The sequence below is a fragment of the Lepidochelys kempii genome, chromosome 12 (genome assembly GCF_965140265.1).
Source record: "Lepidochelys kempii isolate rLepKem1 chromosome 12, rLepKem1.hap2, whole genome shotgun sequence".
Lineage (NCBI taxonomy): Eukaryota > Metazoa > Chordata > Testudines > Cheloniidae > Lepidochelys > Lepidochelys kempii.
In genome coordinates, this window is record NC_133267.1 from 3,450,403 (window position 1) to 3,575,877 (window position 125,475).

A 125,475-nucleotide genomic window follows, 5' to 3' on the forward strand; every position below is an offset into this window, starting at 1 on the left:
TGTATGCAGCATCTCTGGAGGTGTTACACCCTGAGTGAATTTGCCCAATCACCTCCACCCCCACTGTCCTTATCTCCTGGAGGATTGCTGTCCCCTTGCCCCATGGAATTACATACAATCCCTGACCGACAATGATCTGCAAATGTCATTCAATAAGGCTTGTCCAGGATAGTGCAGGAAATTACCATATCTGAACATAAGAATGGCCATACTGGGTCAGACCAAAGGTTCATCTAGCCCAGTGTCCTGTCTTCCTACAGTGGCCAATGCCAGGTGCCCCTGAGGGAATGAACAGAACAGGTAATCATCAAGTGATCCATCCTGTGTCGCCCATTCCCAGCTTCTGGCAAGCAGGCTTAAGGACACCCAGAGCATGGGGTTGCATCCCTGCCCATCCTGGCTAATAGCCATTGATGGACTGGTCCTCCATGAATTTACCTAGTTCTTTTTTGAACCCACTTATACTTTTGGCCTTCCCAACATCCCCTGGCAATGAGTTCCACTAGTTGACTGTGCGTTGTGTAAAGAAATACTTCCTAATGTTTCTTTTAAACCTGCTGCCTATTAATTGCATTGAGTGACCTCTGGTTCTTGTGTTACGTGAAGGGGTAAATAACACTTCCCTATTCACTTTCTTCACCTGTCATGATTTTATCAGAACTCTGTTGTATCCCCTTCAGTCATCTCTTTTCTCAGCTGAGCACTTCCAGGATTTTTAATCTCTCGTTGTACAGATGCTGTGCCATGTCCCTAATCATTTTTGTTGCTTTTCTTGGTACCTTTTCCAATTTGAATATATCTTGTATGAGATGATGTGACTAGAACTGGATGCAGTATTTGAGATGTGGGCATACCATGGATTTATATAGTAGCATTCAGATATTTTCTGGTTATCTATCCCTTTCCTAATGATTCCAACATTCTGTTTGCTTTTTTGACTGCCGCTGCCCATTGAGTGGACGTTTTCAGAGAACTCTCCACAATGACTCCAAGATCTCTTTTAGACCCCATCACTTTGTGTGTATAGTTGGGGATTATGTTTTCCAGTGTGGATTACTTCACATTTCTTCTTCGAGTGCTTGCTCATGTTGATTCCAAGTAGGTGTGCACATGCCGCGTGCAGTCGCTGGAAGGTTTTTCCCCTAGCGGTACCTGTCGGGTCAGCTGTGGAGCCCGCTGGAGTCACGCCTTCATGGCGATGTATATCAGGTCCCTGCTGACCCCCCAGCTCTTCAGTTCCTTCTCGTCACCAGCGATGGTCATTGGAGCTGCATGTCCCTCTTGCCTCAGCAAGCATTTCCCATAGGGATCCGACTTTGATTATCCTGTAAATGGTTCATTAGTTAGTGTTAGTCTTAGTAGTTAGTTAGATAGAAGCGGGAGGCTTCCCCCCTCAACCCGAATTCCCTCCCCTCTTGGGCTTCATGCCTCAATCCCCAGGGTTTAAGCCATGCGGGACCTACCACAAGCCCATGCCAACAGGTGACTCCCATGACTCCTGCCTTAAGTGTCATGGGGAGGCACATCAGACCAGTGCTGAAAGATCTGCAAAAGAAAGGGACTTCAGGCTCAAACAACTCCATATGGAGGAAGCCCTCCGTCCCCAGCCAGCCCCAGGCCAGGACTCAGCACTGAGCATCCCCATGCAGAGCACTCCGGCCTCCGTGAGAGAAACGGCACCAAGGAAGGACTCTGGGCATAGAGACCCTCGGCCCCGTCGCTCCCCAGTGCTGAAGCCTGTGGAGGCAACAGCACCGCTCGCACTCACTGGTGCCGCATAAGCAGCACAAGATGACGGGGGGCACTTGCCCACAGTGAGAGCAGCCGGGTCTAACAGTGCCAGCAGTGTGCATCCCACACAGGGGCACCCGGTCTCACGGGAGCCGGCACCATCTCACAAGTCCGGCGTCATTGGATTCTCCTGCTCGAGAGTGCCAGGTGGAGGAGTTGGAGCTCCCTTCTACCCTGGACACATTCAAGGTGACCAGGGACTTGATTGCCAGCCTGGATAGACTTCCGGCATCCGTCCAGAGGCAAGCCTGCGATGATGAGGCACTGCTCGCCTTCTCCGTGGCACCGTCCCGCTCGGCGGCACCATGGTCTCCGTGCTTGGAGTCCCGGTCATCGGAGGCGGAGTCCTGCTGTTCCAGGCGCAGTCGGCTCTGATCAGAGCAGCCCTGACACAGGCAGGAGGCAGGGATGGTGCCATGGTGGGCGCAGTTGCATGGGCCCGTGCAGTGGCCGTTCTGTACCCTGTGGGCATACCACCAAGCCCAGGGCACTTACTTCAGGGACTCCCAGTCCATAATTTCAGAAGGATGCACCCCTTTACCACCTTGAGTCAGTCCCCCACCTCGAGGCACCGAGACGGCTTCAATCTACAGCACAGAGCCCCATCTGGGTCCCGGCTCCACCACCGGCCACTACCGGCACCAACCAGCAGGGCACAGAGTAGGACACGTCCAGGGAGCCAGAGGGACAGGAGGGCTTCCGCCTAGGGCTTCGTCATTGTCCTTGCCGGATGAGGCAGTGGCGGGATCGTCGTCCTTTGGGCCACCCCCCATTGATAATACTGTGCCCCAGGAGCTGTTGAGCAGGGTGGCCCATAACGTGGGGCTACCAGCTGAGGAGATAGTAGAGTCTGAGGACCCCATGGTGGACATATTAACCCCTGAAGGGCCATCCAGGGTGGCATTGCCTCTCATTAAAACAATTCAAGCCATTACAAAAACCTTGTGGCAGACTCCTGCCTCCATTCCCCCTACAGCTAAGGGGGTGGAGAGGAAGTATTTAATCGCCTCTAAGGGGTACGAATACTTATTTACTTATCCACAGCTGGGTTCGCTGGTCATATCAGTGGCGAATGAAAGAGAGAGACAGGCAACAGGGCTCAACTCCAAAATCCAAAGACTCAAGGAAACTGGACCTCTTCAGTAGGAAAGTGTACTCCATGGCGGGGCTCCAGCTTCGGATGCTAACCAGCAAGCAATCCTCAGTAGATACAGGTTTCAGAGTAGCAGCCATGTTAGTCTGTATTCGCAAAAAGAAAAGGAGTACTTGTGGCACCTTAGAGACTAACAAATTTATTTGAGCATAAGCTTTCGTGAGCTACAGCTGAATGCATCTGATGAAGTGAGCTGTAGCTCATGAAAGCTTATGCTCAAATAAATTTGTTAGTCTCTAAGGTGCCACAAGTCCTCCTTTTCAGTAGATACAATTTCAATTCATGGGTCTCCGGACTAGACACACCAGTCTATTCAACAGATCCTTCTCCCTGTTTTCTGAACTGTCTGTCCCACTTCTACGGTGCTTGGTTCCAGATAATCTCATACTGTTGGGGTCCTGCTCACAGTAGATGTGGGATATCTCTCCAGTTCTGCTCCTCCCCTCCCTGCTAGCCTCCTTCCCTGTCCCTCTTCAGGGACCCTTCGCATGAGCATCTCATGCAGGAGGTTCAAAGGCTCTGCGCCGCAGGAGCAGTGGAGGAGGTTCCTCAGGAACTATGGGGCAAGGGATTCTACTCCCGATATTTCCTAATCCCCAAAGCCAAAGGGGGTCTCAGACCCACCCTTGACTTACGAGGCCTCAACAGGTTCATGAAGAAGTTGATGTTCCACATGATCTCTCTAAATGCAATTATCCCATCTCTGGATCCGGGAGATTGGTACGGGAGACGAGGGCAGCATGCCCTCGCCCTCAAGGACATGGACTTCCACATATCGATAATTCCAGCCCACAGACACTTTCTCAGGTTCGTAGTGAACCACAACCGTTACCAGTTTATGGTCCTCCCCTTTGGTCTGTCAGTGGCCCCTGAGTTTATACCAAGTGCATGGCAGTCATAGCTGCCTTCCCGAGAAGGCAGGTGCAGGTCTTCCCATACCTCGATGACTGGCTGGTCAGGGGGCGCTCCAGGTCACAAGTGGAGCAGCACATCAACTTGATGAGATCCACCTTCGACAGGCTAGGTCTCCTTCTGAATGTACACCAATCAACTCTATCCCCACTCAGAGAATAGAGTTCATTTGGAGAGTGTTGGACTCTGGCAGGAAGATTCTGGCCTGACCAGGGTCTCGTTTTTGGACAATGCAAGTCATCATACAAGGCTTCGGACAATATCCCACCACCACAGCAAGGAATTGCTTGAAGGTCCTCAGACAAATGGCAGCTTGTACATATGCGGTACAACATGCGATGCTGAGGCTCAGACCTCTCCAGGCCTGGCTGGCTTCAATTTACCGGCCAGGGCACGACAACCTGGACAAGGTGGTTACGCTCCCACGACCAGTTCTCAGATCTCGCCTGTGGTGGCTCAATCCACAGGCGGTGTGCGCAGGGGTCCCCTTCGCCAAACTGCAGTCCTCACTGTCCCTGGTCACAGACGCGTCAGCGTCGGGGTGGGGAGCTCATCTGGGAGAATTCAAAACCCAGGGCCTCTGGTCCCAAGACCGCAGCTGAATTATCCGTCCCCTTAGATACAGCTCTAAGCTTGTGCTACTTGTGGAAACTGCCCTTGCTCTAAAACACTGCTTTCCTCCTTCACTTGCTGCATGCTGTCCTGCAGCCTCCGCTGGCTGGGTTATAACCTCTTCCATTTATACAGCACCTGGAACTATGCTATTAGGAATTGCTTTGCTTCTCCCACTAAAATGCAGTCACTCCTGGTGCGGAAGGTGATGGACATTTAACTGCAAAGGGCAACAGATTAAGCCAGGAGCAGTTCAGGAGAGAAAGTCACAAGCCAGGAGGGAATTAGCCCTGGCACTGAGTTAGTGCCCCTGCTCTTGCAAAGAGTGCTGTGAAACTTTGAAGGGCCAGTTCCTAGAACCATTTCTTACATCTCCTGGAGCACCAGTTTCCCCAGCCCCATGCTGGTGCATTGGCCCAGTGTTGAGTCAGGGGGAAGAGTATCACATACTAAATAATCCTAGCGGGTGTCTCAGCCAGGCAGCCATCAGCCACCAGTGATTACTTAAGAGAAACGGATGCAGGTGAGACCATCAGTCCAGCCCCTCCCCCCATGGACGGGTGACGACCTTATTTAAAAAACAAAATGTGCCTCTGGTGGTGTACCTGGGCCCCTGTTTCCACAGTGTCTGAGCTGCTCCCACTCTTTAATGTACTTATTGTCACAGCCCCCATGGGGCAAGGGGTGGAACTGAAGCCCTGAGGCCCAGCCCCTCAAAGGTATTTAGATGCCCAGCTCCCCTTGAACTCAGTGGGTGTTCAGTGTCAAATGCCTTTCAGGAGCTGAGCCCGAGTGAGTGACTGCCTAATGATCAGTCTAGGGCAGAGCAGGGAGTTGAACCCACATCCCAGACTCACTCCCTAACCACCAGGCCATCCTTTCTCTTCTGTGCCTGGGAGTTGGCCCTTGGCACCTGTAAGAAAAGGAGCCTTATTCCCCTCAGGGAGCTGGTTAAGTAGCTTCCCCCTCAGCTGTGAGTCCGGCCGTTCCAGCCCTGTGCTTGGAGGCTGGACTGCATAGGGGGATGGTGTCTCGCCGTTGGGGCGTTGACCCAAGCAAAATCCTCCGGGCCCCCAAGGTGTTTAGCCAAGCCGCTGCTTTGTGACGCTGTTGGCTGGAGATGGCCTTTTGGGAGCCCATCCAGCTCAACAAGGTGCCCTTTGCCTTCTCTGGCACTGGCTCCAGCTCCCAGTGTTTGCATTGTAGGACCTGACCTGGGTGCATTTCAAGTTGCTATAGCGACTGAATGGACAGACAATCTGGGCAGATTTAAGAGAGGGGAATTCACTCAACTTGCCCTCCTCAGTCTTCAGCCCATGGTTTGGAGGGGGGAATCCCGCAGCTGGAGCTCAGCTACCCCACTAAGGACAGCAAGAGCTACCCAGGTACAGCGGGAGTGAGACTCATGGTCAGCCCCAGCCCTGGAGGAGAGTTTGTTCCTTGGTTGCATCTCCCCAGGGCCAGATTAACTATTCAGCTAATGAGGTTCTAGCCTTAGGCCCTCCTGGTCAGGCAGGGGGCGCGGCTGGGGCGAGGGAGCGAGTTTGTTCATGCAGCCCTGCCGGGGTGCTCCTGCAGCTTGGCAGGAGCTCAGCCGGCACCGCTGCCAGGGATCCGGTTCACACTGGTGACCAGGCACTAAAAATCCAGTTACCACGAGAATCTGTGCCAGCCGTGGGTGTCGTTTGAGCAGGCATTGCCCCCCCTCCCCCCCCCCGGATTTCTCCAGAGCTCTGCTTAGCTGTCAGGGAGGGAAGAGCCTCCCTCTGTCCCTCTCCTCTGCTGAGGCTGGTAGGCAGCTCCAGGGTGCTGTCCCCTGGGTCCTAATGCCAATCATCATCATCTATGTGTGCTAGGTCCCGTTTGTGGACACTGGTGAGTGACACAGGGCAAGGGAGGGGAAAGGGGCAGTACCAAAGCGGTAGGGTGGCAAGCTTGCACAAAACCTGCACACACTCTATCCAGTTTCAGCCAGAATGATTGCCCCTCCCATGTGGGCAAATTCCCACAGATCTGTAGGAAAAACAAACCATCCCATTCTGGATCCCAGTCCTTTAACTTTTACAGAACCTTCCATCAAGGGGCTTCAGATGTATGATGCGCTGTGTTCAATACTGCATTGAACTGTACTAAAAATCAAAGAAATGCCATTTTTTTCTTTGATGTATTTTTCTGTACTGGGATGCACGGGCAACCATGTTCTTTCCTTGTGCTCAGCCTAGCTCCCCAGGCCAACGCATCTTTGTACCTTTAAGGGGTTGCAAAAGCACTGGAGGAAGCTCAACACACAATGTTGTAGAAAGAAAAGGAGGACTTGTGGCACCTTAGAGACTAACCAATTTATTTAAGCATAAGCTTTTGTGAGCTACAGCTCACTTCATCAGATGTAACGTTGTAGGTTTCTCCTTCCCCTCTCCCGCAAGGATTTTAAATCCACTTCTTAGCAGGCTATGATAGAAAGACTGGCTGATTAGGCCAAAGGCAGGTTCTGTCCATTTGCTGGTTCTCTAGCTGTTCAATCCATCATAAAAGTACCTCACATTTGATTTCTTTTGAGTTTCATTCCAAAAACTTAAAGCTAAATAACCCTGAAGTTAGTCCTCATTTTTCTGCCCCAACTCCAACTAACTTCTTTCCCAAGTGGAAAACATTGGGTAAGTGTGGGGTGTGATTTGAGATGGGAAGGAGAACAGAGGCCAATTCCTGCTGACAGTTATACCTATGCAGCCTTATTGATTTCAGGGAGAACACATTTTTGCACAAGAATAAATTTTGGTCCCTTCTGCTTTTTCACACCTGCTATAAGCAAAATCTCATTCACTTTCCTCCCCTAACCTCTGAGCACTTCAAGGGGGAAAAATAAGCAAGGTCTGCTTGATTTACACATGCAAATGAAACAGGAAGCTCTCCCTTCATTCTACACCAGCCTTAAACACCAGACCTGCTGTAACAAGGGTCTCACTACAGCAGCCTTGGCTGGACTGTTCTTTTGGAAGATCCTTAATTGTTCTTTTAAGATGCTGATTTTCAGTGAAGTCTTCCTTTTCTTGGCGGCAGAGAACACAACAGGGAATAGCTCTGTTTTGTCACCTCCTAGTCATTCAAAAGCTGAAAGGCTTTATATTGTTTGTTTTAATGTTTGTACAGTGATTTTGAAGAGCTAACATAGTACAGAAGTGCTAAATATTATGACTGGGCAACCATCTAAAGATCTGTGTCACTTCTAGCTGTTACCTTTTTCTTACAGAAAGCTTAAAACAAACAAATGTAAACCGTAGGGAGCTGGTGCACACAGAACTCATGCTTAAAAAACCTCATGTCAGAGCTGCTGATCACATGTTGTAGAATACTTAGTCCTGCCATGAGTGCAGGGGACCAGACCAGATGATCTCTTGAGGTCCCTTCCAGTCCTATGAGTCTATTCTATGAGTCGATTCCTCTAATTGTGGAAGAGCTTGGTGACAGAATGGCCTGATGTGGTGAATCACTGGAGATTAACTACACAAACTGGGTATGGTCCCACAAATAATATTTGGGTTCAATGTGAAAATTCATTGTTCTCAGCTAGTGCAACACTGGGAGGCAGCTTTCAGAGCAAGACCGCCTAAAATACAATGCCACCCAATGTAACTTTCCCTGGTCTACACCAGGAGGTAGGGGTGAGCTAAGTCGGCCTGGTCTACACCAGGAGGTAGGGGTGAGCTAAGTCGGTCTAATTACACAACTTCAGCTATGAAAATAGCGTAGCTGAAGTTGAGGTACTTAGAGCTACTCACCACGGTGTCTTCACTGTGGTAAGTCGACTGCTGCTGCTCCCCCATCAACTCCACCTGCGCCTCTCGCTCCGGTGGAGTACCAGAGTCGACGGGAGAGCGCTTGGTGGTTAATTTATTGCGTCTAGAAGCCTATCGCGCTGGGTGCATCGCTCAGGGGGTAAGTGTAGACATGCCCTCTACTTCAGTGGATTTTACACCTGAGTGGTTTCCTTTTACATAATAAAAGCTGGATGCATCCCAGAGTGCAGTCAGAGTGAGACAGGGTATGTGGTGTAGAGGCCATAGCCTGGGGGGAAACACCTGCAGGTCTTGGCTTTGCACTGTGCCAGGTGGAGAGCTGAGGGTAGAAGCACACGGCAGAAAGAGGTGAGCAGCTTGCAGTGTTCGTCCTCATACAGCTTGCAGTGTTCAATCTCCACGAGCTAGGAGGAAGGAGGCTCAGGAGAAGGCCAGCGCAGCATCCTTCGGGCTACCTCTTACTCAGAAGTATCTGTTTGGAGACATGAGTGTCGTGAGAGTAGAATAAACTTGTTAATTTTTCATAAATAAATATGTAAATGTGTATGTAGGTTGATGACTTCATAAATTTTTTTGCAATATGTCATTCATACTTAGACGCTTCCCTCCCATTAGCCTTGGGCCCCTCGTAACCTTCATCTGGCCCTGGCACCTCCCCATTGTTCCTTGCAATGCCAGATGATGAAGAACTTTCCCATCTCTCCCTAGAATAGCTGACCACAGCTGCTCCCAGGACACTTTTTGGAGGAGTGAGAAGGTTGAGCTAGGTGTCCTGGCCTAATTCCTGCTCTGGAATCTAACCAAGAGGGGAGAAGAGAAAAGAGATTGATAAGGCCACATGTAGCAGAGAGAAAATGTCAAGGAGGTTCATTCTTAGGGCTTGGAAATCTACCTCCCCCAAGCCTAGAATGAAGATAGCATCTCTGTGAGTGGATGGACTAGCTGATTACCTCCCAGCTTTTCATTTAATTAGAATTAGAGTTGCAGCCAATAGATCCTGAGCCAAACTTCCCCCAAGTTTGGAGAAGAGACAATGATCTGCTCCGGTGTTGGAGCAGCCCAGTGTGATGTTGGGCTTTGAATTTCCCTGAGGCTTGGGAGTTGGTCTCTTCTGGTCTGTTGGGTCAGATTGTTGTAGACCTGGGAGCCAGGCGGGGAGCTGACCCCTAAACTTGGATCTGGGCCTATGGCAAGTGAGGAGAATACAAACAGATGCCACCTTTCAGTCCTGAATTTGCTCTCTCTCTCTCTCTGTAGATACCAGTGGGTGGCTGGAATCTCTGTGGTCAGTGTTTCTGGTTTGATAGGTACCATCAATGGGAACCCTTTCCCCTCTCCAGTTGATTAGAGGCCTGGGCTTGCATGTTCTCAGGCATGTGTATTAGCAGAGGATCTTCATGCCTACACAATGCCCCAGTGACTGGTACAAGCTGTCGCACAATCGGGCTTGTTTCCTCTTGGTGAGTCAACAGTGTGCCCTTGTTGCCAAGAAGGCTAAGGGCATTTTGGGCTGCATTAGTAGGAGCATTAGCAGATCAAGGGAAGTGATTATTCCCCTCTATTCAGCACTGGTGAGGCCACATCTGGAGTATTGTGTCCAGTTTTGGGCCCCCCATGACAGGATGTGGACAAATTGGAGAGTCCAGTGGGAGGCAATGAAAATGATTAGGGGACTGGAACACATGACTTATGAGGAGAGGCTGAGGGAACTGGGATTGTTTAGTCTTCAGAAGAGAAGAGTGAGGGGGGATTTGATAGCTGCTTTCAACTACCTGAAGGGGGGTTCCAAAGAGGATGGCTCTAGACTGTTCTCAATGGTAGCAGATGACAGAACGAGGAGTAATGGTCTCAAGTTGCAGCGGGGGAGGTTTAGGTTGGATATTAGGAAACACTATTTCACTAGGAGGGTGGTGAAACACTGGAATGCGTTACCTAGGGAAGTGGTGGAATCTCCTTCCTTGGAGGTTTTTACGGTCAGGCTTGACAACGTCCTGGCTGGGATGATTTAGCTGGGGATTTGGTCCTGCTTTGAGCAGGGGGTTGGACTAGATGACCTCCTGAGGTCCCTTCCAACCCTGATATTCTAGGATTCTGTGACTGAGTGGAGGAGGAGTAGTCCTGAGGCAGACAGCAGGCCAAAGCCAGACACGAGGCACTTTTGAATAGACCCTGAAATCATATTTACTTGTTGGTTTTTATTATTTTCTTTGGAGTCTGGACCTTGATTGAAACTTGATCAGGAACTTTGGACCTTGACAAAAGATACTTGACTGTCCCTGACCTAGTGGTTGGGGCTGTAGGCTTCCCACTCCCGGCCTTGCAAGACGTGGCTGAATAGAAGACGCTACCGGGCTTCGCAGATCCCCTGCTCTTGGCCAGGAGCCGGGGCCCCGGTGCAATCAGCCCCTTTCTGGGGCTAGGGAACACGTCCTTGATCCTTCAGTCAGCCCCAGGCCCTGCAGCTCCGACTGCCTCCCCACCATGGGGCACTCCCCTGGCTCCAGCTCGACGTGGAATAAAATACCCCGAATGCGCTTCCCTTCCGCCCTCCCATCCTGATCTAAAGTTTAAAGAATAACCTGGGCCCCCGCCGCCGCGCCTCGTCGGGAACAGCAATGGCGAGCTAGTGAAGGCCCGTGCGATGAAATGGCCTGGTCACAGCCCTCGCCGCCCCGGGGGTGCGCGGGGGGGGTTACCCCGGCGGCTCCCTGAGCCCCGGCCCCGCTGGGAGCCCGGAGCCCCGGCCAGGGGCATCTCCCCCCGCTTCTAATCCCCCCCCGGCCCCTCCCCCGCGCCATGTGACAGCGGCGCCTCTCGGGTTACGGCGCGCGGCGCGTTGCCCCCAGAGCCGAGCCCGGCGCAGCGCAGGGCGCAGCGGATCCATTTTGCCTCGCTGCGCGCCGGCTCCGGGCAGCCTGGGCTGGCGGCGGGGGCTGGGCACGGTCCTGCGGGGCGAGCGCGGATCCCTTGCACGCCCCCCCCCCGCCATGGCCGTGGAAGGCGGGCTCGCGTGGGCGCTGGGGCGAGCGGCCGCTGCGCGCTGCTGAAGCCGCCCCCGGGGGCGCCCCGAAGCCGCCGGAGCGAACCTGACAAAAGGACGGGGCGTGAGACTGCTCCGCTCCGGGCTCGCGGGGCTGCGGCGCGGGGCTTTGTGTTCGGCTCTGGTCGCAGACGGGGGCCCAGGCGCAGGAGCTGGAAGCTGAAACGCGGCTGAAATTTGCCCGGGTTTCTGGTCGTTTCCTGGTGGATCCCCCCCCCACCACCCCCCCCGGATTGCAACATCGCTCGCGGCTTCCCCTCTGGCTCGGCCGCGCGGGGTTTGCTGACTATGGAGACAGTCGAGAAGGAGTGCGGAGCCCTGGGGGGCCTTTTCCAAGCCATCGTCAACGACATGAAGGTAAGACCCCCCCCCCACCCACCCACCCAGTCAAAATACGCAGCGTGACAAGCCCCCTGCCGCGGAGCTCCCCGGCGGAGAAGATGGAGGCGGGTGGGTCTGCGGTGCTGGGAGCCCAGGGAACGATACGGAGCGAAAAACCAAATCGGCAGCCGCGGGCCGTGCGCGCTCTTCCCTCTGGCGCCCTCGGCCCCTCTGGGCTGTGCCCGCTCGCAGAAAGGGCCACAGGGCAGCGCGGAACCGGCTGCGGCTTGCGCCCCGCTCCGCGCCCCGCTCCGCCCCGCGCCCCGCTCCGCGCCCCGCCCCGCGCCGCCCCGCGCCCCGCTCCGCTCCGCGCTGGGGCGGCGGCGACTCCACCGCCCGCCGGGCTCCCTTCGAAGCGCCCCGACCTCCCGCGGGCTGCGGCCGCTCACTCACCTGGGCGCTCGTGTTGGGCCGTGGGCGCCAGGGGAAAGCGCGGGGGGCAGGTGACCTCGGGGTCTAGAGCCGGTTGGGGGTGAAAAGACAGAATGGGCTGAATTTTCTCAAGGCGCAACGTTTCTGGGTTTCCTTGGTCCTGCCTCAGCCCGGGGCTGGCCTGGTGGATTCTCCGGGGCCTTCCAGCCCGACCTGGCTCTGATTTCCCTGCGAGGGGGCGGCTGATTGTGGCTCGGGGATCATCCACTTGGGGTGTTGGGAGGAGCGGCTCCCCTCCCGCCGCGCCGCCGCCCTGAGCCCAGCCAACGCTGTCACTGCCAAGGCAGGGGGGCTAAATCTATAAAGCCCGGCGGAGCAGGGGATTAACTGCTTCAGGACTGGCTGGAGTTTCCCTGCCCTGGGGGTGCAGGGCGCCGGAGGCTGAAGGGATCGGCACCAGAGAGCAGCTAGCTGGGAGAGCCCCACTCAGGCCTGCAATGCTGAGGGCTGCAGCCCCCCACGCCTGCTCCCATGGCTTGTGCTGGGCACAGAGAGGCCCGGGCCAGGGCACCGTCACCTGGCCAGGAGTGGTGGCGAAGGGGGATGTTAACCAAGTGATGGTTAATTCCCACACTGAGAACAGGGGGCTTTCAGAAGCCAGACAGTCACGTCTGCCTATAAAATTCTCAAGCACTGAGGGACTGGCTGGGTCTCAACCACTCAACCATTCCCATGCCCAGCCGCTGCCCCCCAGGGCAGGCCAGCCTGGGATCCAGCCACTTTCAAACCTAGGCAGGCAGAATGGCTAGCCTGGCTCAGAACACAGTCCAGCTAGTGTAGTCTCCTGCCTCAGTGGCCACAACTAGCTGACTGAGGAAGGGGCACGGCACTCACTGCACCGCACTGGTTGTCTCCATCCCTTTCCCCTGCTTGCTTTGCTATGGGGCTCCTGTGGGCAGGGGGTGGCTGGGCTAAGCAAGTGGCTGGCATGTTTTCCCACTGCATTTATGGGACAGAGGTTCTGCAGGCATGGACTGTGTCCTCTCTTCCTTCTCGCACACCCTCCACCCCCACCCAGGCGCTGTCAGGGCTCCTCTGTCCCGCTAGCCTGGTGAGCGGTACGGCTGGCCGACTGCCACCTTGGCCCCCTGCCCCACATGCCTGTCTCTCTGTCCCCTGCTGTGCAGAGTTCTGGGCCGCCTGGACAGATGCAGTTATTGGTTCAGAGGCACCTTGTTACCAAGTGCTGCTGGATCTGGAGAGACCTGACAAGTCATCCTTGGTGTCTCCCCAGGGCTGCTTCTAGCTGCTGGAGGGATTCTGGGGTCTTGAGAGAGAGAGAGGTGCCAGCTGGGGAGCTGGAGCCTGCTGGTTCCTGTGCAGCCTCCCTGCCAGCTTTTGAGATGCTCCCTGGCCTTGAGAGTCCATCTCTCTTTCCCCTGGCAATCCCTAACCCGGGTGTATTTTGTCTGCCTCCGGACCTCATAGCCCCACTGGGCTCCCTGCTCTCCAGCAGGGGATGGATGAATTGCAATGCCACAGGCGGGCTCAGCTGCCTGGCAGGGACCAGGAATTGGCTGCACCCCTCGGTCAGTTCACTGTGGAAGAGCTCTGGGTTTAGACCCATAAGGCTGGTCTCTTCTGTACCTACCTAGTAGGCTAAGATCTACGTTGGGCCAGCCACTGTCTGCTTCTCCCTCCCACTCCACTGGGCCCTTCCCCATGCAGGCCATGGGGCTGGGCATTGGAGCAGCCCATGCTCCATAGGAAGCTCGAGCTCAGTTGTGGAGTGGGTGTGAGGGGCACCAGGCTTGTTCCAATGCTGCAAGTGCAGCTCTGCCCTGAAGACCGGCCACGTAGCACTGGCTGTCTCTGCACTGGGCCCCGTGCAGTGGGGATCGCTTTGCTGAGTGCCAGTGTGTGACTCCAGCCAACTCCGCAGCGGGCGGGGACCTGGGTTCCAGGCTGGACTGCAGCAGCACCAGAGCTGTCTGCTGAGTGTTGTTCAGTTATACCTGGGTACCCATCTGCACAGCCCTGAGCTGGCCTGGCTGGCCCAGAGGGGATAACAGGTCTGCAGGTGCTCCTGGGTGAGCAGGAAAAGTCCCAAGGTGAGCTGGCAGGGCTGGTCACTGGGAGAGCCAGCTTCTTCCGTATGGTCTGAGCTGCAGGCAGCCAGAGGCAATGAACATGGAACCCTGGGAGCTGTTCACACCTCTCCTTGCAGAACAGACTAGCCAGGCCCCGGAGCCAGGGCAGGCCAGCACGGTACCTGCACCCAGGAGCTATACGCTCCAGGAGAGCAGAGGGAAGGCTTTCCAAAGGTAGATGGAGCCTACAAGTGCAGGGAAGTGAGGTGGGACCCCTGGAGCCAGCCAGGCCAGCTCTCCTCCATCACCAGGGCCCCTGGGCATTTCTAGCTAGAATGGCTCCTGTGCAGTCCATGAAGGGAGATGCCCCTGGAGTTCTCGTCCAGGCTAGTGCCAGAAAGGTGGCTGGTGGTGAATAGCTGGAAGGAGCCACCTTCCCAAGGGGATTTGAGGCAATGGAGCAGGGAATGCATCATTCCTGCGCAGAGGGACTCTCGCCCGTCTCTCTCTCCCGCCTGTCTTGGGCTCCAAGAGCCCCCGGAGGCCAGGGCAGGGAGAAAGGCAGCTCGCCTGCCAGGGAGACGCTGTGCCAAAGCTGGTGCCCCTCCATTACGCTCTGTGGCCTGCTTGCACCGTGGCAGAATCTGGCCCCTCAAGAGCCAGTGTCCTCTGTGGGGAAATGACCTGGCTTCCCAGTGAACTGTTGGGGCCTGAAAGGCAGCTCGCCAGCCAGGGAGAGCCCAGCAAGAGAGACCTACGGGGCTCAGAGCCCCCCAGCCTCCAGTGAGCCCTGGCTGTGCTGGGACTCCAGGCGGGCAGAGGGAGGCCCTGATGGAGCACAGTGGCCAGGGAGAGAGGCCCAGGGGAGGTCTGAAGCCGGGCAGGGCGTGGGGAGAGCACTGTAGAGAGGGAGCTCTGCTGTGGGGCCTCCAGCTCCCAGCAGCCTAGATCTTGGCAGCCCAGCTGCTGGGCTCTGCTGGGCTTCACGCTGTCACAACCCATGAGTTGCGGCTGCCACCCGCTCCTCCAGCGCTGGCCCGGCCTCCTCACCCTGTCCCACCACCTGTGGGAGCATGGCCCAGCGTGTCCAGGGCCCAGCGTGCCCATGTCTGGGAGAAGCAGCCATCTTCCAGCAGGGTCTGGCCACCCCTTCGCCTGGGCGCCCGAGCAGGGGACGGTGCCAGCCAAAGAGCAGGGATCGCATGGGGCTGCGGCTGGTAGCCCAGGGCGGGGCGGATGACAGGCCCTGGGGGGAGGGGTAGAGAGTGAGGGATCTGTGGGGGGGGGGGGAGGTGTCGGCACAGCATAGGATCACAGAATATCAGGGCTGGAAGGGACCTCAGGAGGTATCTAGTCCAACCCCCTGCTCAAAGCAGGACCCATCCCCAATTAAATCAAACTGCAGGTGCCCCTCCTCTCCCCTCCCCCCCAGGGCACCCAGGGCACTCGCAGGTCAGCAGCAGCACTGCCATGGGGAGGAATTCAGCTGCTCTTCTGTCTCTCTCTGTCCGGGATCCACGTGGCCCCCAGGGCCCTGCCTTGCGCCACGGCCTCGCTTTGTGTGCAGTCCCAGGCAGAATGCTCAGTGTCCCCCGGAACAGCAGCCGCTGCCAGCTCCCCTGGGCCCTGCCCCCCATCCCGCCCTCCTGTGGGCACCTGCTCCCCCTCTGGGCACTAACCCGGTGCCCGTGGTGGGGACGCATGGGGGCCGTTCCCTGTGGGGAGGCGTGCCACATAGTTTGGCTGCAGGGCCCGGGGTGGCCAAGGTCCAGCTGTGGTGAATCCCCTCTCTGGGGGGTAATTCTCTCGACTCGAGGGCTGCTGCCCCCTGCTCATTTGGGGTGGCACAGGGGTGTACCTGCCGGGGTGGGGCTGGCATCATGCTCTCAGAGGCTTGAAATAACATTTCCTGGGCAGGGATTTCTGTGGCACATGGTGAGCTTGGCACAGAGCTTGAACAGAGAGTCTCTCTCTTCTGTGGACTGGCCCAGCCCTGGACCTCAGGTGCAGGGGGGCGCTCCTAGGTGTGGACTGACTAGAAGGAGCTCAGAGCACCCCAGAGCTGGGGAAGGTGATTAGAAGAACTACGCAAGTGTATCTGGATTAAAGGCATATCCATGCGGCTACCTGGCTGCTGTTCTCCCCAAGGAACAAGAGGACTTGACTGGGCTGGACCAAGGGATGTCACTCAGGACCCTGGGATGAGGTGGAGCACAGGAAAACTGGCTGAAGGTCTGGAAACAATGTTTGAGGAGCTTTGCCCAACAAAGCCCCTACTGTCTAGCAGAGCATGCGACCGTCTGTCAGGGGAGTGGTGGAAGACTCGTTGCCCGAGTCACTTCAAGCCAGACCGGGCAGAGCACTGGATGCTAGGGACAGCAGTGCATTGGCTCAAAGGGAACAGACACCCTGATTTAATGGCTGTTTTCCAGATCTAATTCCTGTAGTTCTGCAAGTCAGCTGCTCCTTGGAGTCTTTGGCTGACCAAAGGCTGTGACTGGCCGGTTGCTTTCAGGAGGCAGGTTCTTATGGCTTGTGAACAGACATGTACGCACTGTGCCAGACTTTCCCACACCTGGGAGGCAAACAGAATGCAAAGACTGCCCACTGTGGGTATTCGCACATGCACATCTGGTGCTTTGTGTGTGCAAAAGCACAAACACATATGCACCCCTCCGGTCCAGTATGGATGCTCTGTACGTACACGCGCCATAGAGACCACATGGTAGCATCCCTGCCACACCCAGCAGTGGTATCGGCTCCACCCAGAGAAAGCCAGACCGATCTCACGACCCGACTTGGCGTCTCTTGCTTAGCACGTGTGTAAAGTGCCTTCCCCGACCCTGTGGCATGAGGGGCTGTGGAGATGGCACTGGAGGATAAAGGCTGCGTTACCCCATGCTGGCACTGCTGTTGTTTCTGCCTTGCCTGAGGGGTAAGTCAGCTTTCCAGCTGCATGTGCACACCCCTAAATATCCTCTGCACCCCCCACGCCGCCCGGAGGGATATATTTAGCTATGGGACACGCAGGCTGCATGTGAGACCATGGAAAATCCCCTCCCTGTCTGCGTATCCCAAAGCCAGTGCAGCTCTGCTACCGCTCCTCAGCCCACCGCTCCTGCAGGCGAGTTCCCAGCCAGCCTTTGGAGCAGACACACGCAGGGGCACAGACCGTGAGAGTTGGGATCTCCTCTGGGCCTTCCCACTCTAAGCCCTCGGGGGGAAGCACATAGGTTTCGTACCCAGCTCAGAGAGGTCCCGGCTCTTGTTAGGGTTGCTGTTCTAATCGCTACTAGAGGCTCCCACTGAGACCAAGGCTGTGTTGCGCTAGGTGCTGCAGGCTCTTTGGGGCAGGGTCTGTCTCATGTTAGCTAAATGGACAGTCAAAGGCCGGGGAGGGAAACTGAGGTACCGAGCGGTGACCTGACTTGCCTGGAATAGAACCCAGGTCTTCACAGGCCACTCCAATACCCTCTCCACTGGATCCTGCTGATGGTTCGTGTATCATCAACCCCATGTCAACATCTCCGGTAGGCCTGCTATGCAAAATTGATGCCACGTCCCTGGCTTTTGCATGGAGGCTGCAGGTATTATTGCTCCATGCGGGGGGAGAGTTTTAAAACAAGCTGTCCCCTTCTGAGCACCGCCCCTCTCACCGTGAAGTGTTCGGCTGCCGTCCTCATGATAGGAGGGCAGGTCTGAAGCCAGAGAGCTGTACCAAGCGAGTGATAAGTGCAGGGAGCTTCCTGTTTACAGCACGCTAACTGAACTGGGGCTACACGAACCCCTGTACACAGGATGTGCCCAGGAGACCTTGCTCGTGTTATTGCATCTCAGAAGGTCTCCAGGATTACATTTTTCTAGAGACCCGTCATTTCAAATGAGATGTTCTCTCGCTGTCAGCTGGATGGGATGAGGCATTGCAGTGGCCATGTTTGTTGTGGGCATATGGGTGAAGGCAAGAGCGCCAGGATTTGCATACTACACAGATACTGCAATTAGTGCACTTAATAGCAAGTGCACTGGGACTTGCATATTATACAATTGCTAACAGCATTCCAATTAACAACCATCTGAGATGCAAATCTCAGCACTCTGATTAGCTAGCTGCCAACAATCACAGTGCAAGTCACCAAGAACGGATTCAAGCTGGGACAGCTGGATGAAAGTCAGTGAATGTCCAACTTTCCCTGGCTCTGATTCGCCGAGCCAGGCCATTTCTGCTTAGTATGTGGCTATTGACTTCTGTGGCGTTTAACATGGAGGTTCATTGGCCCTGGGAGGCAAATATTGACCCAAGCAAAACAGAGGTTAGGGACTGCTTCCGCGGAAGCTCGATGTCCATCAAAACACGAAACCAGCGTCCGCATTAGTATGGTTACAGACATTTGGATTGGGGTCTGTTGGAAGTCGCTCCGTTATGGCCATGACTGTCTCAGGAGGAAGAATCTTTGTTTTAAATTAATATCCTGAGCAGGAGATGAAGCCAATGGGGCTGCAAAACACTATTATTCACCTCTGATGGGCCAATCAGGAAGCTGAGATTTGCATGTGTGATCTGATTGGTCACCAGTGGTGAACACTCATTATGATTGCTCTCGGCTGCTGCCATTCGGGATGTAGTCATCTCCATGTGCAGTTGGATTGGACCACAGTGCTTGAGGGCCTGGAGTGGTCACACACATGCTTTCAGCCAGCCTGGAGCCAGGCTAATGTGAAGCCATGTGTCAGATTCTGCTTAGATTGCTGCACTTGCCAGGGGGTCCTGAGTTCCCCCGAGCCACAGCCCTTATCTTCTGCACAGTTCCCCTATCTTCCTCCTTTGTGCTCTTAGCTTTGGAGGGTGGGAAGGGTGTCTCGGAACAGCCCAGGGTTTGTCTTTACTGCCTTGTAAACCTCAGCTCAAGCCTCCCACAAATCTGTCAGACTCAGGTCAGCACACACTCAGGAACCAGGTCCCGGAACCCATCCAAGGGGGGATCTGAGGCCCCCTGTGACCTGGGGCCAAGCCCTGTCTGACATGTTAGTACAGACGTCAGCAGGACTGGGAGATCCAGGTCCAGTGACTGTAAACCCCTGTTTGCAATGCAAGGAAACACTGAAGCTGCAAGAGCAGGTCCCACAGACGGGGTTTGCAATGCAGTGTAGACACCCCCTCCAGGGATAGGCCTGTTGTATGCCTCGTGCTGGAAGGTTATCACCGCCCTAGGCGCATGACTCCTTTGAAGACTATTAAGCTAAGGGGGCCTGCATAGTGCTGGCACCAAGCCAGCGAGGGGGAATGGAGATGGAGACTTCGTGAGAGAGTGCCTGAGGTCAAGTGCATGGCCAAGAGTAAACCCCAGCCTGTGGCCATTGCCCTGGCTCCACCTACCCATGGTCCAGGAGAGACACACTTCAGTGTTTGTGGCCATGTCCAGCTCTGTTCCCTTTCCCATCCCCCACCTCTTTGTGGCTCTGAGCCCCATGTGACCCAGCTTGCTTTACACCTTGGTTTGGCTCCTCTGGATCTGTCAGCTCCCCTCCAGATTGCTCTGTTTTCTAGTGGGAACAAACTTCTCCCCTTGGCTCACTCCTTCAGCCCTAGATGGTGCCTGGCAGCAGGAAGGAAAGCACACATGGCCGCGGCCCTGCGCAGTGGTTTACAAGTTCCCCGCCACACTGCTCCAGCTCTATTCCTGCTCACTCTTGCAACCCTTCTTTCCTCCCCAGGCTTCACCTTGCGTGCATTTTCCCCACATTAAATTGCATTATTCAGGACTTACCCAGGTTCCTCCAGGCCCCTCTGTCTCCATTCTTCCTTCTTGCTAATAACACGTCCCTTCCTGTACCAGCCCCTCCATTCCCATGGATGTGAATATTCTTGACAAGTGCTGTTACTGCTTCACCCCGGCAGGGTCCATCTCCGGTTCCTGACCTGGGCTTCCTGTATTTTGCTCTCAGTGATTGTTTGTCTGACACTAGCTCCTAGAATCTCCAGCCCAAATCAGAACCCCTCTGTGCAAGGGGCTGTACAAACACATAGTGAGAGCTAGGCCCTGCCTCAGAGAGAGAGATGAGGGGCAGCAGGGGAAGCAGAGATGCAAGGTACTTGCCCATAGTCACAAGCCAAACCAGGAACAGAGCGCATCTCTCCCGAACTCCAATCCAGTGCCCGGTCCACCAGCCCACACTGCCTCCACCGATCTTGTTCCAGCTACTAATCTCACAGCGTTTTATGTTGGTTGGTAAATGGCATTATCCCTCTACTGGAGATGGGGAAACTGAGTCATGGCACAGGGAGGCCATGAAAGGCCCACAGTAAGTCAGTGGCAGCACTGCAAATTAACCCAGCCCCCCTGACTCCACTCCCTAGTCCCCGATTCCCTGGGCCATGCTGGTGGGGAAGCAGTGGGTGAGGCTCAGCAGGTCTGTGAAAGAGCCCCCCTGTAGCAAAGCAACAACTCACTGGTGCAGCACCTCCTGCTGGTCATCCTGGAAATTAGCTCTTTTTCAGCTCCAGAGCGTCGCCTTCTGGCCAGTGCCTTGCCTGCCTCAGGCCCAGTGTCCTTCGTAGACCTGGTGCCCCTTTACCTTGGGGTTCTGCCCCAGCAGTACCCCCACTCTCTGGGTCTCCCCTCCCAGGGAAACCCACAACCCTCTAAGCCCACCTTGCTTCAGTGGTGATTGACAGTCATCTAGTCCCCTCTCCCTGGGGCAGACTGCAATGGCCACACATCACTGGCAAGGGGGTAGGACCTGTTGCCTTTGTCTGTCCCCGGGCTGCCCCTCTACAGCCCCAGTACCTCTGCAGGCCTTCAAGACATGCAGCCTGGGGGTTTACCAGGCTGGAGCTCCGCAGCCGCCCTTGCCCTGCTCCAGGTACCTGACTCCCAGGCAGCCAGGCCCTTCCCACTCCAAGGCTAGAGTGAGACTCCTCTGTCTCGTGGCCCCCAGCCCTTTTATCCAGGCCAGCTGTGGCCTGATTAAGCCAGCCTCACCTGGGGCCAACTACCTCACCAGTCTCCCTCAGCTGCTCTTAATCCCTTTTAACTTGGAGTGGGGCAGCTGCCCCACTATACCCCCAAACTAGGCTGCTTCTCTGAATGTCTTCACACTCCCTAGGGCTACCACTCAGGTCCTTGCTGCGTCTAACCAGGTCAGCCATGCCCCAGGAACAGCCTGTCTGGCAGTGTGGTGGGTGTGGGCAATGGGAAAGGCCTATAAAAGGGGTTAAGGGATTAAAAGAAGGCAATGTGTCCAGCTCAGCTGAGCACAGGCTAAGCAGGGGGACCTGCTCACCATGGTGTGTACCTGAGGCCTGGCAGCTCCACGGGGCGAGACAAGGATGGGAGCCCCATCATTTGGGAGGTGCAGCTCAGTTGGGGAGAGCATGAGGAGATCTCCTGCAGGGAGCAGCCCCGCCCTGGCCAAGGGTTTGTACAGCCCCACAACCTCCTATTCCCCCAGCCCTCTCTGAAATGCCCCACATGATGGCGTTCCCACCACTTCCTTTTGGAGACCTGGCTGCGTGGGCTAGATCCCCCGGTGGGGCATTTGGGGCCAGACCCGCACAGACTGTCATAGCTGTACATCTGCAATTGTCCTTGGCTTAATCTTGTCCCACTGCTCCTCACTTTACTCCCTCCCCCTTGCACAAGCAGCAGGGGGGAATGGAAAGCTGAGGAAATAAGCCAGTTGAGAACCTGCAGAGAGGTTCGGGCCAAGCTTTGGGAGAGGGCCCAGCGGGAGCTCGGCTGTGATGGCTCGTCTGTCCTTTGGAGCTCTGTGCTGGTTAAAGAGGTAAATGTTGTATTTTAAAGCTTCTGGTCTAGGGCCAGAGGAGGCAAAGCCCAGCCATGCATTCTGCAAGTAAACCCTTGAGGGACCCAGTGACCATTCCCCACCTCAGCCCCACAGAGAGTGCTGGAATGGCTCCAAACCTGACTGCTGCAGTAAGCCAAAGTCTTGCTTAATTCCATGCCTGTTTATTGACACCATCCCCTCCCCCAGCATCCCTGCCCCTCTTGCCACTCTCTGTAGCGCACTCCCTTCCTGGGATTCCTCTCACGCACGGTGCCGTTAAATTCGCCCTTTAGTGCTTGTCTATCCAGCAGCCTCATGCACCCCTGGAACCTCAAGTGCTGGGCCATTCGGCTTTCTTCCATGGGCCTTCACACGTTCACGTGGGGCCTTGCCCTGGCTTGGCATTGCTGACAGGCCATTGGCCACGATGGTGGCTCTAAGCTGCCTGTAGGTCTCCCCCAATCCTGGGGATGGCTGTGCGGCCAAACTGTGCCACCCCTCGCCCCGCTCCAGGCAAGTCAGAACCACCTGTGGGCTGCTCTAACTTCCACTGGTGAGGTGCACCAGAGTGCTGTGAACGCTGGCCCTGCCCCCAACATGCCTCCTTCATGGGATGGGATTTGCCCAGGAGGGGCTGGTCAGCTATGCCAGCGATGAGTCTCCACATACCAGGGAATCCTCGCCTGCTCTGTAGGGCAGCGTTAAGGTCACTTTGCACCACCCCACAAGTGCGACAGGGTCTAGCCCATAGTGGTTGGAGTTCCCTTTAGTGGAAGATTGAATGATGACACTTCTTAGTGGAGAAAGCAGCTTCGGGGGCTAGCAGGAAGGGGAATGGGAAAACACAGCAGAGCGGATTGTTTGTAGCAAACCTTGAGGCCTGTTCCCTTAGTAACAAGAAGATCCCAAATCCCCTGTACATGCAATGTCCCACGCTCATGGCTTGTATTCAGGAGCAATGTCTTTTGCAGGCTCTCTGGCATGCGTTGTCAGTCTCTGCATCATTCGCATCTTTGCTGCAGCCCCAGCCAGGCGAGCAGGGGGGAGGGGCTTCGCTGTACGTTCTCCCGTTCTGGGGGGACGTGCTCTGTAGGGTGAATGCTGACATGCAGCTTGGGCTCAGCGTCTGACCTGCCTCGAAGCTGTGAGGAATCTGGGGCAGAGCAATCGTCGTCCTGATCCTAAAAAAGGCCCCGAACCTCAGAACACTCGCTGGGAAATTCCAAGCCTCCGAAGTGAAACGTTCTGCCCACAGCGGTGCTGGTGCGGGGGCTGATGCACAAAGGAGGGTGCAAAGGAACAGATCCGTGTTCTCCTCAGAGGCATGGGGGGAAATATCCAACCTGGCCAAAAGACAGGGCACAAGCCTGGCTTTGTGCTCAGGCTGCTCGCAGGCAGGGCGTTGTGAGCAGTGGAGAGTCGTGGGGCTGGGTGAGTGCCGTCCTTGATCAGGCAGTTCAGGCTTCGCTCGTCCCTAGAGTGACCGGACTCGGTTGAGCAGGGCCCTTGGCTGGTGTGAGTCAGGGAAGCTCCGGTAACCTTCCTATGCAGCAGCTGAGGATCTGGCCTCGGCTCCGTTGTCGGCTCCGTGGGAGCCAGGGCGGGCTGAGCTTGCTGAGTCTCGGCCCAGCTTGTAGCGGTGTGCCCATCGCCTGTCCTGGTTAGCAGCCCTGCCGGAGGGTTTGTCAGAGGGGCTGAGGGGACCTGGAGGCTGAATCCCCTCCGACCTGAGTCGGGGATGCTGTCCTGGTTAACCCTTGCCATGCCGTTCCTTCTGCCTGTTCCCAGGGCCACGCGCAGCCTTGGCCAGATTTTTCTGACGCGGGCGGTGTGCAGCCAGTGCTCATGGAAGGCGCCAGCTCGCAGCTCCGTCTCTCCAGGCGTAGCGCAGGCAGGGCTGCGGCTTGCGTCCGACTCGCGCGCCTCGCAGTCCGCCACCATCCCTGCGGCTTGGCTGGATCCTCGCGCACCACGCTGGGAAGGAGGCAGGGTCTGTGGTGGCTTCTCCTGCTGCCAGGGGGCGGCGGTGTGGCCTGCGTGTCTCTTCTCTGTGCTGACCTGGCAGGGACAGGCAAGGGGGCTGTCCCCCCCAGCCCCCAGCTCTGGAGAGAGATCACTAGGCCCCTCAGCACTCCCCAGACAGCATCCACCCTTTACCTTGCTGCACCAGCACCCCCACCCCCACCCCAGGTAGCACCCCCCAGCCAGCATCCATCCCCCAGATAGCACCCAACCATAGCAACACCCATCCACCAGACAACACCCATCTGCCTCCCAGGAACCTTCCTGCCAGCCCCCATCTGCCCTAGCACCCAGCAGCCCCTAGACATACCAGCACCCCTAGCCACCCAGCTACCTCCACATCCTGCAGACACCCTCGCAACGCACCCCCAACCCAAGCACCCTCGGCACTGTTGCGCCCCTCAGCTTGCCCAGCGCCCAGCTACCTTAGATACGCTCCAGGTCCCACGCAGCTGCTGCTGCCAAGTTCTGGGCAGCTCCGTGTCCCACCACTGCTCGAGGCAGGGTGCAGTGCCCCATATGGTTAAATACAAATTATCTGCAAGTCTGCAAAGCAGCTGCTTACTGAGTGAGCACAGACTGTGGCCGCTCTGCACAGCTCTCCCCAGCGAGCCCCTCACCCTGGCACCAAGGGAACCCCTGCGAGAAGGGCTGCAGAACTTCAGTCTTGGTGGCCCATGCAGTACCTTCAAAGAGATGGGGACACTTGTCCAACTAGAAACCAAACCAGCCTCCATTGTACAAGTCACTGACCAGCTGTCAGGGGGCAGCTGCCCTCAGTCCCTCGTGTGCTGACCCATGCTTTGGGTCCCAGAACACCCAGACCAGAGGGTCCCTGGGGTCCGACCCTTGACCTGCCCCAGGGCAAGGGATTAGCTGCACAGCTGAGTGCGTCCCATTTTCACACTTGCAGGATTAACAGAGAAGGAGAAAACAAACTGAGCAGGACCTGTGTTGGGGGCCGATCCTGCATGCTCCTGAGCGTGCTCAGCTCCCAGGAGGGTGCCTGGCAGGGTGGGGTTCATTGGCAGTCAGAGAAGGCTAATGAGTCTCAGCAAACCAGGCCCACAGCCTCTAATCTCTGGGCAGAGGAAAGAGTCCAACCCCCTGGTCTTAACTCACAGTCCCATTTCCCACCCTGCTGGGAGCTCTGACCTCCAGTTCTGGAGTGAAATCCCCCCTTCTCTGACCCCACATAGGCCAGGTCTCATCCTGCCACCCTGCTGGCCTTTCCTTGGCCTGTGGCAGGTGCTGCGGCCCAGGGCCACCAGCCTGCGGGGAGGAGTGAGATCTGCATGACTCTCCACTCCCCAGGGGAGACGTTCACATGCTCCATCAGGCTGGCTCTGGATTCAAGACTCGCCAGGGGGCTGCGGATGAAAGAGTCCCTGTTTGCCCCTGGCAGCGAGGAAAGGACTGTGCAGAGAGATGTCTCTGTGCCCTGCACAGCTGCCTCATTCAGGAGTAGGCAGCTCAGTGTGCCCGCGGGCCCAGCGCAGGCTGGCTGAATGAGCCTTTGGAAAACCACAGCCTCTTGGAGCTGGGAAGGAGAGAGAACAAACCCCACTCCAGTGTAATGCTGGTCGGGGGGAGGGTGCCCCGAAGCCTGGGAATGCGCAAAGAAAAGGGGCTGTGGGAATGGGGAGAGCCCGCAGCCCTGCTCTGCCCTCCCCTCCCCCCATCTGCTGACAGGAGGGTTACAAGCTAGCCAGGGAGGTGTCTTGGCATGGGGGCCAAGCTGTTAGACAGCACCCTCCCCCCAAGGTGCATCCTCCTGTTTGAGTTCAATGGCAATAAAGGGCATTGGTGTGAGCCCTCCCCAGTGCCCTGCGATCTCTCCTCCATGCAGTGGGGCTGCACCTGGCTGGGGTGGTGAGCAGCCCCCCAACCCATTGCTCCATCTGGATTGGATTTCTTTTCTTTTTTAGTTTTTTCCTTATTTTGTTTTTTAAACCAGTCCTTTGGCACCTAGTGGTGGCAGCTGCCATGTGAGTGGCAGCATAGATCAGGCTCTGCGCTGCGACTCAGGACACCTGGGTTCTTTTTCCAGCTCTCCCACTGGCTTCCTGTGCAACCTGGAGCACATCACGTCCCTGCTCCATGCCTCGATTTCCCCCTTGGTAAAACGGGAATGTGACTCTGTGAAAGGCTCTGAGTTGCAGAGACAAAGAGATCTAGTAATGCTATAATTAACAGCTGTTGTCAGACTCTGGCCTAGCTTCCTGAGCCCTTAAAACTGATAGAATTGCTTTCACACGTCTTAGTGCTTGAGGGTTTTGAACGTACTATTAGATGTTTTTTACAAAACCCAGCGTTTCAGCAGAGCCCGGTTTCCTGGCTGGCACAAGCTCCCTTTTTCCGAATATTGCACAGACGGCCACCAGACGTCCGAGCTGGTCTCTGGTGCGTTCGCGTTCTGGCATGCCTCCGAGCTGCCCACGATTCCATTTTCCAAGGAGAGCCAGCTTTGTGCTTTGTGCCCATTGCTGAAGAGTACCCTCGCTTGCTTTTCCCCAGCACCACTGCATTGCCAACCTTGTGGCTGTCGCTAGGGGAGAGAGTTGTTTGTTTTTTGCTTTTACCTTAATTAGATTGATTTTAAAAGCACTAATAATCAGTGAATTGGTGGAATATTCCATGAGGCGCATAAAGAGCTGCTGACGCTCCGTGGAAAGGCTTGGGAAATATTTCCATTGGCGGTGCTGCGGGCGAGAGAGAAATTCTCTGTATTCTTGCTTATTTTCCTTCCCTCTGTATTTTTAAATTAGACTGAGCCAAATCCTGTATTCAAGAAAATGATCCTCTTGACGTCCCTTCAGCGGCTCTGGAAGTACCCAGGGACCCAGCTGGGTAGATTGGGGAGCTTGGTCTGGGTACAGAAGACAAGCTGGATCTTGCTCCTGACATGTCTGTCTCCATGGAAGGGCCATGGTAGTATAATGCCCTGGTGGTGTGCTTGCGGAGGTGACTGTGTTTTGCTTGGGCCCCCCCGCGAGATAAAGGATTCAGTACCGCTGCCACCGGGGGGAGTTCTCCTCCTTCAGCTCATGTGAGGAAGTTGAGGAGCTAGGACCCAGATTCTCAGAGGTATTGAGGCAGTGAACTCCCATGGAAATCCAGGGCAGTTAGGCAAGACTATGTCCGTGCTGCATGCCAAGCTCAGGCCCTGACTCAGGTTTGAGCCCAAGCCTCCCTTCTGTCCTCGCACAAATCAGTCTGACTGGGATCAGCAATTACTCAGGACTCCGGTCCTAGGAGCCTGTTGGGGGGCTTGGGGCACATTTCCCAGCCTGCCGCTGCAGCCAGCAGGGCTACAAAATGAAAGCTGTGGTTCTCATGAACCCAGGAGCTGGGGATTTAAGAGCACAGCAACCATCAGGCAAGAGCTGGCAGCACTGGGCAGAACCATCACTATTATTTGTAGTACAGTATCACAGTAAGTACCCAGGACCCCACGGCACCAGGTGCTGTATGGACACAGAATAGACATCGGCCTTGCCCTGAAGAGCATCCATTCTCGGTAACAGCTCACACTGGAGCCTTAGGCCCTGACCCTCAAGGGCATTCGGCCTGCAGTGGGTTTACAACTGTGAAGCTGGGGACTCATCGCCACGCTGACATATCCACACTGCACTGCACAGACTGACTTGGGTCTGCCGTCTGAGCTGTGTCCACACTGCAGAATGACAGGGCTTGGAAAGCTGGACCCAGCTCACAGCAGGACCCGGCCTCTGCAGTGATCAGAGGAGGTGGGCTTCTGCACATGGCATCGCTGCGGGACTTTAGTCCTGCCCAGGAGGGTCACTTCTTACAGTGGGAGAGAATGGTTCTGTCTCCATGGCCCATTCAACCCTTGGGCTCTCCAGAGAGAGTGGCAACAAGGGTCTCAATTGGGGCCCACTGTGGCAGTCTATCTATGATGTGTACCCTTGCCCACACGGATCTGTAGCGAGACTCCCATGAGTGTTTCACAGAGGCCTTCCTGTGCGCCTCACTGCTAATCTAGACTGGATTAGATCCAGAGAGAGGGGAAAGGCCCCATGGCCTATCAGCAATCCCGTGTCTGAACCAGCCAGCCCCCTGCGTGGAAGGTTTCTTAGGATTTTCAAAAGAGCCTTTTCTCAGCTGGTATGTTTGGGGCCAGATTGTCAGCTGGTGTGAACAGTAGTAGCTCCCTTGAAATCAATGACGCTTACATCAACGTAACATAGGGGGGCGAGGCACCATGAGCAGAGTTGCCTGAGCCAGGAGGGTCCTGAGTTCTAATCAGGAACTCTGATAGTGACCAGCTCTGATAGTGACCACCTCTGTGCCACAGGGCTAGTGGCTTAACCCCTCTCTGCCTCAGTTTACTCAGCTGTAAAATGGGGCTAATGCCTGCCTCACAAGGGAGCCGTGGGACATAAAGTGCTTGTGAAGGTGACGAGAGCCAAGGAACTTTCCCTGGTGCATATGCCATCCCTCTCACCATTGCCAAGTCATCGTGTGTCTTCGCTGCAGTTCAGTAACCTGCAGGCTTCTTCACAAGGGCTGGCCAGGTGCCCGCTGCTCCTCTTAACTCTGCCCGCTTAACCATGGCATTGCTAGGGTTGCCAACTTTCTAATTTCAGAAACCTGGACACCCTTGCCCCACCCACTGCCTGAGGCCCCGCCCCCGCTCACTCCACCCCCTGCCCCTCCATTGCTTGCTCTCCCCCACCCTCTCTCACATGCTCATTTTCTCTGCAAGGCCCGAGCGGGCGTCGTGCTTGTTCTGACGGGTGTATTCTGCTAAATTCAGGTTTTATTGGTTACAGGATGCAAGAGCTGGCAGCAAAATAGTCAAAAAGGGTCATTTTTAAAAAATGAAACTTCACAAAGGTTTTCATGATTCTTTCCCTCCCCGTTTCCCATTCTTCGTAACCAGCTCCATGTTTTTTGTTCACTGAAGTTACTGTAATTTTATGTGTGGAATTAGGACCACACGTTATCACAGCTGCTACGGGTCCATTAAAGGCCCACTCCTGAAGCCCAAATACAAACCCAGAGAGCGTAACCACAGAAATGCACCTATCCCGATACCTATATAAAGATATCTGTAGAAACTGACCCCCACACCTACGTGCAGATACACACGTGTGTTCATGTGTCCACATCTAACATGCACTAACAGAAAGACTGCCACATGATTTATGATCACAATTCTTGTTTAGTGCCTAGAGACCCCACCTAAGATCAGGGCTCCAGGGTGGTAGGTGCTGGACAGACACATAAAAAGAGAGTCTGCAACAAAGAGGTTATAATATAGCTAGACAAAGGTGGGGAGAAATGTATGATCCATTGGCTCTTCTGCAATTACTAGTCAACAGCATTCACTTTTTAAGAAATAATACATTGCTTTTAGAGTTCCCTTCTCTTTTAAAAACTTGCTATGAAATGAACACACACGTTTTATGTCATCCATTTTTGTGTGTGCAAGCCAGCGAAAGGAATAAAAGTCCGCACTAGGCATATACACACGTGCGGCAATACACGCGCCTCCATACACAAAGACGCACAGTCTCTGACACACGTACAGTGCGTGCGTGCACACACTTGTCTACACAGAGACACGTTTCCGTACATTAGGGGCTGCCTAAATCACCCAGCCAGCTGGAGGGGAAAAGGTGGGGGTGGGGGTGGGGGAGAGAGCGAGAATGGGGAGGAAAAGAGGCCAAGGATGAGAGCAGGGTGGGGGGTGAGAGGGAGCAGTAAAGGAGAGGGGAGGAGGTCTGGAGGTGTATGTGGGGTGGATGGGGATGCAGGGGGAGGCAGAAGGCTACAGGTGCGTGAGGATGTGGGGGGCACAGGTGTATAGGGACATAATGGGAGTGCAGCAGTGTACAGAGGTGCAGGGGGTGAGGGACATGGGGGTGGAGAGGATGGGTGGGAGAGCGCTGTAAGGGTTACAGGGCTGGGATGGGTAGGTGTGGGGGGCAGGATGGGATGGGGAGTGGGGTGCAGGGGGCTTGGGGCGGGCAGGGATGCAGTGATGGGGGACAGGGCTGGGGGGGGTTGGGATGGGGAGGGATGCAGTGACGGGGGACACAGGGCACAGGAGGGTTGGGGCGGGGAGGGTTGCAGTGATGGGGATAGAGGTGCGGGGGCTTGGGACAGGGAGAGATACAGTGATGGGACACGGGTGCAGGGGGGTTGGGACGGGGAGGGATGCAGTGAGGGGGGATGGGTTTGGGGGGGTTGGGTCGGGAAGGATGCAGTGATGAGGCGGATAAGGGTGTGGGGGGGTTAGACAGGGAGGGATGCAGTGATGAGGGTGTGGGGGGGTAGGGGCAGGGAGGGATGCAGTGAGGGGGGATAGGTTGGGGCGGGAAGGATGCAGTGAGGGGACGGGGGTGCAGAGGGGTTGGGACGGGAGGGATGCAGTGAGGGGGGATGGGTTGGGGCGGGAAGGATGCAGTGAGGGGGACGGGGGTGCAGAGGGGTTGGGACAGGAGGGATGCAGTGAGGGGGGATGGGTTGGGGCGGGAAGGATGCAGTGAGGGGGACGGGGGTGCAGAGGGGTTGGGACGGGGAGGGATGCAGTGAGGGGGGATAGGTTGGGGCGGGAAGGATGCAGTGAGGGGACGGGGGTGCAGAGGGGTTGGGACGGGGAGGGATGCAGTGAGGGGGGATGGGTTGGGGCGGGAAGGATGCAAAAGTGAGGGGGACGGGGGTGCAGAGGGGTTGGGACGGGGAGGGATGCAGTGAGGGGGGATAGGTTGGGGCGGGAAGGATGCAGTGAGGGGACGGGGGTGCAGAGGGGTTGGGACGGGGAGGGATGCAGTGAGGGGGGATGGGTTGGGGCGGGAAGGATGCAAAAGTGAGAGGGACGGGGGTGCAGAGGGGTTGGGACGGGAGGGATGCAGTGAGGGGGGATGGGTTGGGGCGGGAAGGATGCAGTGAGGGGGACGGGGGTGCAGAGGGGTTGGGACGGGGAGGGATGCAGTGAGGGGGATGGGTTGGGGCGGGAAGGATGCAGTGAGGGGGACGGGGGTGCAGAGGGGTTGGGACGGGGAGGGATGCAGTGAGGGGGGATGCGTTGGGGCGGGAAGGATGCAGTGAGGGGGACGGGGGTGCAGAGGGGTTGGGACGGGAGGGATGCAGTGAGGGGGGATGGGTTGGGGCGGGAAGGATGCAGTGAGGGGGACGGGGGTGCAGAGGGGTTGGGACGGGGAGGGATGCAGTGAGGGGGGATGGGTTGGGGCGGGAAGGATGCAGTGAGGGGGACGGGGGTGCAGAGGGGTTGGGACAGGAGGGATGCAGTGAGGGGGGATGGGTTGGGGCGGGAAGGATGCAGTGAGGGGGACGGGGGTGCAGAGGGGTTGGGACGGGGAGGGATGCAGTGAGGGGGGATGGGTTGGGGCGGGAAGGATGCAGTGAGGGGGACGGGGGTGCAGAGGGGTTGGGACGGGGAGGGATGCAGTGAGGGGGGATGTGTTGGGGCGGGAAGGATGCAGTGAGGGGACGGGGGTGCAGAGGGGTTGGGACGGGAGGGATGCAGTGAGGGGGGATAGGTTGGGGCGGGAAGGATGCAGTGAGGGGACGGGGGTGCAGAGGGGTTGGGACGGGAGGGATGCAGTGGGGGGGATGGGTTGGGGCAGGAAGGATGCAGTGAGGGGGACGGGGGTGCAGAGGGGTTGGGACGGGGAGGGATGCAGTGAGGGGGGATGGGTTGGGGCGGGAAGGATGCAAAAGTGAGAGGGACGGGGGTGCAGAGGGGTTGGGACGGGAGGGATGCAGTGAGGGGGGATGGGTTGGGGCGGGAAGGATGCAGTGAGGGGGACGGGGGTGCAGAGGGGTTGGGACGGGGAGGGATGCAGTGAGGGGGATGGGTTGGGGCGGGAAGGATGCAGTGAGGGGGACGGGGGTGCAGAGGGGTTGGGACGGGGAGGGATGCAGTGAGGGGGGATGCGTTGGGGCGGGAAGGATGCAGTGAGGGGGACGGGGGTGCAGAGGGGTTGGGACGGGAGGGATGCAGTGAGGGGGGATGGGTTGGGGCGGGAAGGATGCAGTGAGGGGGACGGGGGTGCAGAGGGGTTGGGACGGGGAGGGATGCAGTGAGGGGGGATGCGTTGGGGCGGGAAGGATGCAGTGAGGGGGACGGGGGTGCAGAGGGGTTGGGACGGGAGGGATGCAGTGAGGGGGGATGGGTTGGGGCGGGAAGGATGCAGTGAGGGGGACGGGGGTGCAGAGGGGTTGGGACGGGGAGGGATGCAGTGAGGGGGGATGGGTTGGGGCGGGAAGGATGCAGTGAGGGGGACGGGGGTGCAGAGGGGTTGGGACGGGGAGGGATGCAGTGAGGGGGGATGTGTTGGGGCGGGAAGGATGCAGTGAGGGGACGGGGGTGCAGAGGGGTTGGGACGGGAGGGATGCAGTGAGGGGGGATAGGTTGGGGCGGGAAGGATGCAGTGAGGGGACGGGGGTGCAGAGGGGTTGGGACGGGAGGGATGCAGTGAGGGGGGATGGGTTGGGGCAGGAAGGATGCAGTGAGGGGGACGGGGGTGCAGAGGGGTTGGGACGGGAGGGATGCAGTGAGGGGGGATGGGTTGGGGCGGGAAGGATGCAGTGAGGGGGACGGGGGTGCAGAGGGGTTGGGACAGGAGGGATGCAGTGAGGGGGGATGGGTTGGGGCGGGAAGGATGCAGTGAGGGGGACGGGGGTGCAGAGGGGTTGGGACGGGGAGGGATGCAGTGAGGGGGGATGGGTTGGGGCGGGAAGGATGCAGTGAGGGGGACGGGGGTGCAGAGGGGTTGGGACGGGGAGGGATGCAGTGAGGGGGGATGTGTTGGGGCGGGAAGGATGCAGTGAGGGGACGGGGGTGCAGAGGGGTTGGGACGGGAGGGATGCAGTGAGGGGGGATAGGTTGGGGCGGGAAGGATGCAGTGAGGGGACGGGGGTGCAGAGGGGTTGGGACGGGAGGGATGCAGTGGGGGGGATGGGTTGGGGCAGGAAGGATGCAGTGAGGGGGACGGGGGTGCAGAGGGGTTGGGACGGGGAGGGATGCAGTGAGGGGGGATGGGTTGGGGCGGGAAGGATGCAAAAGTGAGAGGGACGGGGGTGCAGAGGGGTTGGGACGGGAGGGATGCAGTGAGGGGGGATGGGTTGGGGCGGGAAGGATGCAGTGAGGGGGACGGGGGTGCAGAGGGGTTGGGACGGGGAGGGATGCAGTGAGGGGGATGGGTTGGGGCGGGAAGGATGCAGTGAGGGGGACGGGGGTGCAGAGGGGTTGGGACGGGGAGGGATGCAGTGAGGGGGGATGCGTTGGGGCGGGAAGGATGCAGTGAGGGGGACGGGGGTGCAGAGGGGTTGGGACGGGAGGGATGCAGTGAGGGGGGATGGGTTGGGGCGGGAAGGATGCAGTGAGGGGGACGGGGGTGCAGAGGGGTTGGGACGGGGAGGGATGCAGTGAGGGGGGATGCGTTGGGGCGGGAAGGATGCAGTGAGGGGGACGGGGGTGCAGAGGGGTTGGGACAGGAGGGATGCAGTGAGGGGGGATGGGTTGGGGCGGGAAGGATGCAGTGAGGGGGACGGGGGTGCAGAGGGGTTGGGACGGGGAGGGATGCAGTGAGGGGGGATGGGTTGGGGCGGGAAGGATGCAGTGAGGGGGATGGGGGTGCAGAGGGGTTGGGACGGGGAGGGATGCAGTGAGGGGGGATGGGTTGGGGCGGGAAGGATGCAGTGAGGGGGATGGGGGTGCAGAGGGGTTGGGACGGGGAGGGATGCAGTGAGGGGGGATGGGTTGGGGCGGGAAGGATGCAGTGAGGGGGATGGGGGTGCAGAGGGGTTGGGACGGGGAGGGATGCAGTGAGGGGGGATGGGTTGGGGCGGGAAGGATGCAGTGAGGGGGACGGGGGTGCAGAGGGGTTGGGACAGGAGGGATGCAGTGAGGGGGGATGGGTTGGGGCGGGAAGGATGCAGTGAGGGGGACGGGGGTGCAGAGGGGTTGGGACGGGGAGGGATGCAGTGAGGGGGGATGGGTTGGGGCGGGAAGGATGCAGTGAGGGGACGGGGGTGCAGAGGGGTTGGGACGGGGAGGGATGCAGTGAGGGGGGATGCGTTGGGGCGGGAAGGATGCAGTGAGGGGACGGGGGTGCAGAGGGGTTGGGACGGGAGGGATGCAGTGAGGGGGGATGGGTTGGGGCGGGAAGGATGCAGTGAGGGGGACGGGGGTGCAGAGGGGTTGGGACGGGGAGGGATGCAGTGAGGGGGGATGTGTTGGGGCGGGAAGGATGCAGTGAGGGGACGGGGGTGCAGAGGGGTTGGGACGGGAGGGATGCAGTGAGGGGGGATAGGTTGGGGCGGGAAGGATGCAGTGAGGGGACGGGGGTGCAGAGGGGTTGGGACGGGAGGGATGCAGTGAGGGGGGATGGGTTGGGGCAGGAAGGATGCAGTGAGGGGGACGGGGGTGCAGAGGGGTTGGGACGGGAGGGATGCAGTGAGGGGGGATGGGTTGGGGCGGGAAGGATGCAGTGAGGGGGACGGGGGTGCAGCCCCATTCCCAGCCCTGGGAGACGGGGATACACGCACCTCCCACTGCTGGGTGCCGGCGACGGGGTGACAGGCGGGCAGGCAGACGGGGCACTGGAGCCCGGGCACACGAGGAGCGCCCGGAGAAGAGGCTGGGCAGCAGCGGGAGACCCCTCAACAGCTGCCTGCTCAGCACTGGCGAGCGGTACTAGTCCTCCCCTGCCCTGACCCAGCCGATGGGAGCTGCGCCTGGGGGCGGGGCAGCCTGCGGACCCCCACCCCACCCCGCGGACCCCCACCTCACCCCCCGGCAGCCCCTAAGGCTACGAACTGGAGGTGCCGGCTGCTTCTGGACCTGGGAGCTGTGCGGGCCATGGCCCGGCGCTAGCAGGGAGCCCTCCAGCCCCGCCGTGGCGCCGGGAACAGGACACGCAACAGCCCGGGCAGGGGCGCTGACCGGAGCCGTCAGGATTCCTTTTCGAGCGGGTGTCCCTGGGCGTCACTCACCCAGACCCAAAAGCATCGCTGTCCCATGCTGACCCACCCGCCGGGCACGGCTTGTTGCTGTCGATGGCTCAGGCTGGAAGTGCTGAGCTGAAGTCAAGGAAACGAGCCTCCCGCCACCCCAGTCTTCCTTGGGCTTTTTGTTGTGTCCATCCGTGGCTGTAACCCCTACCTGGGTCATGTACCTGGGGCCAAGGAATAAACTCGGTCTCTGCTTGCGCCCTGCCCTTTTCCCAGGAGCTGCCCCTGCCGGCATGGTGCCAGTCCACTCCTTGCTTATGTTCTCCAGCCGCACTCTGATACACCAGCTCACGCTGAGTCGTTCTGCTGCAGGAGGGGCCCCATGGGGCCCTAGGATCAGGCCTTCTGGGAACCCACCCGCCCCTCATTCCTGACTGCAGGAGCTGGAGATCTGCCGGGACTGGGCCAGAGCAGGGAATCAGTACATCCCAACAGACAGGCTCCGAGCACAGAGGCGATCGGCCAGGAGAGAGCCGGCCCATTGGCATTGACGTGGGCCAGATTGGACTCAGTGACCTGGAGACAAAAGGCCTTTCGCTGTCCCAGCCCTGCCTCTCCCTGCGGTGCCTGGTGTGGCCTGGCTCTCAGAGGAACTGAGCCCCCGCAGTGTCCGATGATTGCAATGGGAGCTGGGTGTGCTCAACCCGGGGGAGGCACGATGGTCCCATGGATTGTGAGCCTGGGAAATGGTTCACCCAAAATGCCTTTTCACGGAGAACACCTGTTTGTAGACAGTGCACCGGTTTGCGGGAAAGGGTCGGTTTGGCCAAAGGTCTCAACTCGCAACCAAGTTCTGAAACGGTCAGCGTGTCCTTTGGACCCGTTCTGAATAGGGTTCCAGTTCCCAATGATTTTCCATGTCCAAACGTGCGTGAATGGGAGTAAAAATCACGTTTGAACATGATCATCACTGAAGCAAAATATTTCAATTCACCTGAACTAAAGAAGTCTTTGGCGGGGGTTGGGGAGGCGGAAGTGGGTGGGGGGGTATTCAGTGTCCAAGAAATGTTGAGATTTCACCTCTTCCTGCTGATTCACAATGGGAAAAACGTTCAAACACGGGAAAACGTCTGGGCTGGGGAAAGGTTTTCCCACCCAGCTCTACCTGTGCTGCAATCTGACTGCAGCGTCCATCAGCCAGCTGCACTTTTGTGCTGCATCAAGTGCATCTGCTTGGGTGAGTTGTTTTAAAACGCCCAAGCCCCTCTCAGCTCCCTGCACTCGAAGACCTGCCCCACAGGGGGGCAGACTGGCCAGCTGCAGCCAGAGGAGGGGGCTTTGCTCTTATGAGGTCTGGGGAACCCGCTTGTAAATCACTGCTCCTGCTGTCCGCTTTCACCCTGCACACCACCGCGTTGGTAGAGCGACCCTGCAGCTGGCCCGGCTGCTCAGCTGGATTAGGCTGGGTTTGCTGGGCGGGTGGGGGGAAGTGAGAGGCTGGTTGCTTTGTCATACTCACTGCAGAAATTCAAACCCTGAGATGGACGGATCTGCCCTTCCCAAATGGAAAATCATGGGTCATTCCAGTTTCAGGCCCTGTCTCTCCTGCATCCCTGCCCTTGGCTACCGTAAAACAGCCCCTGCTATGGTCTAGCCCTGAGCTCTCCTGTATGGTCTATTTGGTTCTCTGGCCTCAGGGGGCTGTGCAGAAATCCTGAGCTTGTATGAGCTCTGCAGCACCCGGGAGTCGGGGCTCTTTGTGAAATCAGATTCTGGGATAAACGTCCTTCCTGGGGTAACTCCGTGGAGTGCAGTGGGATGATTCTCGGGTGACAGGACCACCAGTGATATGGGGGTTACACTGCACACAGGAGACCCTGGGATTCTGAACGGGGGTGGGGAAGGAAAATAGCCCCAGACTGGTCATCTTAGCCACAAATCTAGCATGCTGTCCAGCTAATGAGAGGGCAGCGTGCCGGGGCCCCTTGGGAGTGAATCCTGTGAGACAGATACCTGATAGGAGGTCAGCTCTCTGCCCTGGGGGTGGGGGTGGGGGTGGGAGGCTAGTGGTCCGGGCAAGAGCCTTGGCCTTGTGAGACAGTTCCTCGCACGGTCACAGATTTTTCGTGTGACTGTGGGCAAGTCACTTGGTGTCTCTGTGCCTCGGCTCCCATGAGAGAACAGCCCTGCCCTGCTCCCAGGGATGTGTGAGCAGCTCTGCTCCTATGGGGCAGGGGGCCAGACGAGCATCTCTCTCATATCACTCCTGCATTGCACTCTGCACGGCTAGGCTGGTGTGCGAGGGAGGAGCAGGCCGCGCTGGGGCCAGGCTGGCTGGGGGATTTAAAAGTGCATTTAAAAGTGCCTGGGGTTGTATGGGACATCCCTGAGAAACCGTGTGAGAGGACACACCCTGTGATCTGAGAGCTCTCCTCTGGTTCTTCATCTCTCTCTGCTTTCTGTTGTTTCAGAGCTCCTACCCCATCTGGGAAGATTTCAACTCCAAGGCAACTAAGCTGCACTCCCAGCTCAGGTGAGTCGTCCCGGGATCTGCACCAGGTTGAATGCTGCTGGGAAGGACCTTGCAGTCCCACAAAGCTGACTGAAGGAGGCCATGCAGAGCAGCTCTGCTCTCCAGCCAGGCCAGTGCCAGCTGCTCGGGAATTCAGGTGATGAATGTAAGAAGAGAGCTGGCAAAGCCCCAGCACAGAGGCTGGCTGCAGCTCTGCAGCCCAGCACACCAGGCAGCAGGAGGAAGCTGCTTGAGGATCCAAACAAGAGCCAGGCACTTGCCAGTTGAACCCCCATGTGCTGGGCGTGCGACTCAGAGACTAAACTAGTGACTTTTAAAAGCGAGAGCTCAAAGAGTTTCACTAAGGGGACCAGTACCAATAGATGGCAAAACGGAGGCGCGGAGAAGATAAGGCAGCTGGCCAAGGATACGGAGCAAGGCGGTGGCAGCAGCAGGCTTAGAAGCCAAGCATTCCCCCCACTATGGCCCCTCTAGGCCCCTGTGCTGTACTGGGGCCAGAAAGCCCCTTAGCTGACTGCCGGCCCAGCGCCATGCTGGTACCGCCAGCACGGACGCAGGTGTCGTGAGCGTTGGTTGGGAGCTCCCCCTTTCTGATTAGCTGAGCGATGTAGCAATTCTAGTGTAGACTAGCCCTTTGTCTCACAAGTCAGGAAGGCCTGCTGGGGATTCAGCCTCCTGTGTCTCGCGGGGGTGCCGGAGCCAGGTTAATTCCTTGTCGCTGGAGTTCAGGAACAGGATAACCCTCGCTGGTTTAGTGTGAGGGCTCTGTTTACTGCTAATAGGTAAATTGAGGTAAACCCCCATTCCTGTGTCTAGGACTGACCTGTTTATCACCTTTACCGAGGCTAGGCTGGCTGATCTTGAACATGTTCTAATCACATCATACGGAGGGAATCCATAACTTCACATATAACTTTAACATATGCATTTTACAATTATGTTAATAACCAACATGTTATAAGCTTTTATATGATAGCTCACAAGGCGTATTTTGTTCAGATATTACTGCTGTTGTGCATAGGATGTGAATACAGGGGTGCCTAGGGTCACACCCATTCTCTTGACAAGCAACCTGTGGAACTCACTGCTGCATCAGGACATTGTGCTAAAGGTTGGGGCTGCATAACGGCATGGCTGTTAGTAATAAAGGTAGCTACTGTGCTGGCTAGGGTAGGGATGAGCTAATCTCATGCTTCCGAGCAAAGGATGATCACAGCAGGGGTCAGGAAGGTATTTCCCCTATGTACAATACTGGACAACTTGTTAGGGGATGTTATTTATGCTTCCTTTGAAGAGTCAGATAATAGCCGCTGCTCGAGACAGGATACAGTGGTATGGCCCGTTGGGATTTGAGTGTGTGGGCGTTCCTGTGTGTAGGGATCAGTAGAAGGTGCACTGCATTAGTCCTTTGGACTCCCAGCTGACGTATGCATCCATCTCTTTGTGCCTCAGGACTACAGTGCTGGCAGCAGTCGCCTTCCTGGACGCCTTCCAGAAAGTGGCAGACATGGCCACCAACACACGAGGTAGGCCTGCTGCTCAGAAGCCCCCTGCAGACAGCACACTCAAAGCCAGCTTGACTGGCACTCCCATAGCAGACTCCCTGCCCAGAGATTTGCTTTCACAGGGTTTTTCGGTGTGTGTGTGGGGCGGTGGGGAGCAGTATTGTCCGTGGAAGACTGGTCGTGAAGCTGGTCCATCACCCGGTGTGTGTGAGAGTCCTCGGGGCACAGAACTCTGAAGCTACTGCGTGTGGGGAGCCCAGACAGGGCAACTTTGTGCCTCAGGAGGGAGGGAAGAGAGAGGAGATCGGATGGAAAGGGTGGGCGAAGCGAAGAGTGGGAGTGGACGGACAGATGAGGGGAGAATGGGGTCATGGGGTGGGGAGGATTGCAACAAATAGGAGGGTGGGAGAGGAAGGAGAGAGACCAAGACAGGAGCCAAAGGCAGGGCTGAAAAGAGGAGCCGGCAGAGGCAGGTGCGCCCGAAGTTCGGCAGGGCTCCTTCGCCCGGGCACTGAGCCTCGCCCGTGGCACCCGTCCGCTGGCTGCACTGCACGGGCATGTGCTCGGCGCTCCCTGTGCACCCGAAGTCTGCTGTGCTTGCGGCTCGCTGCGAAGCTAGCCTGAATTCTCTCTGGCAGCCTCTCAGCGCCTCTTCCTCAGGAAGCTGGAGGGGCTGCCCCTGGGCGCTACTGTGGGGCGCCAGGGACCCGCCGGTTCAATGCCGAGGCGCTCCTTTGAGAGCTGGAGCGAGAACTTTGGGCGTTTTCCCCCCAGGGCCTGATTTTCAGACGTGCTGAACACCCACAGCAACCCCAGGAGCGGCGGATGCTCAGCACCCCTGAAACTCAGGCCCGCGACTGCACGGACCAGGTATCATCACACGTTCTGTGGTGACACTGGGAGGCTTTTGTTCCCTCCAAATGAGCAATTTCAATGCTTCCAGCACTGGTTCAGGGGGGCCCATTGCTGACATCGGCCTTCAGCAGTGCGTCAATTTCCTAGTATAGACAGAGCTTGAACACGCAGTTTGGGTAAAGACCAGCTGCTGGGCAATGGGTTTTTGTTGGTCGCTTGAACGACCACTTAGAACGGTACAAATACGATGCAGTGACCAGGGTGGGTGGACAAACTGTGCCTGGCTTTAAGAGAGTTTCTTTCTCTATGTTGCTTTAGTTGCACATCCTAGAGCACGTCACTGAGGCCGAGCGTGAACTTCAAACACCTGCTCCATCTTTCCATGCCTAATGGCTGTTGAAGGGAGAGGTGGGAGGAGCAACTGCATTAGGACATGCAAAGGATTCCCCACCTGTGCTTGAGAGAGCTAGTGTTGTATGCTTAGAGCAGGAGAGCCAGGACTCCTGCCTTCTCCTCCTGACTGATGGCTTCAGGATTGAGCATCACTGGGCTTCAGTTTCCCCAGCTGTAAAATGGGCACACTGGTGCCCGCCTGCAACGTGAATTTGTTCCTGTTTGCAAGGTGCTTTGGGATCCTCAGCCCGGAGAGGCTGGGGTTGGGCAGAGCGATCGCAGTGGTATTGCCTGGTGATAAGGGCAGCGGGGGCCGGAAGGGCAATGCCCTTCCGCTGACGAGATGTTTGCAGCATCCCCATTCTCCTGTCTCTCTCACCTGGGCACCCACTTCAACCTTAAGAAGCAAAGAGTGGAAGCCAGTGTCAGGATCTCGTTGGGCAGGGGGTTAGCCACCCCCTGTGAGTTACTGACCCACTCCCAGGAGCCCGGCTGGAAGCTGGGCCCAGCTTGCCTTGACCCCCACTGGCCCCACTCTTGATGCTCCTTCACATTTAGAAGCCCTGTACCAAGCCTGGCCTCTTGGCAGTGCTAACGAGGGTTGGGCTGCACTCCGCTGCAGATGGCCAGTACAGATGTGCTTGTGTGTCTTGTTCCCCGTGCGTCGCCTCACTGTCTCCTTCCCCCCATCCCCGGCTGCAGCCAAGGCGCAGGATCCCCTGCAAAGGGGCACGAAGGGAAGCCGTGGACAGATGTGCAGTGTGATTACTGGAGACTGGGGCACAGGAAATAGAAAAGTCAGCAAAGCAAGGCTGGGATTTACAAAGGAGGTCAGATGCCACTGAGGACTGGGGGGAGGACTGAGGCCAAGCCTGCTGGCTCCAGCAGCTCCTAGCTGGACCCCGAGGTTTGGGTGGGGTCACAGACATGGGAACAACCCAAAACACAGCGACTGTTGTTTTCTTCACAGAGCGCGTGTTGTTCTGAGTTGTCCCAGGGTTTCTCTCCCGGATAGCCTGGGTGCATGAGCTCATTGGCGCCTGATCCATGGGTTAATTTGGTTTTGGACCAGGATGGGAGAGGCCAGTAGTAAGAGGACATCACTAATCTCCTGTGACATCCCTGTGTGTTTACCTCGTACGCATCCTCACACCCCACTGGCCTCCTGCTCACTGTGTCTCTGCCCAGTGATACCACTGAGGGTTAGTCAGTGGAAACCCTGAGGGAGCAGGAGCAGGCTGTGGGGAGGGGACCCTTACACCTATCTGTGTGTGGTGGGAGTGGGTCTGGCAGAATGCATTATGGGTGAATATTTGCATGTGCAAATGAGATCTATCCTTTTTTGCCCCCAGTGGGGAAACTAGGTGGCTACAGCACTGGCCTCTCCAGATCTGATTGCATTTGATCTGTGTCTGATGGCGCCTGGGCCAATGACAGCAGCTACCCTCAGTGTAGCCAGCAAACCCAGACTGAAGAGAGAGAATACAATCGGGGCTTTACCTACAATGCACCCAGCACTCTGTACAGCTCAGGCACTGCGGTTTGGAGTGAGCTAAGGAGAACAGGACCCCTGGACATGGTGTGCCGAGGACTGGGATTGCCAGACCAGTTAAAAACCCTCATTCGTAACCAGTCTGCGGACCCAATTTGTCTCGCCTCCTTGGGGCCAGGGCCTGGTCTCTCAAGCATGATCGGGGAGCAGGGCTGGGGCCCGGGGCTGAGGCGTGGGTTCCAGACTGGGTCACTGGGGCTACAATGCAGATCCATGCGGTGGGGCTGTCTCCCGGGCCCAGCCAAAGGGAAGCAGTGTGGACCGTGACTGCGTGGGTCAGCTTCTCCTCCCAGAGCGCTAGACTCGGTCGGGCAGGGCTGACGAGCAGCGTGGCCAGGCTGTGCTGGCAGCTTAGGCCAATAGTGTGTTTTTTCCCCGTAGTTCGCTAGCTTTCCTCCTGAACACAGCGGGACCCTTGTACGCAGGCTCTCGGAGCACAGATGCTTCTCCGTGGGGCAGGGAAGAGCTGCAATGCCAGACTGAGACCGTAGGGAACAGGGCTGATTGCTTTTTGGGGACAGCGTGGTTCTGACACATTCGGACCGCACAAGCTGCTAGCTGCGGGGCGCTGTGCCTCGGTTGGATTCAGGCTATGGGCCCAAGGCAGCCCTACACCAGGCCTGAATCTGGCCCCTGTCTTTGTCAACTAAGGCACAGAGGTGGCACTTGCAGCTCGGATTTGGTCTGCCATGGAGCTCCGCGGCTGCAGCAGGGCTGGGTTTGGCCCGTTGTGTTGTCTGGCTCTCACTGATCAGTGTGACATCTGGCTCCCTGGAGTCTCTTCTAAGAGGACAAGAAAATCCAGGCCAGGTTCACTGGTGAGAATCATCTGTGAAAGCAGTTCACTAGTCAGTTCATGCGGGTGTCACTCCCGCACAATTGGAAAAAGATCCAGAAATGGGTTTGGACCTCCGCCTGGAATGAACTCTGGGTATTGCCATGAAGAGGAGCAGAACCTGAATGTCGGTGCTCAGCTGGAATGGGCTGCAGGGCAGCCTTTGAGAGGAGAAGACCATGAACTGGCTCACGGGGCTGGCATGTGATGGACTCTGCCTTTGCCCGATCCTCTGCAGTGATGGAGGTCTCGAGCAGAAAAGCAGAAATCTCTAAGGCCAGACACTGGTGTTAGGTGGAAGATGGAGTCACCAGCCCAGGGAGCAAAGTCTCTCTCAGCACCAGTGTGTGAGTTAGGGATGAAGGAGACACGTTCCCCTGCACTATAACCAGAGGTGAAAGTAAGCCGGTCCGGTCCGGTCCAGTACGACGTACCGGCAAGAGCCAGTACGCTGTGCCAGACCAGACCAGCTTCCCCAGGCTGGTGCTTTAAAGGGCCCCGGGCTCCCCACAGCAGAGCTCCGGGCCCTTTAAATCACCGCCGGAGCCCTGCCACCGCTACCCCGGGGCTCCGGCAGCGGGGCTCGGGGGGTGCTTTAAAGGGCCCCGAGTTCCACTCGGTAGCAGCAGCCACAGCCCAGGGCCCTTTAAATTGCCCCGGGGCTCCCAGCTGTCTCTGCAGCTGGGAGCGCTGGGGATGATTTAAAGGCCCTGGGGCTCCCAGCCACAGCCGGAGCCCCAGGGCTTTAAATCTTGATTTAAAGGGCCCAGGTATTTAAAGGCCCCGCCTCTTCCGGTTGAAGCCACGCCCCCTGCTCAGGACTCCAGAGTACCGGTAAGTCCTTTAAGTTACTTTCACCCCTGACTATAACCAGTATGACACACTCTACACATGCTGGGGCTGCCTGCCTCCCCTTCCTTCCTCCAAAGAGAGCAGTGTACATTTATTCTGTTAAGCCCCCTTCTCCTCTCAGTGCAGAGATAGTGAAACTTGCCAGCGTGGGAACCTGCACTAGCTTTTGACAGGGTGAGCTCCCCACGCTGGCCCTGCAAGAGCTGAATTGGGCCAGTTGGCTGCAATCCAGGCAAAGCCCTGATTAGGTGAGCTCACCTGGGGGGAGCAGGCAGGGTTTGTCTAGATAGGAGAGTGGAAGCAGAGGGGGCTGCAGTCACTCCCTGGGGGAAGGGGGGTGAGTTGGGGGCTATAGAGACAAGGAGCCCACGGTTACTCTGGGGAGAAGGGAGGGGAGGAAGCAGCTCATGGAAAGGCGGCAGGGTTAAGGGACCCTGGCAGCACTGCTGACCGGGCTATTAAAAGTCCAGTCAGCGGCGCAGGCAGGCTCCCTACCCAGCTCCTCGTGGCTTCCAGGAAGCTGCCAGCATCTCCCTCTGGCTCCTAGGTGGGGGGACAGCCACTGGAGCTGTGTGTGCTGCCCCCGTCCCCAGTGCCAGCTCAGCTGCTCCCATTGGCCAGGAACCGTGGCCAATGGGAGCCGAGGGGGCGGTGCCTGCAGGTGTGGGCAGTACAGCGAGCCATGTGGTCATGCCTCCGCTTAGGAGCCGGAGGGAGATGTCGGTAACTTCCCAGGAACCTCCTGAGATAAGCACAGCCTGGAGCTCCTACCCAACACCCCATCCTGCACCCCAAACCGTGGCCCCACCCCAGAGCCTATGCCCCCAGGCAGAGCCCTCACCCCAACCCCCTGCCCCAGCCCGCATCCCTCTCCTGCACCCCAAACCCTCATCTCCGGCCCCACCCCAGAGCCCGCAGCCGGAGCCCTCACTTCCCCCTGCACCCCAACCTCCTGCCCCATCCTGGAGCCCGCATGCCCAGCCCAGAGCCCATACCCCCTCCCACATCCCAACTCTGTGCCCCAGCCTGGAGCCCTCTCCTGCAGCCCAATCCTCCAAGCCCAAGCCGCTCATCACTAGCTCCACCCCAGAGCCTGTACCCCCAGCTGTAGCCCTCACCCCCCTCCCACACCCAAACCCCCTGCCCCAGGCTGGTGAAAGTGAGTGGGGGTGGGGGAGAGCAAGCGATGGAGGGAGGGGATGGAGCAAGCGGGGATGGGGCCTTGGAGAAGGGGCGGGGTATCAGGGAAGGGGCAGGGCAGGTCATGGGGCAGGGGTATTCGTTTTTGTGTCATTAGAAAGTTGACAACCCTAGGCAGGGTGCAGACCCCCACCTTGGCTGCTGTTTGGAGGATCACTGAGCTGGAACCCAGAGTAGAGGCCGGGCTCGGGTTCCCAGCCATCTGCTGAGAGAGCAGCACCTGGGGCAGCGCGTGGGACGGGAGGACTGCCAGCCTTCGATACACAGTGACCTGGCCGGAGGGCCGCGTCACAAAGAGGTGCTGCAGTTCCTGGAATGAGAGGGGCCACAGATGGAGGAAGAGCTGGAGCACAACCACTGGAAGGGGCGTTGGCCGTGCAGAAGCATAGAATAGAATCATAGAAGATCAGGGTTGAAAGAGATCTCAGGAGGTCATGTAGTCCAATCCCCTGCTCAAAGCGGGACCAACATCAACTAAATCATCCCAGCCAGGGCTTTGTCAAGCTGGGCCTTAAAAACCTCTAAGGATGGCAATTCCACCCCCTCCCTAGGTAACCCATTCCCGTGCTTCACCACCCTCCTAATGAAATAGTGTTTCCTAATATCCAACCTAGACCTCCCCCACTGCAACTTGAGACCATTACTTCTTGTTCTGTCATCTGCCACCACTGAGAACAGCCGAGCTCCATCCTCTTTGGAACCCCCTTCAGGTAATTGAAGGCTGCTATCAAATCCCCCCTCATTCTTCTCTTCTGCAGACTAAATAACCCCAGTTCCCTCAGCCTCTCCTCATAAGTCATGTGCTCCAGCCCCCCTAATCATTTTCGTTGTCCTCTGCTGGACTCTCTCCAATTTGTCCACATCGTTTCTGTAGTGGGGAGCCCAAAACTGGACGCCATACTCCAGGTGAGGCCTCACAAGTGCCAAATAGAGGGGAACAATCACGTCCCTCGATCTGCTGGCAACGCTCCTACTTATACAGCCCAAAATGCCATTGGCCTTCTTGGCAACAAGGGCACACTGTTGACGCATATCCAGCTTCTCGTCCACTGTCACCCCTAGGTCCTTTTCCGCAGAACTGCTGCCTAGCCATTCGGTCCCTAGTCTGTAGCGGTGCATGGCATTCTTCCTTGCTAAGTGCAGGACTCTGCACTTGTCCTTGTTGAACCTCATCAGATTTCTTTTGGCCCAATCTTCCAATTTATCTACGTCACTCTGGACCCTATCCAGAGCTAAGCCCCAGAACGGCCAGGAGGAGGCGCTATCCTGCAGTGAGTAGCGCACCCAGTCACATAGCCACACAATAGGTGCAGCACACGCTGTCGCAGAAAGACGCCCCCACCGCCTTGCTGAAGCCCTGCCCTGCTGCGTGGCCCATTCAGGCCTCTCTGCTGAGGCTGCTGCTTTGCGTGGGACACCCGGCCCCTGGAAGCAGGCTCCCGCTTGTTTCACACAGGCCACCAACCATCAGAATGGTGACAGTGGGTGGCCAGGCCTATCCTGGATCTGAGCCAGCGCTCAGAGGGGAAAGGTCGCACAGCCCCCTTTCTGGCTCCCTAGCCACACAGAGAGCCCCATCTGAAGTGTGACCCTCCATAGAGACCCATGACGAGGTGAGCCAGACCCAGGTCTGTGGCCCCTCGCAGGGCTCCCGCCTCTGATCACAGAGGGTTGGTGTAAGGGAGTCGGCGTTCCTCCCGCCAGCCCCAGCCCTGTGGAGCCGTAGGGCTCTGCTCCCTCCTACCCCGCGGGCAGGCGGTGGGCAGCACAGAACCTCAGGAGCTGGGTTAGTGGCATGTGACACAGCCCGGGAGATCTGGGGGGAGGCATAGCTCAGTGGTTTGAGCATTGGCCTGCTAAACCCAAGGTTGTGAGTTCAATCCTTGAGGGGGCCATTTAGGGATCTGGGGCAAAAATTGGGGATTGGTCCTGCTTTGAGCAGGGGGTTGGACTAGATGACCTCCTGAGGTCCCTTCCAACACTAACCTTCTATGATTCTATGATCTGACTCTGCGGATGCTGCTGACATGCCCCACGTTACCAAACACCTGGGGCTTGCTTCTCTCTACGCCCTGTGTCTCCTTGCACGGCTTCCCGTCACCTCAAGTGATCTGCCCGCAAGAGGCAGCAGCCGCTTCCCTGACTCTCTTATTTCCCAGCCCTGCTGGAGCTGCTGTCTTTCGCGCTCTTCCTCCCTCTCTCGTGTGGCTGTTCAAACCCATGGATGGCAGCGAGGCTCTGGCCTTCCCCGGCTTTAGCCTGCCGGCTGCCTGGAGGCCAGCTGCTGAGAGTGCGAGCGTGTCCCACTTCACTGGCACTGCGGGCGCTCTGCACCAGGCAGGATTAAGCCGTGGATTAGTAGCAGAGGATAGGGTGGTGGTTCTCCACCTCTGGCAACCTAGAACCCAAACCATGTGTGCTGGCTTGCCGAGGCCCAGCCGAATCCAGCAGTCCTTTGGGGACACAAAGGATCAAGGGATGGGGGGTATGGGGAGAGCTGATGTTTGCCTTTGGAGGGCTGGCTTGGGCCTGCTGTGGGGGTGCCAGACGGGAGGTGCTGGGCACGTGGACCAGGTGCTGCTACTACCTAATTAACACACACTCCTGCCTTTGGCACGGGCAGGGCATGGAGATCCTGGTGCGGGGGTAGAGGCTTGTAGTTTGGAGCAGAAGAACCAAGGTCCAAGGTTTGTCTTCCCAGCTGTGTGTGGTCTGTGTTGTGCGGGAGCTCAGACTGGATGAGCATCACAGTCCCATAATAACCTGTCACTGGTCTCTATCGGTCAGTAGCTGATTGTCCTTATGAGCTTTTTGCCTCCTGGGGCCTGCCTGTGGGATCCAACCTCCTTCTGGGACCTCCTCCGCCCAGGCACTGAAATGCTGTGAGGAGACCAGCTCTCAAATCAGTCCACCCCAGAAATGTCTCCCTCAGACAGTGAAACCCCTGAGAAAAGCATAAACCCCAGTGCTCCAAACTGCCCACTCCTCCCTCTGCTGTCAGCTGCCCAGCGCCCGGTTCCCTCTTTGGCAGCTCAGAGCCCCGCTCTCCACGGCTCGGCTTGTTCACAGCAGATGGTCCCAGCCTGCTTTCCAGACGTTCGGTATCCAGGCCATCTGGAGCTGTGCAGGCAGGCGGCAGCTTTAGGTGGAATCAGATTTGTCTACAGACACACTAGCCTACTGCACTGTTATGGATTAGATCGGTTAACTCCTCTCGGCGGCATGAGCCTGGCCCTCTCTGAGCCTGCCGTAGCTCGGAATGCCCTGCAGGATGCCAGCTGCTGCCTGCTGCTCCCCGCAGACTGGCTGCCAGGGCACAGTCGGAAACCCAAGGCGCGCAGCATGGGAACATAGGCAGAGTCTAGGCGGGGAACCCAGCACCAGGTCCGAGCGAGTGACCTGCATGGCAGTGTGAGAGCAGAGAGACAGAAGGAGGAGTGTCAGGACAAGGGTGAGGAGAGTGAGGAGCAAGTGACCAAGGGTGGGGGGCCAAGGGATGGAGAAGAGACACCAGACAGACATCAGAACCAACAGGGCAGATTCGGGTACCATGGGAAGGGCCGGCCCCAGCTCAGACCTGCCACTCAGCAGCGGTGGGGGAGCTTTGCCTGACAGCCCATCAATCATTCCCCCACCACCTCTCAGAGAGGCAGTGGGCTGCCCTTAACCAGCACCCTGCCATGGAGCCCCCGGCACAGCCCCGGGGAGAGGCAACAAGGGAAGGTGGCAGGGGCCGAGCTGCTCTGGAGAGGGAGCAGAGGTGGAGAGTGAAGTCATGGGGGGCTGGGCTGGGTGGGGAGGTCCCAGTGACAGGGATGAAGGGCACAGAAGGTTGAGGAGGAAGGGGGCCTATGCCCTGCGGAGCTGGCCCTGGAGGGGGTTGGGTAGTGATACCCTTGTGTGAACAGGGCAACTGGCTGGGCATGGGGACCGATGAGGACGAGCGTGTCATGCCTACATGGGGCAGCCCATGAGGGACAGGGTTCACACAGTGCCGCCTCACAGCCCCCTGAGCCAAGGGCTGAGAAGGGAGCCCGGTCACTGAGGGTAGGCTCTCCATTTTCACAGGAGGGGGGACGCCAGCTCCACTTCCTCCCCCCTCTTCCCCCTGCAGCATCTGTCTGGGAGGGAGGAGGGAACCTCGCTGCAGACCCCAACCCGCCTCCCTGCCAGCCTGGGTGGGGAGGGGTTGGGATGGCAGGGACCAGAGCAACATATTCAGCTGCCTTCAGAGGCTCAGCTGTGACAGCCGTTGCTGCATTCCTGCAGCCTTTGGAAGCTCTGAGAAAGAAGCTAGTTATGGGGTTAGATATGGCTCAACCACTCCTAAATGCACATTACCGGTTCTTGGATGGTTGCGCATGGGGGTTATTGACCCCAAACTCCATTCCAACCCTGATCTTAATTCCCAGAGCTCCAGGGAAAGTGGGGACCAGGAGCCGTGGTTGTGATTCCCAGCTGGAATGGTGGGGGTGATGGGGCCTAGCTGGGGATGGCCACATTATTCATGATGACAGAGCTGGATGTTGCCTGGGTTCTAAGCCCTGAATGGAAAAGAGGGGCTGCCACTTGTATTTACCCCCCAGAGGAGCTGTCCTGGTGAATTCTCAGCCCAGTCAGAAGGCAGGTGGGAAGGGCAGTCTCTGCACATCAGCAACCCTGACTGAAACCAGGCTTTTATTCCTTGCCTCAGTTTGTCTGCTTTGCCAGGTGCCTGGAATGCTGTCACTATGCCTGCAGCTCCCCTTCGCTTCCAGCCCTCCCTGCCCACCATTAAGGCAACTGTCGCTCAGCTGGTTCTGTGCTGGGCCCAGCAGCAGGCCCGGCAGGCAGCAGGCCCGGGTTGGGGGAGAGACGTGGCTGTAGTCACAGTTTGGAGCAGAGCTCTGGCCAGCTGTGGGGCAGAGGCTGAGCACCTACATCTCCCATCGGTCCATGTGGCATCTACAGTGCAGCTCAGAAGCTCAAACGGATCCTGTACAAACAGGCACATTCCTCGCCAGGCTGCTGAATGCTGGGGATGGTCAGGGTTCACCATGCAAAGCGTCTGTGGGCTGGCTGGCACCCAGAGGGCACAGACCCACCTTATGCAGCTGCGTTCGGGTGCTCTCTAGAGGATTTGCACACACGCAGAGGCCCCATCGCTTGTGTGTCCCCCCCGATGACTTGCACATGGAGCTCCACCAAAGTTTGGGACATTTGCCCCGGTACCATTATTGGAACATGGAGTCTGAGCATTGAGTCTGTAATTCCCAGTGCCCATCACCCTGTTGTCGCACCACAAACGGCAGGTCAGAGCACCCTGTGCTTTCAGCAGGGTGCTCGAAGGCCAGTGTCCATTCCATCCCTTTCCACTGACACACTGGCGCAGGCCTGATCCTGCCCAGTAGGGGGCAGCGGTCCAAATACTTGCTGGCTTGTTACCCTGTACACATGGGATCCCAGTTTTCCAGGGCCTGGTGTGTGGGGAGAGCTTGGACAGAGCTGGGGGCCCAAGCTGGGAGGCCAAGCTCAGCATGCTCTGTGCTGGGAGGGAAAAGAGCTGCTTAAGCTAAAGGACAGTGTTGGCACCAGAAAAACCAGGATAAACTGGCCAGGAATAAATGTAGACTGGAAAATAGAAGGTTTCTCACCGTCAGAGGAGTGAGGTGCTGGAGCAGCGTCCCAAACAGAGTAGTGGGGATAAGAGTCCAACTAGTATAAAGATGGAACTTGATAAACGTATGAAGGGGATGAACTGATGGGTTGCCTGTGACAGCAGGGGACTGGACTTCATGACCCAGGAGCTCCCTGACAGTCCAGTCCCTATACAATTCAAGTCCCAATTTTCTTTTCCTAGCACAGGTCCTTTCTGTTGCTAGGGTTCAGAAAGCACCTCTCACTCTTGGGCTATGATCCTTTAGGCTAAATGCACCAGCTGTATCTACACTTGTTACTCATGTTTTTGTGCAATTTTTGCTGGAATGGGTTAAATAGCACGACCCTGAAACCATGTCTGGGAAACCTAACTGAGGCTGGATAAATGGGAGGCTCTTGTGTACTAAAGCAAAACATACCAAGAAATAATCATAATGAAAAATAATTGTACCATGTTCTTTCTTGATTTGTGAGCTGTATTGGACTCCAAGAAAACAGAAACTGAAATCTGTACCAGAGATGAACAAATGTTGGGTTATCCCAGCGTTGGCAAGGTAGGAGCAGGGCTTGTACTTGGAAAAGCAAAGTCCGGCTAACTGGAGCAGGAATCTCCGATATGCCTTGGATGCCCATTTCAGTAAAGAAATATATTTAAAAAGTCTTAGGGGGGGCATGTCTCCCCAGCCCCACAGTGCCTGTGCCTAGATGTCTGGGGGTTTGTAACAGTGTTTGCATTTTTCACTGTCTGGTTTTAATGCCAAATGGATGTAGCTGGATTAATGTGAGATCTGGTCTCCTCGGGGTATTTCGGTTCCTCAGGGGTGGAAAATATGATAAACCCTTTTGCCCCCTTCCCTGGTTCATGTTCTTCCCCTCACCCCTGTAGTCTATGTGCTCCTGCCTGGGACCCCCACCGCTCAGTCCTGCGGCCATTCCATCAAACAGAAAGCCAGCCAGGGAGCTAGGCTGTGCTGAGTTATGGAAACCATTCCCTATGCAGTCCTGGTGCTGCATGGCACAATGGATCCCAATGCCCTATTATTAGGTCACTGGGAGAGCGGCACAGGGCTCTACCGACGGCATCTGCAGAGTCTGGGCTGGCTCAGAAATAAGGAGCACAAGCGAAAAGACTCGCAGAGCAGGAGGGGAGATGCAGAAACAATGCTGTCTCCATACATGAGTTTATTTCTTGGCTTTGCATGTGTCTGAAATATGTAACTGCATGTAAAATGTACTTAAAACAGTGCAGATCCAGTCAGTGTGCTTGATATTTGTAACACATGCTCTGAGGCTTTGCAGGGCATGATTGTGTGGTGTGCATATCCGAGATCCTGCAGCACTGTCTGTAAAGGAGGGACTTGCCCAAGCATGCTTGACCAATACCCTTATTCCCCCAATGTTATGCACTGTTCTGCCTGGGTGGCTGCTGTCCTCCTCCCCAGAGATGACTGCATTTCGGTGGTGCTGTATGCACATTCAAAAGCACTTTGCACTGAAAGATGCTATGGAAATTAAGGGCCTGATTTAATTTCCATGGACGTCAAGGGGGGATGCCTCATCCCCTACGATTGATGCAGGAGTTTGTTACTTTTGTGCTTTGTAACTCTCACGAGGCTCAGGTGCACTCGTTGTTGCTGTGTCCGCCCGGGGGCATCTTCACTCTGCCACAACCAGACCTCAGAGTCTTTGAGCTCTGTGCCATCAGGGCACTGAAGTTGGCAGCACACAGGAGCCCCCACAGCAGCTGGGACTCCGTTCCAAATCACAGGCTTTTGTCATCCGCTGCGGGGAAATGGAGCCATGCAATCCTCACCATCCTGCCCTGGTGGTGGCCCTGTGTCTACTAGATTCAGTGCAAGTTGCTGGTGTGCCGCAGGATATTGGATTGACAGCACACAGCTGTGCTGGGGAAGTTGTCGGGAAAGCTGGACTTGTTGGTAGCTGGAGCATTTGGTATCCGGAAGGGGTCAGCAGTCAGTCTGAGCTTTTTGTACCAAGAAGATGCTGGGAGCTTTTGGTCCCTGGGGGAATGTGATGGATCTCTGTCCTTCCCAAAAAGGCTCAGAGCCTGAAATTCCTAGCCCACTGCCTCAGCAGTCCTGGACAACAACCAGCCCCCCACTCAGTGCACCAGCTGGATATGTTTGCTAACTAATTGGGGGTGAAATAATGAACTATTTTGGCATCCTATGATCATCATTAGGTTTCAGAGACAACATCCATTAAGCTAGTGGGAGCAGTTCATCTCTCTCTCTATGAGCTCTTGTTTCTGGCTGTATGTAGACTCAGGAAGACAACTTTGCATTGGTTACATTTGATTCAGGCTGTCGGGATTTGCTCAGCAACCGTTAGGGCTGCAACCTCTTTTTAGACAGAGTGAAGATTCTGGGTGTGAATTCTGTGGCAGCAGGTGAATGTGTGCAGCACTGCTTCCGTAGCACCTAGCTGTGCATGGGGCTGCATATGAGGGGACCTGATACAGTGCTGTGCATGGTGCTGCAAAGAGAGGGGACCTGACATGGGCCCTGAGCCTGCAAACAGCCACGTGTGCCCAGTTTCACACATGTGACTAGGTCCCACTGAGACTGCTTCTATGAGGCAGGTTGCACAGGTGTTTGTTTAGTACCCCACCTGACCTCATTTAAGTCAATGACTCAGCTCTCATCAGCTTCAGCATGCTACTGGCTGGGTTATCAGCCATCCATAGCGCCTTCAGGTCCATCTCTCTGACCTAGACTCACCTTTTCTATCCATTGGCAGTATGGTGTGTCACGGAGTCACCGGGTGATGCTCTGGAGCTACTCCCTATGAAGCCAGTCAGGACTCTGGGGGAGCCTCCTCTCTCTGAGCAGGCTGTCGCCAGGGCAAGAAGCTTCCACAGTTTCGACCTTCCTGGGTCTGACCTTGGAGCCTTCAGCATCCCCTTCCACACTGTGCGCTTCCCGGGCGGGGCTGCTGGGAAAGCCAGAGGGCCCTGCACCTCAACTCCACAGTCAGACGGGATTCTCAGCCAGCCGGTAAAACAGAAGGTTTATTAGTTGACAGGACCACAGCGTAGAACAGAGCTTGCTATTACAGACATCAGTGACTTTCAGCCAAGTCCATCTTGGGGGTCCTGGGCCAGACATCTTAGACTCTCCCTCTTCCAGTCCCCCCACACAGACTGCCTGCTTTGTCACATTTCTCCCCCCTCCGAGACTGAACTGAGCGGGGCCACTTTAGCCAGTGGCCTTGGGAAGTTCCGGCCCCCCTCTCCGGGACAAAGCACTGGCTCTCACATTGGCACTCCCCTTAACATCGACCACCTCCTGGTCATAATCCTGAAGCTGGAGACTCCACCTCAGGACCTGGCGTTGGCCCCTTTCATCTGGTGTGGCCATGTCAGGGGCGAAGGGTCGGTGTACACGCTGACGCGCCGCCCAAGTAGATACAGCTGCAGCTTTTTAAGGGCCCACACCATGGCCAGGCGTTCCTTTTCTCTGGTCGCGTAGTTCTGCTCCCAGGGCAGCAGCTTCCTGCTCGGGTACACGATGGGGTTTCTCTCCCCCTTTCCGTCAACCTGCATTAGTACCGCATCCAGCTCTGTGTTTGAGGTGTTGGTGAACACCATAAAGGGCTTGTCAAAGTCTGGGTTTACCAGCACCGGGCCCTTGACCAGAGCCTTCTTCAGGGCACAGAGAGCTCTCTGGAACTGCTCAGTACAGACCACCTTATCTGACTTACCCGCCCCATCACTGAGCTATGTAAGAAGGGTATGAAGCTAAAGTGGGGCACGAACCTCCGGTAGCAGCCGGCCATCCCAATGAAAGCCTGGACCTGCTTCTTAGTCTGGGGAGGGGGCCAATCTCTGATCACCTCCACCTTGCCTGGCTCAGGCTTAAGGCAGCTGCTCCCCACCTTGTGGCCCAGGTATGACACCTCTGACATCCCAACTTTGTACTTCCCTGCTTTTATAGTCAGACCTGCATCCCAGAGCCGGTCCAGCACTTGTTTAACCTGGGACACATCGTCCTCCCAGGTCTGGCTAAAAACACAGATATAATCAATATACGCCAGGGCAAAATCCTCCATCCCCTTGAGTAACTAGTCCGCCAGGCTCTGGAAGGTGGCAGGTGCCCCCTTCAGGCCAAAAGGTAAGACCAGGAACTCGTATAACCCCAGAGGGGTGATAAAAAGCAGATTTCAGCCTGGCATTTGGATCCAAAGGTACTTGCCAGTAGCCCTTGGTGAGATCCATAGTAGTGAGATAACGAGCCCTCCCAGCTTGTCTAGGAGCTCATCAGGACTAGGCATGGGGTAAGCATCAAACTTGGTGATGGCATTAAGCTTTCGGTAATCCACACAAAACCAGATGGACCCATCCTTCTTGGGGACCAACACCATAAGAGAGGCCCAAGGGCTGTAGGACGGCTGAATCACCCCTTAAGCCAGCATGTCCTTGACCTCTCTCTTCAGGTTCTGGGCTGTTTTCTCAGTGACCTGGAACAGGGAGCATCTTACAGGGGGGTTGGCTCCTGTCTGCACCTGGTGGACAGCCAGGTTAGTGAGCCCAGGCCGGTTGGAGAACTGCTGTTGGTAGGAACCCAGCACCTCTGGGATCTCTGCTTGCTGGGCAGGAGTTAGCTGGTCAGAGAGGGGAACTGATTCATAGACGCTGACTCCGTGGGTACTCCGGGGCTGGAGCACCCATGGGGAAAAATTAGTGGATGCTCTGCACCCACCGGCATCCAAGCTCCCCCCTCCTTTTCCCCCACCACTGAGCACGTCGTGTCCCTGCTCCTCCCCTCCCAGTGCTTCCCGCCCCCCCTCCACCACCACCCCTGTTGCCTAACAGCTGTTTGGTGGCACTTAGGACTTTCTGGGAGGAGTGGGGACACAGCACGCTCAGAGGAGAAGGTGGAGAAGAGGTGGGGGAGGGGAGGGGTGGGGACTTGGGGGAAGAGGTTGGAATGGGGTGGGGACGGGGCAGGGAGGCGGGGGGGTATCAAGCACCCACCGGGCAGAGGGGAAGTCCATGCCTATGAACTGATTCCAGTGAAGGGCCGACCATGTCTCAAGGAATAGATCCACCAAGGGATCATCTCCCTGCTCCTCCCGCTGGCCACACACGGCCAGTACCAAATTCTTCCTGTCAAAGTACAGCTTCATCGTGTTGACATGGTTCACCCAGGCTGTGCACCTGCTTAGATAGTTCCACTACATAGTTCACTTCATTCAGCTGCTTGATGACCTTAAAGGGCCCTTCCTAGGCGGCCTGTAGTTTGTTCTTTCTCACGGGAATGAGAACCATCACCTGGTCCCCGGTGGCATAGGAGCAGGCCCGTGCTGAGCAGCCGTACCAAACCTTCTGCTTCCCTTGGGCCCTGGCTAGATTCTCCCTGGCCAAGTCCATGAGCTCAGTGAGCTTTTCCCAGAAAGTCAGTACATACTGCACCACTGATTCTCTGTCGGGAGAGGCCTTCCCCTCCCATTCGTCTCTCATCAAGTCCAAGGGTCCCGTCACTCTCCTCCCACACAGCAACTGCAAAGGAGAGAACCCGGTTGATTCTTGGGGCATGTCGGAGAAAAACACAGTTCTCACTCTCAGGTTGGGTGCAGCAAGTCCGATACACTTTATTATCTCAAGCAATTGCACAGAGGGAGAGAGTGCACTCGGACACAGGGTTTCCCCCACCTAGGCCAGTCTCTCCAAGATAAACAATTAGAGCAAGTATTTCTACCTTTGTTACAGACAATAATAAGCAACAGCTGCATATTGGTTATACATATTTCTTCATGATCTCTTATTTTTCTTATAATTTCTCTTGTCCTCGGCATTCTCTTCTTATCTCATACAAGGCCACACCAGCCTCTTTCACAGTTGTTTCCCACTCGCTTCGCACTATCCCCGCTTCTACAAATCTCACGTCATTAAAGCTAGAGTTAGCCCAACTCCTGCTCAATATAGAGGCCTGCATCCAAATTCCCTTTATCTACTTCCACAGGCACTTCCCGGTAGGTGAACAACAGGTGGGGTAAATACCTGAGGGTGCTGGTCCATAAATGTTTTCAGCATCATCTTTAGGGTCCCATTGAACCTCTCCACCAGCCTGCTGGACTGAGGGTGATATGCTGAGGCCCAGTTGTGCCAGACCCCACATTTCTCCCACAAGGACTGGAGCAGAGTTAACATGAAATTGGAACCCTGTTCTGTAAGGACCTCCTTGGGGAACCCCACTCGGCTAAAATGGTCAGCAGCGCGTCTGCCACAGTGTCTGCCTCGATAGGGGACAAGGCCATTGCCTCAGGATAGCGAGTAGCGAAATCTACCACCACCAGAATGTATTTTTTCCCTGTCCGAGTTGCCTTGCTGAGGGGTCCCACTATGTCCACAGCCACCTTCTGGAAAGGCTCTTCTATGATGGGCAGGGGCCTCCAAGCTGCTTTCCCCTTGTCCAGGTCCTTCCCCACCCTCTGGCAGGGGTTACAGGCAGAGTGTCCTTCACTGGCCCTGGCTACAGGCGATGACTAGGGTGCTCTGGGGGTCACCAGACCAATACAGCAGGTCACCCCCCATCAGCACCTCGGTTGGCAACTGATGGTGCACCCCCATGTCTTTGGGCCCCTCCTTGGTCACCCATTTCAGATGTACCCTTGCCGTGGGTACCTTAAATGGGGGCGCGCGCACACCAGTCAGGGTCAGGTAGTGATGAGCACTACCCGGTCTGGGGCCACCACCTTGGGCCGGGCCAGCATCACCTCAGCGCCCGTGTCCCAGTACCCAGTGACCTGCTTCCCATCCACTTCCAGGGGAATGAGGCACTCGATCCTCAGGGGCTGCCCCACACCCACCCGGTAGACTGAGAAGTTTGAATCCAGAGTATCAAGCCCCCCCAGGAGCTGGCCTGGGAGACTCCTCCCTCTTGGACCATTGCTAAACTGCCAGCCCCTTCTGCCTGGGGAGCCAGCCCCTCCTCCGGGTGGGCTCCCACCCAGTTAACCCTTTGAGGGCTTGGATTGCTCATCCTGTCCCTGAGCTTTTGCACTAGGCCCATCTGTGACCCCTCTGCCCACAGTAATTACACCTCAGGTCCCTTTGGTCCCCTGGGACCGGTTGGTCAGCTCGCGTATTGGCTGTGCCTCTCAGAAGGGATTTATCCAAGACTCCCTTCTGGAAATCCCCTGGGTGACCCCCTTTCTGCACTGATGTGGGCCTGTCCACCTGGGATTCCATTCCATATCCTGACCTGCTGTCTACAAACTCGTCAGCCAGAAGCCCCACATGGTGCAGGTCCTTCAGCCTCTTGTCCACCAGCCACATCATCAGTTCAATCACGTCCTCCTTGGTCTGGGCCCTGGCCCCATTCACCCACTTGCGTGTGTATTCCCCCATCAGCGTGACCAGTTCCAGATAGGTCATCCCCTGGGTCTTCTGCATTCTCCAGAACATTTTCCTGTACGCCTCGGGGTCTGCTCAAACTTGCGCAGCAGGGCTTTTTTGAACAGTTCATAGTCCCCGGCTTCCACCCCATCCATCTGGCTGAACATCTCTATGGCTTTGGGACCCAGTAAGGGGGTGAGATGCCGAAGCCTGTCTGCAGGGTCAACCTGGTGCACATTGCAGGCCTTCTCAAAGGCAGTGAGGAAGGCATCTATCATCCCCTTCCTTAAACTGAGGCAGTACTTTGGTATCGGAGTTCCCTGTGGGCTTAGCCACCCTGGGACCATCCCCACTCAGCACGGTAGGGATCTCTCTGCTTCTCAGCTCCGCCATCAACAGTTCATGCTGCCTCTGTCTCTCACGGTCCTCCTGCTCCTTCTGTTTCAGTTCCATTTCCAACTCCAACCGTCTCAGCTCCACTAACGGGGAACTCGGCCGTGAAGATCCACTGCTGGTCGGGAAGGTGGATCATGGGGCTGCCTAGCTGCTTTTAGCCCCTCCCGCGTCACCAGTTGGGTCAGTGGCTGGGGTGACCCCTGGGGCTTCCTGACTCTCTCTCGCAGCCCCAGCTGGGTCAGGAACCAGCTCCTTAGAGCGATCATTCTCTTCCAACCAAGCAATCAGCTGTGCCTTGGTGAATCTTCCAATGTGCAGCCCTCTCTCTCTGCACAGGTCTACAATGTCCTCCTTAAGGAGATGGTTATAGGCCATCTTCACGCTGTTCACAAGTGGTCACGGACTCACAGGCCTGTGCTCTCTCAGCTCCCTCCAGTGCCACAGCCCTTCTTGGGGGTCCCACCCTCTCTCGGGTTTAAACCATAGGCTCCTCCACCTCGTGGAACCGCACCTCTCGGAGCCTTCAGCTAATCCCCTGCTCTTCCCCCTTTGTTCTGCTGCTCCCCAGTCACTTACTGCAGGCTGCGCTGTCCACGGGGTGCAGTTGATCCCACCAGTTGTCACAGAGTCACCGAGGCACTGCTCTGGAACTGCTCCATACGAAGCCAGGCAGGACTCTGGGGGAGCCTCCTCTCTCTGAGCAGACTGTCGCCAGGGCAAGAAGCTTCCACAGCTTCCACCTTCCTAGGTCTGACCTCGGAGCCTTCAGCATCCCCTTCCACACCATGTGCTTCCCACAGCAAGTCCGCCTGGGCGGGGCTCCTGGGGAAGCCAGAGGGCCCTGCACCCCAGCTCTGCAGTCAGACGGGACTCTCAGCCAGACAGTAAAACAGAAGGTTTATTAGTCGACAGGAACACAGTGAGGAACAGAGCTTGCTATTACAGACATCAGTGGGAGGAGTGGTAGATACGCTGGAGGGGAGGGATAGGATACAGAAGGACCTAGACAAATTGGAGGATTGGGCCAAAAGAAATCTGATGAGGTTCAATAAGGATAAGTGCAGAGTCCTGCACTTAGGACGGAAGAACCCAATGCACAGCTACAGACTAGGGACCGAATGGCTAGGCAGCAGTTCTGCGGAAAAGGACCTAGGGGTGACTGTGGATGAGAAGCTGGATATGAGTCAGCAGTGTGCCCTTGTTGCCAAGAAGGCCAATGGCATTTTGGGATGTATAAGTAGGGGCATAGTGAGCAGATCGAGGGACGTGATCGTTCCCCTCTATTCGACATTGGTGAAGCCTCATCTGGAGTACTGTGTCCAGTTTTGGGCCCCACACTACAAGAAGGATGTGGAAAAATTGGAGAGAGTCCAGCGAAGGGCAACAAAAATGATTAGGGGTCTGGAACACATGAGTTATGAGGAGAGGCTGAGGGAGCTGGGATTGTTTAGCCTGCAGAAGAGAAGAATGAGGGGGGATTTGATAGCTGCTTTCAACTACCTGAAAGGGGGTTCCAAAGAGGATGGCTCTAGACTGTTCTCAATGGTAGCAGATGACAGAACGAGGAGTAATGGTCTCAAGTAGCAGTGGGGGAGGTTTAGATTGGATATTAGGAAAAACTTTTTCACTAAGAGGGTGGTGAAACACTGGAATGCGTTACCTAGGGAGGTGGTAGAATCTCCTTCCTTAGAGGTTTTTAAGGTCAGGCTTGACAAAGCCCTGGCTGGGATGATTTAACTGGGAATTGGTCCTGCTTCGAGCAGGGGGTTGGACTAGATGACCTTCTGGGGTCCCTTCCAACCCTGATATTCTATGATTCTATGATTCAGTGACTTTCAGCCAAGGCCATGTTGGGAGTCCTGGACCAGACATCCTGGACTCCCCCTCTTCCAGTCCCCCCACGCACACTGCCTGCTTTGTCACACGGTGAAATCCCCAACTACGTGGGGGAGAGAGAGGCTGCACAAAGGAGATCGTGTAGAACCAATTGTAAAAGGAGCCCGTGTCCTGGCTGAAACCCAGGGAACCGAGATGCATCAGCTCTCCACCCCAGGAAGGGCACCATGGTTCAGGACAGCATCACTGCCTGTTGTGGTGTCTCTAGGACTAGGGTCTGGGGACCTCTCCAACATCCATAGAGAAGCCAACTCTGTGGGGATCTGATCTATTGATGGGCATTTCTGGGGCACCTATCACTGTTGAATCAGTAGAGATACCATGGCTTAAGATGACAACTTGCCTGGAAACAGAGCATTTAAGCTGGTCAGCCTGGAAGGGGCTGGGTACACGGCTGCAGGGGCTGGCTTCCTAGATGGCTAGGGGAATGTGGGAAGCAGGAGGCAGTGTTGCAAATCCCTCCATGCTTTCAGTGCAAAGGTAGGCGAGCCTGTTTGGCGATCTGTCCGGTGCTAGCAGGACACTTCCCAGTAATAACCCCAGCACCTTTCAGCCCCGGATCTCAAAGCCCTTTCGGAACATTTGTTAACCAACAGGAGCCTGCATATGGGTTTCTGCAAATGAGCTTTTGCCCTTTTGCTTGCTCCTTTATAATGAAGAAGAAAAGCCTGACCAGGCTTAGTAGGAAAATAAAATCAATCCTGCTTGTTTTTCTACCTTCAGAATCTCAGGAATTCCAGTCTGGCTTTGCTCAACCCCCACTGAGTGTCCCACAGCCTGGGCTCCCTCCAAGAGCTGTATTTTAGCAAAGACGTCCTTCCTCCCAAGTGTGCACTAGGCATTGGAATTAATTGTATTTTAACAAAAGCAAAACGGAAAGCAAAGGCCCTGAGTATCTTCTTACTGACCACAGTTTTACCCGTGTAACTCCACTGAATTCAATGCAGTTACTCCTGATTTACGCCAGCGTGAGTCAGAGGAGAACCAGGTCTGGAGAGTTTTAAATAGTCCGATGGAAAATAGTTTCTCCATTCAGCTTCTCACCTTCTCTCTTGGCTCTTCACGAGTTCTCATGTCACTGGGGAAGCTCCCAGCCTAGACAGACCCTGAATTTCCAAGGGTTAAAAAAACAAGCACTTTTCTGTTGGACAAAACCCTTTCTTCAGGCCTGCTTTCTCCGCCAGAAGGAGGCAAGCCCGGTTGTTTTCTCCTGTAAGGCTCTCAGTCTCCCCGAGGTTGGTATTTAGCTGTTATACAGGTAGGGAAGCTGGCCCCCAGGGCGGTTAAAGTGACAGGGGAGGGATAGCCCAGTGGTTTGAGCATTGGCCTGCTAAACCCAGGGTTGTGAGTTCAACCCTTGAAGGGGCCATTTAGGGATCTGGGGCAAAAACTGGGGATTGGTCCTGCTTTGAGCAGGGGGTTGGACTAGATACCTCCTGAGGTCCCTTCCAACCCTGAGATTCTATGATTCTATGACTAGCCTACGGTTATGCAGCGAGTCGGGAGTCTGGGCCAGGACTGGACACAGGAGTTCCTACCTCCCCTAAGCCGTGCTGTGATAAATTCTCCCTTTGTAGCGTATGCGCTGTGTAGAGCAGCATCCCGCAGGGACAAAGATCCATTTGTGCCTGGCTGCCTGACCTGAAGTTACAGCCCAGGCTGTCCTTTCCACCCAGCCCTCGCATATCTTGCACCAAGGCCGACCAGCTGGCATTTCCCTCGGCTTTGGGGGAACTGAGCAGGCGTATATCCACAGTCCTCACTCCTCGCTCCCTGTCGCAGCAGCTAGGGCCCCGTGGAGGAGGGAATCCCATCTCTGGCATTTATGGATGGATCTGAGAACCACATGTCCCTTATTTCAAGGCCCATCTGTGCCCCGGGTCGCTGGTTATTGTACAAAAACAGGGGGTTTCACCCTGACTGGCTGCAAAGCCCAGCAGCCTGGCCCCGTGCAGGGGCCTCCAGTAGGTCAGCTAGTGTCACTGCTAGTAGGCTGCATCAGAAGAAACCCCCCAGATCAACCCACAGTAATGTTGCCACCCAGCCCTGCGGGTGCCCTGCCAGGGAGCAAGCTCCTCCCTCCCGCCAGCCCTGCCCTGCGTGTCTTGGAGGCCTGCAGGTGAGCTGGGCTCTGTGATTCCCAGCTTATGCAGCAGGAGCCGTGCGGCTGTGGCAGCAGGTCTGGCTAGCTGCCCAGGTGTGTACCCAGAGTCTGGGCAGGTCTGGACTCAGGGGGCCTGGCCTGAGCTCTGCCGGTGCTATCTCAGCTACCCTGCCATTTTTAGCATGCCAGCTTGAGCAGAGCTAGCGTGGGAATGTCTAAGTGAGCTGGGAATCAGCCCTCCTCTCTCAAATGGAGACGGCCCCGTAGCACCAGATCCATGGGGAGGCTGCAGGTGACGAGTCTATGGCTAGCCACATGCAAGGGGCTGTTGAGCAGGCCTGGAAGCTAGTGGTCTCCTTCCTTCTCCCCTCTCCTGCCCCAATGGATTGCGGCAGCGTGTTGGGTGGGAACTAGAAGAAAGCTAAGGACTGAGAGGGAATGCAGCCCTGGGTGGCTTTCTGCTTGCAGAGAGTCCCAGCATACGCAGGATCGGTGCCTAAGAGTGGGAGAGGATGACAGGAAGAGCAGAGGAGAGAAGAGAAAGGGAGGCAAAGTAAAGAGAAAAGAGGAGAAAGGAATGAGCAGCTTTCTCGCCTCTCGTCCTCCCTGCTGACAAACCTGGTTCACCTCCCTGCCCTCTACTCTAGGGGTTCTCAAACTGTGGGGTTGGGAGTTGATTACATGGGGGGGTAGCAAACTGTCAGCTTTGCCTCCAGCATTTGTAACGGTGTTAAATATATTAAGAAGTGTTTTTAGTTTATAAGGGGGGTCGCAGTCAGAGGCTTGCTATGTGAAAGGGGTCACCAGGACAAACGTTTGAGAGCCACTGCGCTACTCCAGCCACCCCCTAGCAGCCCTCCTCCCCTGGGAGACAAACCCTGCTTAGTTTTAAACAGGAAGACTGTCTCCAACGCTGGACAAGATTTGCAGCAGCACAGTGCGTCCCAGGGACCTTTCTGGCTGGGCTTTGTGCGCGTGCAGTCGTCTCTCAGAGCGCCCTGTGCTGTGGGCAGCATTGCAAGTCCGAGTCTCCCTCGACTCATGGATGACCTGGGGCAAGTCTTCGTCAGGCTAAACTGCAGAAAGCTGCATACTGCAGGGGCCACAGGGACAGGGACAGGCAAGGGAAAGTGCAGCGCGGCCGCCTGCTGCATTCGCTGCCCACCCAGTTCTCTCGCAGCGAGGAGGTGTCGTCTGTCTTGTTTCTGGTTGGCAGAGCAGGCTGAGATCGGTTTGGCCAGAGCCAGCCTTGGCGGTGTTGTGTGGCCTTACAGAGCAGTCTTATCATGAGTCCTGTAAGATTTGGTGTTTTTCTGAAAGCCGCCCCGTGAGATGGGGAGAATTTGAGGGCTGGCCTCCACTGAAAAGAGACCCGGAAAATACCCCTCCCCCCGAAGAGCAGTAGCTAAGCAGCAGTATCACTGTCTTGTTTTATGTGTAGCCATCAGCTCGGCTTTCATTTCACAGAAAAAGGGACGTTTTTCTAGTCCCGATGGGTTCTGAGAAAAGCTTGAAAACATATTTGGGGACGGGAAGGAATTTTCCCCCATGTCAGATTATCTGGGACCTTCAGGTGTTTTGCTTTCCCCTGCAGCGTGAAGTGTGGGTTGTTTGCCGGGACCATCGGGGTCACGGTGTATCTCAGCTGATCTATTCCCAGGCATTGCAGGGACCACGGGCGCTGGGTGTGCCTCTCTCCCTCCTGTTCGCTGCCTGTGGCAGGCAGCAGGTTCGTCTCCTGGGAGCTGTGGTACTCGGCTTACTTTCAGTCGCTGGGTCAGTGCACGAGTGCAGGGTGCTGCTGGTGGCCTGTGAGGTACAGGAGGTCAGACGGATGACCTGATGGCCCCATCTAACCTTGAAATCTATGACGGGATCCCCTAAAGTCCCCAGCAGCAGAAGGCTGATAAAGAACCCAACATTGATTGTATTTTGAAATCTCATGATTTCGAGCCCGATCTTGTGATTTTGGGGGACAGACCCATGATTGTCGAGTCCTTGGGATTGGTGATTCTGATCCAAGAAAGTCACTCCTGAGTGCCCAGGACCAGCTAGAGGACAGAGAGAGTCTGCAGGATGATTCTTTGGCATCCCCGCTTCTTAACTGACTCCATTTTTGTACAAGCGGGGTGGGAGAAGGAGGCTCTCTGAGTCTTGTCTCGCCTGCTGCGGGAGAGGTGCCCCCATGGGGTGGGGAGGTCTGGGCATAGGCTCGAGACATCCCAAAAAGCTTTCCAGAGAAGAGTTGTCCCAACAGGCTGGGGCCCAGAGGGCTGTGCGTGCTGGTGGGTTTTAGCACACCTGTAGCACTTCACAAACGCCAAGGTTGAAATCAGGGCTGCACCTCCAGTAGGTGCAGCCTCAAGGCAAGTCGCATTAAGCCACCTCTGTGCCCTCTCTCTTTGGGGCTGCTCTTTGTGGCCAGCAGCTCCTCTACAGCATGGCGGCCTGCCCCAGAGCTGCCTCGGAGAAGCTCTGCAACCTGAAGTTCTCCAGAATCCACAAAGCGATGTGTTATGGGGAGTCCTGGCTCTGCCCTCAGCAGCCCCTCTGGCATTCTCCTGCTACAACCCTCCTTCACTGTCCCTGCCCCTCTGGGAGGGAGAGATGGAGTGTTGTCCCCATTTTACAGATGGGGAAACTGAGGCACGGAGTGGCTAAGAGCAACATTTCCAGACTTGGTGCATAAAGTCAAGCTCCTTGATCCATATCTGGGAACATAAATAAATACAGGTGGGCTGATGTCCAGAGCAGACGTGACCCTGCCTGGCCAACAGGGGCTTTGAGCTCGACCTTCAGTGCTAAGGCCATGAGCCTCCACTGCAGAGCAATGACAGGACAGGTGGAACTGGGAAATGTCCTGCCCCTGGAGGCCTCTGGCAAATGTCCCTCCCTCCTGTGCCGGGATGGGGGAACTTCTGGGGTTGTTCCATCATGCCCGCAGTGAGACAGAGAGAATGCTGAGCTATCCCCTTCCCGCCTGGTGTGAACCAGGGGCCCCTCTCATCTGGTGTGGGGTAGAGGGGATTCTGGGATGGTGCCTTCCTGTCTGGTGTGGGGCAGAGGGGATTCTGGGATGGCACCCTCTTGTCCCGTGTGGGGCAGAGGGGATTCTGGGATGGCACCCTCTTGTCCCACATGGGGCAGAGGAGATTCTGGGATGGCGCCCGCCTGTCTGTTGTGGGGCAGCGGGGATTCTGGGATGGCGCCCGCCTGTCTGTTGTGGGGCAGCAGAGAACTGGGGGCTGGTGCCCTCCTGCGCCCTGCAGGAGAGAGGAGTTGGGGGGTTACCCGTGGGAAGTTGAGTTAGGAGCAGCTGGGCAAGGTGATGCTCTTGGGCGTGGGGAGGGGGAGCCAGTGGAAATGAATTCTTTCTTGACATGGCTGTGGAGCTGAGGCTGCAGATGAGCTAAGGAGAGAGCAAAGGAAATGAGTTAACCCAGCCCTGCGCCCTCAGTGCAGCCCAGGGACCCTCCCCACCCCCAGCCATGGGCCACTGTGCCCCCTTTCCTTTTGCTGCAGGTCGTTACTGCCACAGTAACGACCTGCAGCAAAAAAAAGGGGGCACAGTGGCCCATGGCTGGGGGTGGGGAGGGTCCCTGGGCAGTTTCTCACAACAGAAGGCAACCAGCCTGGTGGGGAGGAAGGGCAGGCAGTCTGCTTCCACAGCCACTAGAGCTGTACCCCACAGAGCTGTGGAGGGCGGAAACCAATGTTTTGTCCTTTACGCAGATCCCTGTGGAGTAGTGGCTATTACCCCCTTGGCAGGGGGAGGAAGTTGAGCTGAGGTGACAGAGAGAACCCAGGAGTTCTGACTCCCTGTCCCCTGGTCTAACCACTAGACGAGACTCCCCTCCAGGGGTGGGAGCAGACCCCAGGAGTTCTGACACCTAGTCATCTGCTCTAGCTACTAGTCCATACTTCCTTGTTAAACTGGAGTATAACCCCAGAACTGTGATTCCCGATCCTTTGCTCCGACTCCTATGGCACACTCCCTTGCCCAGGTGGGAACAGAACCGTGGGGCCTCTGTCCTGGGTGCCTGCTCTGGCATGGGGACGAGGGGGAGGAGTGGGGGCTGTGGGTTAAATTCAAGGAGCTGCCGTTCACGGTTCCCACTGCCTATGGTGACCAGGTGTCTGGTTTTTGACTGGAACACCCAGTCGAAAAGGAACCCTGGTGGCTCCAGTCAGCACCACCGACCGGGTCGTTAAGAGTCCGGTCAGCGGTGCTGCAGGGCTAAGGCAGGCTAGTCCCTACCTGTCCTGGCACTGCACTGTGTCACAGAGTCCCCGGGCGATGCTCTGGAACTGCTCCCTATGAAGCCAGGCAGGACTCTGGGGAAGTCTCTCTGCGAGCAGCCTGTCTGCAGGGCAAAAAGCTCACACGGCTTCCACCTTCCTGGGTCTGACTGCAGAGCATTCAGCATCCTCTGCCCCTCCGTGTGCTTATCCTACCACCTAGAGACTTAAGAAATGCACAGGGGAAACTGAGGCACCCCTACAGTATTCAGAGGAAACATTAGGAACAGTTCCACTTCGTCACACACTGCATCCCAGAAGCGAAGCAGCCAACAGCCAGCTGCACCCCAAACCCCTCATCCCCGGCCCCACCCCAGAGCCCTCACCCCCTGCACTCCAAACCCCCTGCCCCAGCCCAGAGCCCCCTCACACACTCCAACTCCCTGCCTCAACCCGCAGCCCCCTCCCATGTGTCGAATCTCTCGGCCCCAGCCTGGAGCCCGTTCCTGCACCCTAAACCCCTCATCCCGCACCCACAGCCCAGAGCCTGTACTCCCTCCCACACCCCAACCCCCTGCCTTAACCCGCAGCCCCCTCCCACATTCCAGATCCCTAGGCCCCACCCCCAGCCTGGAGCCCTCTTCTACACCCCAAACCCCTCATCCTCAGCCCCACCCCAGAGCCCACACCCCCAGCCAGAGCCTTTACCCCCTCCCTCACCCCAAGCCCCTGCCCCAACCCAGTTAAAGTGAGTCGGGGGGGAGAGTGAGCCACCGAGGGAGGGAGAAATGTAGTGAGCAGGGGCGGGACAGGGGCAGGGACTCGGGGAAGGGGTAGGGTTAGGGTTTTCGGTTTTGCGTGATTAGAAAGTTGGCAACCTTATGCCTGCTGCTGAATTGATCGAGGATGGGGAAGAGCAGGAGGATCCATGCTGCCCACCCCACCCCACTCCTAGAGATGCCACACACAAGACATTGGCCCTTTGCAGGCCTAGGGGGACCCACGCCCTAGCTGTCCCATAGCAAGGAAAGGCCCACACTCCAAACTGTCTCTCCCCCCACTGATCTAAGCAGCTACGTTTCTCTCCTGTGCTTCTCTCTGCCTCTCTGAGGCCTACCTGATCCTTTGCTAGATCTATGTATTGCAACTCGTTGTTTAACCTCCCGCTGCAGCTGTGGGATGAGTTCTTTGTGTGACTCTCGCCTATCCCCGCCACATACACCTCTCCCCACGGCAGAATGTCAGGGATCATAGAATATCAGGGCTGGAAGGGATCTCAGGAGGTCATCTAGTCCAACCCCCTGCTCAAAGCAGGACCAATCCCCAACTAAATCATCACAGCCAGGGCTATAAGGAAGGAAATTCCACCACCGCCCTAGGTAACCCATTCCAGTGCTTCTCCATCCTCCTAGTGAAAAAGTTTTTCCTAATATCCAACCTAAACCTCCCCCACTGAGACCATTACTCCTTGTTCTGTCATCAGCTACCACTGAGAACAGTCTAGATCCATCCTCTTTGGAATCCCCCTTTCAGGTAGTTGAAAGCAGCTATCAAATCCCCCCTCACTCTTCTCTTCTGCGGACTAAATAATCCCAGTTCCCTCAGCCTCTCCTCATAAATCATGTGTTCCAGTCCCCTAATCATTTTTGTTGCCCTCCGCTGGACTCTTCTCAATTTTTCCTCATCCTTCTTGTACTGTGAGGCCCAAATCTGGACACAGTACTCCAGATGAGGCCTCACCAATACCAAATAGAGGGGAATGATCACATCCCTGGATCTGTTGGCAATGCCCCTACTTATACAGCCCAAAATGCCGTTAGCCTTCTTGGCAACAAGGGCACACTGTTGACTCCTATCCAGCTTCTCCTCCACTGTAACCCCCAGGTCCTTTTCTGCAGAACTGCTGCCGAGCCACTCGGTCCCTAGTCTGTAGCGGTGCATGGGATTCTTCCGTCTTAAGTGCAGGACTCTGCACTTGTCCTTGTTGAATCTCATCAGATTTCTTTTGGCCCAATCCTTTAATTTGTTTAGGTCCTTCTATATCCTATCCCTACCCTCCTGCGTATCTACCACTCCTCCCAGTTTAGTGTCATCTGCAAACTTGCTGAGGGTGCAATCCACACCATCCTCCAGATCATTAATGAAGATATTGAATAAAACCGGCCCCAGGACCAACCCTTGGGGCACTCTGCTTGATACTGGCTGCCAACTAGACATGGAGGATTGATTTAGTTGGGGATTTGGTCCTGCTTTGAGCAAGGGGTTGGACTAGATGACCTCCTGAGGTCCCTTCCAACCCTGTTATTCTATGGAGCCATTGATCACTACCCGTTGAGCCCGGCGATCTAGCCAGCTTTCTGTCCACCTTATAGTCCATTCATCCAGCCTATACTTCTTTAACTTGCTGGCAAAAATACTGTGGGATATATCTCTGGCCCTGAGCACATGTTGTGGGGACATTCCCAAGGTAAAAGGGCCAGGTTGAATGGCCCATAACCCCAGCTGGCCTTGGCTCGCAGGCAGCGGGTTATTTCAGAGGCATTAACTGGGACAGGATTGGTGGCTCGGGCAATGGGAAGCAGAAGCCGGGAGTGTCTGGGGCTGGCAGAATGGTTATTTACGGAGTGCCAGGGGTGCTTTACACACAAGCCCGCAGTCTAGTTAGATGCAGGCCAGCGGGGGATGGCAAACTAAGATGGGGGGTTCTCCAGCTAAGGAAGGAGCAGCGCATGGTGTGCTTTGGGATGAACATGCCCTGGTGGGAGGTTTTGTTTAGAAAAGACAATGTGCTACAATGGGTGACACTGTCCTGTACTGGAGACTGGTCGGCCGTAGGCCTGATACTGCTCCTACCTGACGGTGCTTTTCCAGGAGCAGGAAGGGGGCTGTTTGGAGCATGAGTATCCGAGTTTGGTCTGCTGGAAAGGCCTGGGTAGATGTGGGGTGAAGCACAACAGTGGCTGAGAAATCCCTGGTGGCTTGGGATTGATGCCAGAATCATAGAAATGTCAGGCTGGAAGGGACCTGAGAGGGCAGCTAGTCCATTCCCCTGTGCTGAGGCAGGGCGCAAAGGCCACCAGGAGGCAGAGTCTGGCTGGGGACAGTTAGGCGCTGGCCAGAAGAGGGAGTTCAAGGGGGAGACGCTGATTCCCTGGTGGGCGGAGGCCTCAGTGGGTCAGTGTAGCGGGAGGGGGTTCTCCTGATCTGGGAAGGGAGATGGGCCTTTCCCCTGTACAGCTGGACTTCGGAGCAGGCCTGAGGCTCAGGAGCACAGAGCAGCTGAGGAGGGACTTGGCTGCTGGCGGGAACCTGCTTCCCAGTTCATGGGCTCAGCCTGTGAGGGTCTCTAAAGCCTGTGTCAGACCCCAGCAGTGCCCTGGGTGTGAATGGGATTGGCCCCTCCCCCCTGCTGAGCACAGGGTGGGCCAGAGAGACTTGGGGATGGGGAATCAAGCAGGCGTTTAACCCCCGATTGCTGGGGCACTTCAGCTCTCCCATCGGGGTGCACAAGGAGAAGTGGGAGCCCCTGGTACCTGCTCCGTCCCTGAGGCTGAGCAGGGGAGCTTCTCCCCGCACACCCCTGGTTGCCGCAGTGGGATGGAGAGCAGCCTGGGATCCCATTGCCCCGTCCCAGCTCCTTCCCAAGCAGCCTCCGCTTCCCCCAGAAGTCTCTGCCAGTCAACCTGTGAGGCACTTTGGTCTCCCCTCTCCTGTTCTCACGGTCTCTCCCGAGCTCTCTGCCTGGAGCTGGGGATGCTGGATGCTTGGGGGGGCTGCCAGCCATCTCCGGGCCTGGGCTGTCCCCTGGTGGCCATGGACAGGGCTCTCTGGTGAGGCAGGCTGGGATAAAGCAGGTGAAAGTAAGGCGCTTCTGTCTTGGCCCCTAAGGTAGCCTCCCTGGGCCAAATCCATCCCTGGTGGAAGGCCATCCATCCCCATGACACCAGTGCCCCTGATGGGCTCAGCCCTGAGCTCGCCAAGGGTCTTGAGGCTCTGGAGACCTCCTACCTCAGTCAGGGGTTTGGCTCCAGACGTGGTTACGTGAGAGGATTTGCACTGACTGGCTTACAGTAGGGCGCAATGAATGCTTAACAGGTGAGACTGCCCATCTGGCCTGATCCTCCTCCGGTGCCCCCTGAATGCCAGGCCCTTTGTGACAGATTTCAGGGGCATTGCCAGCGAAGGCTACCGTGAGAATGGGATGGGCTCTGGACTCAAGTGCCAGGGTGCTCCCAGCCCAGCCCACGGCCTTAGTCACTGCAAAACCCCCAAAGCCAGAGCCTCCCTGCTGCTTTTTTATGATTCAGCAAAGCGGGGCTGCACCCAGAGAGCTCTGCAGCTGGACAGCGCAATCCAGGTCGGGGCTGAGGGGAAGTGCCTGCACCGAGTCCCTTCCAGCGGGAAAGGATAATCCAGCTCTGGTACTTATATCCCCCCACCTTGATTCCCATCAGACTCCAGTGCGCTCGGCCTTGGTCATGCCTCACTTGGGGCAGCCACGTGGAAATCCTGCCCTGGACTCCGATGTCCCAACAGCAGTGGGCTGCAGCACTGTCCCCCGGGCGCCTGGCTCAGGTGCGTGTTCTGCCCCACGGCTTGCAGCCGTGCTGCCAGGCTGGTGCCCAGGTTCAAGGGGCTGCGCTGTGGTTCAGTGAAGATGCTCAGATGGTGGCACCTTCCAGTGACAAAGCTTTTCTCTCCCCGCAGGGGCCACAAGAGACATCGGCTCGGCACTGACCCGGATGTGCATGCGGCACCGCAGCATCGAGGCCAAGCTGAGGCAGTTCACCAAGTAAGTCTGATGGACACCAGTGACACGAGTTTGCCAGCCTCAGCCTCCCCGCCCTAAGGATGAAGGAAGTGGCAATCAGTTTCTTCACACTGTGCCAGGCACCCACACAGCTTTGTCCCTCCCAGGACCAGATCCAGGGAGGTGCTGAGCCCCCAGTGCAGTCCTTGGGTGCAGCTGGGAGCGCTGCATTTCTGAGGTGACTTAGCCCACATCTATAAACGTATTTAGGGGTTGCCCTGCTCAGTACTGCAAGGCCAACGCCCGGGTCTGCAAAGGTATTTTAGCCACCTCATTCCCACCGGCCTCTTTAACCGGGCTCCCTCTGGCCTCTCCTTGGTGCAGTGCCCTGATGGAGAGTCTCGTCAACCCCCTGCAGGACAGGATTGAGGATTGGAAGAAAACGGCCAACCAACTGGATAAGGACCATGCAAAAGGTAAAGCCCAGGTGACAGGCAGGGGGGATTTGCTATTCTCAGGGGAAATGCACTGTTCCCAGGGGGAAAGGGGGCATGCCATGTCAACAGCGGGGGATGCACTGTGCCCGGGGCAGGGAGCGGGGACACACCGTATCCACTGGGGGGGTGCACAGTGCCGGGCTGGGGGTGCCATATCCACCAGGGGACCCTGTCCCTAGGAGATGAGGGAGAACACGCAGTACCTGAGAGAGCGGAGGGGCAGGATAGCCCTGAGCAGGAAACGGGGGATGCCTGTTAGGGATGTAAAAGGTTAACCAGTTAACTGGTAAGAATTCGTCTTACCGGTTAACCCACCTTAATCGTTAACCCTGGGCTGGCCAGCTGGCCAGCCCGCCAACCCCAGCAGCCGTGCGCCACCCGGGGCGGGCCCAGCTGTGCCAAGCTGCCCCATGCTGGAAGACCCTCAGCCGCGCTGGCCTGGGGAGATCAGCTCCAGCTCCACCGGCTGCCAGGATTGGCCCCAGCCATTTAATCAGTTAGCCATTTAAAGGACCTATTTTTAATCGTTTAAACGGTTAACTTTTTAAACAGTATTTACATCTCTAATGCCAGTACCCGGGGGAGGAGCATGCCATCCCGAGGGAGGGGCTCACTGTGTATCTGAGGGGGACGGGTGAGGGGAGGAAGCTGCAGTAACAAGTGGGGGGGAATGTCCTGTGCTCATGGAGGTGGGGGCCGGGGGGCAACATGTCATACCCTCCAGTGAGCATAGTGCCTCCCTGCGCAAGGCCGGCCGTGGGAGGGGAGACAGACTGGACTCTGGGAGGAGAGGGGCATGGGGGGGACTATGCCATAACGGGGGGAGGGGCTCGAGGTGGGGACCGTATAGCAACAGGGTGAGGGGGGACCACGTACGCCTGGGAGAGGCGGGTTACGGGGAGCGTCCTGGGTCAGGGTAGGAGGAATCGTGCGCCAGCTGGGTGGAGGGGGCTGGTGTCCCCTCCTGGAGGCCATGACACGTCTCATGGTCTGTTCCATGTCCTCAGAGTACAAGCGAGCCCGCCATGAGATAAAGAAGAAATCCTCTGACACGCTGAAGCTGCAGAAGAAGGCCCGCAAAGGTAAGAGCCCTGCCTGGCCCTGCAGTGCCCATGCCAGGGAGGGCAGCCTGCCCCTCCATGAGCTATAGGCCTGCCCCCTTGTGGGGGGTCTCACTTGCTTTCACACCCAAGCAAGGCTGGGCTGGGTCAGGCGTGGCTGGAGAGGCCCTGGTGCCCCTTGGCTCTAAAGATCACTGTGCTGCCTTCGACTTGAGACCTTCCCTGAGGCCGGGGACTCTGATAGGGGGGAAGTAGTCGGGGCCCCACTTCACGGTCTCTCCTCCAAGGCAGGACAGAGACCCCAGTGCCACCTGGGCATCCTGGCTCGGGGTTGAGCGTACAAGCGAGCTCCTCGTCCTGCTAACCATGTTCCAGCTCAGACTCTGACACCTGCCTCCCTCTGTTCCCTCTGCAGCTTGAACTCTTCCCCCTCCTGCCCCAAGGGTTACGGTATGTGTGCTGTGAAGCAGCCATTCTGCTCCACCCCAGAGTTGGCTGCATTCTGTTGTAGCTCACAGAGCAGTGGGGAGGTTTAACTAACAAATGCTGTCGCCATTAGCCATGCTGGGGCAGAGGGTAGCAGAGCAGCCTAGTTCTTCACCTCTAGGTGTTGGGAAGGTGGCTTTGATGCTGACAACGGGGATCCACCTTGGGGGGTTTGTGGGGCTCAGCGACAAGCTTCAGTGGGTGAACAAGCCTGCTGCATTCACCGCGCCCTGTGGCTGTGACCCCAGAACAATCTCTGCCCCTGGACCCCATCAGAGGAACCCTGCTCTGGAGATGGCACTGGGGAGCAGCTGAAAAGGAAATAGGATGCTGTTCTTGTGCCTAATCCGTGCTGGGGGGGTTCCAGGAGGGCCGGAAAGGGCAGGGAGTGAAGGCGGCTCCGGCACTGGGGAGTCCCAGCCGGGCACTCGCAGGGCGCTGCATGAGGATGTTGTCCGAAGAATTTTGCTGGGCTTGACAGAGCATTGCTCAGCACAGGGCTCAGTAGCAGCTCGGGGGTAGGCAGGCTCTGTGGTGCTACTTCAATGATGAGAACAAACAGAGCCCTTAAAATGCTCTTTCCAGAGGCTCCCTGCAGGGAAAGATGGCCCAATTCGCTCCCTGCAGGGAACCCTCCCTTTGTCTGGTTTCTCTTATCCCCAGATCCCACAGTCCAGCCACTCCCCCCAGCTCCCTTCAGTTCCTCGCTCCAACCCAATACACAAGGAGTTAACCCCCTCCCGCAGGGTAGGATGGGGGCGTGCAGGGGGCCCACACGTGTCTGAGCCGTGTCTGGGAGCAGCCCCCAGGGTGAGTCAGGGCCTGGGGAAGAGGGTGACTGACCTGCTGTCGGGAGGGGCAGGGAGGAGAGGGGGGCGGAGGGTCCATACATCAGCCTGTCTTTCACACACTCTCTCTCTGTCTCTCTCTCTCCTCTTTCCTCCCTTCCACATCCTTCCTGTAGAGCTACTTGGTAAGTCAATGCTGTCGAGCCAGCCCCATCCCGCTCCCCACAGCCCTCCCCTGTGACCTGTGCTTCATTTATCTCTGTCTCCCCTCTGGCTGAGCTCGAAATGAAACGAACCCGAGTCAGACTGCCCTGGCCCGAGCGGCTGCCACACCCGGCAAGGGACCATCCCAGGCCTTCCCTGCCTGCCTCTCTGGGCCGGTGCCCCCTCTCTGTGGGGTGGGCATGGAGCTCCAGGCCAGGCTAGCTTCGCCCCAGTGGGGCCTCCATCTATGGGTGTCTGTAGCAAGGCACAGCAGGCTGCTTTGACACGTGCCGTGCGCTCGCTCCAGAACCCGGTCCAGGGGTGGCCCAGGCATTCAGCTCTGGTTCCCGGGCTGTGGGTTGGCCCCTTCCTATGTGTGGCACCTCCGCCGTGCTGAGCTCCTTCTGCCTCCCATGGGCTGTCTGCTGCAATGGTGCTGTGATTGGGTTCCAGGGAAGAGCTGGGGGGTCTTGGGGAATCCCTATCTCCACATCCAGCCGCGCCACCCCCAAAGGCTGTGAGGAGGGAGTGCCCTGCTCGTGTGCAGGCAAGGAACAACACCCACAGATAGTGAGGTCCCCCTCATGCCCCAGCCTCTGGAGTCCTGCCCCCTGTGCTGCCTACAGCCCCATCCACGCGTACGTCCCTCTGCCAGGTGATCAGGCCTAACCTCCCTGTGGCGCATTGGAAACGTGGAGGACATGGCAGCCCCTCTAGGGGGTCAGAGCCCCCATCTACACCCAGCAAGCCTGGGTTTCATTTCAAGCCCTCCCGCCCTGGCTTTCTCCTCCTCTCTCTCTCTCTCTCTCTCTCTGCCCTGTTCCTCCAGGGTTTGCATGCTGTAAGCCATGTGGTGAATGCTGAGATCTCCCTGCCGGAGGCCCGGCTCCCTCCTGGAGAGCAACATGGATTTCCAGCCCCAGTTGGGCCTGGGGGAAGCTATTTCCCCTTGTCCTGCACTCCAGCTCTCATCTGGCTCTCTCCCTGGTGCCTGCTGCCACTAGCAGGGTCTCTGATTGCAGCCTCTTCCCACCCTCGCTGGGCTTTTGATGTCAAGGAGGCAGGAGTTTTCCCACGAGTAATCCTTCCAGTGACACCTGACCTGTATTGCTTGTACCAGCCAGACGGGCTTGTGAGTCCCTCCCACTGGCCTGGAAAAACAGGATGTCTCTAAACCGTTGTTTTATCAGATAACGCCTAACCCTCCCAGCCAGGGGCCTGTTCTGGGGATCCCCACTACAACAGCCCGGACTGGCTCTTCACTCCGGCCATTGTGTCCACGTTCCTGGGAAGTGGGTCGGGTCCACGCCGCACATCTTCCAATCTGGATTTGCTCACCCTGGGGGCTTGGCTCTGGGAATGGGGGCTGGCCAGATGGGAAATTCAGACTGGGATCCAGGTCCAGATTCCAGACTGCCACGGACTTGGCCAGGGGCTGATTCAGACTTGTCTCTCCTGTGCCAAGGCAGGCCCTCTCTGGCACTGTTTCATCTGGGGAACTCCTCGTGTCGCCATCTTTCTCCTCCGTTCCCCTGGTCTTTCCACCTCCCGAGCCTCTCAGTCATCCGGCTTTACCTTCTGTGCATGGGGATCACTGGGTAGGGAGGGGGGGCTTTGTTGGGACTCCATGGAGTTCATGTCCTCATGTCCCCAACGCTGGGGGAACCCACCCACATCCAGTGGTCAGCCTGGTGTGCTTGAATCAAGCACTTCGAGCGCTGCATGCTGGGATTGGTCATCTCCAGAGTGAAGCTGGGGCAGATGCCATCTGCTCTGTTTCATGCAGGTGGCTCTGTGGCCCCTGAGCAGGGCAGTTGGGGGCCCCGCCAACCTAAAGCGCTCATTCCTCGGCTCCTCTTTGCTTTGCTTGCTCTGTCTGTGCATGTGTGTTTCATCTTCCCACCCTGGACTAACACCTGGGCACTCCTGCGCCCACTGCATGGGTCACATTCTGCCTCCATTGGACGAACCGATTCACCCAAACCTCTCAGCTCTCCGTATTCTGCTGGCTTGTGCCTTCCTCCAGCCACAAGAGGAGCAAATTCCTCCCTGGTGCAACTCCAGGGCTTCGGTGGGGCTGCCCCAAGGATGAATTTAGACCCATGTTGTTAAATGTGATGTTGAGGGGGATGGGGCGGGGTGGATCCAGCAAGGGAAACTTCTGCAAGGTGAGTGTGAAACGGACATGGACTGGGGAGGCGGGGGTGGGACAGGGAGGAGGAGGGTAGTTGATCCATTTGCAGAGCCAGTGTGCGGGTTATGACACTGGTCCGGTTGCTCTGTCCAGCTGGACAAAGCAGGGCTCTGCACCTGCCATCCTGAAGCAAAACCCCTGGGTTGGTTGGGTAGGGCTGGAGCCTGAAGTGGGGGTCAGACCACCCAGGAGAGGATGGGGCTTTCTGCCACATGACCCAGCCTCGGGATCAGTTCGACCGACCCCTGCCGGGGCCCACGCAGAGAGAGGTTCAGAGCGCTGAGCTGGTGAAGGCAAGGCTGGGGTCACGCTGCAGCTGGGATACTAGTCAGCTGGTGCCTCAGCTGTGGAGCCCGCAACAGAAAGAAGCTAGTGGACGGGTCAACGGAGACTGGAGATCTCTGAACCCAGCAGATGGAGAGAGCACCTTTCCGTGTCCTGCAGTTCTTTTATAGCACTGTCGCTAGGAAGAGGCTGAGCCATGTCCTTCCCTGGGGCAGCTCCACTGACCGGCCAGATGACACATGGCCCATTGTGTCTGTCATGGTGGATGATTAGCCCAGGAGCTAATCCTCAGCCTTGCTTCCCTGTCCTCGTGGTTTGGGCAGAAGGCCTCCTCCACAGGCCTCGGGAAGAACTCCAGGGCTGTATTGCCGCGTGGAGATCCTGAGCAAAGCCAGCCACTGGCTTTTTTCTGTGTTGATTCCCCCTTACGTGGACCGACGTGCATCCCTCAGTGAGCTCAGAGCATCCCAGCAGAGGGAGATTCTTACAGCACCCTATGTCTCAGGAGAGCCCTTGACATGCTGGCAGGAGGCTTGTTGGAGTTACATTACTTTCCCACAAGTGACCTGGCATTGGGTGTTCAGCGGTTTAGAGCCTATGGCCTGGGATTGCAGCAGGGGAGCTCGTGCTGCAGTTCGTAGGCTGTAGTTGTCCACGGTTCGGTAGCAGCAGTCCTAAACGCTCTGTGAGATGCTGTGCTGGTGGCTGCTCATGTGAAATTCTGCAGTGTCTTGTCCAAGGACTGACATCCCCCACTGCCTGCCTCAGTTTCACAGCAGCAGAGCATGGAAGAGGGAAGATCTCTGGAAGGCAGCAGGTTCGGGACCGGTGAGTGGAGAGTGGATGATGTCTCTGTGTCCTTGTCTCCTTTCAGGGAAGGGGGACCTACAGCCCCAGCTGGACAGTGCTCTCCAAGACGTCAATGACATGTACCTCCTTCTGGAAGAGACTGAGAAGCAGGCTGTCCGCAAGGCCCTCATTGAGGAGAGGGGCCGCTTCTGCACTTTCATCACCTTCTTGCAGCCAGTGGTGGTAAGTGCTGCTGCCCCAGGCCCTTCTGAGGAGAGGTGTGTTAGAGCCCAGCAGGCTGATTTTCAAACCCACCAGCCAAGCAAGCCAGAAGCCAACCAGCTCCTGCTCTGGATCTCCCAACAGCCACTTCCCCACTGCCTCCAACCATCTCCCCAGCAACAAACCCTCTCACAAGCATGGAGGAACCTGCAGTCTCATCCTAGAGATTCGAGGAGGCAGGCTTCTGTGTCTCTAAGGTATCCCTCCCAACAGGACGTGGTGCCACTCAGGTTTGGCTCGTCCTGCCCTCCGTAGAGGGAGACAGAGAGGCAGCCAAGCCAGACCCTCTTCACCGCTCAGTTTAGGGGTGCCCCTCAGATGGGGGTCTCAGGAAAAACTGCTTTCAACCAGGACAGGGTCTTTGGGGGTCAAAGTGGGAGAGTCCCGTGAAAGCTGGGACAGTTGGGAGGTGAGCGCTACGGTCAGGGTGACCAGCTAGCATGTGTGAAAAATTGGGACGGGGTGGGGGGCATTAAAGATGCTAGGAGATGTTTCCCAAGAGCAGGGAAGTTAGTCCATGTCCTGGCCCCTTCCAGCGGCCTTTCTCAGAGTCCCAGGAGCAGCTCATTGCAGTGGCTGATACCGATCAGTTTCCTTGTCCCATGTCATGGATTAGAACAGACAGTACCTTCTGGCTGCCTTGGATGTATGGTGATTGATGGATAGAACTCTGTCCCCAGCTGCAGGGCTCTGAGGTGAAATTCCAAGGAGGTGAATGCTGGAGGGATTGACATTAGCACCTCCCCGAGGTGAAGGTCACAGGGAACCAGGTTGCGGATCTCCTGGAGCTGTGCTGCCAGGGAGATTCTGGTGGCGGGAGAAAGGACAGTTGCTCCATGGAATGGCTGGGAATTTGCCAATCACAGCCCTTGATGGTCCTGCTTCTTCCCCAGGAGGCTAGCCAGTCCCACTTCACTCAGGGGATGGTGCAGTGGCAGCTTCCAGTTACACTTCCAGAGCCAGATCCTCCACTGATGTAAATCAACATCCCTCCCTTGGCTTTGCGGAGTGGGGCTGGGATCTAGATTCTCTTTACTTCTCTGGGGTTGTGCCAAGTACGGGCTGATGAGCTACTCTGGCTGCCCCACCCCTCTGATGCTGACATGGCTTCAGGCAGGGTCTTGTAGGCGTTCTGCTGGGGGGCTGGCAGAACAGTCAGGGCCAGCCGGCTGGCAGGCAGAGCGAGTTTCACACGCCGCGTAAGACACTGCTGACTTGGAGGAAGCCAAGCAGGGCAGTAAGGGAAGGGGAAAGCCCTGGTTCCCACGGCACCAACTGCTGATGCTTCCTCCTCCTGCCGCTCAGACTGGCGAGATCACCATGCTGGGAGAGATCACTCACCTGCAGGGCATCATGGAGGACCTGGTGGTGCTGACTGCAGAGCCGCACAAGCTGCCCCCTGCCAGCGAGCAGGTGAGGAGCACAAGGACTGGTTGTGAAGGGGGAGGGAGGGAGTGCAAGAGGGGGATGGGAATGTTCGGGAGGGGGAATATTTCTGGGAGGAGAGACAGCAGCATGTGTCCACTGGCAGCAGAGAGCAGCTGGCCCCTACAGCGCTAACCCAGATGTCCATCGAGGTGTGACGAAGCGGGACTGTTCTTAAAGTTTCCTCTGAATATTGTGGGGGTGCCTCAGTTTCCCCTAGGCAGTTCTTAAGTATCCAGGTTGTGGGATAAGGGTGTATGATCGTTGCAGAGCCCTAGAGGGCAGGTGTGTGCAGGGGTCTGGACACAGAGAATGGCTGATACCGTTTCCTGGCAACTGATGGTCTGAGCCCTTCCCCCCTGCAAGGTGAGAGCTAAAGGGTTGGAGAACAAAGGAATCAGGTGCCCACCTGGCCCAGGAAAGGGACAAAGCCCAGAGCAGGGTGGGGGGCTGGAGAGAGTTTCAGTTTGGGGCTGGCTGGGGGCCTGGAGTGAAGTGCAGACGGGGTTGTCTGGCTCACTGCCCCCCAAAATGGACCCAGCTGAGGGGTCCTGTTCTCTGCACCTACAAGCTCTGTGTTAGACCGTGTTCCTGACATCTAATAAACCTTCTGTTTTACTGGCTGACTGAGAGTCACGTCTGACTGCAGAGTTGGGGTGCAGGACCCTCTGGCTTCCCCAGGATCCCGCCTGGGCGGACTCGCTGTGGGAAGCGCACGGAGGGGCAGAGGATGCTGAATGCTCCGAGGTCAGACCCAGGAAGGTGGAAGTTGTGTGAGCTGTGTCCCCTGGAGACAGTCTGCTCCCAGAAAGGAGACTTCCTCAGAGTCCTGCCTGGCTTCGTAGGGAGCAGTTCCAGAGCATCGCCCAAGGACTCCGTGACACGAGAGTCTTGCTGGAGGGAGGGAGGGAGAGAGGGAGGGGAGAGGAATGGAAGCACTTAGTTATAAATGAGCAGTTTCGTCGATTTGGAGATGCCAAGGCGAGAAGGGACCATTGCAATCACCTAGCCTGACCTCCTGCATGGAAGGGACCAGAGGCCGGCCCCACAACCATTCCCAGAGTGGAGCTTTGAGAGAAACAGCCCATCTGGACCGACAAGTGGCCAGTGATGGAGAATCCACGTGACCCTTGGGAAGTTGTTCCTGTGACTAATTACCCTCCCTATGAGACCTTTAATGCCATATTTCCAGGCTCAGTTTGGATTGTGTCAGCCATTGGATTGTGTGAGTCCTTTTCCTGCTAGACGAAGAGCCCACTATTCCATATTTATTCCCCATGGAGGTACTTACAGACGGTGAGCAAGTCACCCCTTCTCCTGCTCTTTGATAAGCTACATTGCTAACATGGCCTGGCTCCTTCCTCCTGCAGGTGATCAAAGACCTGAAAGGCTCTGACTACAGCTGGTCCTATCAGACTCCTCCATCCTCCCCCAGCAGTTCTGGCTCCCGCAAGTCCAGCATGTGCAGGTAAGTACAGACTGTAGTAGGGGACTTCACAAACATACTCAGGATGGGGGTGAAGGAGTTTCTGCTTTAATACTCACAACCTCATTGTGTAAGTGCTTGAGTGCTCAGCTGATAACGCCAAATACCCGGCCTGAGCTCAGGTCCTCAGGCACAGGGAGAAGAATGCATGATGAAATGTCGCCAAGACCCTGTGTGGATCAGATGCTAATTGATCATTAAAGCATTGCACTGAGGGTTAGCATAGATCAGTATCTGTGGCATGGGGCTTAATCCTCCATCAGATGAACTCCTTTTCACAATCAGTGCTTTTCATGCCCAGACCATGCCTGTGTAACCCCAGAGGAGATGCTTACGTGAGAATCTTAATACTCAGTAATACTTAATATGAAGGGCCCTTGGTGGAGGGAGGATTTGTGGAACACATGGGGTCAAAGAATGGTTACAAAGTTAATTGAACTGTCTGTCTCTTCTCTCCCTCCTGGAGTATGTGATTGGACCTGACTCACTTACACACCTGAAAAGTCCCTAGGCTTGGAGCCTTTATCAGAAGTATAAGGTCAGGCCCCATGTATTCCACCATTCTGTGGGCTAGGAATTTCCCTGGAATTCACCCTTTGCCACCAAATTGGGATCCAGAATCTCAGCTTTCTTAAAAATGAATATGTTTCTAGCCCTGGTGGTTGCAAAGAAAAGCTTGAAAACATTCAAAAGATTGTCAAACAATCTTTAAAAAAAGGGAAGAAGGAGGATCCTGGGAACTACAGGCCAGTGAGCCTCACTTCAGTCCCCGGAAAAATCATGGAGCAGGTCCTCAAAGAATCAATCCTGAAGCACTTACATGAGAGGAAAGTGATCAGGAACAGTCAGCATGGATTCACCAAGGGAAGGTCATGCCTGACTAATCTAATCGCCTTCTATGATGAGATTACTGGTTCTGTGGATGAAGGGAAAGCGGTGGATGTATTGTATCTTGACTTTAGCAAAGCTTTTGACACGGTCTCCCACAGTATTCTTGTCAGCAAGTTAAAGAAGTATGGGCTGGATGAATGCACTATAAGGTGGGTAGAAAGTTGGCTAGATTGTCGGGCTCAACGGGTAGTGATCAATGGCTCCATGTCTAGTTGGCAGCCGGTATCAAGTGGAGTGCCCCAGGGGTCGGTCCTGGGGCCGGTTTTGTTCTATATCTTCATAAATGATCTGGAGGATGGTGTGGATTGCACTCTCAGCAAATTTGCGGATGATACTAAACTGGGAGGAGTGGTAGATACGCTGGAGGGCAGGGATAGGGTACAGAGGGACCTAGACAAATTGGAGGATTGGGCCAAAAGAAATCTGATGAGGTTCAATAAGGATAAGTGCAGGGTCCTGCACTTAGGACGGAAGAACCCAATGCACAGCTACAGACTAGGGACCGAATGGCTCGGCAGCAGTTCTGCAGAAAAGGACCTAGGGGTGACAGTGGACAAGAAGCTGGATATGAGTCAGCAGTGTGCCCTTGTTGCCAAGAAGGCCAATGGCATTTTGGGATGTATAAGTAGGGGCATAGCGAGCAGATCGAGGGATGTGATTGTCCCCCTCTATTCGACATTGGTGAGGCCTCATCTGGAGTACTGTGTCCAGTTTTGGGCCCCACACTACAAGAAGGATATGGATAAATTGGAGAGAGTCCAGCGAAGGGCAACAAAAATGATTAGGGGTCTGGAACACATGACTTATGAGGAGAGGCTGAGGGAACTGGGCTTGTTTAGTCTGCAGAAGAGAAAAATGAGGGGGGATTTGATAGCTGCTTTCAACTACCTGAGAGGTAGTTCCAGAGAGGATGGTTCTAGACTATTCTCAGTGGTGGAAGAGGACAGAACAAGGAGTAATGGTCTCAAGTTGCAGTGGGGGAAGTTTAGGTTGGATATTAGGAAAAACTTTTTCACTAGGAGGGTGGTGAAACACTGGAATGCGTTGCCTAGGGAGGTGGTAGAATCTCCTTCCTTAGAAGTTTTTAAGGTCAGGCTTGACAAAGCCCTGGCTGGGATGATTTAATTGGGGATGGGTCCTGCTTCTGAGCAAGGGGTTGGACTAGATGACCTCCTGAGGTCCCTTCCAACCCTGATATTCTATGATTCTATGATTCTATGACCTGAGAGTCACCCATTCAGAGATGTTTGCTGACAGGCTGAAGTGATAGGTCTGCCAGGTATGAACCAGCCCCATCGTCTGGCCCTGGAACCTAAAGATGGGCACCTGTGCCACGGGGAAAATGAAAATATGGGTGCAGCCTACGATAAATAGAACTGAATTCCCAATCAGCCTGCCTAGGGCTCCTGGACACCCAATGTCTTACTCGTCTTAATACTGAACACAGTGAAAACCTGCATTTTAAAAATGTGTCTGAAACGGCTTCAGGATTTCCCCTGTGGCACTGCAGAATGTAGAGGAGCGAGTGTGTGAGGGGCCTGCCAGCGGTGATCCCTGATCCTGCAGCTTTTGGGGCCAGTGCTGGTCAATACTCAAGTCTTTAGAATCACGTACTGGAATGGAGCCAGGCTGGGTACATCACAGATGCACCAGCTGTCCCAGGCACCATCACACACTAAAGGAGTGCTCAACGGTTGCTGAAGAGGAGATGAAGTCTCCTGGGGCCATAGCACCCCAGCCAGTTTGCACAGATACTTTGCGTGTGCTTTAAGAGCATCTTCGGCCATGGGTGTGTCCCTCTTCCTCAGTTTCTCCATCTGTAAACATGGGGGTAACAATACCGACCCACTTTTTCATTCATAGATTCTAAGGCCAGAAGTGACCCTTGTGCTCACCTGGTCGGGCCTCCTTTAGAGCACAGTGCACAGGACTTCCCCAAAATAATTCCTAGGGCAGATCTAGGCTCCCCCAGGAAGGTGCTGGGATCTAGGGAAGAACAGCTCCCCGACTATTGTGGGTGCACGTCTGAACTGAACCTCTGGCCTTCCATAGCACCTCCCCTGCTGGCTCTTCCCCTTTGCCCTGGAATGTGCTTCGGGGTGGACAGGGCTAGAGAGGGGTCAGTGGGACAGGTGGGACCCACAGAATGAGTGTGTGCTGGAGGGTGCATGCTGCATGGGGGCAGAAACTGAGCCTGCCCCAGAGACAGAAATGCAGGAGTGCGCCCTCCTTTCCGTCCCTCCCCCTCCCTCCCACCCCCCTGGTCTGTAACTCTAGTCCTGTCGTGTATAAATCTGTGTGGCGGACCTTTGTCTGAAACTGTCTTTTCCTTCCTTTGCCCTCCTCGTAACCCCTCTCACCCTGATAACATGCATCTCTCTCCTGATTGCCACCCCTCCTCCCTCTTCCCACTCCCCTCTCATCCCTCCTCCCCGCCGTCCCCGCAGCAGTGTTAACAGTACAAAGGGTGGTACCGCTTGGTCCAGCGGGTCCCAAACATACTCACCAGGTTCCACCTATCGCTACCGCAGCCTGGCGCAGCCGGTTAATGCCAACACCCGCCTGTCCAGCGTCTCCTCCCACGACTCTGGCTTCATCTCCCAGGATGCCACGTACTCCAAGCCGCCTTCTCCGATGCCATCTGACATCACCAGTCAGGTAAGGGGGCCATGGGGCGATCGCTGAGCTGACGTGAGTGAATGCCCTCTGGATTCTACACACCCCTTTAAAAAGAAAGGGAAAGGCGCCACCACAGTGATCCACATCAGATCACACGTGCTCATGCCTCCTGAGCGAAGCAGCGGGGTGTAGTGGGTAGAGCGCAGGGACCCAGAGATTCCTGGCTTCTAATCCTGCCTCTGCCACTGATTTGCCTGAGGTTCCCCATCTGTCAGAGAGGGGCAACATTCACCGACCGCCTTGTGGGGCACAGCGAGGGTTAATGCAGATGAGGTGGGGACATGGCTTTAATTCACATTGACCCGGTTCCCACAGCATGGCAGTGAATCCATATGGGATAACTGGGCAGATTTCTGCACGGTCTCTTCACCGCGGCGCCTCTCTTGTCAGCTGGCCCAACAAGCCATTTTGAAGCCCCAGCAGTAAGATTTAGGGGGGAAACCACTGCCACACAATCTCAGGGGCCTTGGGAGGGGAAATAGACAGAATCGAACTTGCATTATGATCAGAAAACGTGGCCCCTTCTTATTCCCTGCATGCCCCAGGCTGACCTGCTTACCTTAGTGACAGACCCGAGCCATTGGTATTGGACCTGCAGAGCCAGCCCAGCTCTGAGAGAGCGGCTGGGTTTCTGCACCATCCCCAGAACATCCCCCAGCCATGGGCAGATTGTACTGCTGGGGACACCGCCGAGCTGTGTCCCAGCCCAGGGTGACTCGGCAGGGCAGGGCAATAGGCCACTTGGTATGATTTTAAACTGTCGTAGGTGCCCAGGGCTGTGTGGACGCCCTTGTTTTGGTTGGAACCAGGCTTATCTCTAGTTAGCAGAAGTCACCGAGAAACAAGTTTAAGTCTAACCTAAATAAACGGCCATTAAACCAGAGTGAGAGTGTACACACGGGTTTGCACTGGTTTAACTACCCCAGTGCAAATTTGGGCGTATGCAAGAAACGTCTTTTGACTGTTAAGATGAGCACTTTCTGTCTGCATCAGGGAGAGACGGGAAGCCTGGAGCCCTGGAATGGCATTTTCTGGAGAGTATCCACACTTCACCGTGACATGCACTGAAATATTCAGAGTGACCCATGCCACAGGCATCCTGCCTTTAGCATGGAACTGCAAAGGACTCGCAAAAGCCAGCAGCAGGGAGGGATGAGATGGCTTAGGCAACTGCCCTGCTGTGCCTTCAGGCTCCAGGCTCTCAGCATGGAATTCCAGAGGTGCACGGTATTCAGATACAGCATAGCTCCTGTTCTCTTCCCCACCCATCATCGGCTTCACACGGGGCTGCTGGCATCAGGAGCAGCCCCTGGGAAGCTGGGCTTGCCCTCCCCTCATTTTATTCGCCAGTAGTTACCCTCCCTCTAATTTTTCAAGTCTGACGTGTGAAAGCCAGAAGCCCTCGGTCTGTAGCACCGACCAGTTGGCCCTAGCGCTTGGATTGCTTGGGCATGGTAGGTGTGGAAAGGACTGCTAAGGGCAGTGCACGTTGTCAGCAGCACGAGGCCCGCATTGCAGAGCTGTCCCTGCACCCCGTTTAGGGCAGCCAGGATTGGCGTTGTGATGAGTTTCCACATGTGGCGGTGGCTGGCCCCTTGGTTAGCTCGCTCTCTGGCTGCCCTGGCTGTGGCAGGGACATGGCTCCCGCAGGATGATCGGGACAGTGTGGGCAAAGGGCAAAGCGTCCGCCGGCTGCATGCACGACTCAGACGGCTGCTCACACCCCTGGCTCTGGTTCTAACCCTAACCCAGCTTGGTGCGGCTGAGTACATAACTGGGGAGGTAACGTGCAATGTGGATGCGCTAAGCCAATCTCACTAACACTGTGCAGCTTTCCTGCTGGTGTGGCTGGGGGTTGGACGCCGGCTGAGTGAACAAGACAGGGTAATGTCCAGGAGCAGGGTCCGCCCCGGGTTACTGTTGGGATAGGGGACCTGGCCTTCATCCTTTCCAGGAGTCTGCTCTCAGCCAAGGCATGGCCATTGCGCCAGGCGGTGCCGTGGCTGGGGTGTGGCGTACTCAGCTGACCCTTGGGAATCCTAGGCCAGCCCAGAGGGAAGGCAGCTGAAGCTGGGGAGAGGGGCTGAATGGAGGGGTAGTGCACAGCACCCCACGCTCTATTTCTGTCCCCTGGGAGATGGGGCTGGGGGCCAGCCAGAGCAGGGGGTACTCGGCGGGGGCGGGGGGTCTGGAGTGGCAGCAGGGCTGCTCTGTCCCTCCTTCCCATGAGAAGGCAGCAGGAGCGGCTCTTCGGAGAGAGACCGCGGCCCCTGCACCGTGCACACCCTTCAGCCAATGCTGTGACTGTGTCATCATGCCCAGGTCTGGGGGTGACGCAGCGACAGGGTACGGGGTGGTGCGTATGGTGTGTTGTCTGTGTGTGTCAGGGATGGGGAGTGTGTGTGTGAGTGTGCTGGGGGAATGCATGCAGCGTGTGCAAGGCATGTGTGTATCCGGTGTGGTATTCGATGGGTCAATGGGGGGGTTGTGTTATATGTTTGTGTGGGGATGGCATGGGTGTGTCTGGATGGTACATGGAGGGTGTCCCTGTCTGAGAAGTGTGTATGGAGTGCAGTTGGGTACGTGTGCGGGAGTGTATTTATGGTGTTTATATCTCTGTGTGTTGGGTGTGTGCCGTGGTGGGTGGGGGTTCATAAGCAGTGAGCACGTACATGTGTGCCTCCACAGGGAGTGTGTGTGCGTGCGTGTGTACACGGGGAAGGAAAGCGTGTAGGGATACGTCCGTACAGGGAAGGAGGGCGTGTGTACGTCCGTACAGGGAAGGAGGGTGTGTAGGGATACGTCCGTACAGGGAAAAAGGGTGTGCGTGTGTGTAGATATGTACAGGGAAGGAGGATTACTGTGTTGTGTGTTGTGACGGAGTCAGACCAGACGGATATAAGAGAGTGGTCCTATTGGGATCCAGGAAGTGGGCGGGCGGAGCTCGTCCACTACGAAAGGAGCCCCCCCCAGCCTAAGGGGGAGATCCACAGGGCCTGGAGAGCCAACTAATTACGGGGGACAACTAATGAAAAAACAGGGACGGGAGTGCGGTCAAAGGGTCAAACGAAGGGAACCGGACGGGGACACCGAGCAGAGAACCCCGGACAGCGCCCACCGCTCCTCAAAGGCGTCAAGGGAGTCGGTGGACGCCGCCCAGAGGAACTCCGCTCGGAGACGTGAACGGACAGAGGATCGGAAATAGGCCCCGCAGTCGCAGGAGACTCCATCGGCCAACCTCCTCACCCTGGTTTTAAGGCAGATATATCAGCCTCAGGGTGAGCAGGTCCCTGCTCCCTGGATAGCCAAACAAAGGCGACTCCAGGCCAATCAAGACACCTGACACCAATTAACCAATTAAGCTCATTAGGCTAATGGGGACAGGTGGAACCAAACGAGGTCTCACTCAGACTGCTTAAAAGCTCTCCTTTCCAGTTCCCTAGAGAGAGCCCAGGTGAAAGGAGCTGGAGGAGGAAGGATTGCTGTATCCTGAGGAAGGGATGAAGCTTGGAAGAGGGGACCACGGGGGAAGTGGCCCAGGGAATCAAAGCAGTGTTTAGTGGTGGAGGGAAACCCACCAACAGCTGCTATCCTTAAGGGCCCTGGGCTGGAACCCAGAGTAGAGGGTGGGCCCGGGTTCCCCCCTCTCCCCGCCCCCATACTCTACAGAGATCCCCTTGAGAGGGGACACAGGACTCGGTCCCTTCAGGAGGGCGAACTGTGTCTACGGAGCAACACAGACTATGGGGTGTTTCCCCGTCCCATCTTCCATACTGGCCTGTGATGAGAGTAACCCAAGAGGCTGTGACTCTGGCCGCTACGCTGTGAAAGGAAGGTCACATTGGGGCCTTAGTGAGTTTGAGGCCCCTGGATGTGCCAGGAAGCACGGGGCCCACAATTATAGGCTTGGAACTTTGTCACAGTATGTATGTGTAGTCAGGGAGTGCGTGTGTGTGTACACAGGGAAGGAGGGTGTTTGTGTGTATATGTATGTACAGGGAAGGAGGATATGTGTGTGCGTGTACACAGGGAAGGAACGTACGTATGTGTGTACGTACGTACGTGCAGGGAAGGAGGGGGCGTGTGTGCAGGGAAGGAGGGGGCGTGTGTGCAGGGAAGGAGGGGGCGTGTGCGCGTGTACACAGGGAAGGAACGTGTGTATGTGTGTACGTACGTACGTGCAGGGAAGGAGGGGGCGTGTGCGTGTGTGCAGGGAAGGAGGGGGCGTGTGCGTGTGTGCAGGGAAGGAGGGGGCGTGTGTGCAGGGAAGGAGGGGGCGTGTGCATGCCTGTAGGCTGTCTGTCTGCACCTAACATTCACTGGGGCACTCCAGCTGCGTCTGCACTGCTGGCTGTGGGGCTGGCCCAGACGCTCCCGGGCTTGGGGGGCGCGTTTCTCTCCTCTCCTGCTGCATGCCTTTGGCTTTGTAACCAGGTTTCTTGTCTTCCTTCTCTGTGTGTTCGTTTGACGCTCCCGCTGACGGACTCTGGGCATGGCAGAAGTCCTCCAGTTCCGCATCCTCCGAGGCCTCGGAAACCTGCCAGTCAGTTAGTGAATGCAGCTCCCCCACCTCGGTTAGTTCTAGCTCTACCGCAGGGGCGTGCTCAGGCGGTGAAAAGGTGAAGCCTTCATCAGCAACGTCCCCCTCTCTGTCCATCTCTCTCGCTTCATTGGGGTTACGTTTCCCATGCAGATACCCCAGGGGCAGCACAGTGCATGGCACCTGGGGGCCTCTTGGGAGACGCACCCCTCCCATCCCATTAATCTCCCCCTCCTCCCCCTCCATCTCCACTCCTGGGCTGCCCTGGCTCTCGACTGGCTTTGTGCTTTGTCACGGGCTCTGAAGCCCTGGTGTGCGTCTGGCTTCCCTTCCCCCTGCCTGCCACGCTGCTCGGCTCCCTGGCTGCGGGGGGACATGGCACAGAAGTGAGTGCAGGGTTTTCTTCACCACCGGTTTCTTGCTGTGTTTCAGCTGAAACCTATGAATGTAGCTCATGTGGCCAGGACTGAAGGAAGCTCCCGAAGAAGCCTGAGCCTGGTGTGTATTTCCCAGCGTGTCTGTGGGCAAGGCCCTGTCAGAGGTCTGGAGATGGGAGACGTTGGGTCACGTCTCTCCTCCCCGCAGGGGGCTAGGGCAGGGCCCTCCCCTCGGCTGCAGTAGACTCTCCGGTGCTTTGCGTAGGGAGGGGTGGCACTTTGCCCCTGGGCTGGAACTGGGCTGTGCTATGCTGCCCGCACTGAGCCCAGCTGGGGTGAGGCTGGCAGGCCAGGTGGTGGAGAAGCGGGACAGGTCCTTGCCGTGCCGGGGCAGCCCAGCACTATGTGACCTGCAGCCTAGAAGCTAGCCGGTGGGTCTAAAGCAAAGCAGGCTGCATGCAGCCATATTTCCAATGCTGCTGGGGCTATGCGGCTTCTGCGCTGGTGAGCCAGTAAGGGATGAGCAGAGCCACGGTAGGTGTTGATTATTGGCTTGACACACCGTGTCTGTCTCTCCCGCTTCCTGAGCGACCCCAGCGCTTGCTGAGCAGCCTGGAGCTCCAGGCCGACAAACCCGCTGCTTGGCCCGCTGGCCTGGGGGCTTCACCCTCTGTGCTCCTTGGCTGCGACAGCAGAGTTGGCCACCCCACGGCTTCCCGTATGACAGGAAGCAGGGCTGCATTCGCCTTGGGTTGCCTCCCAGCCCTTACCCTGGGATCTCCAGCCCAGGCCCTGTCATTCGGCTGCTCAGCACCCCTGATGCCTGGGGGTCAGGCCATCCTCTCTGCACATCTTCTTCCTCCGAGGGAAGCAGAGACGGGGGGGGGGGGGCACCTGAGACTGCCCCGAAATGGGCCCAGCCTTGGCTTGAGTGTGATCCCAAGACGAGCGGAGTTGCGGGAGAGCCAGGCATTTTCCTGACTGCCAGGAGGCTGAATCGGAGGCTCTGTGGCGCCAAGGAAGGGGCACATAGAATGGGGGCTAGCACAAGGGACTGAGCGGACATGTGGGTCAGATGGGACACAGGAAAGGAATAGGGGGTGAAGAATGCGAAAGATGGATAGAAATGTGCCCGGGAGGGAGATAGATGGGGCGGGGGGGAAGAAAACCAGGGAGGGGGATGGGTGGGGATAGGTGAGGAGGGAGATGGGCAAGGATGGGTAGGGAAGGAATGGGTGGAGTTGGTATCTTGTCCAGATGATGGTGTGATTGTGGCTGGAGGTTATTACTAGGCATTGGGCTGAATGGTCCAGGCTAGACCCCCCTCGGGACTCCCTGTACACACGCATGCCCACGTGTGCACACCTACATACACAGACGCGTGCACGCACATGGCCTTCGTACTCTACACGTGGCCACGGACAGAGGCTTTGGTTCACAAAGAAGCGAGAGCCTGGCATACCAGCCCATCCATCCAGGGTGGTGGCACGATGGTTCACACAGCCGCTGCCTCTGCTAATTTGCAGCCAGTCATTTCTGTGTTACCACCAGGACCCTTCCCTCCCTCCCACCCCCGCACTCTCCCCTCTGTTTCTTTCCATGCTCACTAATCCTTTGCTACGTTCCTGTCCCCCTGAGGCCAAGCCCCCTGTCTTACCAGGTCTGCCTTGCCTTTTGCAGGATTGGTCCAAAGCCAGTCCTTACGACCAGCCGGTGGTCACCACCCTGCAGCGGAGGAAGAACCGTGTGGAGCATCTGCGGGAGGCCGAGATGGGCTCCGCCGGCATGGGGTACCCAGGAATTAACCTGGAGGACGTGCCCAGGCCCAGGATGTCCCCAGCTACCATCGCCGCCAAGGTACAGCTGTTAAGGAGCGAGGGGAGGGCAACGTGGGACCATGGAGACTGTTTGCAGCACTAAATGCTGGGTTCGAGCTCTGCTCCTGCGCAGTTCACTTCGTGGTTCCCTGGGAGTGCCTGGATGTCCCGATCCTGCCCTCCCGCCCTGGGGCTTGTTTGCTGCCCTCCCCCTCGCTGGGATGGCCGTGTGCTTACAAACCCATCTGTGTGCACAGACCTGCTGGCTGGGAATCGGTCCTGCCCCGTGCTGCTGATGACCCCAGCCCGACTTGCAATATTCATGTCAGTCGCTCCTGACTCCCAGTCATGCCCAGAGACCAGGGTGAGAGGAGTAAACTCCTCTGACTGGAAGCTAAGGCAGATTGTGATGGGTCCCTCTGGTTCTCCAACAGCATGGTGAGGAGGTGTCCCCTGCTGCCAGCGACCTGGCCATGGTGCTCACCCGTGGCCTGAGCCTCGAACACCAGAAGAGCAGCCGGGACTCCTTGCAGTACTCCAGTGGCTACAGCACCCAGACCACTACACCGTCCTGCTCAGAAGACACCATCCCGTCTCAAGGTAGCCTCCATGCAGCCGGGCTGGCAAGGGGGCTGGGTTTTCCAGGCCTTGGAGCGACGTGCTCAGCCAGGGCTGATGCCCAGGACTCACTGAGATCCACTGCTCGCATGGCAGTCCTGCTGCAGGGATCTCAGGATGGAGCCACTGGATTCCTTCTGCCGAAGGGATCAAATGGGGCAGGATAAATCAGGAGCTGCTGTGGAGCTGCAGGATGGGGCCGAGCTGGGGGCTGGGAGGGAACCGGGAGTTCCCATCATGCCACAGGGAATTCTCTACATCCAGTTTTGCAAACAGTATTTTAGATTCATAGAACTGTGGGGCTGGAAGGGACCTCGAGAGTGCGTCCGTGCGTCCCCCCTGCATGGAGGCAGGACTGGGCACCCTGAGACCAGCCCGCAAAGGGGTTTGTCTCCTTGCTCTTAAAACCTCCAGAGGTGGGGTTTCCTTGGTGACCTTGGTACTGAATAAATAAAAAACGGTTCCTTGTCACAACCTGGAGGAGACAATGACGTCCGCTTTTTCAACCTCTGTTGCAAAATGTGGCTTTCCATTTGTCCACCAGCGTGTGTTTGCATGATGGTTTGTGGTGCGGTGGGTGGGCTTTGGTCACGTTTGCACCCATGACTGTGGGGTGGAGTGTGGTGGCTATGTTGTAAGTGGTGTGTGTGTGTGTTTTGTATGAGTTTTGTGTTGCGTGTAATGTGATGGTGTGTGATGTTTTGATTGTGTGGTGTGTAGTCTGGTTGTTATGTTTGTGTTGTGTTATAGTATGTTGTGGTCGTGTGATGTGTATTTTGGATCATGCTGATTCTAGGTGCTAGCGTTTTGGCTGTGTGGTGTGGTTGAGTTTCTGGTGGTCGTTGTGTGTGGAATGGTTTTGTTGCTGGTGGTTCTATGTATGTAATGCGTTTGTGGTTGTCTTGCTGGTTCATGTTTTGTGGTTGTGTTGTGCATGCTGTGGCTGATAGTTGTGTAGCTGGAGGTTGTGGTTTGTGTCATGCTGACACTGGTGATTGTGGTGCATGTATTATGGCTCTGGTTGTGTTGCGGCTGGTGTGGTTGTGGCATATGTATGGCATGCTGATACTATGTATTGATTGTGTTATGTTCCTGGTGGTTGGGGGGGGGGTCGTCATGCTGATGCTGTGTTGATTGTGTTGCACATGTGGTTGTGTTGTTGCTGGCAGTGTCGTTGTGGTGTGTGGGTGCCATGCTGATATGTGGTGTTGATTGTGTTGCATGTGTTGGTTGTGGTGATTGGGCCTGTGTCGCACTGACACTGCATGTTGATGGTGATTGTATTGCCTGTGTTGCGCTGACGCTGCGTGTTTATGACACAGTTGCATTTGGTGGTGTCGCGCTGACGCTGCATGTTTTTGGTGATTGCATTGTATGTGTTGTGCTTGTGTATTGCGCTGACGCTGTGTGTTGGGGATAGCGTTGGTTGTGGTGGTAGTGTTGGCGATTGTGTTGCACGCGGTGGCTGCGGTGGTGGGGTGTCTGTCACGCTGACGCTGTGTGGTGGTTGCGGTGGTGGTGTGTGTGTCGCGCTGATGCTGTGTGGTGGTTGCGGTGGTCGTGGTGCGGGTGTCACGCTGACGCTGTGTGGTGTTGGCGACTGCGTTGCGCGCGGTGGTCGTGGTGGTGTGTGTGTGTCGCACTGACGCTGTGTGGTGGTTGCGGTGGTGGAGCGGGTGTCATGCTGACGCTGTGTGGTGTTGGCGACTGCGTTGCACGCGGTGGTTGCGGTGGTGGTGTGGGTGTCGCGCTGATGCTGTGTGGTGTTGTGGGTGTTGCACTGACGCTGTGTGGTGGTTGCGGTGGTGGTGTGGGTGTCGCCCTGACGCTGTGTGGTGGTTGCGGTGGTGGTGTGGGTGTCGCCCTGACGCTGTGTGGTGGTTGCGGTGGTGGTGCGGGTGTCGCGCTGACGCTGTGTGGTGGTTGCGGTGGTGGAGCGGGTGTCATGCTGACGCTGTGTGGTGTTGGCGACTGCGTTGCACGCGGTAGTTGCGGTGGTGGTGTGGGTGTCGCGCTGACGCTGTGTGGTGGTTGCGGTGGTGGTGTGGGTGTCGCGCTGATGCTGTGTGGTGGTTGCGGTGGTGGTGCGGGTGTCGCGCTGACGCTGTGTGGTGTTGGCGACTGCGTTGCGCGCGGTGGTTGCGGTGGTGGTGTGTGTGTCGCGCTGACGCTGTGTGGTCTTGGCGATTGCGTTGCGCGTGGTGGTGCGGGTGTCGCGCTGACGCTGTGTGGTGGTTGCGGTGGTGGTGCGGGTGTCGCGCTGACGCTGTGTGGTGTTAGCGATTGCGTTGCGCGCGGTAGTTGCGGTGGTGGTGTGGGTGTCGCGCTGACGCTGTGTGGTGGTTGCGGTGGTGGTGCGGGTGTCACGCTGACGCTGTGTGGTGGTTGCGGTGGTGGTGCGGGTGTCACGCTGACGCTGTGTGGTGGTTGCAGTGGTGGTGCGGGTGTCACGCTGACGCTGTGTGGTGTTGGCGATTGCGTTGCGCGTGGTGGTTGCGGTGGTGGTGTGGGTGTTGCACTGACGCTGTGTGGTGGTTGCGGTGGTGGTGGTGTGGGTGTCGCGCTGACGCTGTGTGGTGTTGGCGACTGCGTTGCACGCGGTAGTTGCGGTGGTGGTGCGGGTGTCGCGCTGACGCTGTGTGGTGGTTGCGGTGGTGGTGCGGGTGTCACGCTGACGCTGTGTGGTGGTTGCGGTGGTGGTGCGGGTGTCGCGCTGATGCTGTGTGGTGGTTGCGGTGGTGGTGTGGGTGTCGCGCTGACGCTGTGTGGTGGTTGCGGTGGTGGTGCGGGTGTCGCGCTGATGCTGTGTGGTGGTTGCGGTGGTGGTGTGGGTGTCGCGCTGACGCTGTGTGGTGGTTGCGGTGGTGGTGGTGTGGGTGTCGCGCTGATGCTGTGTGGTGTTGGCGACTGCGTTGGTTGCGGTGGTGGTGCGGGTGTCGTGCTGACGCTGTGTGGTGTTGGCGACTGCGTTGCGCGCGGTGGTTGCGGTGGTGGTGCGGGTGTCGCGCTGACGCTGTGTGGTGGTTGCGGTGGTGGTGCGGGTGTCACGCTGACGCTGTGTGGTGTTGGCGACTGCGTTGCGCGCGGTGGTTGCGGTGGTGGTGCAGGTGTCGCGCTGACGCTGTGTGGTGGTTGCGGTGGTGGTGGTGTGGGTGTCGCGCTGATGCTGTGTGGTGTTGGCGACTGCGTTGGTTGCGGTGGTGGTGCGGGTGTCGCGCTGACGCTGTGTGGTGGTTGCGGTGGTGGTGGTGCGGGTGTCGCGCTGACGCTGTGTGGTGGTTGCGGTGGTGGTGTGGGTGTCGCCCTGACGCTGTGTGGTGGTTGCGGTGGTGGTGCGGGTGTCGCGCTGACGCTGTGTGGTGTTGGCGACTGCGTTGCACGCGGTAGTTGCGGTGGTGGTGTGGGTGTCGCGCTGACGCTGTGTGGTGGTTGCGGTGGTGGTGTGGGTGTTGCACTGACGCTGTGTGGTGTTGGCGACTGCGTTGCGCGCGGTGGTTGCGGTGGTGGTGTGTGTGTCGCGCTGACGCTGTGTGGTCTTGGCGATTGCGTTGCGCGTGGTGGTGCGGGTGTCGCGCTGACGCTGTGTGGTGGTTGCGGTGGTGGTGCGGGTGTCGCGCTGACGCTGTGTGGTGTTAGCGATTGCGTTGCGCGCGGTAGTTGCGGTGGTGGTGTGGGTGTCGCGCTGACGCTGTGTGGTGGTTGCGGTGGTGGTGTGGGTGTCGCGCTGACGCTGTGTGGTGGTTGCGGTGGTGGTGCGGGTGTCGCGCTGACGCTGTGTGGTGGTTGCGGTGGTGGTGCGGGTGTCACGCTGACGCTGTGTGGTGTTGGCGATTGCGTTGCGCGCGGTAGTTGCGGTGGTGGTGCGGGTGTCGCGCTGACGCTGTGTGGTGGTTGCGGTGGTGGTGTGGGTGTTGCACTGACGCTGTGTGGTGGTTGCGGTGGTGGTGGTGTGGGTGTCGCGCTGACGCTGTGTGGTGTTGGCGACTGCGTTGCACGCGGTAGTTGCGGTGGTGGTGCGGGTGTCGCGCTGACGCTGTGTGGTGGTTGCGGTGGTGGTGCGGGTGTCGCGCTGACGCTGTGTGGTGGTTGCGGTGGTGGTGCGGGTGTCGCGCTGACGCTGTGTGGTGGTTGCGGTGGTGGTGGTGCGGGTGTCACGCTGACGCTGTGTGGTGGTTGCGGTGGTGGTGCGGGTGTCGCGCTGATGCTGTGTGGTGGTTGCGGTGGTGGTGTGGGTGTCGCGCTGACGCTGTGTGGTGGTTGCGGTGGTGGTGGTGTGGGTGTCGTGCTGACGCTGTGTGGTGTTGGCGACTGCGTTGCGCGCGGTGGTTGCGGTGGTGGTGCGGGTGTCGCGCTGACGCTGTGTGGTGTTGGTGACTGCGTTGCGCGCGGTGGTTGCGGTGGTGGTGCGGGTGTCGCGCTGACGCTGTGTGGTGGTTGCGGTGGTGGTGCGGGTGTCACGCTGACGCTGTGTGGTGTTGGCGACTGCGTTGCGCGCGGTGGTTGCGGTGGTGGTGCAGGTGTCGCGCTGACGCTGTGTGGTGGTTGCGGTGGTGGTGCGGGTGTCGCGCTGATGCTGTGTGGTGTTGGCGACTGCGTTGTGCGCGGTGGTTGCGGTGGTGGTGCGGGTGTCACGCTGACGCTGTGTGGTGTTGGCGACTGCGTTGCGCACGGTGGTTGCGGTGGTGGTGCGGGTGTCACGCTGACGCTGTGTGGTGTTGGTGACTGCGTTGCGCGCGGTGGTTGCGGTGGTGGTGCGGGTGTCGCGCTGACGCTGTGTGGTGGTTGCGGTGGTGGTGGTGTCGCGCTGACGCTGTGTGGTGTTGGCGACTGCGTTGCGCGCGGTGGTTGCGGTGGTGGTGCAGGTGTTGCGCTGACGCTGTGTGGTGGTAGCGGTGGTGGTGGTGCGGGTGTCGCGCTGACGCTGTGTGGTGGTTGCGGTGGTGGTGGTGCGGGTGTCGCGCTGACGCTGTGTGGTGGTAGCGGTGGTGGTGGTGCGGGTGTCGCGCTGACGCTGTGTGGTGGTCGCGGTGGTGGTGGTGCGGGTGTCGCGCTGACGCTGTGTGGTGGTTGCGGTGGCGGTGGTGCGGGTGTGGTGTTGGCGACTGCGTTGCGCGCGGTGGTTGCGGTGGTGGTGCGGGTGTCGCGCTGACGCTGTGTGGTGGTTGCGGTGGTGGTGGTGCGGGTGTCGCGCTGACGCTGTGTGGTGGTTGCGGTGGTGGCGGTGCGGGTGTCGCGCTGACGCTGTGTGGTGGTTGCGGTGGTGGTGGTGCGGGTGTGGTGTTGGCGACTGCGTTGCGCGCGGTGGTTGCGGTGGTGGTGCGGGTGTCGCGCTGACGCTGTGTGGTGGTTGCGGCGGTGGTGGTGGTGCGGGTGTCGCGCTGACGCTGTGTGGTGGTTGCGGTGGTGGTGGTGCGGGTGTCGCGCTGACGCTGTGTGGTGGTCGCGGTGGTGGTGGTGCGGGTGTCGCGCTGACGCTGTGTGGTGGTTGCGGTGGTGGCGGTGCGGGTGTCGCGCTGACGCTGTGTGGTGGTTGCGGTGGTGGTGGTGCGGGTGTGGTGTTGGCGACTGCGTTGCGCGCGGTGGTTGCGGTGGTGGTGGTGGTGCGGGTGTCGCGCTGACGCTGTGTGGTGGTTGCGGCGGTGGTGGTGGTGCGGGTGTCGCGCTGACGCTGTGTGGTGGTCGCGGTGGTGGTGGTGCGGGTGTCGCGCTGACGCTGTGTGGTGGTCGCGGTGGTGGTGGTGCGGGTGTCGCGCTGACGCTGTGTGGTGGTCGCGGTGGTGGTGGTGCGGGTGTCGCGCTGACGCTGTGTGGTGGTCGCGGTGGTGGTGGTGCGGGTGTCGCGCTGACGCTGTGTGGTGGTTGCGGTGGTGGTGGTGCGGGTGTGGTGTTGGCGACTGCGTTGCGCGCGGTGGTCGCGGTGGCTGACGCTGTGTGTTGCCCCCAGGCTCGGATTACGACTGCTACTCGGTGAACGGAGACGTGGAGTGCGACAGCCAGAGCGAGTTTGACAAATCCTCCACCATCCCGCGCAACAGCAACATCGCCCAGAACTACCGCCGCATGATCCAGACCAAGCGCCCCGCCTCCACTGCTGGGCTGCCCACCGGGACCCCCCTGCCGGCTAGTGCCCCCCCTGGCGTGGCCACTATCCGCCGCACGCCCTCCACCAAGCCCTCAGTGCGCCGCACCCTCTCCAACGCCGGGCCCATCCCCATCCGGCCCCCTATCGTCCCGGTGAAGACCCCCACGGTTCCAGACTCCCCTGGCTACACAGGGCCCACCCGGGTGGGCAGTGAAGAGTGTGTATTTTACGCCGACGACGCCTCGCCAAACACCCTGGACTTCGCCAAAGCCTCGCCCAAGAGGCTCAGCCTCCCCAACACAGCCTGGGGTAGCAACGCCATGGAGATCTCGGTGTACCCGGGCGCAGGGCAGCACCTCTCTGCGGAGGAAGAGGAGGACCAGCAGCTGGCCGCCAACCGGCACAGCCTGGTGGAGAAGATTGGCGAGCTGGTGGCCAGTGCCCGGGCCCTGGGTGAGGGCCAATTCCCCTTCCCCACCGCTCTCTCTGTCCCTGGCCCTGGAGTGGAGATGCCCACTCTGCCCCCAGCTGCCTCCAGCGACCCCCCTGCGGAAGACATGCTGGTAGCCATCCGGCGCGGGGTTCGCCTGCGCAGGACCATCACCAACGACAGATCCGCCCCACGGATATTGTGATGACACTCCCCCCACCCACCGCATCCCATGGGAAGAGAGCAAACACAGGGTCCGGACTGAGCACAGAAGAGAAATCAATCCAATAAAGAATCACTGAGGCAAAGCCACTTTATGGAGCTAGAGACGAGTTTAGATTTAAATGGAAATTTAAAAGTCTTCGCTAACAAACTTGCAAGGCGCCACCTAGGAGGCACTGAACTGGTTTTGGAGCCTATTTTATATTTCATTTCTCACGCCCTTCTGCTCCTCCTAGTTCCCCCTCCCCTCCCCACGCCTTGCTCCTGGCTGTTAAAGACTCCTTGCTGCCAGCAGGAGGCAGCGCTACAAGAGGGGGCCACCCCCACTGTGTGTTGCGGGGGGTGGAGGGGGAGCACAAACCTGGACTCAAATAAGCAGCTACATAATAAGTATAAAGAACACACACAGACAGACAGACACACACACACAACGCCCAGGACTGCTGGCTGCTGTAACCCCACAAGCCACCTCCCTCCTCTTCCTCTGGATGTCACTGCCTCCCCAATATGCCTTTGCTGGCGGAGCAGCTGCCCCTACATGTGTGCCCCCTGGGAGTGGATTTGGGGGCTAGCACTTCATAGTCTCCGGTTGAAAACTTGGCACTGTACCAAAAGCCAGGCTCTCTTCCCCTCCTGAGTAGCTGAGATGTGGAAGGACTTCCCCGGCTCTGCCCAGACCTCAGGCCAGGGGTCTTGGGTACATGTGTTTCTCAGGAGGTTAGACTGCTTGTGTGGGTCTCTAGCCATGTAGTGACAAGGCAGGGGTAGGGGTGCCCATCTACAGCTCTGCTAGCAACCAGCAGCATTGGTAGTTTAAAGGAACCGGCCTGCTCAAGAGTTACCTTTTCCCGCATCCAGCTTCACAGCCCGCATTTGCCCTGGGGCTGGTTACCGAAGTCCAGGGTAAAGGGGTTGCCAGACAGCTAGGAATCCAGCAGGCTTCTGCGAGGTGAGCCTCGGAGTGTGCAGGGGGATCTGGGGCTGTTTGTGCAGCACAGTCCCTAGCTGGGTGTTTGCATGAGTGTGTGTGAAGCTGGGGGGTTGCATGTGTGCCTGGCTGTGGATGGATGCAGGGTTTTGCAGCACGGCGGGGGGTGCATCTGCCCACACTTACTCCTGCTCTCCCCTAACAGTCGTAGCCGCCAGATCAGCACGAACACGGAACGCTGACCTGGAACGGGACAGCCAGCACCGGGCCCCGGTGGATTTGTCATGGTGAAGTGCCCTTGAGCTGGGAGGCCCATCCCTGGCATTAAGCTACACAGGGCTGTGCCGCGGGGACTCAGTGCCCTGTGCCTTCCCTTTCCCAGTAAGATGCCATCCCATGAGGAATGGGAATCTCAGGTCTTGCTCAGTGGCCATTCTCCCCCTGCCCCTCCAGACTCACAGCCAGTCTCGCCTACTCCACACCCGGTCCCATTGAAAAGAATGGGGACTCCCCACACAGGAAGGTGTTACTCAGTGGGAGTAAAGGTGGCAGAGTCAGACCTGCCTCTTTTACAAAACATCCGTTAGCCTCAGTGGCCGCGGCCTGCGAAAGCACCGACTGGATACGCGGTGGGCAGAGCTGGCAGGCCAGAGCCCATAGGCCCTGCTGGAGTTCTCTCAGTGAGGACATGGTTCTCATTGGGGCACAGGGGGACCCTAGATCACAGCTCCTTGTCACTGAGCTCTGATGGTAAATTTAACGCTGCTTAGCCCAAGGCCTCCGGGGGCTAATGATCATGAGCATCCCAATAATCATGGCCTCGTGGCATCTCCCAGCACCAGGTTACTGGGCACCTGCTTTCCCACGACTGCCAACCTGATGAGGTGCTGCGTCCTTCCTCAGAAGTCAATGGTGAAACCATAGACTGGGGCACAATCACTGTCCCCGCATTAACTGGATTTCGAGTTAGAGGCAGTAGAGCCACCGAAGGGTTAATTTTGGAGGCAGGAGGGTGGGGACAGATTTCGGGATGACCGTCTGTGTTCTGTTCATAACCTGGTCTGATGGACACACCTCCCTCATTGCTTATAAGCTGGGCTTTGCCATGGTGGTTGGATAAATACAGTGAGAGAACAGGAACGGGGATCTGCTGCAGGCCCGTGCGCTCCCGTAAAGACCTTGCAGCAGCTGTGCCAAAGGAAGGGCTCGCTGATTCAGCATGATCTGGATCGCTTGGTAAACTGGGTGCAAGCAAACAATACTCATTTTAATAAGGGTAAATGTCCAAGTACACATCTGGTAACAAAGAACATAGGCCATGCTTGCAGCCTGGGGGACTCTCTCCTGGCACGCAGGGACTGAAAGAGATTTGGAGGTGTGGGTGGATAATCAGTGAACGTGAGTTCCCAGTGCAACTCTGTGGCCAAAAGAGCTAATGCTATCCTGGGGTGCATCAATGGGAATGATGAGTAGAAGCAGAGAGGTTCTTTTGTCTCTGTATTTGGCACTGGTGCGACCACTGCTGGAATCCTGTGTCCAGGTCTGGTGCTCACCATTCCAGAAGGATGTGGGTAAATTGGAGAAGGGTCAGAGAAGAGCCACGAGACTGATTAAAGGCTTAGAAACCCTGCCTTGGAGTGACAGACTCAAGGAGCTCAGTCTATTTAGCTAACAAAGAAAAGGTTAAGGGGTGACTTGTAGATTCTTATAGATTGTGATCGTGGGGAGCAACCATTGAATAATGGGTGCTTCCGTCTAGCCGATGAAGGTCTAACACAAGCCAGTGGCTGACAGTTGAAGCTAGACCCATTCAGACTGGAAAGGAGGTGTACATGTTTCATGGGTAGAGTAATTAGCCATTGGAGTGATTTAGCAAGGGTCGAGGTGGATTCTCCATCAGTGACAATGTTAAAATCAGGACTGGCTGTTTCTTAAAAAGCTCTGCTCTAGGGATTACTGTGGGGAAGTCCTATGGCTGGTACCATGCTGGGGGGGGTCAGACCAGGTGATCCCAGTGGGCCCTTCTGGTCTTGGAATCTGCATCTATGCCTGGCCTCCTCCATGCCATGCATGTTGAGCTGGTACAGTGTGAGGGTGCTCAAGCTGTCTGCCTCTTGCCCTTCCCTGCTTCCACCCCCACCCCAAACCTACAACATCTGTACTGGCTGACAGAAGGTGACGTTGGGAAGGAGGAGGGATTTGTGATGAGTGAGTGCGTGACTGGAGGGGAGGAAGCTAGGGGCAGGGTGTCCTGGCTGAACGGCAGTGGCTATGTGGTCTTTAGGGTTTGGGTTTGGAAAGGGGAGAGCTGGTCTTTCCCTGCATCTGATTGGATAGGAATGAATAGTAATCAGCTTGCTAGAGAAATGATGAGTTATGATTGGTTGAGAGCTGATCTAATCCACCCCCCCTCCCTTCCTCACCCCTTTACCTTAAGAAGCCAGAAGCACTGGCCTTACACCCAGGATCCCTCCAAAGGACCAATAGCTCAGAGGTGCCATCGTCACCAGGTGGCCGACAGCAGTGCGGTGGGGACAGAGAACCACCATTTGGTTATTACAGGAGAAGGGAGCCACACGAGGGCTACCCTTGGCCTGCTGTATTTTGCACTGAACAGTAGCTGAGCAGAAGGGATCCTGCAGCAATGGGAGCCATGTCAAAGACCCTGGATAAGCAGACTGAGCTACTATGGATAGAATGGCCCAGTGATTGGGGATCTCCATTGATTTTGGTGAGTTGCACCGGAGATGAGCAGGGCCCGTTGATTTTGGTGGAGTCACACTGTAGTTGACTCCCATGGTTTTGATCTTACTGTTCATCTCTCCTGTAGCCTGCCAGGCTTTCAACAGCATGCTGGGGGTTGGCTCTCCTGTTCCTTGAGAAACATTTCAGCCAAGCAGAGCAGCCCTGTGCCTCTCTGAAGTAGATGTGTGATGGGCGGGGCTGGAGAGGGGGGATTGCATTAAGAATAAAGGCCAAGCTAGTAGCATGTACAATCCACCTCTGATGTGAAAAGCAAAGGTCTCTGAACTGCAGCCAAGGAGCTCCCCTGGGCTCCGAAGGTCTTAGTCTTTTTGAAAATGGTTATTTTAAGGATCTGTAAAAGGCCTTTAAGAAAGCACAACCTCTTCTTCCTCCCTCCCTGGCCTTTTCTTTCGCCTTCTCTCTCCCACTCCTCATGCAAAGCACAGCAGATCACCACGATGTACATAGCTCCAAAGGGGAGTTCCCAGCCCGCCCCACCAGCCCAGGGGTGTGTGGGTGTGGGTGTGTATGTGTGTGTCGCATCTCAACCCAGTTACTCTTACACTGTGTAATAAAGATTAGTTATAACCTCTCTCCGTCCCGTCTCTCCTGCCCCTCTTATTGTGACCAGAGCTGATGATGACGCGTGACAACTGTTTGTTTTTTGGTTTTATTTTTCATTTTGTACAGAGAAAAAAATTTCCTTTTAAAAAAATGTCTTTCGACTGAAGTAACTTTTCTGGTGCTGTTGTTAACTTGTTCCTTTTTTTAATTTATTTCCCCCCCACACCCCTGCTACCCTTTCCTCACCCTCTCTTTTTCTTTTGTTTTTTGGATAATTATCCTGTTCCCCACCCCATCCTTGATTTAAATAGTCACTGCTACAAGTAACGAATGCACTGTGAAGATTCCAGTATTAATAAAAGTTGTACTGTAATTAATACTTGGGACTCACGTTTGTTCTTGTGTCTCACCTGTTCTTTCACCTGTCCCACTTCCTTGCTCCACAACTCCTGACTGAGCTTGTAGAAGGAAGGTAATATGGATGGGGGATGAGGTGGACGAGGCTTTCTTCCGGCAACTCACGGAAGTTACTAGATCGCAGGCCCTGGTTCTCATGGGAGACTTCAATCACCCTGATATCTGCTGGGAGAGCAATACAGCGGTGCACAGACAATCCAGGAAGTTTTTGGAAAATGAAGGGGACAATTTCCTGGTGCAAGTGCTGGAGGAACCAACTAGGGGCAGAGCTCTTCTTGACCTGCTGCTCACAAACCGGGAAGAATTAATAGGGGAAGCTAAAGTGGATGGGAACCTGGGAGGCAGTGACCATGTGATGGTTGAGTTCAGGATCCTGACACAGGGAAGAAAGGAGAGCAGCAGAATACGGACCCTGGACTTCAGAAAAGCAGACTTTGACTCCCTCAGGGAACTGATGGGCAGGATCCCCTGGGAGAATAACATGAGGGGGAAAGGAGTCCAGGAGAGCTGGCTGTATTTTAAAGAATCGTTATTGAGGTTACAGGGACAAACCATCCCGATGTGTAGCAAGAATAGTAAATATGGCAGGCGACCAGCTTGGCTTAACAGTGAAATCCTTGCTGATCTTAAATACAAAAAAGAAGCTTACAAGAAGTGGAAGATTGGACAAATGACCAGGGAAGAGTATAAAAATATTGCTTGGGGATGCAGGAGTGAAATAAGGATGGCCAAATAACACCTGGAATTGCAGCTAGCAAGAGATTTTAAGAGTTACAAGAAGGGTTTCTTCAGGTATGTTAGAACGAGAACAAAGTCAAGGAAAATGTGGGCCCCTTACTGAATGAGGGAGGCAACCTAGTGACAGAGGACGTGGAAAAAGCTAATGTACTCAATGCTTTTTTTGCCTCTGTCTTCACTAATGAGGTCAGCTCCCAGACTACTGCACTGGGCAGCACAGCATGGGGAGGAGGTGACCAGCCCTCTGTGGAGAAAGAAGTGGTTCGGGACTATTTAGAAAAGCTGGACGAGCACAAGTCCATGGGGCCAGATGTGCTGCATCCGAGGGTGCTAAAGGAGTTGGCTGATGTGATTGCAGAGCCATAGGCCATTATTTTTGAAAACTCATGGCGGTCAGGGGAAGTCCCGGACGACTGGAAAAAGGCTAATATAGTGCCCATCTTTAAAAAAAGGGAAGAAGGAGGATCCTGGGGACTACAGGCCGGTCAGCCTCACCTCAGTCCCTGGAAAAATCATGGAGCCGGTCCTCAAGGAATCAATTCTGAAGCACTTCGAGGAGAGGAAAGTGATCACTTAGAGGATCAGGAACAGTCAGCATGGATTCACAAAGGGCAAGTCATGCCTGACTAATCTAATTGCCTTCTATGACGAGATAACTGGCTCTGTGGATGAGGGGAAAGCGGTGGACATGTTGTTCCTTGACTTTAGCAAAGCTTTTGACACCGTCTCCCACAGTATTCTTGCCAGCAAGTTAAAGAAGTATGGGCTGGATGAATGGACTATAAGGTGGCTAGAAAGCTGGCTAGATCATCAGGCTCAACAGGTAGTGATCAATGGCTCAGTGTCTAGTTGGCAGCCGGTATCAAGTGGAGTGCCCCAAGGGTTGGTCCTCGGGCTGGTTTTGTTCAATATCTTCATAAATGATCTGGAGAATGGTGTGGATTGCACCCTCAGCAAGTTTGCAGATGACACTAAACTGGGAGGAGAGGTAGATACACTGGAGGGTAGGGATAGGATACAGAGGGGCCTAGACAAACTAGAGGACTGAGCCAAAAGAAATCTGATGAGGTTCAACAAGGACAAGTGCAGAGTCCTGCACTTAGGACGGAAGAACCCCATGCACCGCTACAGACTAGGGACCGAATGGCTCGGCAGCAGTTCTGCAGAAAAGGACCTGGGGGTTACAGTGGACGAGAAGCTGGATATGAGTCAACAGTGTGCCCTTGTTGCCAAGAAGGCCAATGGCATTTTGGGATGTATAAGTAGGGGCATTGCCAGCAGATCGAGGGATGTGATCGTTTCCCTCTATTCGACATTGGTGAGGCCTCATCTGGAGTACTGTGTCCAGTTTTGGGCCCCACACTACAAGAAGGATGTGGAAAAATTGGAAAGAGTCCAGCAAAGGGCAACAGAAATGATTAGGGGGCTGGAGCACATGATTTACGAGGAGAGGCTGAGGGAACTGGGATTATTTAGTCTGCAGAAGAGAAGAATGAGGGGGGATTTGATAGCTGCTTTCAACTACCTGAAGGGGGGGTTCCAAAGAGGATGGATCTAGACTGTTCTCAGTGGTAGCTGATGACAGAACAAGGAGTAATGGTCTCAAGTTTCAGTGGGGGAGATTTAGGTTGGCTATTAGGAAAAACTTTTTTCACTAGGAGGTTGGTGAAACACTGGAATGCGTTACCTAGGGAGGTGGTGGAATCTCCTTCCTTAGATATTTTTAAGGTCAGGCTTGACAAAGCCCTGGCTGGGATGATTTAGTTGGGGATTGGTCCTGTTTTGAGCAGGGGGTTGGACTAGATGACCTTCTGAGGTCCCTTCCAACACTGATATTCTATGATTCCACGGAGAGGTGGCTGATTCTTGTTAGCGAACAGGAGACAATGTGTCACTTGATCTGGACATGCTTCATTGGGGTGACTGTTCTTTTCGAAGGCTTTACAGCAAATTGGTTCTGGCCTATGATAGTGCCTGAACCTTAGTTGGGATGGTATTACCAAACAAAGCTCTCATTTTGCTAGTGCTGAGTGGTTAAGTCAGGGTTTAAGAAATTCTAAAATTTAATTATGGTCTATTCATGCAAGAGTTGCCTTTCAAACATTAAAAGATGTTAAATGACGTAATTAGCATTATTTTTAGTTTTAACTGCTGCGGTATTCTATTTTAAAACTTTTGAGGCCTTTTTTTTTTATTGGCTTCTTCTCTGAACTTGAGACACCAAAAATATTGTGGGACATAAAGTGGTTTGGATGTGTAACTAGTGGCAGACTTGCTCGTATGCATAGGATATTGGGAGCTGCCCCTCTCCTATCTGTATTGGCATGATCATTAAGACATAGTCCACACAATCCATAACTACTTATTCCTGGGCCTGCCCCTCTTCTAGTTCCATTATAGCACACCTTCCTTCTCCTCGTTTCTCACCCAGGGCCACTGGGCTCTTTGGGTCTTGCCTTCTCCTCGGCCTCACTTTTTAATGTGATAATCTCAATGCCCAGAGGTGCTCAGCATCAAAACGGGGATGAAATGCACCATGCTCATGCCATGGATATGGTCGAAACAGAGACAAGCAAGCCTATTTTGCAGAGTGGAGGATGACTGGCTAATCCCCATTGTCCCTAGCTGGGGTGGATGTTGCAGGCTGGGGCTAACATGCTGACCAGGTGGTGGGGGTGGGGGTCCCAGCACTGGGATAATAGGGTGATGCTGCGGATCAGGCTGGAGGAGAAGGGGTTGGCAGGCCTGCGGTGCACACTGGAGAACAGCAGCTCTGGCAGATGGGCAATGCTGACAGAACTGGGGATGAGGCAGGTCAGCAGTGAGGTGCATGGGGAAAGCTGAGACCAGCACACACCTGCCCCCCACAGCCACCTCTCAGAAGAGAAGCGCAGTTCCCAGAGGGAGTGCAAAGAACCCAGTCTGCTTGCCCCGTAGAGCCCCCCGGCCCCGCGCTCCCGCAGAGCCGGTCTCTGCACAGAGCCAGCAGCAGCTTGCCAGCATTGGCCTGGAAGGGGACAATGGACATGCAGCCTGTTGCAGCTTGTGACGGTTTCAGCTCAACAGCTCTGTGAATTTCAGGTCTGAAATGGGAGACTCTGGTCTCTTCCAGGGAAAATCCCCCTTCACATCTCCAGCCACACGGGCCAGGGCCTTGCGATGATTCCTCATGGGGCAGCGGCAGTAGCAACTTTGACAGCGTCCTCACCAGGGGAGCAGGCCCCCCCCCCGGGGAGAACTTGGACCCCACTTCCTTAGGGAGGCCTCCAGGCTGTTGAATCACCAAACACAATGGACCAAACAGCCCAGACCCAGGTGCTCAGTGAAAGCCGGGGCGGGGGGTGCAAACAGCTGAGTGCCCCCTTCTTCGAGGAGGTTGGTATCTGTCTCTTGCTCCAGTCTGGCTAAGCCAGGACTAGGGCAGAAGCGGGACGCTCCCCACACTTGCCCTGAAGGGGTAAATGTAGATTGAGAAAGGGGCTAATTAACCCAGCAGGGCACCTCTGGGGAAGCAGGTGGCTCAGCAATCCCCTGAGGGAGGGAGGGAGCCTGGCAGGAGGAGGCAGGAGCCTGGCCGCTGAGGAGGTTGCTGGGGAAGGGTTTGGAGGCTGCAGAGGCAGCCTGGAAAGAGGGCGTTAGGAGACTGGCAAGCTCAGAGTGCCAGGCATTAAGGAAAGGGCTCAGGGAAAGGCAGTGAGGGCCCAGAGGAAACAGACCTTGGCTGCTGCCTGAAGGGTCCCTGAGTCAGAGCCCAGAGCAGAGGGTGGGCCCGGGTTCCCTGCCCGTTGCTGAGGGGGTGGCACCTGGGGCAGTGAATGGGGGTGCAGAAACAAGCCTTTCGTGGCACAGAAGGGGAAAGCATGGAGCGTGACCCAGCCAGGGAGCTGAGTCCTGGCACGGAGCTGTAGACCCAGAGAAATGGCTGGAGAGCCAGCCTGCAACCACAGGAAGTGGCATGGACCTTGCGAAGCGAATCCCCAGAGCCGCCAGGAGGAGACGCCAGCCTAGAGGTGAGTCGAGCTCCCTGTTTCAAGCCCCAATGGGCGCCTACATCTGCAGGCAGGCCTCTGAACTCCCCCAGTCATGCCTGGGATTCCATGGACCACAACAAACGTCCTGTCAGACTGCTGCCCTGTGCTCAGGCAGGCTGGACAGTTCATTGGTGTCTTACAGAGACGCAGCCAGGTCACTGGCCATGCCCGTCGCTGCTCCGGGAAAAGGCCAGCACCCCTTTGGGGATGGGAGGGTACAAAGACAGCCACTCAGCCCTCCAATATCAAACCAGGCTGGGCAGAGCCGGCGTTCGTGAGCAGCCCCACAGAAACAATGCAGGCTGTGTCGCCCCACACTTACAAATGAGCCGAACATAGACTCATAGAATATCAGGGTTGGAAGGGACCTCTGGAGGTCATTTAGTCCAACCCCCTGCTCAAAGCAGGACCAACACCAACTAAATCATCCCAGCCAGGGCTTTGTCAAGCCTGACCTTAAAAACCTCAAAGGAAAGAGATTCCACCACCTCCCTAGGTAACCCGTTCCAGTGCTTCACCACCCTCCTAGAGAAAAAGGTTTTCCTAATATCCAACCTAAACCTCCTCCACTGCAACTTGAGACCATTACTCCTTGTTCTGTCATTTGCTACCACTGAGAACAGTCTAGATCCATCCTCTTTGGAACCCCCTTTCAGGTAGTTGAAAGCAGCTATCAAATCCCCCCTCATTCTTCTCTTCTGCAGACTAAATAATCCCAGTTTCCTCAGCCTTTCCTTGTAAATCATGTGCTCCAACCCCCTAATCATTTCTGTTGCCCTTTGCTGGACTCTTTCCAATTTTTCCACATCCTTCTTGTAGTGTGGGGCCCAAAACTGGACACAGTACTCCAGATGAGGCCTCACCAATGCCAAATAGAGGGGAATGATCATGTCCCTCGATCTGCTGGCAATGTGCCTACTTATACAGACCAAAATGCCGTTAGCCTTCTTGGCAACAAGGGCACACTGTTGACTCATATCCAGCTTCTCGTCCACTGTAACCCCTAGGTCCTTTTCTGCAGAACTGCTGCCGAGCCATTCGGTCCTTAGTCTGTAGCGGTGCATGGGGTTCTTCCGTCCTAAGTGCAGGACTCTGCACTTGTCCTTGTTGAACCTCATCAGATTTCTTTTGGCTCAGTCCTCTAATTTGTCTAGGTCCCTCTGTATCCTATCCCTACCCTCCAGCATATCTACCTCTCCTCCCAGTTTAGTGTCATCTGCAAACTTGCTGAGGGTGCAATCCGCACCATCTTCCAGATCATTAATGAAAATATTGGACAAAACCGGCCTCAGGACCGACCCTTGAGGCATTCTGCTTGATGTCGGCTGCCAACTAGACATGGAGCCATTGATCACTACCCGTTGAGCCCGACAATCTAGCCAACTTTCTAGCCACCTTATAGTGCATTCATCCAGCCCATACTTCTTTAACTTGCTGGCAAGAATACTGTGGGAGACCATATCAAAAGCTTTGCTAAAGTCGAGGAATAACACGTCCACTGCTTTCCCCTCATCCACAGAGCCAGTTATCTCGTCATAGAAGGCAATTAGATTAGTCAGGCATGACTTGCCCTTGGTGAATCCATGCTGACTGTTCCTGATCACTTTCCTCTCCTCGAAGTGCTTCAGAATTGATTCCTTGAGGACTTGCTCCATGATTTTTCCAGGGACTGAGGTGAGGCTGACCGGTTTGTAGTTCCCCGGATCCTCCTCCTTCCCTTTTTTAAACATGGGCACTACATTAGCCTTTTTCCAGTCATCCGGGACCTCCCCTGATCGCCATGAGTTTTCAGAAATAATGGCCTATGGCTCTGCAATCACATCAGCCAACTCCTTTAGCAGTCTCGGATGCAGCACATCTGGCCCCATGGACTTGTGCTCATCCAGCTTTTCTAAATAGTCCCGAACCACCTCTTTCTCCACAGAGGGCTGGTCACCTCCTCCCCATGCTGTGCTGCCCAGTGCAGCAGTCTGGGAGCTGACCTTGTTCGTGAAGACAGAGGCAAAAAAAGCATTGAGTACATTAGCTTCCACACAAACTTCCTAGTGGCTGGATTTTACTAAAACTAGACAAGCCATTTACAACGCACACTTTGCTTCTCTACAAAAGAAAAAGGACACTAAACTTTCTAAACTACTACATGCTACAAGGGGCCACAGCAATGGTTCCCTCAACCCACCTAGCAATATTGTTAACCTATCCAACTATACTCTCAGCCCAGCAGAAGGAGCTGTTCTATCTCGGGGCCTCTCCTTCTGCCCCTCCACCCCCACGAACATGATACAGTTCTGTGGTGACCTAGAATCCTATTTTCGACGTCTCCAACTCAAGGAATATTTCCAAAATACCTCTGAACAGCATACTAATCCACAGAGGTCTCCCAACCAACACTACAGAAAGAGGGATTCTAGGTGGACTCCTCCTGAAGGTCGAAACAGCAGACTGGACTTCTACATAGAGTGCTTCCGCCGACGTGCACGGGCTGAAATTGTGGAAAAGCAGCATCACTTGCCCCATAACCTCAGCCATGCGGAACGCAATGCCATCCACAGCCTCAGAAACAACTCTGACATCATAATCAAAAAGGCTGACAAAGGAGGTGCTGTTGTCGTCATGAATAGGTCGGAATATGAACAAGAGGCTGCTCGGCAGCTCTCCAACACGAGTTTCTACAAGCCATTACCCTCTGATCCCACTGAGAGTTACCAAAAGCAACTACAGCATTTGCTCAAGAAACTTCCTGAAAAAGCACAAGATCAAATCCGCACAGACACACCCCTGGAACCCCGACCTGGGATATTCTATCTACTACCCAAGATCCATAAACCTGGAAATCCTGGGCGCCCCATCATCTCAGGCATTGGCACCCTGACAGCAGGATTGTCTGGCTATGTAGACTCCCTCCTCAGGCCCTACGCTACCAGCACTCCCAGCTACCTTCGAGACACCACTGACTTCCTGAGGAAACTACAATCCATCGGTGATCTTCCTGATAACACCATCCTGGCCACTATGGATGTAGAAGCCCTCTACACCAACATTCCACACAAAGATGGACTACAAGCCGTCAAGAACACTATCCCCGATAATGTCACGGCTAACCTGGTGGCTGAACTTTGTGACTTTGTCCTTACCCATAACTACTTCACATTTGGGGACAATGTATACCTTCAGATCAGCGGCACTGCTATGGGTACCCGCATGGCCCCACAGTATGCCAACATTTTTATGGCTGATTTAGAACAACTCTTCCTCAGCTCTCGTCCCCTAAAGCCCCTACTCTACTTACGCTATATTGATGACATCTTCATCATCTGGACCCATGGAAAAGAAGCCCTTGAGGAATTCCACCATGATTTCAACAATTTCCATCCCACCACCAACCTCAGCCTGGTCCAGTCCACACAAGAGATCCACTTCCTGGACACTACAGTGCTAATAAACAATGGTCACATAAACACCACCCTATACCGGAAACCTACTGACCGCTATTCCTACCTGCATGCCTCCAGCTTTCACCCTGACCACACCACATGATCCATCGTCTACAGCCAAGCTCTGCGATACAACCGCATTTGCTCCAACCCCTCAGACAGAGACAAACACCTACAAGATCTCTGTCAAGCTTTCTTACAACTACAATACCCACCTGCAGAAGTAAAGAAACAGATTGATAGAGCCAGAAGAGTTCCCAGAAGTTACCTACTACAGGACAGGCCTAACAAAGAAAATAACAGAACGCCACTAGCCATCACCTTCAGCCCCCAACTAAAACCCCTCCAACGCATTATTAAGGATCTACAACCTATCCTAAAGGATGACCCAACACTCTCACAAATCTTGGGAGACAGGCCAGTCCTTGCCTACAGACAGCCCCGCAACCTGAAGCAAATACTCACCAACAACCACATACCACACAACAGAACCACTAACCCAGGAACTTATCCTTGCAACAAAGCCCGTTGCCAACTGTGCCCACATATCTATTCAGGGGACACCATCACAGGGCCTAATAACATCAGCCACACTATCAGAGGCTCGTTCACCTGCACATCCACCAATGTGATATATGCCATCATGTGCCAGCAATGCCCCTCTGCCATGTACATTGGTCAAACTGGACAGTCTCTACGTAAAAGAATAAATGGACACAAATCAGATGTCAAGAATTATAACATTCATAAACCAGTCGGAGAACACTTCAATCTCTCTGGTCACGCGATCACAGACATGAAGGTCGCTATCTTAAAACAAAAAAACTTCAAATCCAGACTCCAGCGAGAAACTGCTGAATTGGAATTCATTTGCAAATTGGATACTATTAATTTAGGCTTAAATAGAGACTTGGAGTGGCTAAGTCATTATGCAAGGTAGCCTGTTTCCTCTTGTTTTTTCCTACCCCCCCCCCCCAGATGTTCTGGTTTAACTTGGATTTTAACTTGAAGAGTGGTCAGTTTGGATGAGCTATTACCAGCAGGAGAGTGAGTTTGTGTGTGTATGGGGGTGGGGGGGATGTGAGAACCTGGATTTATGCAGGAAATAGCCCAGCTTAATTGTCATGCACATTGTGTAAAGAGTTATCACTTTGGATGGGCTATCACCAGCAGGAGAGTGAATTTGTGTGGGGGGGTGGAGGGTGAGAAAACCTGGATTTGTGCTGGAAATCACTTTAGATAAGCTATTACCAGCAGGACAGTGGGGTGGGAATAGGTATTGTTTCATATTCTCTGTGTATATATAAAGCCTGCTGCAGTTTCCACGATATGCATCTGAAGAAGTGAGCTGTAGCTCACGAAAGCTTATGCTCTAATAAATTGGTTAGTCTCTAAGGTGCCACAAGTCCTCCTTTTCTTTTTGCGAATACAGACTAACACGGCTGTTACTCTGAAACCTGTCATTAGCTTTTTGCACGTCCTCTGTCACTAGGTTGCCTCCCTCATTCAGTAAGGGGCCCACACTTCTTTGACCACTTTCTTGTCGCTAACATACCTGAAGAAACCCTTCTTGTTACTCTTAACATCCCTTGCTAGCTGCAACTCCAAGTGTGATTTGGCCTTTCTGATTTCATTCCTGCATGCCTGAGCAATATTTTTGTACCCCTCCCTAGTCATTTGTCCAATCTTCCAGTTCTTGTAAGCTTCTTTTTTGTGTTGAAGATCAGCAAGGATTTCACTGTTAAGCCAAGCTCGTCGCCTGCCATATTTACTATTCTTTCAACACATCGGTTTGTTCCTGCAACCTCAATAAGGATTCTTTAAAATACAACCAGTTCTCCTGGGCTCCTTTCCCCCTCATGTTATTCTCCCAGGGGATCCTGCCCATCAGTTCCCTGAGGGAGTCAAAGTCTGCTTTTCTGAAGTCCAGGGTCCGTATTCTGCTGCTCTCCTTTCTTCCTTGTATCAGGATCCTGAACTCAACCATCTCATGGTCACTGCCTCTCAGGTTCCCATCCACTTTTGCTTCCCCTACTAATTCTTGCTGGTTTGTGAGCAGCAGGTCAAGAAGAGCTCTGCCCCTAGTTGGTTCCTCCAGCACTTGCACCAGGAAATTGTCCCCTACACTCCCCAAAAACTTCCTGGGTTGTCTGTGCACTGCTGTATTGCTCGCCGATACATAAGCCACAGCCCCATTCTCGAGACGAACCAATGGGTGCATGTGGCAGGGCGGGGGAATAGAGTGCAGTAAAGAACCGGGTCTCAGTTCCAGGTGGACATTGCAAACCATAGAGAGCAAAACACTGAATTGTAAAATATCTGTAAAAATAGAGAAACGACCTGCCCTAGTTCCTCTCTCTCTCTCATGCACCTTAATTCTTCATCCTGCTTTTGCTTCTTCCTTGTCCTTCACCGCTGCCCATGTGTGGCTGCAGCCCAGCCGGCTGCCATGCGCCACCTTTCAGGCCAGGCTCACCCGGGGGCGCAGGTGAGGTGAGGCGAGGCGGCTGTGTTCACACATTCACAGTGGCTCTCAGCTCGCTGTTGAAGTCAATGGCACTATGACAATTCACACCAGCTGTACCAGAGACCGCTGACCTTCTGCAGAACACAGACCGGAGCACGTCACTCAGTGCCTAGTCCTGCCGCTAGCCCTTCACTTCGGGCTGAGCTGGAGCCAGCCTTTTAGAATCACAGCAATGTCGGGCTGGATGGGACCACAAGAGGGCATCTAGTCCAGCTCCCTGCGCAAAGGCAGGACCATTAAACCTAGACCAGCCCTGACAGGTGTTTGTCCAACCTGTTCTTCAAAACCTCCCTTGACGGGGATTCCACCACCACCCTTGGACACCTGTTCCAGAGCTTAGCCACCCTTAGAGTTAGAAAGTTTTTCTAATATCGAGCCTCCATCTCCCTTGCTGCAGATTAAGCTCATTACTTTGTGTCCTATCTTCAATAGACTTGGAGAACAATGGATCACTGTCCTCTTTGGTCCCCTCATCTCAAAAAAGATATACTGGCATTAGAAAAGGCTCAGAAAAGGGCAACTAAAATGATTAGGTGGTTGGAATGGGTCCCCTATGAGGAGAGATTAAAGAGGCCAGGACTTTTCATCTTGGAAAATAGGAGACTAAGGGGGGATATGATAGAGGTCTATAAAATCATGAGTGCTGTGGAGAAAGTGAATAAGGAAAAGTTATTTACTTGTTCCCATAATATAAGAACTAGAGGCCACCAAATGAAATTAATGGGCAGCAGGTTTAAAACAAATTAAAAGGAAGTTCTTCTTCACACAGCGCACAGTCAACCTGTGGAACTCCTTGCCTGAGGAGGTTGTGAAGACTAGGACTATAACAGGGTTTAAAAGAGAACTAGATAAATTCATGGAGGTTAAGTCCATTAATGGCTATTAGCCAGGATGGGTAAGGAATGGTGTCCCTAGCCTCTGTCTGTTTGTCAGAGGGCGGAGATGGATGGCAGGAGAGAGATCACTGATCATTACCTGTTAGGTTCACTCCCTCTGGGGCACTGGCCACTGTCGGCAGACAGGATACTGGGCTGGATGGCCCTTTGGCCAGTCTTATATTTTTATGTTCTTTGTAACAGTTCTTACCATGTTTGAAGAGCGTTACCCACCCCATCCCCACCCCGAGTTGTCTTTTCTCAATGCTAAACATGCCCAGGTCTTTTACCCTTTCCTCACAGTTCAGGGCTTCTAACCCCCTTTGATCATTGTTGTGGCTTCTCCTCTGAACACTCTCTAGTCTGGCCACAGCTTTCTTAAAACATGTATCTGTTCTGCAACCTTGCCGTCCTTCCTTGCTGGCCTGGTCGAGCAAAGTTGGAGTCGTAATTCTCCACCAAGGCAGCAACACCACTACTAGAAACTGCAGTCCAGAGAGCTCTCCGGCGGCTTTGTCACCGTGTCTCTACAGCTGCTCTGGGTAAGCTGCACAGCATGGAGGTATAAGTACCCGGGCTCCATCTATGCTGCAGCTTCCACTGCCGCTAGCCCTGGGGGAGAATTACAGCAACTGTTTGCTAGAGCAGATACAGCCTGTGGTTAAGTAATATGGTCACTCAGTGTCAGGCCTCAGGGCCTGCAGCAGAACCATCTCTGGGCAACCTAAGGAGCACAGCTAGCCTATTGTAGGTTGCCTGATTGGCTATGCCATCTGATTGGTTGGAGGAGTCAGCAGACTGACTCTTAAACCAGCCGTTCAGCAGCTGGTCAAAGCATTTGGCCCAGCTAGAACCATGCCTGTGCCTGCTTGTGCCCACCTTGTTGCAACCTTCCCCTGCCTTGCCTCACTCCAGGTAACCGGCTCTGACCCTCGGGGCTGGCCTCGGACTCCGGCTCTGTCCTTGGGCCTCTATTCCTGGCCACTGAGTCCTGCTCCAGTCTTTAGACCTGACTCCTGCTCCAACCACCCAGCCCGGTCACGTGACAGGGAGTTACTGCCGGTTTTCGCATGATGCTGAGGGAACTAAAGCCAGGGTTGGCCATTTGAGGGCTCTGTCAAGACCTGTTCAGTTGCTAGGAGCCACCATGGACTGCTTGTTCAAATGCCGGCTGTTGGGGGAGGCCCAGGGGGAGTTGAGGCTGGGCGACTGGAAGTGGGTTTTTCCAGGATCTGGCTGAAGATCCTGAGGTGGATGCTCAGGACACCAGAAACTTGTCCATCAGGAAAAGCAGCACTGAGACCACGGCTGGGGGCATAGGACCCAGAAGCTTCTTAGGAGGACATCTGACCTGGGATCTGTTGTAAGGCTTTCCAGGACTTGAGAAGGTGAAGAGGGCACCTCTAGATTAACAATACAGGAGTTCATTTGTCGGGTTAGTTGTAACTAATACAGCCAGTGTGTTAGGTGAGCTGTGGTGACAGGGTTTTCCTGGAGTGGCCTTTGAGGAGCACTTTTCATATTCATCAGCAATCACTTGACTCTGGGAACCAGGTCCTTGCAAAAGGGAGCAGAGTGAGGGGGTGACACAAGATCAAGTTTCCAAGGGCAGACTGTGGTGGCGGTAGCAGTCTTCCCCCAGTCCTGGGTACAGGAAACCTGGGGTCGTGACACAGACCAGGGAGGAAAACGTTCCTTGGCTCTGATAAACCCAGCTACACAAGAGCTGCCTTGAATATTGTTCTTTGTCTGCGTGAGCCCTGAAGGAACACCCTGACGAGTGCAGGAGAGCTAAGGCAACAGCAGCCAGAGAGGCTGCTAACTTGCAACCTCCAAGGTCCCTGGTTTGGTGCTCGGTGTTGGCAGCCCTGTGAACCTCCCTTAGCCAAAGGAAGGCTTTTGATGTGACAACAGCTGCACCCTTTCCTGGGGGAGCTGCGGAGAGTAACTGCTTCTGAGTGGGTGTCATGCTTGTGGGGGCACGATCCAGGCCAGCAATGCTCTGCTGCTGTAGCTCCTAGCCCAGCCTGCCGGGTGTCTGTGTGCTAGACAGCCCTGGATCAGCAGCCTGTCTACAGCTCCACTCTGGCTACCACCAGCAGGGTGTCCCCAACACACTCCCAGGCCTGAATTTCTCCCAAACTGTGTGTAGTGTCTAGTCCTCACATGGACACTTGGAGAAATAATGGGGTTGGTTGCTCCTTAACAAGACAAATGCACATTACAGCTTGTTAATGTACCTGGGGTAAATACCCCCTTCCTTTCAAACCCAGCACTGAGCTGGTTTATAGTAAACATAAAACAAATGTAATACCAAAATATACTGAGCATAAAGTCAGTTCAAATATCAGGAATGAAGCCAGAAAGTGTCACACACAAAACAAACCAAAATGCACTTTCTACTGACTAAGACTTAACAAGCTACAGACTTTGTTCAAGGCAGCTTTCTTATCAATCGTCCTTCTTCCCAGCCATGGCTGACTTTCCCTCAGCCAGGACCTTCCACAGAGGAACAAGGGGCTGGCTTCCCTTGGCTTGTTGGTGAACGATCTTGGCCTAGGCAGGTTTCTCACCTAGATTCAATATTCAGGAACCTCAGCCCTCCCGCTTAGTTGAAAGGCCCATCTTTCTCAGCTTGCGAGATCTCTGTTCCCTTGTGTCTGGCTAGTGAGGGGTGCCAAAGATGGCTTTGGTCTTTGCTTAGGTCTGCCAAAATTCAATGACCTGGTTTCAATGGGCTTCCCATCCCCCTGTATGTAAATGGACTTCCATTCTTTTGATTCCTCCAGGCAGGTGACTAGATGTGACATTCCCTCCTCTTTGGGAAACACCGTGTCACCCTTTGTGTGTAAAGCCAAATATCCCCAAGTAGCCATGAGTCCGTATGTGACATTATTGACATGAACTGGGACCGTATAGATCATTGTTGCAACCAAGGTCCTGTAGTGGCGCCAAATCTTGTATAAAGGGGGTCAAATAAGGTGTCTCAGACCAGGTTACGGTTGGCTGGTTACGATGATGCTGTCTATCCGCGTGTATCATTTTTGTATTTAAAATTATAAGTATTGGCTCTATACTGTCTGTAGTTCGAACTTGTGCTCTGCTTTTGGGTGACACCCCAGACAAGCTGGTGTCAGCTCTGCCGGGCCTGCTGGATGGCCCATTACCATCAGCTATACGACTGACCCATTGAGAGAAGGCAGACAAGTCTTGGGACTCAGCCAGGTATGCAGGGAGGTGCCTATGGACAGAACTCTGAGGTTTTCCCAGGCCATGTGATGGGCAGCTTGTCTTTGGAACAAAGAAAGACAGACCACATGGCAAGAGAATATAAAAACTGCTGCAGCTCCTCCATCTTGTCTTCAGTCCTGCTTCTTACCTCTGGAGGGACTTTGCTACAAACAGAAGCTCTACACCAGGGGTCTCAAACTCGACCACGAGGGCCACATGAGGACTAATACATTGGCCCGAGGGCCACATCACTGACCACCCCCCTTCACTGCCCTGGCCCCGCCCCCACTCCACCCCTTCCGTGAGGCCCCACCCCTGCCCCCATTCCAACCCCTTCCCTGAAATCCCCACCCCAACTCTGCCCCTCCCTGCCCCCAGGGGATGCAGGAGGGGTGCAGAGTGCGGCAGGGGGCTCAGGGCAGGGGGTCGGGGTACAGGGTGGGGCAGGCTGCTCAGGCAGGGGGTTGGGGTGCAGGAGGAGTGTGGGGTACAGCAGGGGGCTCAGGGCAGGGGGTTGGGGTGCAGGAGGTGTGCGGGGTGCAGCAGGGGGCTCAGGGCAGGGGGTTGTGGTGTGGGGTGCAGCAGGGGGCTCAGGGCAGGGGGTCGGGGTGCAGGAGGGAGCTCAGGGCAGGAGGTTCGGCTGCAGGAGGTGTTTGGGGGGTGGGTCCAGCCCAGCATGCACTGAGGGCAGGGCAGGTTCCCTGCCTGCCTGCCCTGCCCCCGCACCGCTCTGGGAAGCAGCCAGGACCTGGGGGGGCACAGGGGTCTCTGTGTTGCCCTGGCCGCGCCTCCATGTACCTCCCCCGAAGCTCCCATTGGCCGCGGTTCCCCATTCCTGGCCAATGGGAGCTTCGGGGGAGATATCTGGAGGAGTGGCCAGGGCAACACACAGACCCCTGTGCCCCCCCAGGTCCCGGCTGCTTCCTGGAGCGGCATGGGGACAGGGCAGGCAGGCAGGCAGGGAGCCTGCCCTGCCCCTGGTGTGCACTAGGCCAGAGCTGCTCTAGGTAAATGCTGTGGGGGTGGGGGTGCCGCGGGGAGCTGGCGGGCCGCAGAAAATAACCCCGCAGGCTGCATGCGGCCCACGGGCCACATGTTTGAGACCCCTGTTCTAAACAAAGAAATGATGGCCCATCCCAGCTGGGGATGTTCTCCAGAGACTTGATTTGAACCTGATTTGTATATTGAGCTGGGTCTGGGGCTTGGTCCTTTGGGGTGGACGGAACCTTTTTTCTTTTACTGGGGTGTTGGTTTTCATAACCATCTGTCCCCATATCGAGTGACACTGGTGGTGATACTGGGAAACCGGAGTGTCTAAGGGAATTGCTTGTGTGACTTGTGGTTAGCCAGTGGGGCAAAACTGAAGTCTTCTCTGTTTGGCTGGTTTGGTGTGCCTTGGCGTGCAAAGGAACCCCAGCCTTGGGCTGTAACTGCCCTGCTTTAAGCAATTTGTCCTGAATTGGCCCTCGCAGTTGGGTCCCGCCAGAACCAGCCTCATTACACCGTATATAGCACTGAGAGAAACATTTGATGCTGATATTTATCGAGTGTGTCATAGGCTGCCAGAACACACTTCACTCGTCATGCTTTTATAATACAGTCATGTTGAGTACAATCAGCTGAGTCAATTGCTCGTCACTATAGAGCAGTAAACCTTTGCAATGTAAAAACCCAGACCAAACTTCTCGCTCTCACTGGAGTGTAGCTGTCATGCTGACCCCTCCCCCACGTGATAGCTTTGTTTACCTAATATGTGAATGGATCTTCATTGTCTCTGCCTGATGAGCGCATTGGTCAGGGAAGGAAATACACATGCTTTTGTCTAGGGCACAGTTGTTTAGCCACTTCCCCTGACCTGCCTGGTTTAAACACACTTTAGTCATAATTCCAGCATCTAGCCCCAACTCTTAATAGCCCCAAGTACATACATCATGCAAGGACAGTAAGGATCGGTGAGCTATTAGTCTTCCAGTGGCACATTACAGGACACCTGTTAGATACAGATTGTGACATCGGTGAATTGGGGCAGGATGAGCTGGTCAAGCCAGCTGAATCTCACCACCTGATATCAGTGAGCCTCTGGCACTTCAGTACTGTTATGTTCCGGGTGGGGAAGAAGCCAGCTGGATGAAAGGCGGGAATCACTGCTGCCAGATACTCCTACAGAAATCACAGAAAGTGCGAGCACTTTTGCTTCTGAGTACTGCCCTTGTTCATCTCTGGCACCTGCAGCCCCAGCCTGACTCGTCTCTTTCCTTGCAGATGGTTGTCGGAGGAAGGGTACAAGAACCACGGACTCCTGTGAATTTAACATAGTTTAAGTTAGACACCAGTTGTGTTTTATCTTTATTTTTCTTGTAACCATGTCTGCCTCTTATGCCTCATTACTTTGACCCACTTAAAATCTCTCTCTTTCTAGTTAATAAACTTGTTTTATTGTTTTATCTAACCCAGTGTGTTTGAATTGAAGTGGCTGGGAAACTCCATTTGGGTAACAAGATGTGTGCATATCATTTCTAGTAATCAAACAGACTCTGTACAAGCTTGTATTGTCCAGGGGAGGGCTGGGCAGTACAGGACACACATTTTGGGGGGAAATGTAGGACTGGGGTCACCCTGCAGCATAACCCAGGTGGGTAGGAGCCAAGGGGTGGCGGGCTGGCTGCAGCACACCCAGACATAGCTGGGAGTGACTTACATGCTAGAGGCTGTTTGTGAGCAGTCGAGGCCGGAGGCCACAGCAGCCAGGGCACCTGGGTTAGAGGGCCGGGCTGACACAGCTACTCATTGGTCTGGATTGTTGATGGTATGTCACACCGCACCACAGAGCTCTTCTGTTGCTGGACGCTGTGCTGAGAAAGGGGATGGGGCGATCTAGGAGGGGGGGAAGGCGAGGAACGGGGCAGTGAGAGCTGCCCACCATGTCCGTAGAGTAGCAGTTACCGTGTCTACCTCATGTGCAAAAGGTCCTGCCCAAGCACTGTAGCTGGCCCTGATCACCTCTGACCCTTTCATCTCATGGAGCATCTCTGTCACTGGCTGATGTAAGGCAGGCTGCTGGGTAGCTGTTTCTGACACCATGCCTTGATCCCTAGTGTGACTTGGTGTCAGTACAGACACCAGCTAGGCCCCATCCTTGTGCTTTATCAGTTAGGACATTGAGCCATAAGCACTGGAGGCATCAGTCACTCAAATAAGTAATGCCATTTTTGAGAGAGACTGTGACTTCCCCTCCCCTTTTGCCCATTCAGACCTTCCTGAATAGGTTACAACTGCTGCTTTGCGGGGGGGAGGGTAAAGGACGCGAAATACACTCCAAAAGGCTGGTTTTGCAATGGTTCCAGCATTTACTGTCAACAGTCAAACTAGACATTTTTAAAAAAATATTCCCCCTTTCCAGTTTGCAATGCAAACATTGCAGCACTGTGCGAGCCCCTAGACCATGCCTAAAAGCTGACTAGTCTGTTTTCACTGGGGAGGCCAAGAGAAATGGAACAAGGGAATTAACAGCCTCACTAGTAAAAAATGAAACCAATTGTTAAATGTTTCCTTCTAATAATGGAAGATGTCAACAATGGCGATCGGGGAACTTGCATTATTTGCCTATATTAGGTGTTAGGTGACATAATTCCATTGACTGCAACTGAGCCAATCCTGAATGATGCCTGTGCAATGGGGAGCAGGATTGGCCTGGTCTTTTTGAACCTGAGATGGTCTCTTTAAACTGTTGTACAGTTAACAACAGGTATTTCTAGCCACAGTTACATTATGGACTTATTCCAACAGCTTCTGCTGCCCAGCAGATGGCACCATGGAGCTCCAAACGCCACCCAAAGCGAGAGCTAGGAAATCCCCCGTCCCCAGCCCAGCCCCGCGGCACAGGTCCCAATGAGTTGTGGGCTCTGCAAAGGCCTAGGCTGGTGCCCAGGTAAACAGCGTGGCTGGCAGAGCCCAGCCTAGTCAGGGATGTGCTAGGGCGTAAAGCAGCCACACACAAGCTAGGCGCATGTCTCCTGGGCTTTGCCTTGGCCAGCCCCAGAGACCCACATTGCACAGCTGAAATGGGGCCTGGCTTCCCACAGCGAATCGGGAGAAGCTACTGGGGCAGTGCGGCCAGTGGGGTATGAGGTGCACAGGCAAACCCCTACACAGGCCGGGGGCAGCATGGCCCCCGGGGCCGCAGCTGGCAGGCCCAGTTGTAGGAAAGAGATCAGAATGGAGTCCGCTGGGAGGCCAGGGCTATGCCAAACTAGGTCCCTTCTGAAACCTGAGACCCTCTTTCTCCTGCAGTGGCCAGGCACCGGCCTGGGGCTCCGAGAGTGCTGCGCTACTCCTGGCTCTGCCGTTGACTCGCCGTGGTTCCCATCTGTACAACGGGGACGATGCTACTGACCCACCTGCCCAGTGGGCTAAGCAGGTCCAGTCATTTATGCCAGTAAAGTGCTTTGAGATCCTCTGATGGGAGGAACTAGAGATGGGCGTACTATTGTCCCTTGTGTGGGACCCTGCGTCTGTCACCTGCAGTTTGGAGCCCCCAGCTCTAGAGGGGCCGGTGTTACAGCACATGGCAGCTTCCAGTGCTGTGCATATGAAAGGGGACTGTTGGCCCCTTGCTAAAAAGTGGGGGGGTTTGGTTGCTAGCTCACAGTACCAAAAGAAAGGGGAAGGGTCGATGGGAAATCAGGACCCGAAGACTGACAGTCCCCAGGGCGATAGGGAGAGGCCAATGCTCCAGGTCAGCCTGATTGACAGGGCAGGCAGGCTAATGAGGAAGTCAGGAGGCCAGGGGGGTCTCATCCTCTGTGTGAGCTATTGCCTGGGTCAGACAGAGTGGGGCTGAGCTAATGTAAGCGGGGGAATAGTCCCGCTATTGTGGGGAACTTTCCTGGCTTCTGCACGACCCCGGTGAAGTGGGCTAGCGAAAGGATCTGAGTCCTCGCTCCCACTTCCTTTACCCAGTGGCCTCCCTGCCCTTGAGGGCTCCCCTTCCACTCTCCTGTCTGGCAGAGTCCTCGTAACCCCAACAAGGCTGGGCCCAGGATTCCTGGGGGGCTCGACCCCCAACCCTGCTGTGGTCACCTAGGACAGGGGCTAGGGTGTCCCCACCCCAGGGTACTCTCTCTGCACTCGGCACTTCTCTGACCCACTGCTTTTCTGGCTGCTCTGGTTGCTGCAGCTCCGCTCCCAGGACAGGGTCTGCTCTCTCTGGGCTGCTTCTCCGGTCCTTCTGGATCTGGCCCAGCTCTGCTCCCCAGCTCAGCTCGGGCCCCTGCTTTCTCCTTAGCTCGGCCCCCACTCTGTCTGACCCAGGCAAATCCAGCTCACACAGAGGACGGGGCCTCCTGACTCCCTGATTAGCCTGCTCGCCCTGTCATTCATCCTGACCTGGAGCATTGGCCTCTCCCCATTGTTCCTGGGGACTATCAGTCTCAGGGTCCTGATTCCCCATCGACCCTTCCCCTTTTTAGTACTGGGAGCTAGCAACTAAAACACCCCCACTGAATGTTAGTAAGGGGGCAACAGTCCCCTTACACTAAGGAGAGAGCAGGGGCCCGAGCTGAGCTGGGGAGCAGAGCTGTGCTGGCCAGAGGGGCCAGAGCAGCAGCCCAGGGAGCGGATCTGTGCTGGGAGCAGAGTCACAGAAGCAGCCCAGGGAGCAGACGTGTGCTGGGAGCAGGGCTGCAGCAACCAGAGCCAGAGGGGCCAGAGCAGCAGCCCAGGGAGCTGGAGGCAGGGCAGCAGCAGCACTGAGGCAGAGTGGTGGAGCTCGGGCTGGGGCTGGAGCTGTCCGGAGCCAGGTGCGGTGAGCAGCTGGGGAGAGCGAGGGGGACGCTGGGCAGCGGGCCCAGCACAGGCCAGACTTGGGGGATCAGAACCCTGACGGGGCGGGGGCGATGCCGAGAAGCAGGGCCCTGCCACCTAAAGCCTGAGGGTGTGTGGCCACCACCAGAGCAAGGGTCCGACCCGCAGCATCCCTGCAGCACAGCCAGGGCCGGAGAAGGGGCCTGGGACGTGTGAGGAACAGACTGAACTGCCCTGACATCCCAGAGATGCTGGTTGTGACGTCCCCGGGCCGCAGAGCTGAGTGATGGGTTTTTCTTTCACCTTTGCCATTTTCTCCTTATTTTTTAATTAGTTGCTGTTAATAAATTCTATTTGCTTTGAACTGTATGTAATGATCAGTGGGTCAGGGAAGTGTCCAGCAGAGAGAGCATCCCGGGGTGGGGACACCCTAGCCCCTGTTGTAAGTGATCACGACAAGGTTGGGGGTTGAGCCCCCCAGGAATCCTGGGCCCAGCCGTATTGGGGGTTACGAGGTCTCTGCCAGACAGGAGAGTGGAAGGGGAGCCCTCGAGTCAGGCAGGTCTCTGGGTAAAGGAAGTGGAAGCGAGGACTCAGATCCTTTCGCTAGCCCACTTCACCAGGGTCATGTATGAGCCAGGAAAGTTCCCCACAAGAGCGGGCCCATTCCCCCACTTACACGTACAAGAGCTGGATCAAGCAGAAAGCGCCCCAGCCTGGCAGTGGGCAGCAGCACCGCACTGGCTAACTCTTGCTCTGCTACAGGGGTCTGATTCTCTCGCTGCAGATTCCTGTATTGCCCCAAATAAAGGAACCTGGAGCAAAGCAACCAAAACCCCACAATGGACTGAGCCGTCTACCTAGAGTTGCCTGCAGCGGGGGTTAGAGCAGCAGGGTTGTGGCTTTTTGAACCCAGTGCTCAGGTGCCAGTTTATGAAGACTGGCGAGAGGGTTCTAGGCCTGATCATGCCCAAAGCGCTCTCACTCAAGGCACAGTATTGCACACTCATGTGATCCGAGTGTAAGTCTCACACCATTGATTTTTTTTTAACCCCTCAGCCCCTGGAGTCCTGTGGTTACCTGAGAAGTCTCTACTTTCATTAGTAGCAAGGTACCTTTCTAACCCTCCCAGGTGCAGAGAAAACCAGAAAACATCAACCTTAGGGGTTCAAAACTCAGAAGGCAAATCAAAAGCACCTAATTATTTTTAAAACTCTCCTGGTTTTTAAGCCAATCCTGTGATTTTGGGGGGGCTGATGACAATACTGCCACGGTTCTCAAACTGGGTCAGGAGCCCAAAGTGGGTCACAATCTGGTTTTAATGGGGTCACCAGGGCTGGCGTTAGACTTGCTGGGGCCTGGGACTGAAGCCAGAGGGCTTCAGCTCTGCGTGGTGGGGCTCAGGTTACAGGCCTCCTGACTGGGGCTGAAGCCCTTGGGCCACCTTACCTGGGGTATGGGGCTCAGGTGGGCTCAGGCTTCAGTCCCTCATCCTGGGGTCGTGTAGTAATTTTTGTTGTCAGAAGGGGGTCACGGTGCAATGAAGTTTGAGAACCCCTGCAATACTGAATGCCTTGTTATTAAACCCTCATGCATCAACTGCTTCCATCTCTCTCTTTAGGAGTGGGGAATTTAATTCAATCTCAGGGGCAGGAAGTGAAACTGACTAGCAATGGGCCAGGCTAGTCTTGTGCCCTGGGTGTGAAGGAAAGGCTGCCTAAGGGTCGTCTGTGTCTCTGTCGGCAGTGCCGCTCTTCCTGGAGCCAGGCCGCTCCCTGTCAGTCAATAAACTGTGCCACGTGCTGGAGGAGATGCCCTGTCCTTGGCTGGCCTGAAGCAAAGTGCTCTGTGTTATATAAAGGGTTCAGAGGAGCAGCCGTGTTAGTCTGTACTCGCAAAAAGAACAGGGGTACTTGTGGCACCTTAGAGACTGACAAATTTATTTGAGCATGAGCTTTTGTGAGCTTTTTTGCATCCGATGAAGTGAGCTATAGCTCACGAAAGCTTATGTTCAAATAAAT

General features: G+C 56.0%; 1 protein-coding gene and 1 long non-coding RNA gene across 9 annotated transcripts; one reads left to right on the forward strand and one right to left on the reverse strand.

Moving 5' to 3' along the window:
• Positions 1-7,582: 7,582 nt before the first annotated feature.
• Positions 7,583-13,002, reverse strand: LOC140896084 (uncharacterized). The gene is made up of 2 exons (XR_012154447.1): positions 12,077-13,002; positions 7,583-8,734 (listed from the first exon to the last, which is right to left on the reverse strand). It is a non-coding gene; the product is annotated as an uncharacterized lncRNA (long non-coding RNA).
• MTSS2 (MTSS I-BAR domain containing 2) lies at positions 11,095-102,778 on the forward strand. Of its 8 annotated transcripts, none has more exons than XM_073307169.1 (15): positions 11,095-11,659; positions 37,374-37,435; positions 38,888-38,961; positions 70,967-71,051; positions 71,394-71,485; positions 72,514-72,588; positions 77,399-77,556; positions 78,901-79,008; positions 80,391-80,488; positions 83,845-84,055; positions 88,576-88,650; positions 89,049-89,114; positions 90,674-90,850; positions 91,245-91,410; positions 97,373-102,778. In XM_073307169.1, the coding sequence occupies exons 1-15, from the start codon at positions 11,591-11,593 to the stop codon at positions 98,143-98,145; spliced, it is 2,289 nt and encodes a 762-aa protein (XP_073163270.1). In that variant the 5' UTR covers positions 11,095-11,590; the 3' UTR covers positions 98,146-102,778. The 8 variants fall into 8 exon arrangements, with proteins under 8 accessions (XP_073163270.1, XP_073163271.1, XP_073163272.1 ...); XM_073307170.1 differs by having other exon boundaries at positions 83,848-84,055; XM_073307175.1 differs by having other exon boundaries at positions 11,096-11,659; positions 83,929-84,055.
• Positions 102,779-125,475: the final 22,697 nt, after the last annotated feature.

What these genes read in the sequence shown, in the direction of transcription:
- MTSS2 (XM_073307169.1), top strand. Translation starts at nt 11,591, where the DNA reads ATGGAGACAGTCGAGAAGGAGTGCGGAGCCCTGGGGGGCCTTTTCCAA. An exon ending in AAGCTGAGGCAGTTCACCAA is followed by an intron (nt 71,052 to 71,393) that starts GTAAGTCTGATG and finishes TCCTTGGTGCAG; the next exon opens with TGCCCTGATGGAGAGTCTCG. An exon ending in CCTTCTTGCAGCCAGTGGTG is followed by an intron (nt 77,557 to 78,900) that starts GTAAGTGCTGCT and finishes CCTGCCGCTCAG; the next exon opens with ACTGGCGAGATCACCATGCT.